General features: G+C 31.2%; 4 protein-coding genes across 10 annotated transcripts; 3 read left to right on the top strand and 1 right to left on the bottom strand.

Moving 5' to 3' along the window:
* Window positions 1-6,571: 6,571 nt before the first annotated feature.
* Window positions 6,572-7,607, top strand: LOC121118532 (uncharacterized). Its single transcript, XM_040713113.2, has 2 exons — window positions 6,572-7,034; window positions 7,094-7,607. Exons 1-2 carry the CDS (start codon window positions 6,923-6,925, stop codon window positions 7,525-7,527), a joined length of 546 nt encoding a protein of 181 aa, XP_040569047.1. The 5' UTR covers window positions 6,572-6,922; the 3' UTR covers window positions 7,528-7,607.
* Window positions 7,608-28,107: 20,500 nt separating this feature from the next.
* On the bottom strand, window positions 28,108-97,505 carry LOC121118702 (glycoprotein 3-alpha-L-fucosyltransferase A). Of its 4 annotated transcripts, none has more exons than XM_040713289.2 (4): window positions 97,365-97,505; window positions 37,655-38,732; window positions 30,714-30,885; window positions 28,108-29,022 (listed from the first exon to the last, which is right to left on the bottom strand). In XM_040713289.2, the coding sequence occupies exons 2-4, from the start codon at window positions 38,665-38,667 to the stop codon at window positions 28,681-28,683; spliced, it is 1,527 nt and encodes a 508-aa protein (XP_040569223.1). In that variant the 5' UTR covers window positions 38,668-38,732; window positions 97,365-97,505; the 3' UTR covers window positions 28,108-28,680. The 4 variants fall into 4 exon arrangements, with proteins under 4 accessions (XP_040569223.1, XP_040569222.1, XP_040569224.1 ...); XM_040713288.2 differs by lacking the exon at window positions 97,365-97,505 and adding an exon at window positions 71,118-71,300; XM_040713290.2 differs by lacking the exon at window positions 97,365-97,505 and adding an exon at window positions 53,959-54,247.
* LOC121118701 (probable phosphorylase b kinase regulatory subunit alpha) lies at window positions 93,695-103,710 on the top strand. 4 transcript variants are annotated; one of them, XM_040713285.2, is made up of 18 exons: window positions 93,695-94,210; window positions 95,059-95,623; window positions 95,697-95,834; window positions 95,908-96,057; window positions 96,132-96,680; window positions 96,734-97,138; window positions 97,351-97,542; window positions 97,619-97,672; window positions 97,733-97,877; window positions 98,449-98,638; window positions 100,749-100,909; window positions 101,133-101,150; window positions 101,695-101,966; window positions 102,040-102,133; window positions 102,194-102,663; window positions 102,728-102,754; window positions 102,822-103,268; window positions 103,347-103,710. In XM_040713285.2, exons 2-18 carry the CDS (start codon window positions 95,546-95,548, stop codon window positions 103,557-103,559), a joined length of 3,603 nt encoding a protein of 1,200 aa, XP_040569219.1. In that variant the 5' UTR covers window positions 93,695-94,210; window positions 95,059-95,545; the 3' UTR covers window positions 103,560-103,710. The 4 variants fall into 4 exon arrangements, with proteins under 4 accessions (XP_040569219.1, XP_071744431.1, XP_040569218.1 ...); XM_040713284.2 differs by having other exon boundaries at window positions 93,787-94,210; window positions 95,079-95,623; XM_071888330.1 differs by lacking the exon at window positions 101,133-101,150.
* Window positions 103,711-115,715: 12,005 nt separating this feature from the next.
* Window positions 115,716-116,698, top strand: LOC121118492 (uncharacterized). Its single transcript, XM_040713073.2, has 4 exons — window positions 115,716-115,997; window positions 116,055-116,276; window positions 116,331-116,496; window positions 116,556-116,698. The coding sequence occupies exons 1-4, from the start codon at window positions 115,802-115,804 to the stop codon at window positions 116,572-116,574; spliced, it is 603 nt and encodes a 200-aa protein (XP_040569007.1). The 5' UTR covers window positions 115,716-115,801; the 3' UTR covers window positions 116,575-116,698.
* Window positions 116,699-144,179: the final 27,481 nt, after the last annotated feature.

The following is a 144,179-nucleotide window of genomic DNA, read 5'->3' as shown; positions in this document are numbered from 1 at the left end:
AAAAATGATTTTTTTTCATTCCAACATACATTCAGATCAATTCTGCTTCAATAATATAGATGGTAAAAATGGTTATCGGTAATTTTGCTGCAGCATTTTTGCCACTTTTAAAATTGCCTTAAGGAGAATTTGCCACCTGCCATACTCGCCGCCTTTTTATATTATTGTTTCCAACTTTACAGTTGTATACGGATCAGATGATTTCTATAGATTAGAGAAAATAAAAATGAAAAGAATAGCAATATTGATGGGACGATTCCTAAAAAAAATTCCAATGCTGATTCCGATGCAGTTTTAGTAGAAAATCCCAATGCCCATTCTGATTCTTCAGTATTTTAAATAATTGTTCCAAATATAATTTTGCTATCAGTGGTGTCTACGGGATTATATATATAGATATAATCTAATATATACATTTTTTTTTTTTTGGGTGGGAGGGGGCTTGATTCTTGGAATTTAAAAAAAAATCCGAAACTTCATTTTTTTGATTTTTTTTTTCAGAAACACATGACTATTCTAAAAAATAAAATTTCCATGCAGAAATAATTTCAAAAATTCTCTGTTGTTCACAAAAATATTTTTTTTTTAAATTTCAAATCCCCCGCTGTTATCAAAAAATTGAAATTTTTAGAAAAAAATTTGAAAAATTAAATTTCTAATCTAAAATGTTTAAAAAATAAATACAAATTTTATATTTTTTGGGATATAAATTTCAAAATTTCGTAGTTGTTCACAAAATATTAAATTTTTTGGAAAATAATTTGAAATATTAAATTTTTGGAAAATAAAAATCAAATATTGATTTTCTAATATAAGGCAAAGATTCCATTATAAGGGGGGGGGCGAGCTTTTTTTTTTGTTTTTCATAACTTAGAAAAGTAAAAAATAGTTAAATACCGGTAATAAATAAGAAATGGAATCACAAATTGAGCATTATTTTCCCTAGGTCGACTCCAAAAAAAACCCGATTTTCTGATCCCGATTAATCGTCCCACACTAAATATGACTATGATTGAATTATTGAATAGTCGAGCATGTTTTTTTTTAATTTTATTTTCAATGGTATAGATTTAATTGATGCATCATATTTTGGGGTTTCAAATATTATCCCAAAACGGAAGAGTTGCTTAAAATACCAAGTGGTGTTGATATAGAATTAAATATTATAGTATTATATCGTATAAAAAGTTTATACGAGTTGATGAACAGGAATTTCTCCTTAGAAAGGATGTTTTTCACTACGACAAGTTGCGTGATTGGAGGTTGTGCACCTGTAAAGAGTATTATAGCTCATTGACTATGCCTTTAATATTATTATTTATTTCAACATTATTTATAATTAGGGGTGATGATTTTGGTAAGAATAGAAAAGCGTGCGAGGAGAAGAGAAGAAATACGTATGGCATCATTGATTAAATAATATAAATCTTCTTCTATCAATGAAGAACGTTATCATTCCCGCCTTTAATATTCAATATTAATATAATATTAGATGATGATAGTCAATAGAGATCTGAATAAAATGCCTAAAATAACGTCGCCTTCTGTCTGGATTTCTGAAAATGGAGGCCCAGGAATTTGGAAAATACTTACCAGATGAGAAGCACATGGCTTGTCGGATTCATCGATATAAATGTGCCTTTAGCCCTCTGTCTAGAATTACACGCCACTCATTATCCTCATCCCATATCAAGAGCATGGATATTCACCTAAAAAATCAAGTTAATGATGAATACATCAAGTCAAACTTTAACTCTGATTCACAAAGATGTTTATTGCATGTAATATAACCTTATCCATTGCTAATCATCTACGTTCAAAAAATTTATGGAGAAATACACGGGCAAACCTATCCCTTCCCGAGGAACCATCATTAAACTAATGGAGGATGAATAACTGATGGCATTTATAGAAATACATATAAAAATATTTTGATTCATCCACACCAAATGCCAATCAAGTTATCAGTAAAAAGTATAAAATATTTACTAAATGGAACTCTGAATTTTGTACTATCTAACAGTAAGTATTCAATTTTTTTTAAATCTAACCCTAAAATATGATTCTATTTTAGCTAAACATATCAAGAATTATGATACACAACTCATTAAATAGCAAAAACAACTGCTTAAATGGTCACAACAACGGGGGTAGTAGCTTTGGATGGTTTGCAACTAGTTTGTCTGAGACTAGTTTCTTCACTTAAAGACTTGGGTATGATAATTATGTTTCCAATATTACATAGTCAATAAATATTACTTTTTTAATCACTTAGCTATGGTTGATAGGCTCCAAGAAATAGTGTTCATAAAACTCATAAAAGGCAAAAACAACTGCTTAAATGGTCACAACAACGGGGGTGGTTACATTGGGTGTAGCATTATAATTAACAATTGTGTATATCCTTCATGATAATAGTATGTTGCTATATAAGCATAAATAACTCGGAAAATATCTTTTTTGATGCTCTTAATAAGGAGTAATATCGCCGGACATTAATACATAGTTAGCTTTGGCTCTAAATCTTTAAGATGGACTATTTTGTAACATTTTTTTTAATTAGTATATTTATTGTCTAATTTTATAATTTTGACATTTACTTTATTAATAATAATTAGTTAGTTTTCATCGGTTGAGATATATCTATCCTGTGCACAATTGTATATAGCAACTTCCACATGAAGAAGAGGGGGGATTATCTTTTTTGATTAAACTCCACGTCTCGCTTGTGTTTTGCAACCTAAAGTTATGACATATTTAAATGGATTCCGGTGTCAGAACAAGAAAATATTATTTGGATCAATCCATTATTTCAATATTTCGTATATATAATTTATTGTTATTAGTTATATTATTCCAATTGTTTAATTTTGTATATTTAACATAAATTTATGATGGTATATTTTTTATTATGTAGATTCAAAGCCTTCTTTTTTAAACTTTGAACTTCAAATATATTTCGAAGTACTCAACTTTTGTCGTTTCATTAGCTATTATTCTGAGAATAAGGTTCATAATGAATTACAATTTCATGGAGTGTGATTTTTTCAAATCTACTGTAACGGATAAAAAACGTCTTAGTCAATTATAGGTAGTATATCTTCATTAAACATTTTTCTAATAAATACTTTCGTTATACCCTCAAAAATCATAATAAAGCAGACAGATGATAATCACATCAACATTTTAAACAATGATACGATATGTATTTTTCCCACTTCTCCTTGCACGCGTTTTTCTCTACAATATTATCAACTTTATTTATAATATAAAACATAGAAAGGTGGCGAATATGTCATGCGGCAAAAATGAAGGCGGAAAAATTACCTGTGGCGATATATATCCGGCAATATAAAAAATTATTCCTTGCTTGTGTTTAAAGAACCTCTAGATCTGTGGTCCCCAACCTCTTTATAACTGCGGACCGGTCAACGCTTTATAATTCTACAGCAGATAGGTGGAGGGGAGGGGGTTGAAATAATAATCGTGCCTTGGTTCCTAAGTGCTAAGGCAGTTTTGAAGGCTTCATTGTCTTATTTGAGAGTCGGTAAGTCCATACTTTAAGTAGGGCTCCTGCTACTGTCTTCTAAAAACTTTCTTTTTCTTTGAAGTTACAGGCTGTACTTCTCTCCAATCATTGTGCCTTTTCTGTTTCGCAAAGAAACTTTCCAAATACCTACTTTTTCTTACTAATTTTGCTAGCTTGTTTAAATTTTGGCACACAAGTACTAATTAATTATGGTGCGGCCCGGTACTGATAGAACCTCTGACCGGTTTCGGTCCGATGACCATGGGTGGGACCACTGCTCTAGATCACTATTCCCCAAAGGTAATATATTGACACCCTATGGGTTGATCTATAGCTGTTGGAGGTCTATTTTAGAAAAATAAAAGTTAAAGGGGCTACGATATGTTAATAAATGGGCCCCCTACATATTTACGCAAGTCACAAAATTACACAAAACGCAAATTTTGTGTCTATAATTTTAACTTTAAATATTAATAAGGTTTAATAAAAGTATTTACATGCCTATTTGAATTTGTAACTAGCTGCAAGGTTATTAGAAATACAATGTTGGACCATCATGTAATCGGTCTAACTAGAATTTTCAATCTGATGTATCTTACCGACGGATGGGCAAGAAAAACAAATTTTGAATTAACACACAACCACTCATCTACTATGACGTCAATATTGAAAGAGTGGTGGAAGTCAAACATCCATCGTACACGGAATATGGTATAACCTTGTGTTTCTATTAACCTTGATTAGCTGTAGTACCTGGGATTGCTTGAGTAATTAGGTGATAACTAACATACAAACTACTTTAAGATTCCCAAAAGGCTTGAGGGCTACCAGCTCAAAAAATATATATAAACTAATTAAGTTATCAAAAGCATACAATATTTTTAGAACAAGTACAACGGACGACTAAGAAGAAGCCATTGGGCTACTGTAGGAATTGATATTTGTAGCTTTATTCATGGGATTTGATTAAAATAATTGGCGTGCCTCAACGCGTAAGGATACTTTTTATTTGTTATATTAGACATGTCACAAGTAATAAGTAGGTTGACATTTTTGATAGGAAAAAAAGAGTGCGAGGAAGAGGCAGGAGCGAGACATATGGTATTACTCACTTAAGACCCTTATTAATATCAGCTATCTGTTTTATGATTTTAGAGGGACAAAATGAATTTCTGTTATTAAGAGGAGAACCTTCAACATTTAAAATAGCTTTAGTGCTGGGAAAATATTATTATTACATTTGAATTATTATATATTTATTTTATTATGTATTTTATAAAACAATTTACAGATAGGCAATAATACCTATCTCAGAGGGACAAGTTCACGCCACTTTGACCGATTAAATCATGAACAAACATGGAAAAAGAGCACCTAGAACAACCTTTTTCTAATAAAAGTAGTTTCTTCGTTACAAACTACACATCTTAATCTTATCTTTATTTTGGCTTTGTATAGATGGATTTGACTCGTGGTTACCCTTATTGTATCACGCAGCCTTTCCACCAAAAAGAAACCAAAAATAGCACGGAATCATCTGGTAGTTAGCCAAATAAGTACTTCAAATTAATACTTGTCTATGATCATTCAAATGAATTACATATATGTATGTATATATTTCATAATACTCAAATCCTACAAAGAATTTTATTCGATACTGTATTATAATATTGTTTTAAAAGCATAGCTATACATTTATATTTGTATATGATAGCCAAAATTTCTTCTTTACCAAATATATAATTGAAGAGGTGAAAAAAAAAAATTATTGTCAAGAGAGCATATTTGTTCAATGCAGAGTTTTGTTAATCTTTTCAATCGAGTACATCGACTAAGTTTCTATTGATAAGAACTGAATGAATTGATATTACAGGCTGTAGTTTAGTGATCACCGCTGCTAAACACTTCTCAAATTTTATCATTTGTTTACTTATTACTTTTATCAACATTTTAATTTCAATACACAACCTCGCCTAATATAATCTAGAATTTGTAAATGGAATACTGATAAATTTTGACAATACCCTTTAAGTGATAACTTATCAAAAATATATAAACAATAAAAAAGTAATCCTTTGACTTGAAATATCAATTTAGACTTTGTATCTATGAGTTTGAGGGAACATGGATTCATCAGAAAAAAAACATAATGAAAATATCGAAAAAACTTTGTCAAAGCATTTGGAGTGGCAATTGAATAAGAAAAATATGACGGAAAGATTAAAATTTCTCTACCTCAACTCAGTCGATTCCGATGTCACGTTCCATGTTGGATCAAAAGGAACAAGAAGGAATTTGCCTCAAATAGAATAGAATTTCATTGGCTATTTAGTTGAACCAAAGAGGACTCATATATGGAATGCGCACTCTTTTTTTTTTTCTTCTCTCTTCCTTATTCTGACTTACTAAGGGTATTCTAGCTATTAAATAAAATGAAAATCATGTAATAAACGTCCTAAGGAACGAAAAGAATTTCTTATTATTTATCTAAATATAATATATCCTTAGAATAATAATTAATGAATAAAGTTCTTTGAATTCCGTAAGGCATTTATTAATTCAATCCTTTCTTTCATTTCAAAAACCTTTGACTAATGTTAAGATAGAATAGATAACCCTTAATAGGTCAAAAAAACAAGGAATGGAAATCAAGAGTGCGCATTCTATGTATAGAGTCGAAAATTGATGTTGAATATATTTCTGAAAAGGAATTAAATAGAGCCCAACATAAGCCAAAGTGAGACTATTTTAATTGATGCACTATTTTTTAATCGAATCTGTAGATCCCCAAACGATTTATGCACATAAATTTATTCTGTGTATTGCAAGTCCCGTATTTCATACGATGTTCAACTCTGCTTTCATGGAGTCAAATGATCCTGAGATGAAGATTGAAGTTCCAGATGTGGAGCCAGATACTTTTGAGGACCTGTTAGCATTTATCTACCTTGATAGGATTTCCTTCAAAAAAAGAAATGTTTTACCGCTCTTGTATTGTTCTAAAAAGTATATGATAGAATATCTAGTTGATAAGTGTGTTGACTATTTGTGCAGCATCGTAGAAACAAGCAATGCAATTTACTTGATAGCAGAATTCGAGTGTATGATACTCCTAAGCTCTTAGATAAATGCTGGGATGTCATTTCAAAAGATCCAAAGTCTGCCTTTGAATCCGATCACTTTGCAGAGATTGATTTTCCTACACTTAATGAAGTTCTTAGTAAAAAGGATTTAAAGTATTCCGAGATTGACGCGTTCATTGCTGCTCTCAAATGGGCAACTGCTCAATTAGGAGTCGATGATAATGCCGAAGACGACGAAGAATCAAAGGCTCGAGGATCTAAGAAGAGAGAAGTACTTGGAGAAGCCTTTTATAAGATTTGTTTCAATCAAATGAGTATTGAGGACGTATCAGAGCATGTTGTTCCTTCGGGTGTCTTGAGCTCCGACGAAACTGTAGAAATATTTGTGAATATATCCTCATTACAAAAAAATCAAATTAAAGGTGAATCAATGTGCTTCTTTAGAGTGTTGATTAAGATTGAATATTTATTTACTTTGTAGGAAAATACTTACCTTGGATATCTCATGACTATGTTCTATACGACGAAAATGTAACACTTTGTCCTGCCGATTATCGTTATTCCAGTTCAATTAAGATAAACGTTACTGAAGTTGTAATATTAGGCTATATCACAATATTTTCATCCTTTGATGTTGTGATCATAACTATTTCTAAAGATGGGAGAAATATTTTCAACGTTCGTGGTCGAAACAATAGGAGGAATTATTTGCAAAAAATAAGACATCAGAATGTTTACGTTGAATTCCTTCTTAAGCCAGAGAGCGAATATACATTATCCGTGTCAACTAATTGTTTTCGACATTTTATAGCTAATAAAACTCCTTCATCTTCTTCTACATTTAAAATCGAACCAAATTTTCGTCATAATTGTATAACAGCCATACAGTATTTTGTTTTTGAAAATAAAAAGTGATACTCGCAAGTATATAATCATATTTTTAAATAAAAGAAATGTCCTTTATTTTTATATTAATTGAAGACATTACACATGTATACACTTAGGGTATTATTTATTTCACTTTTTTTAAGATATGGAGATTTGAAAGCAGTTTTACGTATAAAAAAACACGTTGATAATGTTTGAATTATTTTTAGGAACATTTAAGTGTAGATAAACGACCCAAAACGTTTGAAAAGTAACAATTATTTTTTTAATTTTAATATAATATTATCTGTATCACTAAACATGACAGCTTTCTAGTTCAAATAAAAAATTTACTTTAGTTAAATTACTATCAACAGTTTTAAATAATTTTGTAGGAGCACTCAGTATTTATCAGTCTAAAAGAACACAATAATAGTGATTATACAAGGGTGTCCCCCTCCCCCCTCAATGTGGATATAATCGTGCGGACACCCCTGTTATACAACAAATGTAGCCGACTCTAACCTACACAACTTTTTTATGAACATTTTTGGAAATAAATAGCCAAATTTAATATAATAAACCAAAGATTTATTTTACAAATAATGAACTCAGACGTCATTTAAGGCCAAAGGGGAAACAACTAAGGTTGTAAATCGTAACTGTATAATCTATCAAAAATATTTTAATTTTTTTCCCGAAAAATCTGTAACAATTAGAACAAACAATATTGATAAATGGGAGTGTACGGGTACATTTTTAGTAGTACTAATAGTACCGCAGGCTCTGTACCTAAATGTTTTTCATTGCCTTCATTGTACTGGGCAATCTTGATACTTAGATAATAATAATAAAAAAAAGTAGTATTCAAAAACAATCATATTTTAGTTTAAATCATGGGTTTTATCGATAATTTTTGTACAAAAACTGCTCAAAAAAAAAAAAAAATGGAATTTGGGAAAAACCTTAAAGCCGACGAGGGTATAGGATATACTTAGATCCATAAAAATGATTTTTGAGCTCCTTACATCTAAAAAAATGAGATAAAATACGGAAACATATCAAAATTCAAAAAAGTATATTTTTGATTAGGCTTAATATTACATAATACTCATTTAAAAAGTAATTTCGTTATTTAGTAAAGTAATATTGTGTTAAAAGTAAAAACTAGAAAATTAAGGTTATTACAGATATATATTACTCACTTACACCTTTTTAACTCTGAGCAAAAAAGAAAACAAATGTTTTATAATTTTTTTTTAATTTGTAAGTAATTTTTTGACTTTATTATGCAGTCAATTTTGTAAGTTAAACTCATGAATTAATTATTCATAGCATACAAATATAAATAATTATGGATTTAAAACTATGTATGAATATGTCCATTTCTATTTTAAGTACTAAAAAAAGTTTATATTATTTTTTTGTAATCCGAGAAAAGTAACATAGTAGTTTTATTCAAAAAATATATAATATAAATTGCTGAATAAATAAAAAATCCATAATTATGTATCAGTATTTGTATGCTGTCAATAATTACTTTAACATAGAAACCCGAACAAAGTTCAAAAAATTACTAACAAATTAAAAAAAAAAAAATTTTTTTTTCTTTTTATGGGCCATAATTGTAATAAGATTTTTTTCTTTTATTTAATTTGGACTCGTTCTGAAGTACTTTTGGTACACAGGAATTGTCACGGGATGGAGTGTAACAGTTTTTGATGGCATAGAAAAAATATCTAAGTAGGTAATTACCAACACCGAAACACATCTCGTGATTCATAATAATTTTGGATTTCGTCAACTTTACAAAATAGAAAATACTCTAATGTACACGTATAATCATTTATTTTGCAGCACTTTGCATGTTCTAATCTTCAACCCTCCACAATTCTCCCTCTCAATGTAAATTGGCTTTTCTATTAAGAACGTCTTGTTTGTTGGAGTGAAATGCTGTTATAAATTAAATTTTGGATGCACAAAAATTACTAACATGGTATTATCTCACCCCCAATTAAAAACTGTTTTAAATCACAGAACCTCTTCACTTTGAAAGGAAGAATTGATTAGGTCTGAAGAAGATAATATGCAAATTTCTAAGAAACTAATTATCTGTAGATGCAAGATAGATTGGGTAACCCCCCAACCCCCCTTAAGTGACTATCAATTAATATTTATTTAATGTAAAGTGGTTAGAGTAGTTTTATTAATTTATAAGAAGTGGGAGATTGTTACAAAACTCCATTTAGATCCATAAAGTTGTTGATTAAAGTTACTTCAACTACAAACTATGTCACATCAAAAGTTAAAAATATCTTTGAGAAAAAGTTATTATGCCTATGAACTTTAACTATAGTTTAGTACCTTCATTTGATATAAGAAATTTATATTGTCTCCAATATGGGATTTTAAATAAATACAATCTATCAATTTCTGATTATTGGCCGTGATGATCAATTTAATTTAAGTGCAATTACGGTGCCTTAAATGGGTAAATAAAATTAATTTGTTGAAAGAAACTGACTATAATTCGTATAAAAGTACAAATACAATCCACGCTTCATTGTGAAAAGAAATCATTTTATTTTGCCACATATACAACTTACTTTTACCTACAACATATCATGCCTTTTTCTTCTGTATAAATATATACATACATAAAAACTTTTCCAAAGCTTAATTTCAATAACATTATAAATATTAAGAAACATAACAAAATAAATACATAAAAGTAATAATTCATAATGATGAAGGTCATAAATTTCTCCATTTTTCATATTTACAAGAGTTTCTTCTTAAAAGGTGTTGCGTTGCGCCTTGACGATGATTTTTGTCGTCAACAAAATGAAGATTTTAAATACTGAGATCTCAAATGTGAATGACGTCCCTGGATATCGGCTTTGGGTCTGGCAAAAAGATTAAGTAACTTATTCCGTCTCAGACTGATCACTGAAGTGGGGAGTGCCAAGACTTCATTGGGAAGTAAATGTGCCCCACCAGCATTACGGATCTGAATCCGATGTACTATTTTACCCGGGGCTAAGTTGAATCTTAAACAAATCGAACATCTCATGCCATCAAGGTCACTTTATAAAGAGTCCTTCCATAAAGAATACAATGGCAATCACGCCTCCTCCTTTTTCCGGGCCAAAATTCAGGCTGTAATTGATGTTGAAGACGGATACATCATATGAGCTGTCTCTCAACATTCATGTGTAAAATTCAAGCTAATTTTCAATTAAATCCGTCAAAAATGTGATCTCAGTGACAATTTAAATAATTTTGAAAAATGCAGCAATTTTATCTTAACACTCTGTTTTTAAAGGAAGCATATTATAAAATTATTGCTAATTTTTGACCTTTTTAATATTTGATTCACTGAATTCAAAATTAGCAAATTATATTGAAAAATAGTTATGTGAAAATAAATAATATTTTCAACTTTTAATATTTCTAATGAATGATACATTATGAAAAACCTCCCAGTTAAACCAATGGCTCTAGGACAATTTGTCCAAAAATACTGTACCGGATGTCACGTAGAAACCTAAAAACTTGAAACTTATGATTCTAAAAAGCTATATGTATTTCAGTCAACTTTTTCATAAATGTATTAAAACTTTATTATCATCAACATTGGACATACCTATGCAATTGTGAAAGAAATACTTAGAGGCGACAGCATGCACGAAAGATTCAGCTGACAAAAGGGGTATGTTCAAAGGAATGACGGCACATTTTTTTGAAAATAATTATTTATATAATAAACTAACGTTAGTTTTGCATTAGTTAGCATTGCCCGGAGTTATTTGGGCGTCAACAAACAGACAAGCAATGCTTTAATTATATAAAAGATAACTTGTCCACAAATCCTCCGTGTTAGTCTTCGTTTTTCATGAGCACACTCACACGTAGCTACTCAGTACTTAAATGTCCCCTCCTCAAGAATGAATTAATAATAATAATAACAGCTTAAAATTTTCCTTAAAATATGGCCTGATGACCTAGGGAGTATTTTAGCATGGAGTTATAATTCTAAGTCCTTGTTGGACTTAGAATATAATTAAGGTTCGTCATCGGAGTTATTCTTGTCCTTGTTTATTTCCTTCTCACCTTCGTCACAGCTGATTGTAGCTAATGAAACGTCATGACAGTTAAACTGTTTGCTTCCAAAACATTCTTCAAATTGTCAAAGTTACCATCTTGATTCTCTGTTTCCTTTTAACATGCCATAAATGTTAACAATGTTCATCACTAGCTTCTTTTTCATAACGAATTTGATCAAAAATTGTTTGGAAGATCTTTGTGTTTGAGATTGTTGCTCGTAATCAACTTCACTCATGGGTGTATCATTGGAAATCATTTGATCTATGCAACCCAGTTCTTCCTAAGATACCGTTTGGTTGTATTTTATTTCTTTTTGAATATGAAGCACACGCTGGACTGTCTTGTTATTTCTTAAACAAAGATACGCTCCTAAATGACTTTACATCGTACACACAAAGATACATCTAATTTTTTAGTCGCTAGATGGCGCTTAAGTCGAATCAATGTTATATTTTAAAGACTTTTTCATAACAAACACTAAGATTTTTGGAAAAAGAACAGATGCTTCACTCAATTCAGTCAAATTATTTCAACTCAATACTCAAATTATATCTCATAGTCACATAATGAAATGCTGAAATTAACTTAATTTATAATATTTTTACATCAGAGGATCTTCTAAATTGTACATAGGATATGAAGCTGAAAATTTCCTCTCTAATATGCCCCACTACTTGTCGGAGGATCGAAATAAGAACCTCAGGGATCGATTTTCTCAATTTTAACTTAAAAATAGGCTTCCCGACAATGTAAAAGTATTCAAAAACCATATCAATGTTTAGCGTAGGAAAGATTTGTGCTTTCGTGAAAAAGTCCATATTACCCTTATTCAACTCTTTGTATATACCTTCAGACGATATAATAAAAATATATATTCAATGCTCAAATACAACCCTTATTAAATGGCTAGAAACAAAAAACAAAGTAATATTTTGGGAAGAACTAGACAAGGTTGCGTCTAATCTAAATCCTTTCGCTGAGCTTAATATCTTTCCAAATCCGTCTATAAAAAATCATTTGAGAAAGAACAAAAAAAATTTAGTCCTTGGCCAAGTCTCAAGACTAATACATACAGGGTAGGGTAGCAAAACGTGGACTGTTAATTACTGTTTATTTTCTCATTACTATGAAAAGGTTTAGTAATTATTTTTTTAATATTCTGTTTCCACTGTCATTTTGACATAAACAAACTATACTAATCATTTTGTCATTTCATCATCATGAGCAAGGAAAAAGGCAACACATTTAAGATCTCCTACCTAGATGCTGCAGTGGATGTTATGAAGATTGCGAACATTATTAAGTTTCTAGGAGCCTTGTTTTGAAATTGCCCAAGGCGGAAAAAAATGGAGAAGACCTCTCTAGAAATGTCAGGAAGTGTAGGGAATGATTTAAAAATAGTTTGCTTAGATACACCATCTCCCCATGGTTGAAGACCAGCCACCCGGAGTGTAGCTACAAGTGGAATCTAGACGCACTCCATCGCACACGTCTGCCAAGTTCCAAAAGTTCTGAGCAGAAAACATGGCTCGATTCTGGTACAAAGATATATGGCCCCTTCCTCACCAAATTTGGACCCGCTGGACTTTTTTATATAGAGCACTTTGGAGAGGGGACCCAACAGGAGCTCAAACCCAAACGTGAACTTACTGAAGTCCTCCATAGTGGCTGCATGGGACAGCTTGTCAGATGAGTTTGTCATCAACTCCTGCAGGATCTCCAGGCGACATGTAAAGCCTATGATTGATATTTAAGGTGACAGTATTGAGTGGAAAAAGTTTTGTTAAAACCTTGTCTAAATATTTGGTTAATATTTTTTTTTTTTGTATTTTATTGAAAGTATTAAATTATTGAATTATTTCTAAATCCATCTCACTATCAAATTCCTCACATCTCTTTTTTCAGATCATCAAGCACGTTATTATATAATATTTTAGATAATAAATATATGATCTAAAGATCTGGGTCAAAATGAGGGAAAATATGAAAAATAAGAAAGGCAGAAAATAACATTAATGGATTTTTTTCCTCTTTTCATCTTGTTCACACTCCAATGAACAACATCAAATATTAAATACTGAAAATAAATAAAAAAGACTTTAATATGATATATTGCAAAATTAAATCCTTTTAGAAGCCAAGAAAGGCTTCATATTAAACACCTGATAACAACATCTTAAAAAGATTAAAATATAAAAAGATATTATAATAAAAGTCACATCACAGAGGCAAAGTTTCTAAAGTGACAAAAACATTTTTTGTTTTTAAAGAGGAGCCCACTAAACGCTTCCTAGATGACATTTCTGTAACTTACCTTCGAAAAATCAAAGAAAAAAGACATGTTTTTATATGGTATGTTTAAGAAGGGGATTTTTGTATAGAAAAAACACAGTTTAGAGATTAAAAAACATGAAAAACGGACAGTTTATATTTCTTGTTAGTTCTTTCTGAAATAGATTGTTATTGTGTACACAAAGAATTCCCGCTTGTTTTGTATTTTTTTTAAATGTATCTATTATAATATAATATCAGAGTAGGCATATGTCTTTCCGCTAATAAAAACGCATAGCCAGTGTATTTATTTCACAAACAGAGACAGATACATCCCTAAGACATAGGTATAAGTTGTTCAGAATTCTGGGTTACTTACCTAGAGCTATGTTTCATTCTTAGCAGACCAGATTCCTGGGCTCTGGAGGGCAATTATGTTTTATCGCTTCCAATAAGTTAATTTTTTTCATAAAACAAGATTGATTCCCCGTGTCTCAAAGTTTTTTTAGGGGGATGGGTAGTAGAATCGACAATAGACCAAAAAATGAAGAATCGAAAAAGAAAGAACGTAGATATATGAAATACGAATTTAAAAAGAGAATTAGGAAGGGGATTAGCGAGTTCGTCTTAGTATGTATTAATAAAATATATAATAGGGGCACATCTTAATATATTAAATTGTATTTAAAAATAGTTATTATGTGTTCCTTGCAGTTATGCTATTTTAAATGTAGAAGGTTCTCATATTTTTAACAGTAATTCATTTTCTCCTTCAAAATCTTATAAAATGCAGCTGATGTTCAGAAGAGTTTAAGTTAAGTCATACTATAAATCCCGCCCTGCTTTCACCTCGCGCTCTTCAAAAATTCAACCCTAGGTATGGTATGGTTCTTATAGATAACGGTACACCTAACCAAAAAAATACGACTTATTGTGTTGATGTTTATTTTTCTTTTCTCCTTAACCAGTATTTTGAACGTTGATTGGTTCCATTAGAATTAGCTCTAATTTAGCTATGAACAATTACAAACAATATTTATATAATAATTGGAAAGAGTTGGCTACTTATTAAAAGACTTTGGGACTGTTTTTGGTTTCTTTTGGGAGAGAAGTTTGCGGAATATAATATAAGTATTATCTATTATTAATATGGATTCAGTATATTCGATCCTTAATATGATTTAATGCAAGTTCAACAAATCAACGCTTGGAACATTGATGAAATTCAAGGATTGTACCTAGCAATCCACATTGTTTCTTCTAACATTCCTTCCAAAAAAGAAACAAAACAAAACAACAAAAAAAAAGTCGGGAAAGCAGTAATTAGTAGGGATGTACCAAATTTTCAGCTGATTCCAATACCATCGTTATAGACGATTCCTATTCCTTATTATGTATAAAGGAATTTCATAAGCAAATAACAAAATTGTTTACTTTTTTTATGTTTAACTTTTTATTAATTACGAATAAATAAATATAAAAACTACAAAGATTTATCAATCATAATTTTTTGTTAATAAATTTTAATTTTAAAAAGTTAATTACTTTCCATGCTCAGGAATTAATTAATTTCTGGTTGGATCATATGAGGAAGCTTGTATTAAAAATAAAAAATAAAAAAAATACTTGCAATACTATCAAAAGGCAGTATTATTTTACTGGTCTTGAACTGTCTCCAGTTCCTAACTGATTTTTATATGCTTGCCCTAGGAATTAAAGTATACATAAACCTGTTCTCGAGTCTGGAATTTTGTCTTTTTTAATGGACCTGGGGCAGATACTGATGACTCGAAATTGTCTCAGAAAATATGGACTCGACTTTAGTTCTGCTATTAATAATATTATTCTACAAAATTACCAAAAATAAATATTTAATGATTTCAGTATTAACCGCTGAACCCAACTCTTACCGTTACGGACTTTTGAACGACTCATGATAAAATTCAAATGTATGGGGCACTAAAATTGTGGTTTTATTATTTATGATAAATATCTAAACATAGACAGTGTGAGAAGAAGATGAATCCTCGACAGTAGAAATGGAAGTGTTTGTGACTTCCTTCGCAGACGTGCTAAAATCTTAGTCGTAAGTGTTGATTGTGCTCTCAAATATCCCTGTTGTTCCTTTGGAGTATTCCTTATTAGTGCCTCTTTAATCAAACTTTCACGTAAATCCTTTAGGTATTCCTCATCCAGAAGACGTTCGACCTCATCTTTTACCTCAATGCTCGAGAGCCTGGAAGTATCAACCATCTTTTTATTCTTGCGGAAGATGATAGCCCATATCGCACTAATATGGATTTCTTCGCTCCCTCATAAGTGAGATTCTCCTCACTAATAGGAAAATTGATATTCAAAACCTCAGCCGGCAATGCTGACGTCATAAGACTACATTTAACTTTGGGGTGACAAATCCCCCTCAACGCAAAATCAAATTCAATTCTCCGGAACCAGTTCTCAACATCCGAAGAACATAACCTAGGAAGGTGGAGTTCCGCAACGGTCATTGCTAAATTCGCCTCTTCCGTTTGAATCGACCATTCTTGTTTTTGGGTAGACAAAGGAGGCGAAGTTTGCTTTCGGGCCATTTTTCGAATCACGTCGGGGTCACCAGTGTAAAGTATTTAAAGTTCAAGCATCTACTGATTATATTCTAGATCAATATTAATAATAATAAGAAGAAAAACAAGAAGGGATCAACCAGCTCAAATCAAACTTCAACATTTGTTTGTTCCCTCCCCCAAGGGAGTACATTAAAGTGTGAGTAATATTGTTGCAATATAGGATGGGGAATAAATAGTTTAGGGCCTCTTAAAATATGGTGGAATACTGGAAGAATATAAGATGAATTGGTAGTTGTTTTTACGGATCCAGGGGTATCCCCAAGTACCCCGTGCAACCTGAGGGGTTGGAACTACTTTTTTGAGTATTATAGGATTCCTTGGATGTACTGGATGAATTTGCTGTGGTTTTTAGCAATCCCATACTATCCTCGTGCCAACCATATTTTAAGAAGCCATAAGCTATTCATTTCCTCTCCCTCCTTACCAATCCTCCTGGTCCATTTCTTAGAAGATGGGATTGAATTTAAAAGATTGCAAAGAAATATTAGTGCAATAATATTACTCAGCCTTGAAAGTACTCCATGTGTGATGGAACAAACAAATTATCATTATTCATGATGAAGTTTGAACGAAATACAGACAATTTACCACCGGGCAATTTTCGAACAAGGCAATCTTCCATGGGAAATTTTCTCCAGGTCAGTTTTCCTCGTACCTTAAATATATGACTTTGTATGTGAAATGTGAACGCTATTGGAAGTCATTCAGGATTGGAGAACGAGATGTGTCCTCAATTGACTATTTTCATACCTAGTTATTAGTATACGTCATAAATCTGTTCAAAAGTAACAGTTTTACATTTAAAGCCTTACCTCAGTAGCTCTTGTAGGAAAAATATGTTCATAATTTAACGATAAAATTAATTAATTTTTCGTTAATGTCTTCTTTTTTTTTTTTTTTTTTGGTAATTGATGGATCGTTAGAAGAAAAAGTTATGTACCACTCCATTAAATACTAATTAGAGTGCATTATGTTATGTTTAAAAAAGGAACATAAAAACAAATTTATGAATAACAATTAGGTATGACTACGTGTTTAAGTCTAGGAGGCCTGCAGTCAATACGTTTTTGAAGAGGACTAATTGATTTCATAATTTTCATATTCACCTCATAGTGGGTCATGATATAATCATGTACTATTTAAAGTGTTTTAAAAAAGATGGCATTTTAGCAAAATGTATTTATTTTTCTTTTAAAACAGGTAATTATTTTGATATTTAGTACGTGTGATAAATGCTCAATTCATGCATATTGAATCAGCATGCTTATTTCCTTCAAAATAAGAGATATATGGTATGGGATGAAGGGAAATTCTGAGATGAAATATTAAATAATGAACAACGTAGCTTAGTGGACAAATCTGGAGTATATATTCTAAGAACTCAATGTGTGTAGGTTCAATTCACAGTCCCTCCTGGAGAAGGAAATATACATTCAAATACTATTCCTAGGTTAGATGGAGAGATGAGTAAGGATGTCATATTTGTAGCTAAAAAACTTTGTTTAAAATTTAGAAATGGACAAACAGTTGTTGCGTGTACCTTTTTTTTTGTTCATTATTTAATGTTTAACTATAAAATAATTGTGATAAAAAGGTTTTGGGACCTGTGGGTAGAGCTGCATTTTTGGATATTGGAAGGGTTCTATCATGCTTAGGGAAGTAGAAATGGATAAGTTTAACCTGCCTTGAAGCCCAGCATGTCACTTGTACCACCCTTGGCCTGGGTTTAATATAGATATTAGACGGAACCTTTGATGCTTAGAAACTCGATGGCTGGAGAGTTTATACTGAATTATGGGACATCACTTCACCTATACAAACTGAAGACCAGGGTGTATTTTTGGATATTAGAATGGTTCCATGATACTCAGGGATGCGGTTTCCGATTAAAATATCCTTTAATAGTTTGATTGACATACGCTAATATTGTCTTATATAATACAATTGCATACGCTAATATTGTCTTAATGTATAAGATGCAGCTGAAGGGTCTTAATTCAGTTGTATCACATGTCTTGCTCCCGCATTCTCTTCTTGCTCTTTTTTTCTTTACAGAAAAAGATCCTTAGTAATGGTATGGTTGTCAGCACAAAATCAAATCCTAGTGGGCAGGGGGCAATTCAGCGGGGATTTCATTTATTTTCCACACATGCACTCTTCTTCATTTTTTAACACTGATCTCAATTTCGTGATACAACTCTCAAGAGGGGTTCATTTCACACTTTTTAGGTTCTAATCTACAGCCTTCTTTTTTCTCCCTCTTCTTTTAACCATGGCATCCAAATATATGGACTTTTCTTATCAGATCAATTCAAAAATCAGTTGTATCCTTGTCGTGGCCTGATCTCAAATTGACAACAACATAAAGCGTTTTTGGGAAGCCTCTTTTTTAAGTTAAAGTTAAGACTTTTAACTATCAAATGAGATACTTTTATACTTTTGGAATATATTCGTCTTAAAACTATGAATCCTTGAATAAAAAAGCACCTATTTTCAACTTTAAACAAAGATTACTCGAGTTATAAGCATGATACAAAGATTTTCAAAATGGTTTTATAATTTCTGAACATTTGGTTTTGAAATACATCTACATTATTTATCTCTATCTTCAATACCAAGCGCTTGGAAAAGCTTTGAACATTAAAAATAGCAAAAAAAATAAATTAAAAAAAAACATTAATGGCCTTGTTTTGAAGGCCATGAGGCTAACTGAGAAAAAATAAATAAGTGGATATTTGGAATCTACAGATGAAACACTACTAAGTTTATCATATGTCACTCTTGTGACATTTTTGCTGTTGAACAGTGTAATTAAAAGGGAGATTTACTAAATAATAAGTTTCCCCTGAGAGCTTATGGCATGAGTTAAACTCAAAGAAATCCAGTATATAAGACCTACAGGTATGTATAATTAAAAGAAATCAAAAATGAGGTATCTACCCTGAAAAATTGAAGAATGTTTTGGTGAAGAACAGTTTATTGGTCATGACTTTAAATTTGAGTACCCGTGAGCAAGGAAATAAACACACATCCCACTTTGTATTTGACAAAGACATATGTAGGAATTACTCCAATATGGATTCTCAATCCAACTCTGAGTCCAACGAGGACCTAATTTTATAGCTCCACAACTAACTTTCAATCACCTGTGATTAATTACTCTATTGTTAAATCTTCTCTCTTAAATTATTAGAAATAATTAAAACAGCTTTGGAAAATAAAATAACATTCGTAAGATTCACAAATAGAAAAAAATCTCGCAAGAATTAGTGTCATATTTCATACAACTCTAGGCATGAGTAGAGTTGTAAATTGAAAGTACTTTGGGAAAGCAAAAAAAGTCCTCAAATAAACATAGTAACGCTTTCGGATTAAATAATGTTTTCAAGGAGAGCAACTTGGCTGTGACGACAATTTTTTAGGATTACCTACATGTTGCTATAAGTCAAGGGTCACCAAACTTTTTTTACTGCGGCCCTGATTACTGAAAAAATGAAGAGCGCGGGCTGTTTTGTTACTCGTAAGAGTAACATGTTCATTAATTTCAGATAACTCTTTCTCGTCAAGAAGTTTCTTTGAATTTCTAAACAACATTTCATTCTCTAATTTAGTAAATTTCTAGAAGCCTTTAAATATGTTAATAGATGTTTTGTTCCATAGTGACTCCGAAGACTGTACTCTTTCGAAAGTGCAACACTTTCGATAAACATTACGTAACTAGATTTCTTGTCCTTTACTCCCCACACTTCATTGAAAACGCGGCACTCTGTGTCCACTTTTCTTTCTTTCAGTAGTCATAATGAAGGGTGAGAGTAACTGGATCTAAAAATGAATCAAGGGGAAAGATGCGTCATTGTCAAATGAAGATGGAAAAATGAATGTTGCTCCTTCTGGTGCTACATGTACAAAACTGAATATATATTTCTTGAAATGCGTAGAATAAGACAAAGGTACTCCATAGTTATTTACAATTGGCAAGGACATCAAAAGCAGAATGATTACTGCCTATCATCAATAGTACTCTGAATCTAACGAGGAATTACACTTATAACTTAGCTATAAAAATCCGTTGTCTTTGTTAGCTCACCCGGGTTTTTTTTTTTTTTGAGTCGGCAAACTGAACAGTGACTTTCCTTTTCTTAAGCTGTTGTCATTATTATTTAATTACTGAGGAGTAAAATTTATTTTCTAATAGATACAAGATATCATTGATGTATACGAAACCGATGGAACATTTGTGTGTGCACATAAAAGACGGAGAGTAAATATATGCAGCATAATTCGGGTCTTGGAACGCCCACCTTCTTAAAAACCACCTTTTTTATTGTTATTTAACCCATTGACTGCCAAAATTATCTTTAAAATTGTCAATGTCAGAAGGTATGACTAATTATAAAAAATAATGAATATTTTAGATGCAAGAAAAGTTCAAAAATGTATATTTAATTAATAATATAATTAAGTTGATTAGATTACTTAGAAAAGATTACATAAAAAAAAGCAATAAATACAATGCAAAAACTTATAAATTGTTAATTTTCCTCCTTCTGAAATGTTAATTACTTATTACAATTAGTAAAATAATAGATTTAATGAGTTTCATGTCGAAACATTTATCACCCACAACATTATATCTTTTTTGTAATAAATATTCTGTAAGAAAATTAAATTTAACTAAAAAAATCAATCAAAATCAAACTTTTTTTGAGAAGAAATCTTTTGAAGTTGTAATTTAAGGGTGATTCTTTATTTTTAGCTATAATATAAAACAAGTGAGAAATATGTGAAAAAAATATGATTTTCCATATATAATCCTTTCTTTTACTGGATTTTTGTATGACTAAAGACATTTTGTAGGAAATGTATTCAAGATACCTTAATGAATAATTTTTTTTTGTTGCATGCTAGAATGTTTTTTATTAATTGTTATTACATCAAATTTTCAACTCCATAGTTATTTCATATCTAAATATGGCATTGAATCGAAATTATATTAGAAAAAGATCATTAAGGAAAATAAATATAGAAGAAGAAGAGCTGCTTCTTTTCCCCTCGAGAATTGTGGCACCTTATTATTACATTACAATAATGCTGGGGGAAAAGCGTTTGTCAAAAGATCCTGGTCTCATTTTTTGTATCAATCAATCTACAAATATATATTAGATATAAAATTTTGTATAGTATGAGGAAAATATGTGACTCTCACTAAGATATACATTAAATCGTTCAGGTAATAAAATATAATAAATCATGACTTTGAAGAGTTTATCATAGGTGCAAACAAATAAATATGACGAGATTACCTAGTGTATTACGGGAAAATGTACATTGTTATAGTTGTCACAAATATAAACTCTTTGTATGTGTGAATGTGGTCACCTTGACAATTTGACGACTGATTGAAAGGAGAACAGCTTAACTAAAATGGCGTTTTATTATAGTAGATGTAAGCAGCTGAAAGATGAAGGAAACATACAGGGGTTGGAAGCAAAACGCAGACTGTTAAATGCTAATTATGTAATTAAAATAAAGAGGTTTTCTGATTTTTCCTGAATTTTCCGAATGTCCTGTTCCTTCAGTATACTTAAACAAGAATAAACATTTCTCAAATCTTTCATCATGAGTGAGCAAGAAGCAAAAAGGCAGATTATCTCATTCCTTCTGTATGCCAAAATTGAGGTGACAGATATTATGGGCATTGTGAAGTGCTCCATGAACCTCATTTTCAAGGTGGCCTAGATGAAAAAGGATGGAAAAAACCTCTCAAGGAAAGCTGGTTGTGGAGAATACAACTTGAAAAGGGATTCTGAGTTTCTGGGGGACCTGAAGAAGAAAAACAGGGAGGACCCCACAAAATCCATGAATCGTCTCTCTAACAAGTTTGACGTTGACGTGGGGACAATCAGGAGGACTGTGAAGGAGGACATGGGATTGTCCTCTTACACAAGGACCCCGCGCCACCTGTTGATGGACACTCTGAAGGAAGGGAGACTGCAGAGTTGCAGGAAAGTCTGTGCGTGGAGCAAGGCAAATGGATCCACAGAAAAAAATCTTCTCTGACGAGAAGATTTTCAGCGTATACCAGGTTTACAACCGTTGGAACGACCATTGGCTTGGGGGATCACCAAAGAAGGTCGAGAGGGTGTTCCGTACATAACATCTGGTCCAAACAATGGTCCTGGGGGTCGTGGTGTCTGACGGCCAGAAGATACGTCCCTTCTTTTTTAAGGCTGGGGAGAAAATCGGTCAGGAGGCCTATTACAAGGTGCTGAGGTTCACCATACTGTCATACCTCAAGACCACCTACCCAGAGAACAACTCGTTGTGGACCAAAGATGGTGCACCCTCACGCACATTGCTTAAATGCTAGAAGTTCTGCGCCGATAACATGGCTGATTTTTGGCCCAAGGACATGTGGCCAGATTTGAACCCATTGTGAAGCTGAAGGCCGCCATTGTGAAGGAGTGGAAAAACTTGTCCGAGAAGTTCATCAACAACTCCTGTAAGGCTTTCTGCCGCCGTGTGGAGGCTGTGATTGCTGCTGATGTGGCCATATTGAGTGAACATGTTTGTTCACAATGGGCGTGTCTCTAAGTTTTGTAAAATAAATCAAAATTATTTATCAAAAAAAAAAAAAAATATTGACATTTTTCTAAGATCAGTCATTCAGTCCACGTTTTGCTTCCAAACCCTGTATACAAATCCCATTCTCTATATAGGTATAGACATAAATTACAAATGCTTTTTCAAATGTAAAAGGTTCTCTTCTTTATAGCAGTAATTAATTTTCTCCCTCCAAAACCATATAACAGACAGCTGATATTAACAAAAGTCTTAATTCAGTAATACCATATGTATCGCTCCCACCTTCTCCTCGTGCTCTTACACAAGTCCCATCTCTATTTATATTTAATCAGTGCAACTCCATGTGACTTATGAAAGGAATATATTTTTTTTAAACCTTGTTTCAAATTTGTATATTAACATTTTATTTTGATTTTAAACAAAAAATAATCGGCCCTTATTTACTCTTATTTATTATTGTACAATTGCCTCATTTGGGAAAAGGAAAAATGCCTTCTTTATTCCCGATATATACGCAAAGTTCCAAGTGTACATTCATCAGATAATGATGCACGCTATAGTAAATCTTAATCATTTGTGGTTTGTAAAAAAATAATAAATTAACAAAGTAACCCTGACAATTTAGCTGTCATGACATTTTATTAGATCAGCTGTGAGATTAAGAAAATAAAGACAAATTCAACTCCGTATATAGCAAAAACATAGCCATGAATTACTCCGCTTACGATCCTCAATTCTAAGGAACTTATGCGTCACTTTTTGTCATCCATGTGCACACAAACCCGTGATGACGCTTTATACTTAAATATGATTTCTTCAAGAATATAAAAATAATGATTGCAGATTTACAAAATAAAAACACTTTTCAGGTTGCCAATTACAACAAAACTCGCACGCAAAAAATGCTTTAGATTTACAACTCTAGTGATGCAGCAAAGATGTATGCATCAACTTGGTGAATACATTCTTGGGTTTGAATATAATACTGTGGAATCCCCTGATAGCAAAACAGTATGTTTTATCTATTATTTCAATTATGAAAGAATCGGCATCTGGAATTTTTACTAGAATCGCATCGGCATCGAGATTTTTTTTTGGAATGGAATTGTCCCATGACCAGTAGATATTATACTTAAGAAGAAGGATCTATTTTTCAAGTGAGAAAATAAAGAAAAAGATAGACTTCCATGTATTTATAGTTCCATAGCTTAGAAATTTGAATCCTAGAAATCCTCAATTTTAAAAATCTTTGAAATGAGTCTTCCAACAATTAAATTAATACATATTTATTTCCAAGTGTTCAAATTCAAAGTCTTAGAAAAAGAGAAATTCACTCAATAAACAAGTAGGGCACTCATACCGGTTCAAGATCAACCCATTCTGGGACCACTGTAGGGGTGAGCCAGAGAGGCTGTAGCCCCTCCCCCAATTCAGGAATTTTTTCTTTTTACTATAACTTTTTCCCCCCTAAAAATTTAGTTTTTTGTCAATAGCTATGGATTTTTGAAATTTTTTTCAAAAAATTAATTTTTTGTGAATATTCATTTCCTAGTATTCAAATTCAAACTTTTACAAAAGAAGACCTGTACACTCAATGAACAAGTATGTCACTCATACTGTTCCCAAACAACCCATGCAGAGGTTCCGCAGGGGGCGATTGTAGCCCCTTCCCCCATTTTTTTGCGTTTTTAAAAAAGAGAAAATCTAGGACCAATTATCATTTCATCAGCATCCTGACTATGCTAGGGAAAAGAATAGAGGACCTTGAAAAAGTAAATTTTTTAGAACAAAATTTCAAAAATTATTATTTTTTAAATTTTTATCTAAATTTCAAATAATAAATTTTTTGCAATAAAATTTCAAAAATCCACAGCTATTCACAAAAAATTAAATTTTTCAGACAAAAAGTACCAAAATTTACTGCTCTTTACAAAAAAATTTCAAATATATATTTTTTTTTTTTTTCAGAAAATTTTCAATTTTCTGAAAAAAAATAAAAAAATAATTAAGAATCCACAGCTGTTTAATTTTTGGGAAAAAAATTTGAAAAATTAAATTATTTTTCAATAATAAATTTTTTGAAGAAAAAAAAATTTATAATAAAATTTCTAGTAAAAAGCAAACAATCCTTAATTTGAGGGGGGTCAGCCTCTCCAGTCCACCCCTGCGGACGCCGCTGCCTTTTCATCAAAACAATGAAAAATTCTGTTACTGCAAAAATGGCCGACAATGGAGATATCCTTACGATTCCTGTAAACACCCAGGAAGTGTGAATAAACAATACGAATAAAATCTAACAGATAAACTTTGTCTAAAAAAAAATATTGAAGACATCTTCAGTGTTATTCAGAGTTTTTCATGAGCATACTCAGTAGTAGTTATTCAATACATAGTCAATTGATGTTTTCTCCTCAAGATTGAAAGAATAGTACGAATAGATTGAGAAAATAATAATAATACTACGTTATGACTCAATGTTAATTGAAATACAAGGTTAGACCATCATGTATTCGGGCTTGCTAGAATTTTCAATACAATGTATTGTACCGACTAGAGGGCAAGACAGGCAGATTTTGACAAAACACACAACCGCTCATATTCTATGACATCACTATTCCTTGAATTTTCAATTTAATGTATAGTACACACTGTTGGGGAAGAAAAACAGATTTTGAATGAACAAGCAATCACTCATGACGTCAATATTAAAAGCGTAGTGGAAGTCAAACACCAGTCACACACGCGTTATGATATATCCTTGTATTTCTATTAACCTTGGTTATGACTTAGGACTCTATGCAAAGAGTGGACACTGAAGGTAGGGTTTAGTAGTTCTCAATTCTGATTGGCTTACAATAAGAAGTTGCTACATGTTCCTCCAGTTAGGCACGCAGCTAGTTTAGTGGAAAATGAAGATTAAGGGCTACTACGTTAGGAACAGATTCTTCCCTGTGTGTTAGATTGAATTGTTTATTATTCCCTTGGCAGTTCTTTAGTTAGCACTATAGATGAGTAGTTTGTATTAAAAAAGTAGAAAAAACCATGGTCACGTGTGCTCTTTCTTCCTTTTTTGTTCATTATTTAATCTGTGTCGTGGTGTTAATTTATATTGTAGGCATTATTGCCTATCTTTGGTGCACATTTAAAAAAAATGCATAATGAAATAATTACATATTTTCCCTATACTAATGATATTACATGGAATATTATTTAAGGGAATTGAAGGAAACAAGGAAAAAAAGTAATCCGATAATGTTAACTCGAACCTGTCGTTAGGGATATCCGACTGCTTCTTTATAATTTATTATTGGCATAGAAGAGTTAGTCATAAAAATTTAGCTCAATAAGGGTGGCTGTGGTATTTTATTTTATGGCAAACCCCATATCATTGATCTTTATCTCGACGATGTGACGTTGCTTATAGAAGCCAACTCATCAACCTTACTCATTATGATAATTGGTCTTTTTCAAAAATTTAAAAACAAGTCTTGTTCAGAAAATTAATCAAAGAAAAACAAATATTTTACCATTAGGTGAATTGAATTCAGTTATAGAATCAAAGCTTGTGGGTTGCACTATCTAATGAAAAACTATTATATTGGGTATTGAGTACGAAAGTCAAGGAGAATTTGATTTATATTGGGTTACACTTCGGGATTTAGTATATAAAACAATCTCTTTTCGTCGAAATTTGAATCTCCAGGCACATATGGGCTTTTATAACACATTTATAATTTCTTTAGTTCTATACAAGACATCAGCTCTACCATTATTGGCAAATTTGACAATTAAAAAGGAGAGCAAATGGCCTTTGTGTCTCGTTCAGAAGATTGTATTCCAGCTCTTAAAAGACTTAAAAACATATTGGTTGTCGATTGGTACTCTTGCGCAGAGTTTAACCCAAAAAATATATAAAAATTAATCATTGATATGTCCAACAAACCGAATGGAGATCGACTGTGTCTAATATATATTCTTGGATTATGTTCAGCTCTGACCTATCAAGCAGTTTTTTTTAGTCCATTTATCATGCGTAAACAGCTGTACAGAGCATTATATGGCACGGGGATACCTTCTTTGATTTTACGTCAATCGTGAGACAAAAATACATGCAAAACACATTCATTAAGGTTATAGAAAACCCTAGTGACTTAGAAATAAAGGCAATAACTGTTGATATACTTACTGTTCATGACCTGAACTGTACTATAAACTCCCAATTAAATAATAGAAAATATAGATTTCCCCTTAAACAATCTACAAGACATAATTTACATCCAGGACCCTGGGACTTCAAGATAAGGATTTCACCTTCATGTGCTGATATATCGAACGAGATATGCCCAAATTTCGTAAGAAAATTGAAACTGTCAGAGTCTAGGGAAACCACAATAGAGAATTACTATTTGTGTAAAGTTGCAAAGTAAAAAAAATTACGTCTCAATTCCAGATTTCGACAGACTCTATTGTTTACCACGATTGTCAAATATAAATTGCCAGAGTCAAATAAATATAGAACTGCTTTAAAAACAATATTTCGGAGGTATGAACGCTTTCATCAAGGAAGGCCAACGGATTGATTTTATTTTTATTATTTAGTGTTTGTGTGTGTGTTATCGGAGATATTCTTAGAATTATATATTATTTTTTGTTTTTTACTAGGTTGTGCCTTTATTATAGATTTTATTTTATTTTATTAATACATACTAAGACAAACTCGCTAATCATCTTCCTAATTTTGTTCTTTGATTCGTATTCAATATACATTCTCCCCGTTTCCGTTCGTACAATAATTCATTTTTGTACTTTTTTGGTACATTTCTAGAACCCATTGCTTAAAAAAAAACTTACATACACGGGATATCAACTTATTAGCGAAAAAAACAAACTTGCCCTCTAGAGCCCAGGAATCTGGTCTGACAAAGGATGAAACATAGCCTTAGGTACGTAACTCAGAACTCATTGTAGCTACTCACTGAATACCCTGATTCTATCTCCTATGTTCCCCATCACATCCAAAAAAAGTAAATGCCAATGTACATAGTTGTATAATTATATAATTTGTTATTTCAAATATAACATAAAAAATTTCAGGTCGAGTAACAAAATAAAATACTATTTTTAAAATCCTTTAAAAACAAACAGAAATAAATCATCAAGTGGAATGCTACAGCTGATGAGATGATAATGTACATACATACATAAATGATTTATTAAAAAACAACAGTTCTAATAGAGTTAAATAATTATAATCTTTAATTTTAAAAAGAACTCTAAGAAATTTGAAGAAATAAGATAGAGAGAATGACAAAAATTTGCTAAAATTATCGTTACTAATCATCACAGTCATTAGAAATTGAATGGAATACATACACAACAGATGAAACAGAGACAAGAATAATAATTAATGAAGCCATTTGAAGATAATACTGAATTATTACTCAGAGCCTGTCTCGACACAATATTTTTTTACAAAACAAAACACAGGCAAAAACAATTATTTATAATAAGAAGAAAAATTTATTATTTCTTCATATGATAAACTCTAGATCAAACTATTGTGAGAGAGAATGAGAAAGTCTTTGTTTTGGGTGAGAGATTCATTCCTCTGTCGTTAGGAACTACTACTCTTTTTAGAAGTTGAGTGAGTGGATCCTATTGATGTGATTTTAAGCGTTGAATTATTATTTTTGGATTTGGAAGAAGAAGTTGATGTTATAGAAGCTAAGGAGGACGTAGAAGAGGATGAAGGCGACGACGTTTTTAAGGATTTGAATTTGGCAATAGCTTTCTCAAACTTCTTCCATGAGCCATTGATGCAAGTTCCTTTCCCTCTCCACCATTCGTTTATATCTGGATACCAAGAGTCTTTTGAATCCCGGTCAAGGGATTTTGGACTATTTAATAGAGCACAAACACGACAGAAAAACTTGGTATTCACAAACTCTCCCGTGCTCTGAAAAGTACATAAGTAATAAATACAAATATGAGGTTGAAACAATAAGAATATGAATGGCCCATGACTGTTGTTTATTTCAAGGATGTCTGCAGGTTAATTTATATTTATTTTTTGGGGGAAGAGGCGTGATTTTACAATTTTTCGGAAAGAAAATTGAAAAATTAAATTTTTCAAAAATACATGAAAAAATAAATTTTTTGAAAAAAAAATTTTAAATATTAAATTTTTCCAGATAACATTCCAAAATCCACAACTATTTACACAAAATTAATTTTTTTATCATCAGAACATAGCTGTACAGAACAAAATTTTGAAAAATAAATTTTTAGAAGAAATTTTGACAATGTTTACTATGAAACTATTCACAAAAAATTAAATTTTTTTGGAAAAAGAATTTGAAAAATTCAATTTTTCTAAAAAGAAAAATATAAAATTTAATTTTTGGAAAAAAATTTCAAATAATAACCTTTTCGAAAAAAATCAAAAAATCCCCAACTATTCACAAAAAGTTAAGTTTTTCTGAAAAAAAAATTGAGAAATGTAAATTTTCTAACAACAAAAATATAAAATTAAATTTTTGGAAAACAATTTCAAATAGTAAATTTTTTGGAAAAAAAATTCAAAAATCAGCAACTATTTCAAAAATTTCAAAAAGTAATTTTTTTGGAAAAAAAATTCAAAAATCAGCAACTATTTCAAAAATTTCAAAAGTCCATAGATATTCTCAAAAAATTGAATTGTTTGAAAAAAAACTTCAAAAACTCAGAGCTATTCACAAAAAATAAATTTTTTGGATTAGATTTAAAATTTTTTTGAAAAGAAAATTTCAAATATTAAGTTTTTCCGGGAAAAATTCAAAAATCCCCGACTATTCACACAAATTTAAATGTTCTGAATTTTTTATCAAAAGATCATACAGAATCATACAGATCATAGCTGTACATAATTTTTTTTTGAAAAATAAATTTTTAGAAGAAAATTTGACATTTTTTGGAAAAAAATTAAAAATCCACAACTATTCACAAAAAATTAAATTTTTATAAAAAAATTCGAAAAATAAAGTTTTTCTGAAAAGAAAAATTGAAAATTAAATTTTTCCGAAAAAAAATCAAAAAATTCCCAACTTTTCACAAAAAATTAAGGTTTTCTGAAAAAAAAGCTTAAAAATATAATTTTTCTAAAATGAAAAATAAAAATTTAATTTTTAGAAAATAATTTCAAATAGTAAATTTTTTGTTAAAAAAATTAAAAATCAGCAAGTATTTCAAAAGTCCATAAATATTCTCAAAAAATGGAAAGTTTTTGGAAAAAAACTTCAAAATTCCAGAGCTGTTCACAAAAAATGAAATTTCCAATATAAAATATTTTGAAAAAAAATATCAAATATTAAACTTTTGGGGATTTTTTTATTTTTAAACTATAGCTATTCACAGACACGCCTTTAACCTTATGTATTTGATTGAAAGTGGTGCCTTCTCGCGGAAAAATAATACAACTCCCTGAATAATAATTGTGTTGATTATTTTTAAATTCAAACTTGTATTTGAAATGAACGAAAAATAATTTAATAATCTATACTCCTTTTAATCTATTTGTTTATTTTGCGCCCCCAAACTACATACTATCACACCACCTGGCGGAGTATATATTTTTTTAATTTGCTGATGCCCCATTATGATATTACTTACTTTCCATTCAAAGTATTCATTGTACAGATCATCATTTTGATCTAACTTATGCAGGTATTTTGCTAATTCTTCGGGACCTTCAAAATCATCTACATGTATAAAGGATTTGTAAGGAGCACTTCTTTCATAGTCCTCCTTTCGAGCACCCATGACTATCGGAACTACATCATGACTGAAATGAAGAAAATAATGGCTTTAAAACAAAGACAAACTACTTTAATCAGCTTTATTTACAGTTACATTATATGTATACTAGTTATTAAGTGCCGATGGACATTGTTTTAATGATATAGATATGCACCCCACTTTTTTTTCTTTTTTAATATGATATCATAGCAACCCATGCTCGTTGCTACACTGTTATTTTTTAGATCCTGCCGTTCTAAGATATTAATGTTGCACTCAAAAATTAGCTGTTCACTCACAAATAGACAAAAAAACCTTGTTTTTTTTTATATATATATGCAGCAACATTTTCGCCTGGCAGCTAAAAGGTATATATATTATTGTAGGTGTATTCACGAAAATTAGCATTAAAATATTCAAAAGCAGACCTTTAAAGCCCTCTCTATAAAATCACGTTTTTAAGTACAATTTCGATTCAGAACCATATCTTAAAGTGAATTGACTATATAGATGAGTATTAAAGTAATAGCGATTGATAAAAAACATACCAGCATTCGAAAAAATAAATCTTTTGTTACAAAATATGTCAAATCATTCAAAAATAAAGTGAACAATTTCCCAAATTAAATATAATCTAGTAGATTAATTTTAATAAGTAAATAATTTTTTTGGAGGAAAAGAGATTAAATGAAATTTTATATACACTTTATATACAATATAATGCATTGGTTTTATATTACATCATATCGATATATATATTCTTAATTTTCGGAATATTTTCCTGCAAACTTTTTTATTGCTTATTTAGTCAATATTTCATTAGAAAATTAAAAGTTAAACTGATAAAATCAATAAAAATTGACATCTTCTTTTTTGACGGGAACCCTTTTTAAATTATAAAAAAAGGTTAATTCTTAATTTTTGGGAATGATATAAAGCAATAAAAAAAAAATATTAACTTCCAAATAAAATTCTTCATTAGATTGGGTTTTTGTATGATTAAAAATATTTTTTTGGAACTGTATTTAAGTTCACTTAATAAATAATTTATATTCTGAAAGCTGGAATATTCTTTATTTGTACAAAACAAAACAAAATAAGAAATACTTTTTCTTTTTTGTGGAAACAGTGAAAAGGAATGTTGCCAAGACTACATGATAACAAATCCAGTAATTTAGGAGCTTGTCCAAGGAACACTTATTTTGACTAAAGTGCAAAATAATTTTGGCAAATTAGAGTAAATTGAAACTTTAACAGGTCATATCATATCCATTTCAAAAAATTGAATGTCTATATATAGAAAGTTTAACCTTTAAAAAATTATAAATTGTAAGAAGCAATGGCGTAATTCCAAGTCAAATCGACCAAAATAAATAAAAAATCTCACCCGACCCTCTCAGATTTAAATGGTTTTTGGCCCACAAGCTCAAATTCATGAGTAAATGAATGTGCCAAATTTGAGCAAATACTTCGGAGTCGTCTCTGAGAGATGTATACTCGTCTCAGCCCAAAATTTTCAACGTCTTATTACTGGACACTAATTTTTTTCTTTATATATTTTTTTTATCCAAAAGAGCTACTTGAATATTCAAGAGACGGACAAATTTTAGAAATTAAATATAATTAAGTCGATTAAATTACGTGATCTTTAATAAATACAAATCAAACATATTTAAATTGAGGTTAATCTTCCTGCTTCAAAAAAGTTAATTAATTATTACAATTAGTCAAATGATTGACTTAATTACATTTAATTTTGAAACATTTTCAGGGAAATTTACACTGCTTATTTATTAAATATTCTATCTTGAAGAAAATTAAAAGTTAAACAGAAAAAAACCTATAAAAATCAAACTTTTTTTGTCAGCAAATCTTTTTAAGTTGTATTATTATTGGTTTATTTTTAACTAAATATAACAAAAAGTAATTGAAAAAAGTATGATCTTCCCCTTACTGGATTTTTATATGACTAGACACAATTTGTAGGAACTATATTCAAGATGACGTGAAATAATTTATCTTTTCAATGCTGAAATGTTTTTTATCAATTGATATTACCTCCAATTTTCATCAAGGTATTCGAAGTATCTTCAAATAGAAATGGGAATTTTCAGATTTTGTGGGCAATATACTTTGATATGGTGGATTTTTTTATATTAATAGACTCGCTTCGAACATATATTTACTGTGTCAGCTAAAAAAATATGTTTTGTTTGTTTGTGAGATGCATAACAGTTAGAAGATTTTTTGCTATTGAAATACATGAATGAAATAATTTGCATCAAATTTGTTGTAAAAATAAAATTAAGTGCTCCAAAATACTTAAAATATTTTACGTGTCATACCGTAAAACTGTTCTGAGTTTAAAATAAAAGTTTACAAGTAGTACACACTCTTCCAAGATGGCCTGGAAGATACCAATGACGAGTTTTATGGATGATGCTTTGCTCACAGTTTTTTTCAACTACCGTAGCGTAGTCCATCAGGAGAAAGAGAACTATCGTGAAGTACTCCATTGAAAAATGCGTTGTAATTTTTTTTTTCAAATCTTATCTTTTTTTTTTTTTTTTTTTTAAACAAATGGAACATAGAATAAATTAAAATTTAGATACTATCGTGAAGAAAAGAGTGTACCGAAATCTTAACAAGCATAAACGGTTTAAAATGGAGAGTACGGGACAGAGTTAAAAGTTTGAAATTTCTACCCAGGTTTTATGATTGTATTAAGAACATTTGCGATTAACTTTTTCAATATTTTGTTGCCATTTAAATTATGGAACAAACAAAACGAAACAACATCCGGATTTTGCTCCACGTTATAATAAATCCCAGGCATCTTGCCAGACAGTTGGAGGTGCTGCCATACCACTGAATACATATGTAGTTAGGTACAGATTTCAGGTATCTGGATCAACTTCAAGTCCAAAGTTTGGCTTGAGTCCAATTTATGTGATTTCTTGCCTCCATTCATTTCATTAGTCCCTCCCTCAACTCCAGATCTTAATCTATTAGACTATATGGAGAAGTAAACAAATTGCAGAACACTTTTTTCCCCCTCATTTTGCAAAAAAAAGAGCTCTAAATAGCATTTATTGGAATTGTAAAGAGGAACACACAGCCAACAAGATTTTTTCCATTATTTCTACAAACTTTATTTTGTCTACAAACCCAATTATCTGTTGGAAGTCCACTTTTTTGCCTTTAATAGCTACAAAAATTCCATCTTTGAGGTCTTGAATCGACGCTGGGCTGTTCGCATAGGCCTTATCTTTCACGTGGCCTCAAAGGAAGAAGTTGCAAGTTGTTAAATCACAAGATGTCAGTGGCCAATTGCGATCACCTCTTCAAGAGATAAAACGGTCCGGAAACTTTTCCTGTAAAAGAACGAGAGTTTCGTCGCTTGTGTGGAACTTAGCGCCCTCTCGTTGAAAGGAAACGTTGTCCAGATCAACATAAAAAATAAAAAAATCAATAATCATCTCTGGATAGCTCAGTCCATTCAACACTTTGGGCTACAGCAGTAATATTCTCAGTTGTTCTTGAGCGACGTGTACGGATTTTATTCTTCACATCACTAACCTGTCCCAACAGCTCCAATTTTTCAACCTATTTCTGCAGGACGACCCAAAAAAAAATTTAGCTTTACAATCCTTCCTTGCCAGGTTTCCCCCATATTTTTAGTTAAATTTACTATTATCAATCCGTTGTTGAAGACTGTTATTGTTCCATTTTGTTCCCATTAATGGCGTAGTTTGTATATATCAAATTGTACAAGTTAGAGCTTCAAAAGTGACATTTACCGATATAGCACCTCTAATTGGAAAACCCTTTATATGATCAAATATTGTAGTACTAATATCTGGGTATATATCGCTAACAGACACTATATTTACAGCTTGCAGCTTCTCTTGAACAAGGAGACTTTGAGCCCTTACAACATCTCCACATGTATAGATAGGATGTTGTTTGTTGTTACAAGGGCTAAACAGAAGTGTTTGGCGTCAGATAAAACAAATGGTATCTATCAACAGAGTATTTATTCCGCAAGCGTGGAAAGGGTAGAGTGTCCTTGATGTTATCTACCCTGGACAAGCCAATGTTGAGATTACAAACTTCTTAAAAACGAACAAGTCCTTTTTCTGGAGAGTCATGAAAGATCTGGAAGAGTTTGCAGATGATAGAAAGACTCAGGTCCATGCCACACTCAGAAAACGTTGATTTGGTTGTCACATTTTTTTTCCCGACTTTGTTGGACCCAGTATTTGGCCTCCAAGCTCACCGGATCTTACCTTCATGGACTTGCTTTTCTTGGGTACAGTACAGAAATACACCAACAGATCCTCCTACAACACGAAATCTGACCTGATATCGAGGATCTGGGAGGAATTCCAGATTCTGCCAAAAGAGACTGTCCTAAAGGCCTGCTCCAGTTTCTTAAAAAGTAAGTGTGGATTTTTGATTTTTTTTTTCTAGATTAATTTTATGTGAGGAGTTTTGAAATTTTTGAAACTGGAAATCTAATTTTTGAATTTTTTTCCTAAATTTTTATACTAAATATCTGATTTTTGGATTTTTTTCCAAAAAATTAACTTCTGAATTTTTTGAGCAAAAAAAGGTCAAAAACCAAGCCCCTCCCCTAAAATATAATCCTGTGGACGCCCCTGATCATTGAAAATATATAACACTCAATGTATCCTTGAGTATGGTCTTGTATGTTTTACAACCAAGATCTCTAGATTGAAGAAAAAAAAATGCAAATAAGGATGATCTTTTTAACGATGAAGAAATACACTTGAAAATAAACACATTTCCTGCAAAATCATATTTTAATTATAAATGTACCTCGTTTTATAAATATATATAGATACTAGCAGGAACAAACAATCTTATGATTAAAGAAAAATATTCTATTTATATTAAATTTTTTATGTTAAAATTCTAAACTAAAACGATTGACTATAAGTGAATAATAAATAGATAAATTTCTATTGTAAAACCTCCTTGTATACAAAATTTTTGTTTGTTTATGTCCATTTGATGTAAATATAATCAAATTTTGACACTCTTTAAAAACCAACACATATTGATCATGTGAAAATAATGATTTTGTTAAAATTAAAGCAATTTTTTCAAATGTTTGACTCCCTGATGTATTTATTGTCATTGCTAACTTGCCGTGTTCCTTTCTCAACCAGAATGAAGATTGAAGATACACACTAAGATTAACTTGTTCATCTTCTTCCTAACTCCCTTTTTAATTCGTTTTAATATACATTCTCCTTTTTTTATGTTTATACAATAATTCGATTTTTTGATTTTTGATTTTTTTTGGTGCATTTTCCAAAATTAAAAACAACAACAACATCTTAAAGACACGGGGAATCGATCTTGTTTTATGAAAAATTCAAATTATTATCAAAAATCACACTTGCCTTCTAGAACCCAGGAATCTGGTCTGACCAGAATTAAATATAACTTTACGGATGTAACTCAAAATGTTAAACAACGTTTATTTTATGTCTAAAGTCTGTATATGTCTTCATTTTTGAAATAAATGCGTTTTTATCATTGTTTGTATAAGTGGGACGTAGATATCACACAAACATACATTATTTAAATACTTTGTTGGATAGGATATATATCTACATAAGACTGAAGCTGATACTCCGGACTTAATATTTGATGTATTTCGTCGAATATAACTTAATTCTTTGTCAAAGCTATGGAATTTTGAATTTTTTTATAAAATGCTTAATATTTCAGTTTTTTGTGAATAGCTGTGAATTTTTGAATTTTTTTTCCAAAATATATGATATTTTTTAGTGTTATTTTTTTTTTTTTTTTTAATTCCACCCCCCCCCTAAAATTTCACCAAACAAGGAAGGTTTTTGGAAGGATACCTTTTTTATCTCCGCGATTGACTCACCACTTTCTTTCATTGTTTTGTTTGAAAAAAATATATATATTTTTTTACCCATTATATCATAAAAAAAGCTCAAGGTATTTATAGTCTTTATATATTTCAATGAAATTACGGTACCCAAAAGAAATTAAGCGTTATCTCTCAAAATAAAAGACTTTGTTGGGTACGAGCCTGGAAACATACTCTGTAACTTCTTTTATCTATCTAAGATGTATATAAATCATTAAACACCTTCTTAATAATGTCAGGGGATAATTTCTTATTTATTCATTTTCAAATTCTAGGAAAAGTTACACATTCATGATTAGTGAAGCACGTCTTTAGAATATAAATCGAAAATCCACATACAAAGTTTTACTTTTGAAATGAAAATGTGGGGATAGGACTCCATCTTTCTATTTTATCTATCCACTATATGAAGACTACGTAAGTTGATAATATACATCACAAAATTTATTACAAATGCTCCTTGTTCATTTGAATCTACATTTTATCGTCAGTATTTACTTCTCAGTATCTGCACCAGAAACACGAAATGTAATTTCTTATTTATCTGGAGAATCCATTGTGTAGGATTTATCAAATATTTAGTCTTCTTTGAATCGAGGTTTGGTGAATTTAATTAAGTGTTTCGCTTAATAGTCGTTCCTTTGTGGTTCTTTCAGATTTCTTTTTTTAATTTGATTGATAATCAGTTATTGACCTGAATTTCAGATGTTTAAAGCCCTACAAAAGAAGGATACCTATCTACAATAATAAAGTAAAGTTATCGGTCGGGCTGTTGCCTGCCGACACCTAATAACTCTCTCGCTAGTATCACAATAAAGCGCATAATATCCTTCTTATATAGCTACACTTTAAAAGTATGAATGATTAATTATGATAGTCTTACCTAAGGCCATTGACAAAAAACTTTTCCGTGATATAATCTTTACAATTGGAATTTTCGAAAGCTAAATAGAATTTATAGTCCTTATCCAACATTTTAAAACAGCTTTGAGAATTGGATCGGGGGCACTGTAGGCTTCCACAAGAGCCATAAATGTCTACTTGTATAAACTTTTGAAGCTCTCTCGCATATTTCAGCCTCCCATTTCGAGCTCCACAATTCGATACAAACCAAGCCACTCCCTTGGTTTTGTTGGCAGTATAGTCTTTTAGATGCGGCTTAGCTTTTATGTCTTCATCGTAGTACTGCCAACGCTCATAGGGAGCAACTATCGTTGAGTCTGACCTGTAAGTGGACGTCCAATTGAAGACGTCCTTCTGTTTGAAATTTTGTGTGTGAAGAGGGCATTCGAGCATATACATCATCCACAATTGATTTGGAGGACGATTAAAACTAGGCATCACAAAATGATCCTTAAAAATGACTAAATCAGCTCGTAAGAACTCTGAGCGCATAGAGGTGAGAACGCACTCAGAGACAGGACATTTCTCCTTAAGGAAAATACCTCGTCCAGGACGAGAGCCCCAGTAGTTGACTCCATTCCAAAGAAGGATCTTTTTATATTTCCTACTCTCATTCTTCTTTCCTCGAGCTAAGTACATAAGCTGTTCAGGTATGCGGTCATGTCCAACATAGTCCTCTGGAAAGAGTTTTGAGTTTTTCTCATCTTCTGGAATTGGAAACTCCACTCCTTCCTCCATATACCAGGGCTTCTTCTTGACTTTCTTTTGTGTCACAAGTTCCTCTGTCAAAAAGTCAGAGGAACCTTCATTGTAGTCTTTCCCTCCACTTGAATCATTACGCACTGAACGAATCGGAAACCCTCGACCTCTGGGACGATGACGAACTTCATTCTCACTTTGGATCCCTGTTTTTTGAATCTTTATAAATAAAAAAACAGCTGAGCATGCAAAAACGACGTAGTAGAAGATCTTTCGTATAGAGACTCTTGGCATTCTGTGTGTTAAGATGTACAATAAGCTCGAAAAAAAGCAGGAGGAAATATTTGCTATTCACACCACTGAAAAAATTAAGAAGGATACATTATTAAAATTTTATCAGAAACAAGTGGGAACATCAATTAATAGTTATCTTTTTTAATCAAAGTCAATCTATTTTTATGTTTGAAATTATATATATTACATTTTTTTGTCACTCGTAATACAACAGTAAAAAGTCCGGCTTCCAACCAACGAATAAAAAAAAGTTTATATAATTTAAAGAAGTAGTCCATTATTTTATCTTATGGGTTGATCTTCGCGTAAACAACTCCAACCTTCTTTTATTTTGAAACGCCACATATTTAACTCATTAGTTATCCTTTATTGTGTATTGTACATATGTTTATTATATTATTTGAACTATGTATTTTTGGTTATATTCAATTTTGTATCGATTATTCGAATGAAACCTATTATGTATGTTTTAATAATCCCTACTGCAGCCCATCGATGAGGCAAGTTACTCAATCAAAATTGTCAACATCAAATTGATGTTACAGATAAAAGGAACATGAGTCCGTGTCCAAACACCCATTATACATACATTTTCACCTTGGATAGCAATGAAGTAAATACTACTTATAATTAACAGATCCATTCCTTGATCCCCTTTCTGTAATACTACATTATCACAGGTATTTAATCAATTGAAGTGATAGCAAGATAATTTAGTATCGAGACAAAGGGAAGCACCAGTAAAGGGTAGATAAAAATCTACGGGCTCTTAATTGTTTCAAGTTTTTGCGGTAAGTCTTTTTTTTGGACTCGGCGGTACTTGAAAACACATCCAATGTTCAGGGTAAAATTGGGGGGAGTGAAAGGCTCTAAGTAGTTACTGAAGTGTCGTCGGTTCCCAAAACACTCCCAACATTCGGGGTACAAAATGACAATTCATAAAGTCTATAGTTCATTTAATCATAACTGTATTCGAAATTGTTTTTAAACGAAATGTCCTTATACAAAATATTTTATACGAATTTTCCTTATAAAAGTATGTTTTATATAAAGTTACCTTACACCATTGGATATTTCAATTCTTGAAGAACCACGCTATGAATTTTTGAGACAAAATTTAACTTTTTGTAAATAGAAGTGGAGTTTTGGAAAAATTTTCCAAAAAAATTTAATTTTTAAAAACCAAGCCCTTATCAAAATATAATGAAGCAAATAACTCTCTCTACTATTTATTTGACTTTATGAATAATAGATGGTCTAGTAATTATTGGCTATATATGAAGTAATTTTGTTTGAACATGTATATTTTTAATTTCTTGGTACCTTGTGTAGACCAAAATCTATTACAGCGGTTTCTTGATATTAAATGGTTTTCCTTTTCTTAATGACGCCAGTATATTTTTGTTCTATGAGCAAAGCCATAAAAGGCTTATGAAAAGAAATCAAAGCCAAATGAACTACCGTTGAAACGCTTCTTGACGGTATTGGTGCAAGACGAATAACACCAACAATCTGAATTACTCTCGCATTTTCTTGTACTAAGCCGATAAGCTAAAAAAAAGGAATCTTGAGGCATCAAACGAAGGTTGCCTAATTATAAATGAATCTCACATAAAAAAAGAGTTACAAGAAATCGAGGATTTTTATATTCATATGTATACCAAGGCCAAAAAGATGAAAAAATGGGTGTTTAAGTATCTTAATATATAGTAATTTTAGTTCAACAAGCTCTTAAATTTCTTGAATTACATTTGAATTAACATCATTTTCTTCTTGGACGGGAAAACTTTCACCGCCGACTCGAGCTTAAATCGTTAGTTTTGTGGCTTTTGAAAATACAGCAAAAAAAGTAACGCAGGGCTCTCCCTATGAATGTCGTCTCTGTGGATCAAAAAGTAGGCTTGGGATAGTTCATATGTATTCCTGTATTATGGTAATCCCGCTTATACAACCCCTAACACCGACTAATTTTTCTTGTCTTAAAATCTTAACTTTCTTGAAAGTCTCTTTTTAACCCTCCTGGAACTCTATGCCCACAGTCAATGTATATTAGATGTACCTATAAACTCAATTACCATTGTAGGTATATTTGGCTCAACCCCATAATTGTACCCTGAATGTTTGGGGGTGTTTTCGGGTACCACAGGGCGGCAAACGGGATGCAAGCCACCACCCATACTTAAGTAACTACTAAGAGTCCCTTACAAACCCACAATTGTACCCCGAATGTTGGGGTGTTTTCGGCGTTTAGTAGTTCTCAATTCTTATTGGCTTAAAATTATAATCTACAATATGTTCCTCCTAAATATTCGGGGCACAATTGGGGAGTTGTGAGGGGCTCTTAGTAGTTTATTCAAGTATCGGGGGTGGGTTGCATCCCGTTTTGGGAACAGTAGTACCCGAAAAAATCCCCAACATTTGGGGTATAGTTGGGGGATGGTAAAGGGGGGGATTTTAGTGGTTTCTTCAAGTATTGGCGGTGGGTTGCATCCCGTTTTGGAGGCTGGCGGTACCCTAAAACACCCCTAACATTCGGGTTATACTCGGGTGGTTGTAAGGAACTCTTAGTAGTTTCTTAAAGTATCAATTGTGGGTTGAATTCCGTTAGGGATCTGGCGGTACCCGAAAACACACTCAAACTTTTGGGGTACAATGGGAAGAATGGTGGGGTGCTCTTAGCAGTTTTTTCAAGTATCGGCGGTGGGTTGTATCCCGTTCTTGGACACAGTAAATCTCTGAAGACACGCCCAACATTTGGCGTGTCAGCTTTAGCTCATAACATCGCCAACATTCGGGGTATAAAATGACAATTCAGAGAGTCTATGCCCCGTTTCCTCATAAATTTATGCGAAATTGCTTTCATACGTTCATATGTTTTATACAAAGTTACCTATTACCATATCCAATCACATCTATGTACATATTATTTTATTAAACGTGTGTACAAAGTGCAATGCAATTTTTCATTTCATTTTAATGCAGTACAATTTTGGCATCTTAATTAGCAGTAAAAGGTTAAAATCCTTAAATATTCACTACAAGTTTTCATTAATTCCACGCAGGAATAAATATGATGAGGGTGAAATAATTCATATTTCTAAGACATGATGTTCCCTAACTTATGTAAGTTTCCTTTAGTTTAAATTAATTTTCATTCATGAAATGGGAATTTTTCCACCCCAGTATAAAGAAAATGTTTTCTTTTGATCATAATATATATCCTTTTATTGAACCTTTGTTAGTCAATTAAAATATTGAATGCCCATGAACTTGTATAGATTATTTCAATTTAATTACGTATCTAGTATAACGAATAATCATGATGACGACATCATTTATTTAATCATAATTTATTTTTTAGAGTACTTTTTAGAGCAACTAAAAACTAGGACCTTGACAAACAGACAAAGATCGAGGCAAATTTCGCTTTATTGATATAGATTTCCTAATAATAGTTAAAAATTGTTTCTATTCACAAAACCTCAGAAATTAAATTTTAAAAATGCTAATAAATCAAGATAAAATTATCTTAATTTTCCAAATAATTGATGATATCAACATGAGAATAAGAATTGTTTTTTCATAAGAACTCAAAAAGTTATTTTATATTTAGTATATTGTAAAGTAAAAGAAATTGACTGCAATGATTGAAAGTTAAAAAGGAATTGATGATCAAATGGTTTTCGTACCTCATGTAAGTCGTTGTTTTCAAGTCAACTTTGATGTTCATTGCAAAAAAAAAAAAAAAAAAAAAAAAAAGGAGAATATTTAAGACTATTTTTCAAGGTATATTTTGTAGAAAACTATTATTTTATTTTGATTGATTAATATAAATTATTTCTTGATAGAACTGTGGATATATAATGTATCTCAGGGTTCTCTAAATCAACTAGTAGGTAATTGTCTTTAAAGAAGTTAAAAATCACACTCTATATATACAAGGCAATAATTTATATTTTTCTCTGACATGTGTAGGTTGGGCTTCTTGACGGAACTTTTTGTTTTTTAATAAATGCCAAATTTAAAAAATAACATTTTGAGAAAAGTGACGAATGACTAAATTGGACACATAACTTCTTTTTTTAAGAATAGACAGAAAAATATTTTTTTTTAATTTTATGGTTATTTTTTTTTTTAAAGAAACAACTAGCTTAATTTTTTTTTTTTTAGACAGGAGAGTAACTTTAGGCTAATTTCAGCAGAATCGAATATGAGATTAATGACCATAATCATTCCAAGATGACGTCCAATGGTATTGTTTATTAAGTCAATATTAATACCATATTCTGTCTCAGTTCTGCCTTCTCTCCTCACGCTCTACAATATGCCCACTCCCACCATCAGTCCTCACTACTGATAGTATTCATTCAACAATGATTTTTGAAGTACTTTTGTATTATAATTAAGGGATTCTTATTGGAGTACAAATTAGACAAATCATCATTTCTCATAATTTAAATTTTAACTAATTGATTTATCTTACTGATTGTATCCTTTGCCAAATATTTTATGCATTCAAAAATTAATTTTACCCACGGGCCACAGTGTTTATTTAAAATTATTTGATATAATATTTTTGGATTTAGTGGGCTCTAAGACACCTAATCATAGCTGCTTAAACGATTACTTTTTTTCATGCCGTTTTCAATATATAATATAAATAAATTATATTATATATTAATAAAGCAAGGCCTGTGTTTTTGTTTATTTGTGTGGCAGACAAATTTAAAATTCATTTTAAAAACAAGTACATATATGAAATTAAAAGTAATGAACATGACTTTAAATGAGGCCTAGCAAGGAGCATAAGTAAGTAAAGCATAGCTAGTTAGCGTTTTAGAGACTAAAGCACTCCCTGACCCATCACATCCTATTACACAAAAATCTGAGGCTCTTATTATTATTTTCTCCTTTTTGAGGAGAGAAGATCTAAGTATTGAGTAGCTACGTATGAGTTTTCTCATGAAAACAGGAGAGGTACACAGATGATTCCTTGGGGGAGTTATATTCTATATTATACAAGCAAAGTTTGTCCGTTTGTCGACGCTCACTTACTTCTGGCAATGGCGTTTACTAACACTAGCACATTCATAAAACAATTATTTCATATTATTTTCTGCAAAGACACAACATGATCGACAAAATAGAAGAATTTTGATAATATTAGAGGATTTCTCTACTGAATAATATACTTTTTATTATATAAAGAGTATATTATTCATTTATGTAGGAGTATGTAGTCATAATAATAGAACTATTTTCTCAGTTAAATAGTATATAACTTTATTTCTATAATAGAACATCAAAAGCAAAAGTCAGAATATGGCTGACAAAAAAGTATAGAACACAATGGTCAAAGTTTTTTCCTTCCGACTCTAAGTATACATACATATATCCATTTTGATCTCAATTCAATTTTAAGCCTTTCAAAAACACCCATACAAACATATATTCATACTATTATGAATAGAGATATAGAAAGTTAAATTTTTATTTTTAGCATTACATAAGACGTATCTTTTTTATGCTTATTCAATTACTAGGGGGGGTGTACCCTGCAATATTTGGAGTTAACACATATGTTTTCAACACCTTTCAAACCACATTTATTGCAGATTCAATTGTAAATCCCTTTCTATATATCTATGAATAAGTATGTTCAAGTTTCAACTAAAAATATATTTAGGGTAAAATTCAAATAAATATTCAAAAATTTCAAATACTTAAGTACTTTTCTTTCAAAGTTATTTTTAGTACTTCCGTCTTACTTTAAGAAGGGATATGCAGGTAAATTGGGACATTTTTTAATGGACCTGAAACTTTAATTTTAAATAAAAAATTTTCGTACAATAGTTGGTCATCCATCGATCGAGAAAATGATTATTTTATGTATCCGCCGTTGGGGGCAATTACCTTGTGTCCTGCGCGAGTCAATTCGACAACGCCGATCTTTTCCCTAGCTCCATGTTTGTTTGTTTACCTATTTGAACGAAACTTTTTGTCCTTAAACTAGACACCCAACCTCAAAATATCATGTAAAATTAAAATTTCCTAAGTTATAGTGATTTAAAAAATGTCCCAATTTACCAATTTCACATTCCTGTACAAACCTTTTTTCTATAAACTCTTTAGAATCTAACGAATAACTAACCATTATTTATTTAATATCTTTATGAGCGTCCTAAACGCACTGTGCTAGATTGTTACTTTTTAGATCAAGCAGTCACATAGCTCTAAGATATTAAGGACACCCTCAAAAATGAGCCCTCAACGGACAGACAAACTTTAAAATATGGATCATATCAATATGTTAGGTTGGATTCATATTCGCCCTAGTTTGAGTAATTACCTCCGCAACAAAGTTAAGTGGAGGATATGTTTTCGCCTTTGTTTGTTTGTTAGTCATCAGGATTACGGCAAAAGTTACAGATGGTTTTTATGAAACTTGGTACGTAGGTATATATATATGGTCACAGTAAGAGACCATTAAATTGTGAGAGGTCAAATTCAAAGTTCAAGACTACACAAAACGTAAAAAAATATATAATCGACCATAATTTTGGAAACAAATTAAGATACGTAAGATTTTAGATACAGTTTCTAGCCTTGAATATTGAGTCAAGTTGAGTTTGAGTGAAGGCATAAAATCTAAAGTCTACATTTATGTCAGTCAATTATTATCAAATTTGCATATTAAAAAATGCTTCCAAATAAGTTGTATGATCTATTTAAGTACATCAAAGCATAAATTAAGTTAATGTAGGTTGCCATATTGTGTAGTTATTAATATCTTACCCGCATCTCTACCATTTATATTTATTCTTTTCGAAATATTTTCCCAAGTAGAAGAAAATACCCTTCCGCTAGGCATCAAAGTTGCTTTCATGGATTAATATTTTATTGATCGGTCAAAGAAGTTTGGAAATGCCTTTTTTCCTTCACTTCACAAAAATATTTAATTTTTCAAATTTTTTTCCAATAAATTTAAGTTTGTGTGAATAACTATGTATTTTTGAAACTTTTCTATAAAAGATTTTATATTTGATTTTTTTTTAAAATCTTATATTAGAAATTTAATTATTTAATTTTTTTCCATAAGAATTTTTTTTTTTTCAGAACGACTGGGGTTTTTGTTTACAACTTAAAAATAGTTAATTTATGAGCAATATAGTTTCCAAAAGCAAATTCGTACCTATATGTCATTTTTAAAAATAGCCCTTTTTTGCACCGATGGGACCCATGAACCCCACAAATTTATTATTAATTAACGTAGTAACTATTACTTATTAAATCCAGTCAAGTTGTGTCTTTGACTCTTTCATTTCCAATCAAAAATTTATAAAATGACTCTACTCTGTATTATTTAAATATGAAAATTATTTAATTTTTTTAGCAAGGAACTTCAAGAACACATTTCACTTCCTATTTGTTTCTTTTTTAATTTTAAGTAATAAACTCAAAATTAACACTTTGGATTAATTGTTTTGCGAATAATTGAATATCTAAAATAAAACTCGATTAATTGATTTGTTATAATATAAGAGGAAAAGTTTACTCTAATCCACCTAAAATTTTGATACTTTTTTTAAAAGTTAAAGCGTCATACATTATTATTCGCATTTTTATCATGATGAAGTTCTTTTCTTCAAATTTAAGTATGCATATATTCCTGAGCGCAAAGAATAGTCCTCTTATTTTTTATTTTTATTTTTTTTTCAAAGCGGTTATATATATTCATAGCTATAGGTTTGGTGACCTATGTATAAATGTTCCGTGTGTATTTTGTGTATAATAATATATTAATATGAGAGTCATTCTGGATTCTCCGCGTGTAGAATAAAGTATATACATAAACTCCATATCCTCATATATCTCATATCCACGTATATCATATGGCGCAGTCGATAAACCAGAACCAATCTTAAGAAACATAATGGAAGAACTTAAAAGTAAGAAGTTTGACTTTATAAAATCAAAAGTTAAGGCATACAAAGGTCATGTCACAAGGAGCATTAATGAACTGAAGCGTTCAAACAGAATGGAATTAGTAGAAATTTCTCATCAAAGGGCCCGTGGAAGATTACACATCTTAGAGGATATTTTAGAATTAATGGAGTTGAAGTCTGAAACAAAGGAGCAACAAGAGGATATCTTGATGTTCATGGAAGAAAGAGATCGCATGGATGAAGAAATTATGAAGGAACTCACGAAAAAATGGAGGAATTAGCTGGCAAGGAGCATCAGCATCTGCCTTCAAAGGATGGAGCGTGTAAAGTATACGGAAAAATTGCATATAAGGAACCGGAACTATTGAGAGGAAGCATGGATTTGAATGAGTTTATTGAATGGAAACCCAGTTTTGAAGACTACAGGCAACTAGCAGGAGTTGATAGCTACTCTCACGCAAAACAGCTAGCGAATTTAAGATCATTCATGGATATAGAAATGAGGGAGAAATTAAGAGTCTCAATTGGGATTAAAGAAAACACAGTGTTATCCATTCCTGAAATTTTAGAAGAATTGAGGAAATATTTTCGCTCTCAATATAACATCATTCTTGATAAGGTTAAATTCCATTCCTTATATCAAAAGAAGGTCAATCATTCGAGGACTTCTATGTAGAAGTAACTCGAACTGCAAATCGTGCCGAATTAAATGAAAGATGTGATAATAAAGACTGTTTCGAAGAAAATATCAAAGTTAAATTAATTGTGGGACTTCGGGATGAAGAAACGAGGAAAAAACTTATGGCCATAGAAGAAAAGAATGTACACTTCAAAAAGTTATTGATAGATGTAGAGCTGAGGAAATGTCGAAGAGGGATGACGAAAAGTTAAATTCTGCAAAAGTCAACAAGATAACAAGAGGAAAATTCAGGGATCAAAGCCTTAGTCGAAACAAAAATAGTTTTAGGAAAAATCCTCCTGAAAGAAAAATAATGGATTGTATATTCTGCTCAAGAGACCATATTATAAATAAATGTCCTGCTTGGAAACAGGAATGTAGGAATTGTAAGAATTGGTCATTTTAAAGATTCAAAGGCCTGTAAAAATGGAATTGCAAGAAACAGAAGAGTCACGGTAAGAAACGTGACCACATTTAGTCCCTCACCAGCAGTACAAGTTCGATTAAAATCTCTGGATGGAACATACTTATGCAATTATAGTTATGCAATTCCGGATTCTGGTAGTGAGGTATCTATTGCGGATGAAATTGAATTTTTTAAATAGACAATTCTCGTTTAAATGGAGCTGGAATACCATCATTTTAAATGAAATGAGGAAATTAAAGAAGACCTATAATAGAAAATTTAAATTTCTCGTTTAAATGGAGCTACTGGAAAAGAGCTACTTTTTTCCGAATCAACTTGTGGAGGATCCATGTATTAATTGATGGAAATCAACCATTAAGAAAGATGAAATGCGCACCGATAAAAATATCTTTAATGGAAGGAGCAGAAACTTGAAAATGTACACAGCAAGGGCGATTCCCTTTGCTTATAGAGAAGCTACGAAGAAGGAATTGGAAGAATTGTTGAAAAAAGGAATAATTGAGCCGCTAGGAAATAAACCTAAATGGTGTCACCCTATGGTTGTGGTGGGGAAGAAAAATGGTAAGGTTAGACTAACAGTGGATCTAACAAAATTAAATAAGTTTGTGAAAAGACCTAATCCTATGACTAATCCTAAGGAGATAATTTCAAACATTAAACCTGGAAATAAGTACTTTTCCACGTTTGATGCAATTAAAGGATATTGGCAGATCCCTTTACACCATGAGAGCCAAGACTTAACAACTCCGTGGGGAAGATTCAAGTTTAAAAGATGGCCAATGGGATTAAATGCAACAAGTGACGTATTCAATCTTATGATGGACCAAGCTTATGGGGAATTGCCAAATACAAAGAAGTTGGTTGATGATATTTTAAAATATGATGAGACATTTGAGCATCATGTTAAAAGTGTCAAGGAATTTCTTGATCGAAGTAGGAAGTTTGGAATATCACTCAATAAAGAAAAATTTCAATTTGCTAAGCCAAAGGTTGAGTATATTGGTTATATCGTCGGAGAACATGGAATTAATATCGATCCTAGAAAAACAGAAGCTCTTTCAAAAATACCAGCTCCTCAAAACAGAACTGAGTTGAGATCGTTCATGGGAATGGTCAATCAAATGAGCGGATTTTCAAAGGAAATAGCCAACTTATCTGTCACATTGAGACCTTTATTATCCAACAAGAATGAGTACATATGGACTAAAGAACAAGATGACATATTTGAAGATGTCAAGAAGTCTTTGGTTAAATTACCTCAAAAGAGTCACTTCATGCCGAATAGAAAAACTGTTTTAGAGACTGATGCTTCTAAGAAAAAAGGTCTTGGGTATATCTTAAGACAAGAAGACAATGAAGGAAAATGGCATCTTATTGAAGCAAACTCTAGATGGTTGAGTGCAGCAGAACAGAATTATGGAATGACAACGCTTGAGATGATGGCCATATATTGGGCAACCAAAAAATTAAATGTTTATCTTCAAGGATTACCTCATTTTCATATTGAAACAGATCATCAAGCAATTGTAAATATCCTCAACAAGAAAACTTTGGACGAAATTGAGAATCCAAGACAAAAAGAAATTAAAGAAAGGACGCAAATGCGTTATAACTTCACTGTTGCTTGGAAACCAGGAAGAAAAATGTTAGCAGCTGATAATTTGTCAAGAAATCCATACTGGAATCCGAGGAAGGACGACATATTGGAGGATGTGCATACGAATGAGGTTAGAAGAATATTAATAAGAGCTGTATGTGGTAAAAAAATTCAAACGGATCAGATCAAGGATCGAAGATTAAGAAAATTGAGAGACCAAGCACAAGAAGATGTTAATTATCTAAAATTGATAAATTTTATTAAAGACGGTTTTGGAAATAATATCAAAAATCTCCCTGAAGAATTAAAACTCTACTGGAATTTGAGAGATAGTCTATCGATTTATGAAGGTTTGATTATCGTCAATAATAAAAGAATTGTTATACCAAGAGTAGCTCGGAAAGAAATATTGGAAAACCTGCATGTATCTCATCAAGGTATAGTGAAGACTAAGCAGCGTGCCAGAGAGATAATTTATTGGCCGGGAATAGATATGGACATCGAAGATATGGTGAGAAAGTGTGAGGAATGCCAGAAGTTATTACCTAGTTTATTAATGGAGACTCAAATTAAAGGACCTAAAATGACAAGACCATTTCAAGCAGTAGCTGTGGATATATTTTCTGTAAGTGAGAAACGTTTCTTGGTTTATGTAGATAGACTTTCTGGATATCCTGCTTTACATTATTTTGAGCATAGTGGATGCACATCAAGAGTGATTAAGAAAGTAATGGAGAGATTCTTCATTGATTATGGTATACCTGAAGTTTTAGAATCAGATGGGGAACAAACTTCTCGTCCAGGGAATTTCAAGAATTTTTATCCTTTTGGGGAGTTGAATGGCGATGTTCTTCTCCACATAACCCACAATCCAATGGATTGGCTGAAGCTTGTGTGAAGAAGTTAAAATATTTAGTAAAGAAAACTATGAATGGAAATAAGATAGATCAGTCAAAAATCAATCTTGGAATTTTAGAAATGCGAAATACTCCGAGAATAGAAGATGGATTGAGTCCAACTAAAATCGTCTTCGGTCGTAGTACTAGATCTATTATACCTATGCTACCTGAATTCCATCAAAAGAGAAGCCAAGAACTTTGTAAGGTTCCAACCCCAACTTTAAAAAAAGGAGATGGGAAGAAGTTATCCGTATTGAAGATCAGTGAATCGGTTCGGATACAAGATCATATAACCAAAAGATGGACCCATCTAGGTACAATTGAAACAAAGGAATCTCAAAGGCGATATCTCATACGTATGAAAAATGGTCGTCTTTGGCATCGTAATAGGAGATTTATCCGTTTGGATTCAACAGAAGGGAACAAGCGGATTTCATTTCATATAACTTAGATTTATATTTTGTAATCATTGTCCTGGGGGGAAAAGGGGATGTTATATATATTCATAGCTATAGGTTTGGTGACCTATGTATAAATGTTCCGTGTGTATTTTGTGTATAATAATATATTAATATGAGAGTCATTCTGGATTCTCCGCGTGTAGAATAAAGTATATACATAAACTCCATATCCTCATATATCTCATATCCACGTATATCATAAACTGTAAATATATGTAGGTTGATTTCCCTTGCACAAAAACAATTTCTGGGGAGCAAAGTAAAAAACCCGACTGTCACAAATTTTGAGGTCTCTCATTTCATTTTTAGGGACGTCCGTTCTACAATGGGGAAAATGGGATTTTTGGATTTAACTCAGCCATTTTTAAGTATTTTTATTTAAATTTTCAATATCATATTAAGGCCTAATACAATCTAAATGTTTCTAAAGCACTGCAAATTATACTTAGTTATAGAATAAAAAAATTTCGTTTATATGAAAGGGGCCATGTCAGGGACAAATTAATATTCATAAATCAAATAAATGTTTTATGCTATCGCTAAAATTCTTTGGAATCTTAACTCATCACAGAAAATTGAATACAAAGCTAATAACTGACCAAAATGTGTCTTTGAAATATTAGACTGAGTAAAGCGTAAAAAAAATAGGACATCTTTTTCTTTTTGGAAGAATGGTTGACGTGTAAAGATTATAATATAGAAAAACTCTAAAATAAATTGTATATTAGGGTGGTTTTTATTGCGTACTTAAAAACATAGTGCTTTTATTTTTCATTACCTTTCCCTCTCAATCAGTGAAACTATATTCTTGTGCCAAAAATCGTAACAATTGAGCGACTTTGTGAGGTGGCCCACGAAAATTTCTCAATAATTGGTCACGTTTTCATTTTTAAACACAAATGAAACGTAGAGTATAATTTTTTATTCATCCACAACTGGAAAGGGAAAAGTGCACCGAATGATCGTTCTTTTTGTAGATAAAGTAATACAATAAATATTAAATAATCTAACTGATATTTAAAAGAATTCTTAATGAAACTACAGAAACTACTAAACCAGTAAAGGCATTTATTTATGCTAACAGACAAGGTTGATTTTGCAACTTTATTTTGTTCAATATAGGGAATAAGGGGATACAGGAGCGTCCACAGGATTATATTTGAGCAGGTGGCTAGGGTTTTTACATTTTTTTTGAAAAAATTCCAAAAATTAACATTCTTAGTAAAAAAAAAATGGAAAAAGATTGCAAATATTATAATTATTTTTTTTTTTTTTTTTGTTCAAAAATCCACAGCTATTCACGAAAAATGCCTAAAATTAAACTTTTCTTCGGAAAAAAATTTCCAAAATCAACAATTCACAAAAAATTTAATTTTTTCAAAAATAATTTCAGAAACCCAAACCTGTTCAAAAAAAATGTCTAAAATTAAATTTTTTTCCAAAATCCACAGTTAAAAAAAATTAAAAAATTAATCATTTCGAGAAAATTTTCTAAAATCCACAGCTGTTCAAAAAAATTCCAAAAATTTTTTTGAAGAAGAATTTTTAAAAAATTCATAGCTATTCACAGAAAATTAAATGTTCTAATAAGAAGGAAAAATTCCTTAATTTTGTGGGCTAGAGTCCCTCTAGCCCACCCCTGCGGACACCCCTGTGATAAAACCCAGTATTTTTCTACGTTAACAATTAATAATAAACGATAACATAATAGTCATCCTGTCCCATTAGATGGCAAAATAAAGCAATGTATTGACTTGGGTCGGCAGGAAAGGAATTGATTATGACAAGTAGCTTTGTGATATTTATAGTAAAGCCGGGTTATCAGAGGAGTGTTGAAAATTGGTGATGTCAAATTTATTTTTTGCTTATTTAAGAAGCAAGGGCCACCTTTTAACGACGTTAATTAAAGTCATAAATATATGAGAAAAATAAAAGTATACCATTGATTTTTAAGGGCCACCCTAGTACATACAACGTCATTTTGCACAATCAAGAATTTATAAAAGAGAATAAAAGAACAAACTTGTTTAATTCAATTATACCCTATTTTAAATATATATAATTTATTCATTATATTTAAGAGTAAAAGAATAGTTTCATTAATTTAACAAGTAAGCCCACAATGAAAGCACAATGTTCAGGTAACCCCGAAATGTTGCTCTTCTGAATTATGCAAATATGTATATTTATTATACAACTATAAGTTTGTCGGATTGATACTAATATTTTTGCACCTACCCAAAGGAATGAAAAGGAAAATGAATTATCATTATAGGAGCGTTGCCCAAGAAAGGGGACATTTTTACGCAATGTCATAAATATAACTTATTCATGATCTTTATTCATTTTTGCCAGATATGTGACACATATATTAAGAAAAACGATGGATTCATTCATTGTTGCGTAGGGTATAGATAAGGGACAATACATACAAGGATGCAATGAAATATTATTGTAAGCAGAACCTCAACAAATTATATGGAGAAGATTTTAGAACGGTTTGTCTCTTTTTTTTACTCTTAAAGTGAAGACCTTTTCTATTTTTTTTGTTGCTTTTTTTGCGTGATTAAAGAGAGAGAAAAAGAAAAAAAGAAAAGAAACGTAATCTTACTTTAAAAGGTTGTACTAAACGACATATGTGGTACGTCAACATTTAAACAATCTTAAACAAAATCAAGAATAGGAGAAAAATAACAATTTGATTTCTTTAGATTCATATGGTTAGAGGCAGCTCAATACTTAGTCAATATTACGGGCTTTTTATTCAAATTTGTGGGATGAGCTAAGATAGTCAAGAGTTTTATCTATAGTTTAGAACCTTTTTAGAGACTTTTATAGGGCCTAATATATTGGTTTCTTTCAAATAAACTCTGGATCTCATAGAGAGATTGATATTTTTGGATACTTTAAGTGAATTTTGCAACGCACCCAAAGGGTTAATCCGATTTAATTTGTTGATGAAAATTGAGAATGATTTGTTGTTGAGGAATACAAATGTAATCCAGAGGCAATTTTGAGAAAAATCATTCTAGCTTGATTTTGTGTTGATGGGCCACATATAACACCATCCCTTTCTGGTTCCCTCCATTTCTTACGTCGTTTGTTAGCAGAAGCTAATTAAGAAGATAATAGAAGTTCTTAAAAGCCCCCCCTCCCCTCTCTCTCTGTTATTGATTGTGGTGGTGAAACACACTTTAAAGACATTAATGAAGCCGTATCTTAAAAAAAAGGACACGATAGTAAAAAGTAAGGTTTTTACTTATAAAAATATCAATTTATTACCGAATATATGTAGAGTCTAAAAGCTTCATATAGTAGTTTAAAATCGCACTTTTTACTCATTAATTAAAGAAGAATTGAGATGGCAAAAGAGTTCTTCTTAGATTCTTCATCATCACTTGAGTAATGCACTTGAAAAACAGCACAAACAACCGTGTCCTTCCTTTCCTTACTCAATTGGTACTGACTACTGAGTGAGTGAGTGTTCTTATATATAGTAACTATCTAACAAACAAGCACTCCTTTCTTCTCTTCAGTGGTTGTTGTGACTGTTCTAATACTACAGTACTATACGTATGTACATCTATTAAGAGAAGAAGAAAAAGGGGAGAAGAGAAGAAAAAAAAAAGAGAAAGCCCCCTTTTTGTTTTATCCTCTTTCAACCATAAAATATTATATATATTTTTTGTCAAAACGCGGGAGCAATCTTAAAAAGAAGGGGAAAATGAGTTAACCCTTCTTTGTATGCTTTGTTGTATTTTGCAAAGTAAATGGTACATATACATAATATATATATTTCAAATGGACAAAAATTAATTGTAATAATATAAATAATCATAAAGACTCCCTACTTTTATTTCCATTTCTCTAAATATTTGGTTGTTCATAACAACCAACTATTTGTTCCTCCCTTTTCCCCTTTTTATTTGTTCAATTCTATATAATTATTTAGTTAATTAATTGAATTATTATTTAAGTGTAATTAAAGTTTATATCCTTGGTGATTAAATATGTATATACATATAGGAAAATCTAGTTTTTGAGACACGATAGTATGATTCCTTTAAGAATAATAGGCATAAGGATGGAAAAGAGGATCAAAAGTGACAATCTTTTGTACCATTTTTCCTTCTTATGTTTAAACTTACCCTTGTATATGACACTTCATTAAATTTATTCAGGGGCATCTACACGAAGGTTTCAAATATAACATTTATGGGGGAAAAAATAATAATAATAGGAAAAAAATATTCTTCACAAAACATGGTTATTGATAAAGTTTTTTTTATTAAGTTGATATGACCATCTTCATTATCAATCGCAGCCTTTACACGTCGTCTGAAAGCCATGCAGGAGTTGATAAATAACTCATACAAGTTGTCTGACTATGGAGGACTTCAGTGAGTCTACATTTGGGTATGAGGTACTGTTGGTTTCCCTCTCAAATTTCCCCATATAGAAAAATTTAGTATGCTCAGATATGGTGAGGAAGGGGCCATATTTCTTTGGACCAGAATCAAATATTTTTTTGGCACTTGGAAGACGTGTGAGAGAGAGAGAGCACCATCCTGAGAACACACATAGTTACGCTCCGAGTAGTTGGTCTTTAGCAATGGCAAGATGGTGTATCTAAGTGCCTAATAGTAGAATTCCTGCTCGATTTTCTGTCCAAACTTGAAAAAGAAGGGAGGCACCTTCTTTCCATCAGAGGCTGCAACGCCGAGGACCATTTTTTGGGCCGGATATTTGATGTAGTAAGCCCCTTGGACCTCTTCTTTTGTTTCTGCGAGCCAGTGGTAGTTCCGGCGGTTATGGAATTGATCAACTGTGAAAATCTTCTTGTCCGAGAAAATTTGCACAATTGACCCATTTGTCATCCATGTGAGGATTTTCTTGCGCCGCTCAAGCCTCCTGGTTTTCATACACTCTGATAGAAGGTGGGGTGGGGTCCTTACGAAAGAAACTAATCCCAAATTGTGCTTTATAGGCACCCTGATGGTCCTATGAGCCAGGTGATTCATCGAATTAGATGAATCATCTTTTATATTCTTCTCCAAACTTAACAAAAACTTCGTATCCCTCTTTAAATGATGACCTCCTTTTCCTGACATCCTGGAGAGGTCTTCTGAATTTTTTTTTTTTTCCATCTTGCCCAGTTTAAAAACTTGAAGTAATGAGAAAATAAACATTAATTGACAGTCCACGTTTCGCTGCCCTACCCTGTATATATTTTGTAAAATGATATTAGATTATATTTGTTTTTGAATATACTCGTATATGACTCAATAAGGATACTTGAAAGGGCTCTATGAGATGCTGAACCAATACTCAAATATTTGCTTCCAGCTTTTTACTTTTATTTAATATCACCTTATTATATACATACACTCTATATATATGTACATGATCCCATTGTGAATCACCTTCCAAAATCCTCTCCAGATTTTTTATTTATTTTTAAAGTGTATATCATCCATAGATTAACAAGTGCCAGAATCCTCTTTATCGCCGGGATTAAGGCTTTATCCCCAATTATCTACACTAAAACAATTTCATAATTGAGTAAATTGTAATTTCTACAAAAAAAATAACTTAGAATATTTATACATATTTGGTGCATCAACATGAAAACAATCTGAAACATAAATAAGGAAAGGGACAAATAAAATCCATCAATTTCTCATTCTTTTATTGTAACGATCAATTTGGGCTACTTTGAGTTCAGCTTGCGACACATACAAAGGGTTCATGAGAATAATTTGATGATAAAATTGACGATAATTCGTCGAAAAATACAAATTCAATCCACATTCAATTATAAGAATTTAATCATTCTAGCTTGCTGTTGCGTTGATGGGCCAAAGCGTATTCTCTATTTAAAAAAAAAACTTCAATATAGCTTTCACAAATATGCAGAGTATTGAAATATTAAGGGATGCCAATATTTGGTATAAATACTTTTTGTACAGATAGGGTAAGTTAAGTCGGGCGTTTCACATTGTAAGACACTAAACAGTTAAGTCGCAACAATTATTTAGTACTTCAACCAAGAATAGCAAAAGAGATTGTTATGTAATCAGCACACATATTTAATTAATCTTGTTAAATTTTGAATCGATTGATGGTATAGGTTTTGAGAAACAAAAGTTTAAAGTTCGAGGTTCTAATTATTTGTATTTAAAATTCAACACTTCTATATTTTATGGACTGTGACAATATGAAGATATTTCCTCTCCATTTGGTTATATTAGAAAAAAATTCCCATGTTCGAGTTCAATATGAGTTTTGACAGTAGTATTTTATTTGTTTGATGGATTTTTGTCATAAATAATCGCTGTCTGATAATATGATCTAAATAATTGACAAATTCATATTATCGGACATTGTTTTTAATTGAATACAATAACAAATAGCTCACTAAATAGCCAAATAAATAGCTAGATACCGAAAAGAAAACCATTCCAATAGCTGTTGATCAGAAAGAAGAACTCCGTCTCAGGAAGGAATATAACGGATCCACTTCGGCAAGATAATGCCATTTATCCCATGGATACCTCCAATACATATTTGATTGACGGTTAAATCTCTCTCCGAATTGAAGCATTGTCAATGTGGGTAGTTGAATCTTGAAGTCATTTCAATGAATACTTTTTATTGAGGGAAAGATATGAGACAGCAGAAGATTCTTTATCCAATATTATGTTCCGCCTTTCCCAATAGTTTATTACCCAATCAAGGCAATATATTCGAACTAATTAATCAATTAAGAACTCAAATTAATTCCTTTATGAATTGTATATTATAATATTAAATTAATTGATTAATAAAATTATAAATTAGACAATATGAAAACAATCCTTAATCATTGAATCGATGAGAAACTGAATTTAGCAATAACAGAGTGGTAAATTGCAATTCATTAGTTCCTTAATCCCGTAGGAGCTTAACTTCGTTTTGTGTTCTTAAATACATTAGTTATGGAGGTAAAATGTAGTCCATTGACTTCCTTGCTAATTAATAAATCGAACATGAATCTTGCAAGTTAGTGAATGAAGCCTTTCTCAACAAAGAGGATTGTACTTTGGATTTTGTAGAACGGAAATGCAAAATGTCTATGCAGATAGTTATGTGTAATTAATATTGATAAATGAAACCAAAGAATATAAAATGCATCAACATCATCTATTGGAATATAAATGATAACTCTTGATTGTTGAAGTAAATGAAGGATTTAGAGTTAGAGACAATTCCTCTTCATAATTGATCCAACATATTATCAGGATGATAATTAATATACATTTTGACATGGAAGATTCTCAATGAAATATAAAATCGTATTGGAAATGAGGATTTAACTTTCTGGAGTTGACGATAGGAGCAAACCAGATAACGTCCAAAAATTTTTTTTTTTATTTGAAGCTTGTCCGAATTTATGAATTTTGTGCATTTTTTGATAGTGTTTTTACAAAACTTCTTACCAACATATTTATCGTTGTGTTTATTTAAAAATATCTCAAATATAACGCCTGATGTCTATATAAAGTATATTAACATAAACACCTCTTCGATGTGTAAATTACCTTATACCTTACCTTACCTTTTCTTTCCAATTGATGGATTAATTTTTATATAATTGATTGGGTATACATTGTTTAATTAGGTATAGTTCGAGTTCATCAGATCAATGTCCTGGAGCACCACTTTTTTTTCAGGATAAACAAATAATATGTATTTTTATTTCAGTTTATTTTTTTCAGTTGACATTTTCTGATTTAAAGTAGCTGAATCTATATATTTGGGAATTCAAAAGGCTCAAAATACAAATTGACTTATCTCAATCAAAGCTATAAGCCAAGTGGTAAAACGCCTTTTTTATTAAGAGTAGAATCCTTGTCCACGTGATTTTTTCTCTTGCAAGATATCACTTTTGAGACACTCCAGATGAAGATACTTTATTATTTTTCCCCATTATGTTTGCAATTTTTTTCTTTCGCAGATTTCGTCTTGTTAATTGTGAAGTCAATGAGGCAGCGTAGTTAGTTATACAACGGTGCTCTAAAAAGTTTCCAACCTCAATGTGGAGATGACAAAGCTCTTAAATAAAAACTATTCACATCTATCTAGTATCTGTTGACTGTTATTCCCCTAAGTTTCAGCCATTTTAGACGAGAAGTTTTTATGTAACAGTCGTTTCAGTGACTTGAAGAGAGGGTTTTTGTGAAAATGGACCGTATAGAGTATCAAGCTGTTCTTAAATATTTGTTTTTGAAAGTGTTACATTTAAATAGATTCAAACAATAGAAAACACATTAAGGCTTTTTGTTTTTTGACTCGTTTAATTAAATTCAACTTGGAGTAATTGACCCAAAAAAGCGTTCCGTGAAAAATTATTCTGCAGAGAAAAGGGCCGAGTACTATTTGGATGGGTTTCAGAGATAGAGACTATGTTCAAAAATAAAAGTTCATAAAAAATAACAGCTATTTTATTAAAAAATAACCATTTATTATCCTGAATCATGGGAGAATAACATCTATAAAAGAGCTAGTGAAATAGCTGTAGAGGAAGACCTTATATTTTCCCCTTATATTTTAGTTGTTGTAGAATTTTATTCTCTCCGCTTTTTCCTTTGAGTAATTTGATATATGGGAGAAAATCAGCCCATTGATTGAGACCGAAAAAGGTTATATATATTGAACCAAAAAACGGGTCTAGTATTTATTTAGACATAAAAATAGTCTACAATCTGGACCGAAATATGGTCACAATCGGTCTAGAAAAATACCTTAAGGGCAAACAAAAAAAATGAATTTCCTCTTGGACGGAGTCACAGCACTAATAGATACATAGAATGTGGTACAATATGCAATCAAGATATAAAGTTAACTTTACTTCTAAATACATATGATGTTAATTTTGTATGAGGAAGATGTTTGTGTAGCATAGAAGAAATAGTTAGGAACTGAACTAACTGTTTGTATTTATCATCAGATTTCCTTGTTAGGGAAGGGGAATCTATGTTAATTTGTGGATTATTATTTCTGCATGAAGAGAATCTCTCACCATCCTAATAAATGGTTCCTTGAGACGTAACTTCAATCAAGATCATTCATAGCTTGATATTCACATCAAATTCATTTTGAGCTTAAAGAGATATGAATGTTTACCTCATAATATCTTCTCTTACCTTATAATTTGATATTTCCTAAATAAAGTTATTTTTACATTTATTACATAAATCTGTTAAGTGTGTTCATGATAAAAGGTAGGTCCAACTTAGATTTGGATTTATGATATACAGGTTTGCGCGTCTAAAACTGAACACTCCTTTAAATTTTAGGTGTTTTTCCTCGTCTACAGGCTTGAGGGCTTGACGAGGGGTTCTCTTGTAGACTTTAAGACAGCAAACATTTCGTTCCACCTTCGAGGCCTTGACTTAGATCTTGTGGTTCGCGTCAGGAGTCCCTTTGGCTACCACACTGTAAACGGTGGTGCGGCTGCAGTTTAGAACCTTGGCAATTTCAGGGGGAGTTTTTGCCCGTGCGGACAGTTCCAAAATTGCGACTCGACGTCTCTCAATATTATCGGCTGTTGTTTTACTGTTGCTATTTAGATTTTGCTGGAATTTGGTGTATAACTAGTCAAGACCCTTGCCTCGAAGTATTAACCGGTTTCAACTCACTAAAATCACGAATATATGCATGGCGTAAAATTTAAAGGAGTGTTCAGTTTTAGACGCGCACAACTGTATTAAGGGTAAAGTTATGACTTCGAAGGACATATTAGGGGTATTAAAAAGAAATGCATTATTTTTCCAAAAAATGGCTTTAGTAATGTTTATCTCGCGTTGTATACAAGCGATTGATTTACACTGGATGGCGTTAGAAAAATAAGATTTCTGAATAAGAAAAAACATTTCTTAGACATTTTTGTAATCGTTGGATTCATCATTGTTTGAGGGCACACACAAGATGGACATCATCAAAGAGAAAATATCGTATATTTTACTGTTTATCTTCGATAAAGACGAAAACGTAACCTAGGTTTGTGTAGTGTATATGGTTCTATCACGCGCAATTTTGAACTTATTGAATCTATTCCGGTAATTTTAATGTCAAAGATGCACCACAATCTGTAAGTGGATAAAATATTGGAAATTGTCAAGTCTGTCCGTCAGGTAAGCACTGGTTTGACTGTCAAGGAACTAAGCATTAGGGGGGGGGGGAACAAAACAAAACTCTATTAAAATAATCGATTTCTTTCATCACACCCATTATTTTTGGAGGTGAAGAGGGGCTAGATTTGATTTGAAAGGACATATCAGGGACAATATATGTCTCTTAAATCAAAGAAAACTTACAAATTGTAACTAAAATTCTTGAGAAGGTATCAATCAAAGGAAGATAAGTCCGTGAGTGATTCTATAATGTATAACATATAACACTTGTTCTATTTAGTTATATGACTATAACTAAAAGCAAATACATAAATATACCTACTATTGAGTAAGGCAGCAAAACGTGAACTCAAGAGATGAATTTAGAATTCATCCATAATTTTATATTTTCAATTATAGGCTTAAAAATAATGTTAACAAAACATGTAGACAAGGTTTTTGAAAAACTTTTTCAATCAATATGGCCACCTTCATTATCAATCACATCCTTTACACGTAGCCGCCTGAAAGTCATGCAGGAGTTGATAAAAAACGCATACAAAAAGTTGTCCAATTATGGAGGAATTCAGTGAGTCCAGATTTGGGTGTGAAGTCCTATTTGTTTCCTTATCCAAAGTGTCCCATATAGAAAAGTCCAATGGGTTACAATCTGGTGAGGTAGGGACCATATCTCTTTGGAACCAGATCGAGCAATGCTATTTGTGCATAACTTTTGGCACTTGGCGGACGTGTGCTGTCCTGATAGTTTTTTTCTGCCATGGCAAATGGTGTATCTAAGCACATTATAGTTGTACTCCTGCCCCATTTTCTATCCAAACTTGAAAAAGAACGGAGGCATCTTCTTTCCATCATAGGCCACAACGCTGAGTACCATTGTTTGGCAGAATATATGGTGTGGTAAATACCTTGGATATCTTCTTTTGTTTCTGCAAGCCAGTGGTCGTTCCAATTGACTGTCAATTGATCAACTGTGAAAATCTTCTTGAATCTTCTAGAAAATGGTCACAATTGACCCATTTGTATTGACCCATGTGAAGATTGTCTTGCACCCGTCGAGCCTCCTGGCTTTCATACCCTGTATCACAAGGCGGCGTAGGGTTCTTACAAAAGAAACTAATCGCAAGTTGTGCTTTATAGCACAACTTGGGATTAGGTCCTAGGATCCACATAGAAGTCGTTGGTGAGGCGATTTATCGAGTTAGTGGGATCCTCCTTGATATTCTACTTCAAAATTAACAAGAACTTCGCATACCCCTTTAAATTATGCCCTCCACTTCCTGACATCCTGGAGAGGTCCTCTTTATTATTTTTGATCTTGGCCAACTTAAAAACTAGGTTACTAGAACACTTAACAATGTCCGTAATCTTCATCACATCAACTCCTGTATCCAGGAGATCTGAGATGCGCTGTCTTTTTGCGTGTTGCACCCTCATGATGATGAAATGACTAAATAATTAATATAGTATTCTATTGTAAAAAGAAGAGCAGAAGCAATTTACCAAAAATAATCACTAAACCTTTTTATAGTAATGAGAATAAACATTAATCAACAGTTCACGTTTTGTTACCTTTATATATTAACAAAATAAAGTCGGTTTGTATGTCGAGGACTTTGTATTTTAAAACTGCGTGACTACATTATCTACAAAATGACGATGTAACAACGAGCATGTGTAGCTAAAGGTCAGTACGTGATATAAAAAATAAAGTATAAGAGGAGTTGATATCCATATTTGTAAACAAAGTTTGTCTGTCTCTCAAGTACCAAGTACTCCTGGAAGTAAGTTTTAATTAGTAATAAGTTGGGACTAGTTGGTAAAGGTGGTAAGTTGGTTGACTTCCATTTCTAGCAAGTTTCTACGATCTATACTACTGTCCTTCTTTAAAATGACCAGCTATTAGTGCTCAATTATTAGCTTATATTTGTGAAATCCCTTTAAATACTTCAAGTTTAATAAGTTTATGACTAATTTATTAGTTATATATATAATACCCAGTGATGTATAAAAAACTCATACAGGTATGTAAATAAAAATAAAATAATTCGAAACTAAACGTGGTAATCCTGGCAATTTGAGGAATGTTTTGGGGGGATGAGCAGCTTAGCTATCATGACGTTTTGCAAGCTGCCCGTAAGAGGAAGGAAATAAACACAAAAATCAATTCTGTATATACCAAGGGCATATAGGGTGAAATAACTCAGATGGAGGCCACTCTTTTTCCATTCAAACGTTCCTTTTTGAATTTTTATTTATTCATTTAATATTTATCTAGTATAAAAAGTCCAACCTAAAAATATACTAACTAATGTATAAATCCCTTTTTGTTTCGTAATACATAAAAATGACTCTCAATAGCGTAGCTTACCAAAAGCAAAACAGTGAATCCCAGGGGTCCTAAAATGATAATCTCAATTTTTATAATACAGAATATAGTATGGTGCAACAAATTATATTTTTAGGTACCTGCAATTTAATTGTATAATATGAAATTTGAGTATATAAATATCTTCCCAAGCTCTCCAGATAATTAACGATAGATATTGAAAAAAAAGGAGATGTTAAAAATTAAGACAATGTACTTTGATATTGCGCAGTAATAAAGATTGAAGGTGCTCAGGGCCGGGTTAAAAATGATGTACTTCGAATAAACACATTGAATAAAAATTTTACAAGATAGTAGATAAACAAATGTACTAACGTCCATTGTACCTTTTATTTGATCCATTACAACTTATTTGTGATTTTGGAGGCTATTATGAGATGACTTATTTTCCAGTGATTGGTGCAATTAAACGAAGCAACAGAAAAAAAATAGACTAAATAAACTATATTTACCCACCATTAAAGATAATAACTATAATAAGACCCATAATCAAGAAAACAATTAATAGTAATCTTGGAAAAAAATATTCAAAATATCCTTATGGACAATAAGAAAATTAACTTCAAAATGAAAGCCGTTATATTTTTTCCCGTTCATCGTTCAAAAAATGAACGGAAAAAGGTAACGCCGTCCTTTCTTCCGTTCAATATCCAAGCCTGCTCAGATGTCGATCTTCAATTCTAATCCAAGTCCAACAGGGGCTTATTTTTATTCTAAAACACATTGTCGTGATTACTTTATACATAAATGCTCAGTCTTTATAAATCAAATAACAATGATAAAAGCTTTATAAAATATAAAAAACATGGTCATATTGCAAACTAGAAAAAGCCGTTCCCGCTTTCTAGGACGTATTTTATACACATTTGATAATATCTATGCATGTAATAATATGCTTACATATTATTTGAAATATATAATTTTTGGTTCAATAAATATATTGTTACAATATTTCACTATTTGTATCGACAAATCATTTTTTTTTTAAATAACAATCACCACGTCACCTACTTTCCCAATCCAGGGAGCAGGTTGGTTCAAAAAATTGTCAATATTAAAATTTATATTACAGATAAAGTGCAATTAACACTGCTAGATAATTATTACCAAAATTTGCATATTGTTTTGAACTCTGCAAAAATCAAAAAACCCTTCAAATCTCAATGAACCTTCTACATGCTGAGAAGTCCAAAAAGGAAGCTACTAGCCCCGCTCCCCTCTTACTCCCAAAAAATTATTCAGTAATCTGGCAATAGTCACACATAAGTGGCAAGGAATATACATATCTTATTGAGTGATGGATTTCAGTCTGAAAATCATAGATTGTTCTTTTACATGTCTAATTTTAGTTGGACTCAAACTTTTTTCGCTTTAAAGAAGTTCAGTTAGGATCCGTTCAATAGAAAAGGGTGCTTAAATTGGTCCTACAAGAAAAATCGATCTTGACGGATCTCATTTAAAATTCGCTTCATAGAGTAAGATTGAAAAAATCGGGACATTATTTAAAAAAGATTAAATTTGGGTACAAATCGGTGTAGAAAAGATTAGACTATACGTAAAAAGCGATCTCGAGCACGTTGTCCATTTAGTTAAGTCCCTACATCAGAAGTTAATTTAGGTATTTTTCTACTAAGCATATATCTTCATTCTGTTGTGTTTGTTCACTTAATATGTGATCGTAGTGTTAACATTTCTCTATGAATGAGGATTTCCCGTCTAATTTTCCTACATTTTAAAAAAAAATGCATCATAAGATAATAATCTTTTTTTTTTCAATATAATCTTACAATATTTTCCTTCAAATAATTATATTTTAAATGTTGAAGGCTACCCTCTTTATAGCAGAATACCCTTTCCCCCTCCAAAATAAAATAATCAGTCAGCTGATGTTAAAAAGGGTATTTATTCATTCAGTAGTAGAGTTAAACAGGTCTTGGACCTGACTCCGAAATACCCGGGTAGGATGTTAAACTTGTATTACTTGAAAATCCGATACCCAAAGTTACTTTGGGACCCGAACTTTTACGGTTATAAAAAAGATCCGAGGTTGTTAAAGATCTTATAAAGGTTATGCAAGAATTGCTTAATACTTAATGTTAGTAACAAAAAAGATTTATTATCTAATTCTAACGTACACTATATTTATCTTGATTTCTTATTGGATCTACATCAACATAAACAGTTGCATCGTGTGGTAAATTAATACGGCATTATCTCACACGTGGTTACTTTGATTGTATCAAACAACTTTCCCCCGAAAATAAACAGCAAAAGGGTTAAAAATCTATTGGTAGTTAACCATAAAATACATTCTATTTTTTTGTTTGTTAGCCAAGTAACACCATGTCGGAGTTTCTTCATCCTTTACTTTAATCAGTATTCTTAAAATTGATTAGTTGGATACAAATTAATTCTTATTAAGCTGGTAATTGTTATCGTCCAAGTATCCTTATTAGTTCAAATAATAATTAATGTTTTAATAGTAATAGCATTTGGTTATTTATTGTTTCGGTATCAGTAATCAGTCAAAATGTAACCTAAATCCGGATGCTATTTTATTTAAGTCTGAACTTTGTATAAAAGTCTTATAACATTCAAGACAAGGATCCGTCTAATTTTAGTTTTGGATCTGTAGCTACAAGTTTGGATGCACAAAATTTACATGAGTAAATAGGTCTAAAGATTTGAACTTTCCGAATCCGATAAAATGTGGATCTTTCCTATCCTGACTTAGTAGTACCATAATTATCGCCCTACCTTCTCCTCACGCTCAATGAAAAGCCCATTCTTATATATATGTACACATTAGCAAATACGAGTATATTCAAAGATGTGTTGATTTCTAATGCTTTGTCTAAGAAACAACGTAAATATAAAGTTGTTTAGAAGTTTCAGTCCTTACTATTGAAGAAGGCTTCTATTTTTTTTCCACAACAAGAAAAACGTATGTGTTTTATTTCTTTGGTTGCTCGTGATGATGTTTATATAATTGACTTCAAACAGTTACACTCTCCCCATAAAATATCATCTATCACTAATCAAAGAGGAATTAAAAGCAGTTTGATTTTTTTCAGAAAAAAAAATCTAAAGGCTCGAACTACACGGTTCAAAGAAATAATTAACCTTTTCTAAGTTGATTTTCATTTAGATTGGATTTCAAGTTTATGTCAGCTCGGTCTAATTTTTTCTGCATTCATTTGAATCGAGGAAGTGAAGTGATTTTCTGAAAATGGACAAAAAAGAATTTCGTGTGTTGATTAGCATTATTTTATGAAAGGCAAAACACATCAGGAGATTAAGAAGAAGCTTGATTAACATTATGGGACTCTGCACCTTTGATTATGGCAGTTTATAAGTGGATCAAAAATTTCGAAGGACACAAGTGACACTGAACGTTCTGAACGCCCTATTGAGGTTACTGCTCTAAAAATCATTTATGAAATCCATGAAATGATGATGGATGACAGAAGAGTGAAGGTCTGTGAGATTGCTAGTGCTGTGGACATCTCGAGTTGGAACCCTATTTCCATTAATTTTGCAACCACAACTGCTCAAGTGTGATCTAGTGCATTGTCGAGATGGAAAGGGACTTTTTTGTGAGCCAATCGGGGTTTTTTTTTCTTGCAGGGCGGTTTTCAAAGGGTCCAATAACGATGAATAATATGCACCTGTAATAGTTTTACACTTTTCCAGATAGTCAAGAGGATTAATCGTTGTGAATCCAAAAGATGGTAGCCATAATCTTTCCAGCCGATTCTTCGATTCAAACGATTGCCAAACAGAAAGAAATAGACCGATCTGACTTAAACTTGGCGTTTTTCCTTCATGAGATGCTACTAACTAAACAAAACCTCGATACGCACCAGTAGTACACTTTCTCGTAATATGTACAGGCTTTTGAAATGACCTTCGTATTCAATTGCATTTTTGAAGGGCTTAAAGATCTTGTATACCATTGAACATATACAGGACAAAGTATCCAGCATCTCTAATGATGGGTTGTAGTACAAAATTGGCCAATCAGGTTTGATAAATGATATCTATTAATTGTGGCCTATCTTGGACAGAAAAGATCTCCCATAGATCTAAAAAATCACTAAGCTGTCTCGAAAGTCTAGTTGTGTATTTTCATATTTATCATGCTTTCAAGAGTGAAAAGCAAAAATATAAAGACTGAAATTAAATAACTTTGATCTGTACGGAGGGTTGACCTCAAACCCTTGGATTAATATATATGGTTGCAAATATAGTCCAGAGGCTGCCATGCACACCATAGTAACATTGAAGACAAGAAGTAATATGTCACAAAGGTTATAGAAAATTGACAAGGACGATATTTGTATAGTTTGTATGACTTCCCAGCCTCCCTTGGAGGTCATTCTCAAGGCCAATGAGATCAAGTTAATGATTAAGGAGGCTTTACATTTCTTGAATAAATTTCTATAAAACAAAACTGTATTTATCTCAATGTAACTTAATTTGGCCTAAAAAATAATCTGATGGCAAAGTGTGTGAATACACCCTGTAGTAACACGGCTAGGAATAAATTCTTCCATTTCTACGGTACAGATCTTATAATAAAGACCCTACAAAAAAGAAATAATAAATCCTATAAAGTATTAAGATAATTTATGTCTGTGTCTGATATATGTCCGCTTAGAAAAACAATGATAAAAATGCATTTAAAAAAAAAGGAGATAGATACCGACTGTAAAGAATAAAAGTTGTTCATAATTTTGATCAGACCAGATTCCTGGGCTCTGGAAGGCAAGTTTTTTCCCCCTTAATAAGTTGATTTTTTTCATAAGACAATACTGATTCCCCGTTGTTTGAAAGTTTTGTTTAAGGTATGGGTTGTTAATTCGAAATTGCATCAAAAAAGAAAAATTATTGTACTAGCAGAAACAGGGGCAACTTATATTAAATACGAATTAAAAATGGGAAGAAGAGGATTAGCAAGTTATTCTTAGTAAATATATTCATTATGGTTGAAGAAGGAAAATCTTATATAATAATTGTACTTATTCCAAGAATGACACTTACTTCTGATGGCGAGGAGTTTCCATTTTCAATTATTAGAAAACAGTTCCCAATTCAGTTAGCAATGGCAATGACAATAAATAAATCACAAGATCAAACATTTCAATATTAATCAATCTTAATATTTCCCATCATCAGTATTTTTACATGGTCAATAATATGTTGCATTTTCAAGAGTGTCATAAGGTCTGGAAATTTGATTATATTTACATCAAATGGACAGAAAACAAAAAAAAAAATTGTATAGAAGGAAGTTTGCCAATAGAAATTTATCTATTATTCATTTATAGTAAATCGTTTTAGTTTAGAATTTTAACATAAAAAAATTTAATCATAAGATTGTTTGTTCCTGCTAGTATCTATATATATTTATAAAAAGAGGCCCATTTATAATTAAGATATGATTTTGCAGGAAATGTGTTTATTTTCAAGTGTATTTCTTCATCGTTAAAAAGATCATCCTTATTTGCATTTTTTCTTCAATCTAGAGATCTTGGTTGTAAAAACAAAAATATTTTTAATTACGAATAAGAATGGGATACTTTGGTGACGGATATATTTTCCCTAAATATTAAACAGTATTATTTTCACACGCCAATGTTTTTTCATTGAAAACAACTAAATTTTTTCTTTCCTGTGATAATTTTGCCTTATCAAAGACAAAAAATTCCTCCCTTTGTGAGATAAAGTCCCTGAGGACGCTCTTGATATAGTTATAGCCAAGACTGGGAATTGAAATAGGATGTAGGGAGAAAAGGCTCTTGCACTGAACTGAAGCAAGTTTATCCAATCTATAATGTGAATCATATTACATCCATATGCATATTTTAATGTGTTATTAAAGTTCAACACCTTGAAAATATTATTTTGTCTTATTTTCTTAATTTGTAGCTGTTATTACATAATTATTGAAGGGATTACTAGTGCGTGAGCTCATAAAAGAGTCTCACTGAGTCTTGCTTGGCGAGTTATAAGGGATTGTCCTTGTTGGAAAATTGGTAATGGGCATCGTCATTGTCCTTGTCAGGTACAGAGTGGTATGCGTGTTTATTTCCTTCTCTCACAGCTCCTGTTTGCACCTAATTTAAAGTGACGACAGCTAAACCACTCTCCACCCAAACCTTCTTCAAGCTGTAAGGGTACTATGACATTTATTTATGCTTTACGTATCCGTATGTAATACTTTTTATAACTCTAAAAATGAAACAACTTATAAGTTGAGTCTATAAGATCAGTGGGAAATATCCCACTTATGCAGCGAATAGACGAGAAAAGTTTGTATTCATGTCATTAAGTAAAATGTGCCTTTATATAACCAAATAATGTTGAAACGACTGAAAGAATGAATGAAGATGCAATAAAGATATATTTGTGTTAAGCAATACCCCTTACATGATAAAGAGTGAAGAGGCCTTGAAGATTTTCAATTCTGGATGTATTCCCCTTATTGTGTTATGAAGCAGTGTTAATTTTGTGAGCTATCTCGAAACGAAAATTATATATCACCGAATATTTTATGTATGACGATTACAATACCAAAACGAAATGAATCCTTTTTTTGGGATGTTTCGTGTGACGTAAACAAATATGATCTTTTTTTGTTCAAAATAAAAACAAGACTAAATGTGACGAAGATGGAACACGAAAACGGACGAAATTAAGACTATTATGGAGATCAAGTTATAAGTTAGATTCATTTGATTAAGTAAACGATCTGATCTCTTTTCGTCGAATTAGTTAAGGTACGTACATTGTATGCAAGGAATGGAAAGAATAATAAGGATGATAATTTTGATATGGATTGCGCAATTCGGTGAATACTTACCTACCAAACCTATCCACATGGCATCAGGCATGCATAAATGCATGGAAGCAAGGAATGAAATAAAGAAACGAAGGAAAAAATACCAATTGAACAGGGATATAAATTTTATCATGCTACAAAATCCTTACAATTATATGCTCCCTGATGTATAGGAATATCAAAGTAATTATAGAAACAACTACATATGTTTCGGCTATCTCTTAATTAAAAAATAGAAATGTAATAATGGAGATACAATGTGCTATATAGCCTATAACAGACCATCACAATACGGTGAAGAAATAATCACAAAAAAATCAAAAATGACAGACAAATTTATCTAATATATATATTTTTTTTTTTAGTGATGGGACGATTACAACAAATAAACTCGATTCTTTAATATTTTAAATAATAATTGAAAAATACTATTTTGCTTTAAATTTCTAAGAAGTACAATTGATAAAATAAATCGCTTTCCTTTATTTAATACAAATAATATTTACATTAAATAAATAAAGGAAGGGGATTCCTCTGCCCAGAAATCTTTTTCCAAGGGCAAGAAATCCCACGGCAAACTTTTCGAGGGCAAATTTTACAAAGGTGAGCTATCTTAGATCCCTTTACAAAACTTATTTCCTTAAAATAATAATATTTGCATCGACCATTTGTGTTTAGAACACAATTTTTCACATTTAATTTGTATTCAATTTGTTTCATCTTAGTTTTAGAGCATTTTTAATCATAAATTATTTTATTACAATATTTATAAAATTGTAAGACTCAACTAACAAATTCAGAGGGTCGTTTTTTATATATTGACAGATATATGTAATAAATTTTTTCTTCTTCATAACTTAGAAAAGTAGTAAATAGTTAAATATCAGTAATAAATAAATATACATAAGAATCGGAATTGCAAAATAAAGATGATTTTCCCCGATGCCTATTCCTCCAGCTAAACATTTAAAAATGATATTATTTATCTTTTTAAGACATATAATGTAGATAGACTAAATATTATAAAACAGCTTACTTTTAACTATCAAATATCATCATGACGAATGTATCTTTATCTTAATAGAACCGGTAGTCCCAAAAACTGAAATTCCACACTTTAAAAACCCCACTTTTTTATAACAACTTGAATTAATAGTTACATAGTTAATATCAAGAGTAACAGTAACAACAGCCTGAAGTCCTCGTTTCTACAAAACTCATACCTGAAGAAAAATCAGAGAAGGAACTGTTTTTTACTTTTTATTTTTCTGGTCAGGTGAATTCCTATACGGCAACAACAGCAGCGAAGAAAATGGTTGTACAAAGTATGACGATAGAGGTAAGGAACCAGAAGAAGCACTTGAGAAAAATAATAAAAGAGAAATTAAGGGATTCGGGCGTGTACATATGTACATGCACAAGACGTGTAATAAAATGGTTCACTTGCCTCCAGTGAAGGGAACAACTTCACCATAAATATCCAATTCAAACGGTATCTTCTGCTTGTATACCTACACATAAATGATATGTGAATATGTATTTACATCCTATTGTTATATAAATTCTATCAAGTATCTGATAATAATTATTGAAATATCTACATGTGGCAATTAAAAAACAATCTTGAACAAAAATCAAGAAATGGAGAAGATCCACCATTTTTTTTTAAATTTCATTTATTCATATGTATGTATTCTAGAGACCAATATATCATAGATATATTTGAGGCATTGTATTCAAATTTGTGGGATGAACAATTGTTTCAAAACTTTACTTGATTTATGATACTTAAATTGGTTCGGATATGACTCCTTTCAACCATAAAATATCTTCATTTCTAATTATTTAATTGGAAAATAAAGTTTGGCTTCTTTCAGTGTAATTTGCAGATCGGCCAAAGGGTCAATGAGAATAATTTGTTGATACAAATTGATGATAATTCGTTATTGAAGAATACTACACAATTCACACTCCATTTTTATAAAAATCATTCTGGCTTGTTTCTGTGTTGACGTGTCATATATAACTGATCAAAGGCATATAAAGAGGTTTTTTTTAATTCAAAATCTGAAATGTATACCCCTAGTTTTTTCTATGTGATCTCTGCTACGTAAAAGTGAATTTTCTCTCTCTCTCTCTCTATAGAACAAGGATAACAGGTAACGACTAGGTTTCACTATGATTTGAGCGAAGGGCGGCCGTGACACTTTATAGTTTTTTGAAAATTGCAGAAAAAGAATTTGTAACATGCATTATATAATTACGTAAGAGTTGGAATATTTCCACCTTAAAAATTTAATAGACATATTTGAGTTAAGTATAGGAATTGTATATAAATTTGTGGAGTGAGTTTAGATATCCAAGAATTTTAACTATGGTTTGGAACTTTAATTTGATTTAACAGACATGCGTGACGCGTCAACATATAAACAATCTTGAACAAAAATCAATAAAACAAAAACTAATATTATTTTTTTTACTTCAGTTTGTCTAATATTTCCTAGACATATGTGAGTCAATCCGAGGCTTTGTATTCAAATTTGTGGGATAAGTCAAGAATTTTATGGAGATGTCTAGTTCTCATTCTTTAATAGTGAAAATCTACTTTGGATACTTTAAATGAAATTTGAGGTACCTCCAAAGGGTAAATAAAAATAAATTATTGATAGAAATTGTCAAGTAATACAAATGTAATCCACATCAATTGCGCCTAAAACTTGAGTATATCAACTTGCCCCCACCAGCTACTCTTTGGGCTAAGGCACAAATTTCAGTCTAAACACTTGACCGATCAACAATATTTGAATGTTCATTAAATCCTTTTTTAAATTTCGAAATAAAGTTGTAGACAAATTTACTAATACATATATATTGCATAAAAATATTAGGGTTCATTTTGTATACCATATTATAAATATATTATGACTTCCCCTTATTTCCGACTCTGATTTTAAAAAAATGATTTAATTTATTGGGGTGATGAACTGGATCGTTATATCTAACAAATAAATTACTTCAAGCAAAAATATTTATGAATATTCTATGTTAACTTATTATTTCATTGAATTAGCCAAGATACCTACATACGAGGGGGTGGGGGTTTGAGGGGAAGGGGAAGTTAATTGATGGTAATGAACAAATCCAAGACCTGTCCAGGATTTCCAGACCGAAACCCAACACTAATAAATACGAGCATAAGCGTAAAAGAAAAGGACGTCAGGGAGATCTCACGTGACGCCCCTGGCGTCCGTCTTATAAATGGCGTCGGTCTTATTTTCAAAAAAGAAAAAAGGGGGAAAGGAAAGAAGCATTTGCTACTTGATAATTCTTGATGTCTGTTGGTTGCATAATTTAGTGTTGTATGAAAAATGTGCCAAAGATAATAACATTTTTGTTTTGGATTTTATCAACAATAAAACTTATTCATATTTAACTGTGTCGTTCTTTTTGTAATTTGAACACATACACTCACGCTCATATACTGGTGTTATTAAATAGTTCTTTTTTTAATCACACGGTATATCTAATGTCTGGCTTAATTGGTCGTCGACCTTCAAATAGGCTGTGACGTCCCTAATGTTAAAGCTCCACTACGTCCATGACTAGGAATGTGTGTGTGTCCATGAATCAGGGGCATTTGCTCAGAGTGAGATGGAGGGCAATATCCCTTCAGCCCCAAATTTAGGAAATTTTGCTTTTTACTATAATTTTTTTGATCAGGATGAAAATTTTTTACTCAATAATAGGTTTAAATTTTTTTTTTTTTTTTTTTTTTTTTTTGACAGATTTATTTTCTTTAAAATGGTCATTCGGTCAAAATATGGAGAATTTAATTTTTGAAATTATTTTTTAATTTTTTATTGTACAAAAAAAAATTATATTTTTTATGAATAGCTATACATTTTTGAAAAAAATTTAAAAAAAAATTTAAAATTCTAAATTTCTTTTTGGATAGCAATGGATTTTAAAATTTATTAAAAATTCTGATTGGAAAAGAGATTATATTGCATCATAAGGTTTAAATAGATTCAAACAAATTTTGACTCCCTCAGTCGTCATTTGAAGTTGATACCGTAGAAGTTAAGGTACAGTCAAAACATCAATGCCAGTACCAAAGTGAATAAAGTCGAACGTTGTCTAGAATCGTTGCAAGTTTGTACGCCGAGGACGAAAATTATTCTAAGCGATACAAAAATGTGGCATTTGAACCAAAATTTCAATGGACAAAATGATCGGATTTGGTCCAGTTCCAATGTTTTCCATTCGACGATAAAACAATTCCTCTTCTTCCCAACAGCCCATCTCTTATTGTCCGGATCAGGTTTCGAATTCAGGACACAAACTCCCCTAATTTTTTTGTCTGAAGGTCTCTGTATGAACCAGGATTATTATGTCTCAAGGAATTTAGAGCCTTTTGGTGTTTCGATGGTTTAAAAGTAACCCGTAGTTTATTTTCTAGCAAGATGGTGCTCCCATAGACATCGGAAACCAAACTCAAGGATCGTTGGAACAGTACATTTAATTTTGGGACAAATCAATATGACCGTCTTCGAGTTCAGATACATTCCCTCTGATTATTTTTTATAGGGGTATTTAGATTCGAAGGTGAAAGTCCGATCCTATCAAAGCTTGGATACTCCGACAAATGCCATTGAAGCTACATGGGACGAACTACCCGAAAAAATTATCTATTCAGCATGCAACCCCTTGGTCTCATAGCTGTTTGCAGCCAATGCCATCCAAGCTGCTCATCTCTACAACATTATTCAATATTTCTACATCCCAAAAATGCTATATTGAACACCCAATGCAGGGATGAAGATAAATTATATTTATCTTCCTGACGGAAGTCATCATGGCGTGGTAGAAAAAATTATGACTGTATGTCGTTAAATATTTCGGAATTAACAATTCAATTCTGGGAAGAAAAGATAAATTACCTACGTCACGAATAAAAGTCATACAACAACGTACCATTTGAAAAGTGACAATTTGCTTCGACAAAGTTTTTTGTTGACGAGGAAATTTCTTTATCTTACTTTAGAGTTTTAGTTTATTGCATTGATTTGGAGTATTTATTATTAAATATTGCTCTTTTGATTAATCATTTATGAAGAAAAACAATATTTAGAAGAAAGAGATGCTCATAACCTATTTTTTTAAATTTGACTGTCTTATGAGCAGACGAGTAAAGTCTATGTAGTCAAATGACTTGAACTTGAGGCATTAATTTGAGGACATGAGACTCAACCATATTTTTTACATTAGAATATAGACTTCGACTTTGGAAGGCTTTTAAAAAGTAATTCAATTTATGAAATATATCTTTTTAGGATTTCGTAGAACCACATTCCTCCTACACAATAACATTTGAAAATATTATATTCGAGGGATTTTAAGAGCAATTTTACTGTGATATGTAAAAATTTTAGAATTTTTTTAGATCTCCCGAAATCTTGAGATACAAAAAATAGAGAGATGCGTACTTTATATTTATGACGACAAAAATTTATTGTGCAGTTTCAAATCTCGGCTATCCTTATTTTTTATAATGATAAATAATCAAATTGAGGAGAAACATTTAACTCTGCTATACACAATTTCGTAGATTGTCCCAGTGTTCAAATTATAATGCAATGTATTGCTTTAAACGTAAAGAGACTAGATTATCCAGAATAAAAATTCACAAAGGCACTGGTTTTCATTGGAATTACAAACGGAGGGGATCCCCAGGTAAGATAAAAGAGTTGGAATTACAGTTTTTGAATTCCAGGCCTTTTATTCGCAGCAAAATTACGAATTAAGAACCTTAGCTGCTGAGGAGGTAAAAACTATCATCTCAGCTGTCTTCCCTTTAATGGATTTGGACACCATGGATCTGGATGGAAACATGTTGTTGATGCTATTAGGTATTACCCTCGATGTCAGCAAAATATTTGGACACTTTAAAGTGGATTGTAAGGTATTACAAAGCTTTTAATAATAAATAGTCTTACAATGGAAACCACCGTTGGTACTTTTAATAGTGAAATGCTTCTTATTATGTTTTATTCTTTTTAATTACTCTTGTTTTGGTTCTTAGTATATGCTTGTATGATTCTTTATTTTCACGGATTTTATTTATTTGTTTTTTATTTGCCATATGTGTAAAATTATTAGGTAGGTTTTTTTAGGAGAAGGATAATTATAAACTAAATTTATATATGTTATTTTTGTACGTGATCCTTCTTCCTTCATTTATTTCTTATGTCATTTGTGGATATAAAATGAAAACTTCATTATTAAAAACCAGATATTCATTTCTCCCAATTATAAAAACAAATTTTTTTCTTTAATAACTAAATTTTCTTTGTATTTGGTGGAAAATTCACAGTAGGTCGTGGGATCGGCCCAACCTCCTCCCTTCCATAGATACATTTTCTTTGTAGGTGGTAGGTCGTGTTGGCTCTATTATGTATTTTCCTATATATACAGGAAGCATAAAAAGTCACGACGACAATCCGTAAGAATGACATCTTGATTAAGTATGCATGAATCTGAAATGGCTATGTATCAAGTACATTTAGACATACCTACTTATAAGTTACAGTGAGGCATTCTATATTGAAACACATGCACGCAAAACAAGGCTATGTATATGCAAAAAAAAAAAAAAAATGATAGTGATTTTGTATGAAGATCTTATTTATACAATAATGAATTGCTAAGTTATCGGATTATTGGACATATATGCAGGAGAAAAATACCTTAATATTTAATTCTGTATAATTTATGTGAGAGAAAATTATAATATGTTAAATATTATTTTGGTAACAAAATTTTGGGGTGGTCGAAATTAAACTAATATAATATTTATTTTATATAAATATTTGTGTTAAGAAAAAATATGCATATGTATTCAATGCATGGATTACTTAACAAATACTTAAAAAAAGACATAGTTGCATAACTATTGCCCATGGTTGCTTGGTGTATTGGCAATAGATTTTATCAATCCAAGGACCAAGGGTTCATTTTAAAGTATTTGCAATGGGTTTAAATGGTTTCTGAAGTGTTGGAAGTGATTTTTACCTGCTTGTTCTCTATTCCATATCCCTTGATCTGCCCATGGAATCGGGTTTTTATTTTGGAAGGAACCTATACACTAACCCACGAAATAATCAAATCAATATTGCTACTAAACTAGATTTCTTACAACCAAATACTCCTTTGTAAATTAATCCATAATTATTTATCCTTCTAATGAACTCCTTCAACGCACAAACAATTGAAAATCCAAGGCGTTATGAATGTATTTGTTGGAAAGAAAAGCTAATTAGTATGATATTTCATGGGCTATCAGTGTCGTTCATTAGTCAGTTGATTTACAGCTTTCCCCTTAACTCTGAAGCAGGAACTTCATCAAATTTAAAATTTAATTATGGATTAAGAGCCTATTGGTTATTACTGCATTTTTTGTGTAATTTAATACAAGTTATCATCAATGACAAAACTCAAACTGAATACACGATACATTATGGAATATTTTAAATTATTTTTCAAAGTATCGTTTTGCACAAAATCATTCAACAAGGACTGCAAATTGTTTTAGAAACTTTTATAGAGTGTCACTTTTCTCTTAATTTTATATCATTGCTGACTATGAAAGAAAATGGTGGAAGGAAATAACAAAATCCATCTTTAATTTATTTACATTTGTGATTAATTTAAGATTTTTTTTTTTTTGAGAAATTAACTCAATTTTTGGGGTTTTATTTGTACTAGGGAAGACATTTAGTTTTATCCATTGGGTATTTAGTGGTTTTTCTCATACTTATTTTATGTTTATAACAAATATTTCATTAGTAGAAATATGAATGCAACTTAACATCCAATTAATATACACTCAATTACCTAAAGGGTTTTACAATAAGAGGTGCAATTTTGAATAGCTGGCTATTTCGGTAGATGTCACTTTTGAAGCTGTAATTTGTTTAAAGTCGAGAGTTACAAACTATCCATTTATAAAAATGGAGAGATACACACTTTGACAAAAACAAAGTAAAAACTGTCAAAGATGGTTCGTAAAACTAAAACATTTTTGGGTCATCGTGAAGCACCTTGTCGGACTGTTATTCAGAAATTGGTGGGGGAAAATTGGAGCTGTTGGAACAGGTTAGTGATGTGAAGAATAAAGTCCGTGAACATTGCTCAAGAACATCTGAGAATATTGATGCTTTAGCCAGGTGTTGAAGAAAACCTAGGTTTGTCTATTCCTCGTCGTTCTTTGGAATTGGGCATTTCATAAACGATATTATGTATATCGTATTTTGCATAAAGACTTGGGTCTTAAGCCTTATAAAGTTCAGCTAACACAAGAACTCAAGCTGACCCATCAGTCGTGATTTAGCTGATTGGATCCTTGAAATGCATGAAAATAATCCAGAATTTCATTGCAAAATCATCTTGACTGATGAGGACGATTTCCACCTCAATGACTACGTCAGCAAGCAAAATCTGACCTTTACTTTTCGAAAAGGAGGCTGGAGCAACAGTTACGGCTAATAGATTGTGCTATCAACAAAACCATCGTTATTTACGGGAAAATTTTCCAGATCGTATTATCTCTCGAAGTGGTGATCGCAATTGGTCACCGATATCTTTTGCTATAACACTTTCAACGTCTTTCTTTCAGGCAACATGAAAGATAAGGTCGATGCCAACAGCCAACGTCGATTTAAAACCTCAAAAATGGAATTTTGGTAGCTATTAAAGGCAAAAAAATGGACTTCCAACGGATAATTGGATTTGTAGACAATATAAAGTTTGTAGAAATTATGGAAAAAATCTTGTTGGCTGTGTGTTCCTCTTTACAATTCCAATAAATGCTATTTAGAACTCCTTTTTTTTTTTGCAAAATTAGTGAAAAAAAAGTACGAATTTCGATTTGCAATTTTGACAAAAATAAATGGACTTCTCATCTAGAATTTTTTTATGCATATTATGTAATTTGAAGATTTTTTTTCAAAATTCATAATAATACATATATTATAATGTTTTCCAGTGCCGAAGGGTTCTAAACATTAAGAAGAAATAATATTGACCATTGTCAATGTGATTTCTGCTCCCTCCTTGGCCCAAGTGACGCCGGTTAATCCTTTGCTAATACTAAATATTTTATAAAAAAATTGAATGAAAACATTAATAAGGTTGTATTAGAGAGGTTGCATCCATAGAAAAACACAGATCTCAGTTCCTACAGAACAATAATTGTGAAACAGATAAGTTGTAGTTAATATTGTTTTGTTGCCTTTTACAAAATGAATAACCGCAACAAAACAATTTGATATGTATATCCATAATTATTTATTTTGAATCACTGACCCCGTTATATGGTAAACCTTAGGGGCAATACAGTAACCAATTAAGAGAAATAAAGGTATGATATAATGTACACTGACATTGATCCATTTTATGACAATAATCATTGGATTTTATGGATTCTAGTTGTCACTGATAACAGGCAAGATGTTGCAAACAATACAAATACGGTGCGTGGGCAAAACGTCGATTGGAAAATACATCAACTGACAGAATGTCGACCGTGTAATATACACTACACTTGACAATCCTCCAAATGGTGTTGCAATATATCCCATTCAAACATTTCCCACCTGAAACATACCCCACTAACACCACTTATATATAATGATCTACCATTAATGGCTCCTCCCAAGCCCCTAATACAAATCGAATGTTGCGCTGTTTTCGGGTATCCCCATGACCCAAAAAAGGGATTAAACGCACTGCTATTATGTAAGCAAGCACTAGGAGCCCCTTATATCCCTATTCCCCCCAAAATGCCGGGACTGTTTTCTGGTACAGCCTGGCCCTAAAATGGTGTGAAACCCACCGCCACTATTTAAGCTACCACTAAGAGCCTATCACAACCCCTCATTTAACCTCATTACCCTTCATTTTGGGTTGCCTCCGTGCCCCAAAATGGGATAAGCCCACCGCCACTACTTACATTTATTCCCTCATCCTAAATTAACATCCCGAAGGCGCCTGAAAATATGAGGCTGTTTTGGATTTCCTAACGTTTAAGGAACCAGCGTTACCCAAAAAGCAGCCCTTACTTCCTGGATATAAATTGGGAGTGGCATTTGAAGGTAACTTATCTGACAGTGGTAGGTTTCACCACTTTGTGGGATCCGGCGATACACAAAACATCCCAACTTTTGGGGTATAAATTGAGGGATTGAGGGGACATTACTGTTATTTATGTAGGGAGTAATGTCTATATTATATGCATAAGAAAATAATAATAAAAAAAGAATATTTATTATGTATTAACGTTATAACTACTAATTTTTGTGGAATAAATTGGGGTATTGAGAGGGGGACTTAAAAGTAATTTAATTTTTTTTATATGTTTGTATTTCAAGTTAACTAATAGCAATATACTAATACTAATATTTAACATAGTAAACGGATTATCACAAGTTCTTATTTAAATAATATTATAAATACAACCACCGATTTTCAGACAAGGAGATCGATGGAAAAAATAGCGTACCATATACAAATTATAAGACGGCATTAGTCATTGAAGTAATTTAATTAACAGCGGTGAGTTTCATCTCATTTTGGGGCCTGGCAGTACCCCAGACGGCCCCAAATTTTGAGGTATAAATGGGGGTTTCTGAAGGCTCTTTACTGTTTGTTTATGATGGGGTGGTTGGGTAAATATCTTGGGCGGGAAATTTCTGGAATGAAATGTAGAAACTGTTTTTCATACATTGAAAATTAATATTTTCCTGTCTACTCGACTTTTGTTCCATTCGACATTTTGTCGTTATACGTTCTGTCGGTCGACGTTTTGTCGGCCTACGTCTTGAACTACTACCGCAAATATACGTATATTACAAAGTGCCATGTACGTAGGTCTTCATTCTAAATGTTTCATAAAGAACTGGCAACTACATCACTTCTGAACCTTTTTAGTAGATCAACTACAACTGTAGCGCTGTGTCGGTCCTTATTTATTTGGACCAGTCCAATACAGTTTTAAGATCAGTCCTATCGGTTCATAGGACTGTCAGTCCTTGTGACCATTCCTTATCTGTCGGTTTTCGGATTTTTTAATTAAAATACCAATGGTTTTTTAATCCAAATAAGATATATGTTAAGAAAATAGCACATATTTTGCAAATAGTAATCATTTTTACATTATAATGTAATATAATACGATCATATTAATATCTACTTAGTTATATAATACATTGCATTATATAACAGAGGAATTTAAAAAAAGGAAAAACACCCTCAATGACGTCACTAGGGATCGATATTACCTTCTTTAAGGTTGGATTAAGTTGGACTTGATTAGACGGTACTGAACTGTGGTTCTCAGTCATAAATAAGGACTACCCCAACACTAATTATGAATAATATAAGTATGATTAGTCTGAACATGTATTGTTTGGTATACCAGTACTATACTGCTCAGTGCTCAAGGGAGTCTAACATATTTAATACGCACTATACTAAGTTGGTAATCAAACTGGTACTTATTGTGCCAAAACGTCATAAAAAATGATGTATTCTCTCAACAATCTGTATCCGGAGAAGAAAATTGTTCCATCTGTTGGTTTATATGACACGCTTCAGAAACTTCCAGTGTTGCCATGGGGGAAAATGAAGATGATTGGACATATCTAAAGTGCTCACAAAGTCCATCTGTTCAGAACCGCCAGAAACAACAGAGGTGAGCTAATCAAAAGCAGGAAGAATAGAGCAAAAATGATGATGTAACTCTCCTCGTGGCAATTTAACGAGGTTAAGAGGGTCAGGGAAACGATGGCGGTTGGTAATCACACACCTTTTGGACCAGTGGTTCATTTGCATAACCCATCGGCCGGGCTCTATTATAATATATAAAAAGGGGTCCTTAATACTCAAGATAGTGGTGGCGATAGGTTTTGATCCCCCTTAGGAACCAGCTGTTCACCTACACAACCTGTTGGCTGAGATATATTTTGCAAAATAGAATGGAGTCTCTCGTGACAATTTCTTATCCTACAATAGTTTTATAGTCTGAATTCAATAAAAATTTTAATGAAAATATATTAGATTATCAATTGCTTGCCATGATATTGTTTCATAATCAAATCCTTAATGATCAAATTGCTTGCATAGAGTTGTTTACTAACCAAATTACCTACGATTATTTTACCTTACAAAGTAAATGAACGTAAAACGACCATTCTATTTGAAATTTTATATATTGTCCAGGCATTTTGAAAAATCCCCGATTTTCCACATTTCCTGTTATATATATACATATATGTTGAATATTTCCCGTACTATGGTTCTGACGATAATAATGAATACTCCTAATTAACAAAGGGATTGCAATGGATAATTCCTTCCTTAACTTGGTAGCAAACAAACAAAAGAAATCACTCAATTAATCATCTATTCTTCATCCTACTGAAATAATATATAAATACAATATTGTATATGGATATGTAAATTATGTGTAAAAAGCAATGGATTTGTAACTAAAGAAAAGATAATGAGACATGCTTCATTACATATTTTGTATTATATATATTCTGTGAGCCTTGCAACTCCTTATTTTACCCTCTATAGAGGAAATGTTTGGTTCTATAGAATACATCTAAATATATGTATCATCATTCTCGCTCTCAGAGAGAGAGAGAGAGAACAAGAGTTAATTCAGAAGGGTAAGGTTGGGTAAGTGTATAATGTTGCGTTCATCTTTTTAGAGAGATATATAAAATATAATACTATAATATTAATTAAGGCATGTGAATATTGTCAAAGTCCTCGTGAACATCCATTTAAAAAAAGTTTAAATTGGTAACTTGGAAGATATTAATACTCTTATGAATTAATTATGTCTCCTTATTTTGAAAATTCAATCGTAGCAGCGAGTAATAAGCACTAAAGCTTTAAAACAAATTACCCAAATGCTTCTGTTAGCTTGAGGAGATCTTGAAAATGTTTGTAGTGATATGTTTTGCTCCACACAAGATGTTTTTTTTTATTATACTACAGATCATTTTATTATTTTCTGTCTTTTTCCATTACCACGTCATTACTTTTATTGTATCATGCAAACTTTCAACCAAAAAGTATCGCAAAAAAGGCCCGAAATCATCTGGTAGATAGCCAAATACGTCATCTATACCAGTTGTCATTTATATCTTAAGTACCCTCAGACTATCACTGTCATATTATTTCCTCACCAGGATTTAAAGGATGCATGACTTTAAAACTACGAAAAGATATGGCCATTGCATAATTAAACTAAAGTTTTATCATGACATTTAAATAGTGGTTTGTATAATAATTAGGGACGTGAAAATTGTCAAAATCCTCCTGAGTGTAAATTAAAACAAAAGACTAACTACGTTGGCAAATTTGATAAACGACATATCTGCTCGCAGAGATTTGATAATATAGGTTGAGAGTGGGTAAAATATCTATTTGAGCTCTTCTTTTGATATGTACATTTTTTGTCAAGTTTAATGGGAGTTCAATGATGTCGGGAGGTTGTTTTTACAAACTATATACAGTAATATAGGATTTAACAATTGAAATAAACTCCTATTGTAAGATTTGAATGAGTTCCATGAATCCAATGTTAAATGTCACATCATTATTAGAGTCTAAAGAATAAATTATATGTTTCTCATATAATGAAAGTTGAACACACAAAAAAAAACTACTCAAAATCTATTTACTTTTTAAAACTTTTTTTTTGTTTTGCTACAAAAATCTATTTCTCAATCTTTTCCTATCTTTTAGTTTCTTGATTTTTTCTATTGAATAAAAAAGTTGAATAGTCAAGAGAGGAAGAGGATTTTGAAGGAGATTAAGTTGGAGAACAACTTTGATACACTATGATTAAGACATATTTAGTGCTTCAATCTTAAATAAATCAATTAAAAAGGGACTTTTTGTGGATTAAAGGAAGTACTTAATTAAATATGAGCACAGAGAGAAGTGGTTCAGCTTATTTTTTTTTTACTGACTTACACAAAATCAAAATCAAATTATTCATAAATCATATAAATTATGTAGCGAATTGAAAAAAATTGAAGGCTTTCATTTCAAATTTTATTTGTTTTTTCGATAAGATGAATAAAAATTCATGATATTTCGTGTAAATTTAGGGATTAAAACGAAGCAAAGCTACAATATACAAAGTACCAATGATTAAAATCCAGTGTAGAATGGGAATGTTAAATAAAAAGAAACCGAAAATCAACATGGTAACCCTGACAATTTGAAGAATTTTTTTGCAGGAGAAAAATAATAATACTCATGACGTCTTATTAGATCAGCTACAATCAGCTGTGACAAGAGAGGAAGGAGAAAAGGATATAAACAAGGACATTTGCTAGAATTACTGCAATGTCGATCCCTAATTCTACTCTGAGTCCAACAAGGACTTAAAATTATAACCCCATAATAAATCCTAGGGTTACGCTCCATCTTTTATTGGCACACACGAGCGTTCAATCAGATTTTTTTCAATATAATTGAATATATTTAGGAAAGGATGTTCACTATTCAGGAATTAAATAATAATAATAACAACTGCTAAGGAAAATAAAATTCATTCTTTATACTAACAATTAAAATAAATTGCCCCAGTAAAAACACACCAGATTTACATCATTGCACAGTACCACCGATAGAGCGTTTCACTGACCCCATAAATTGAATCCTAATTATAAGCGACTCCTTCTTGGAGGCTCAAAGTTGATAATTGTACTACATAAAAATGAAAAGTGTCCAATAAATATCGAAGAAACTTAATCAAATGGCTTAAAGTATATAAATTTGCATTGGATACAACTTGATGGCAATAATAAACAGTGATATTTGAGTATCATCAAATTGATATGTATCTTGAGAAAATCCAAATGAAATGTGTACATTTGTACTTTCTTTTATCTTTTAGAAACGATAAAATTAGGATAACTAGAGAAACATATTAAATTCCTTCATTGCATTACTTATTTTGTTGTGTACAGTATGGAAATAAGATTGTTTAACGATGCAATAACCTACTTTTAATACATGTTCTGAGTTATAATAAAACTAAGTATTAGATTGATAGAGTTTTGGTAGAAACATGTCCTTTTATTTATTGGCATCATTTTTGACATTCAAATACATAGCAAAAGTCCACTATTTCCCTTAATATTAATGAAAAAAAGTTTTATTATCATAAAATTTGGTTGTTCAGTCCCTAAAATAGCTGGCATCAAGAATGCTAACGTCACTGGAAAATCCTTCATTAAAAAATATCTTTATTTCTAGTGTTAGATTCGAGTAAAATGCTCAGGTTCAAGTTTTTGAGTTCTGCATCAAGTTGAGGTTGTGCTAGGACTATATACCAATCTTTAAGTTCGGTCAAGTTGGAGTTTTTGAGAATTTCTGAATATCATATATATAAGGTTGGGAAAAAAGTAATTTCGTATTGTTTTTTTTATTTCAATGTTTTATAAGAAGTGTTACAATACTCCAATTTAAGACAATTATGCTCCGTTCTGTTTGATAACTTGTTGCAAACGAGAACCCAACTTCATAATACCCTTCTCATAGAAGCTCCTATCTCTATTGGCAAAAAAACAAAAAAAAACTCGGACAACCAATTTTCACAAGCCTCTATTGACCCCAAATTTGTACCTCCAAGTGTGTTGGCCATAGATAGGATCAGGTAGTAGTCACTTGGTGCCAGTGACGGATTGTAGGATGGATACATAAGAACTTCCTATCCGAGGTCCCAAAGCTTCTGGCCCGTCATCAAAGATGTGTGCGGTCTGGCGTTGTTTTGATGATGTCTTGTTGTCTCCTATTCACCAATGCTGGCCGCTTCTGTTCGATAACCAGCTTCAAACGGTCGAGTTGATCACAGTAGATATTGTGTCTTAACGAAGGTGAGGAGACCCAAACTATTTAAAGCAAGGAATCCAGGATGACCGAGAGAAATGGGGAGAGGAAAGACGTGGAGGAATAAAACAAAGGTTGTCTAAGCAAGGAATCCAGGATGACCGAGAGAAATGGGGAGAGGAAAGACGTGGAGGAATAAAACAAAGGTTGTCTAATAGAAACAATTATATTCTTATTAATACAAAAACCTACTCTGATACATACATAAAATACACGACTATTTATACTTAAAACGAGGTAAAAGACTGTACTTTACACATGAATTGTTGATGACGTCATGTATGTTTCAAAATTGTATACATACATCGACCTACAATAACGCCATACTTTGTTAAATGTGTTGCATAAATAATAATTGTAAATCTCATAAATCCAAAATATATGTCCAATTTGGTCTGGAAAAAATCACATATGACCTAACCAAAAAAAAAAAAAAATCTGTTTTGGACCTAATCTCAACACTAATATCCAATATAAGACACATTTCGGTCACAATTATGTCAAATGTACATACATCAGGGTAACAAAAATCAAGAAATTAACTTCTTTCATATATTGTCATTTTGCAATCTTATGAAAAATGCTCTTAAATACCAAAGTATCCGCTCGACCCGTTTCAATTAATAGATTAATGCTTATTTATGAAATTTTCTGAAAGTACTTAATACCCCTAAACTTCTTAGGCTCTCCGGTGGTGTCCACAGGATTATATATATATATTGGAAAAATTTCAAAAATTTTTTTTTTTGCTTCGCCTAAGGCAGAGGGTCTGGTAACTTTTTTCAGCGTTATCCCAAAAAAAAAAAAAAAAAAACTTGTAGTAAAATTAATTTACCTGAAATTAGTGTAGGGGTGTGTGCAGGATTATATATATATATTTTTTTTTTCTTGGGGAAGGGATGGAACTTTTTTTTTTAATCTAACAATATTTTTTTTCTGAAAAGGGCTCCTATACCCTCGTACTCCCTAGGATTTCCCCCAGCAATCTACCCCTTATCAAAATAAAAAGCAACCATATTGGTCGGCAATCCATTTTGGCAGAATGATATTTTGGCTTAATAAATAAACAAATTATATTTATAAGTCATTTTTAGGTAAAATTGATATTCCTTTGAAATTTTTAAATCAAAATATAGTAATGCGTATTACTATAAGATGTATTATTTTTTTTTGCTAGAAAAATGAGGGAATCATGTCCCAAAATTTCAATACCTACACCAACAAAATTTCACTACGAAATGAATTCAAACCAGAGACAAAGTATATAATTAAATTAGTATAATAAGAAAAACAAAAATGAATGAACACGACAACGATTCGAGTAGAAAAATTGATAATCACTTATTCGTTATAATTATCATTAGATATGGGTTATTCATACCAGAAAATCATTATGGATTGACGAACAAACATAATAAAGAGCCTAATTCTATCATTATTCCAACAGAAAACAAATGTTTAATGCATTTTATTGTAATAAATATTACATATTTTGATTTAAAAAATTAAATTGGAACATCAATTTTAACCTAAAATAAACAATAATGAAGTATAAACTTCATTTATTAATATATTAAGGCAAAATATCATCGAGGCAAAACGTCCTATAGTAAAATGGTTTAAGGAATTATGTCCTAAGACCAAATAATTTAAGGCAAAATTACTGAGCACCGAATTTAAGACATCAAGAAAAAATAAATCCAAGAAACCAAGTAAAAAGGAACGACTTTAAAGCAAAACAGTTTATTAAGTTTACAAAACTTTGATTTAAAGATGGCCAAATCTACGAATAGACGTAAAAGAAAGAGTTACACTGATTTCGATCCTCAATTCTAATCAATGTCCAAGAAGAACTAACACTTACAAATCCCGAGCAAACCTTCATTGTTATATTGATCTTTTATGAGGAGACGCACTAATTACTACTCCAACCTTAGATGTTCTCTTCTTAAGAATTAAATAATAAGTGTAGGAGCTTTGGAAGGTAAAAAAAAACCTGTTCAGATTCCTAACTAAAAAAATCTCCTGTTTTCTAGAACATATTTTATACATCTCTAAAAATAAAAAATATTTATACGAGTACATTAATTTGATTTTATAGTCTATTTAAATTATTATCTAGTCTTCGTATTTTTTGCATACTTAGATTTGTGTACATACATAATCAAATGGAAATGTGACCAAATAAATAAGAGTTCACTATTGGGAAATCAGAAAATGAGGATGAAAAAGACAGCCACAGGGGAAAAAAAAAAAAAGTAACTATCTTTAAAAAAGAAAAATTAGAACGAAAGAAAGAAGAAGTTTAATTAAAAATAGTTATTAGTTTTGGGTTTGGCTCTGCAAGTACAAAACAGGTCTGATAATTCAGTTCTTTAAAAAAGTCGGAAAAAGAAAGTTATGATCTAAATTGCTCCAAAAAAAAATAAAAAATTCTAACTGAAATTAGAATAAAATTTTTTAGAAAAAAATTAGATTTCAAAAATAATATTTTTTGGAAAAAAATTAAAAACCCATAGCTATTCACAGAAAATTACAATTTTCGAGAAAAAAAGTTGAAATATTAAATTTTTGCCTAAGTTGTATAATTTGACGAATGACAAAAAAAGTTTCTATTAAAAAGAATAAATTTCTTAATTTGGGTGGGGTTCCAGCCCACCCCCTGCGGACACCCCTTTAACGTCATATGATGTTAAATTATTGTATAAATTATATTTATACAACTCATAAATCAGGCGGGTAAGGAACTAAATAAGTCCAGATTTGAAAAGGATTAATTCTCGGACCGTAATATTGGTCCAAATCCGGTTAGAAAAATCACATAAGACCCGAATCGAGAATAAATTCGCTCTTGGATCGAGTCTTACAACTAATAATTATTATGATTCAAGAATATTTTATGAGCTTCTTCCCCATTAGATCATACAAACACTCTTTCCTCCCTTCTAACTTAATTAAATTACCAAGAATTTGTATTCCAAACATACTTAAGATGAATGAATACATACAATGTCTCGTTTCAATTAATTGTATGTATACTTCCCAGTAATTAATTTATATATTTGTGGTTCTTTTTTTTATGGGGGCATCAAATGAAGAGAACTCTAACTAACAAAAGAATGAATCCGTTGTTGTTTAAAATATTATGATCTTAAAAGGGCATTGAAAGAAAAGGAAAGAAGACCCTTATTTTTAAGATATTTATTCCGTATTAGATAAAAAGCCGCAAATTATGCAGTAGAGCAAAAGAAATTTATATTTGAACTTACTTTCCTAAATATTAAATTTTTTCCAAAAAATTAAATATTTTTTGAATAACTATAGATTTTTGAAATTTTTTTCAAAAACCTTATTTCTGAAATTTTTTTCAAAAAATTTAATTTTTGAATTTTTTTTCCCAAAACATTTAATTTTTTCCCAGAAATTAAATTTTCTGTGGTATTTATAGAGGGTATTTGGAGTGATGTGTTTTTTTGGAATTGGTAATCTGAAGAATTTATTTTCTTTTTCTAATCTGCTGTTTTTATTATTTAACTCACGAATAGTGAACTTCCTCTTCTACCACATTCAATTATACTTAAAACCTGATTGAACATTTGTGTGTGCTCATAAAAAGACGGAATGGAATCCTGAGGATTTGTTGTGGAGCTATGATTGTAAGTCCTTGTTGGACTCAGAGTAGAATTTAGGATTAACATTGGAGTAATTATTGCCTGTGTCCTAATTTACTTCCTTTTCCCCCAACTTCCTCGTAACAGTTGATTGTAGCTGATCTACTAAAACATAAAATACAGCTAAGTTACACTCCTCCATAACATTCTTAAAATTATCAGTGGTACCATTTGATCTTCACCCAAAATACACTCGATTTTAGAGACTAGTAATTTGTATAGAATTGTATATATATGGTATGTAAAAAATAAAGAAATAGGTCCACTCATTTTCAAAAATAAAAAAAATAGTAAGTACTTTATATAAAAAATGTATATGACTTTAGATGAGGTTTAATAACGAGCTAAAGTACTATCTGGCTCATCAAGTCATATTTTTTTCTCAAGCTTTTATTATTACTATTTTAATATTGAGACAAGAACTCATAAGTACTGAGTAACAACGTGTGAGTGTGCTCATGAAAAACAGAGAGTAACACAGATAATTTTTAAGGAAGTTATCTTCTATATTATTAAAACATAAACAAGTTTGTCATGTCGTTGACGCTCAAAAACTCCAGACTATGTACTAGATGCATTTCTCTATTAATATCATATTAATTACATTGCACAGAAATAGGCGGGAAACTATAAATTCTATAGTAGAGAGAGATGTTATCAGAGCAATAGTTTGGCAAAGAATGAACAAAAAAGAAGAAAAATCACCCGCAACAACTATTTATTCCCTTTCTAATCACAAAACAGTTATTTATCCATACTTTTTGCTCAGATTTACTTATCGTTAAAGAGAGAACTGTGTAAAGGAAAAAATAAGCTTAGTGATTAGAAGAAGAAAAAAAGTTGTTGCTTTGAAGACTCTTCTCTTTATAGTAGTAATTCATTTTCTCCCCCAAAAATCTATATAAGATAGCTGATGTTAAAATGTGTCTTAATTCAGTAATACCATAAGTTTCGCTCTTGCCTTCTCCACACACTCTTACAAAAATCTCATTTTTGGTTATCATTATTTTATGGTAACTAAAGGATTCAAGGGAAAGAGCGAACACTCAGTAGAGGAAGAACATCTTTTTTATGGTTTGTTCCTTCTCGTTACTGATTGTCTTAAAATTATCAGCTGCCATAAGATCTATTTGAAAGGTCTTGGATGAGTTTTATTTACCATTTTGCTGTCTTAATTTAATCATTTCTTATAATTAGCCAGTAGTAGTAATTTATTTTTCATAATGGTAGTGATATATGTGAAGTGGAGTGGATCATAAAAATAGATTAGATACAGATAAAAAGTCTCTAGACTTCTCATGCATGAAAATTGTTAATTATGCAAAAGATATAAAAAGAAGGAAGTTGTGGATCAATTGTATCAAACGTGCTAATTGGAATCCAACCAAAGGCTCAAGAGTTTATCAAGTAATATAATCAACAATTTTTTACTATGTTGAGGGATATAAAAATTAAATTAATGAGTTGTTTTAAAAAAATGTCAATGGGCTTTATATTCTAAAATTTTTGTCATTAAATTATTTGCTTTAGGCCCATTTTGAGAATCATGCTTCTGAGGAAGTCTCCAGAGAGACAATATTGTATACATAATGCAGTTATATCTTTGTATTTGAACATTATTAGATATTAAAAAAAACCAAAGCTCTCATATATCTTAAACTTTTTATTTGAAAATCTATCTCATGTATTCAAACGTTCATTTGCCAAAAGTAATTCGCCTATTCCTCTCCTTGACTAAGTCTTCCTGTTCCTTCAGAAAGAGTTCCAAAATGGGTTTCGACTGACTTTCATCCTCATTTAGATGTAAATGCAAAATAAGTTCAGTCCTCAGAATCTGTATTTTTTGTGACTAAAGACTGATCCACGAAGATAAGGAAGAGCTCACATCGGATCAGGACTTTTGAAGAGAATATTACTGAATATTGTCCATTCATGAATTACACATTGACACGTAGTAACAGATGATTAACTTAAATAGAGTTCTTTGCGTGATAGTAATTATGAAGAGCTTTGAGGAAAGTGACCTACATTTATTCTCGTGAAAGTGAAGATAATCTGTATTAAGGAATTATTACATTATGGCTCCTAAATAATGGCAACGACAACAGTCGGACATCTATCAAGACTTTCTTTACATACACTTTATTGAAATATAAATATTATGTTTATCGGAGCCCTCGGATCCCTTTTGCTATGGAAGAAAATGTCTATGCTTTAATAATTTATCGTTAATTTTAAAGCATTTCTAATTAGATACTCTTGACTCATACTTTATATCAATTTGACTACTATTCTTTTCTTTATCGAATGTGAATCTATAATACGTATGTTTATGCTATGAAGTGCATCAGAAAAGTGATAATGAGGATTCCAAGAGTTCAACAAAAATTTGATTAAAAATGGATAGGTCCATTTTCGAACCTAAGATTAGAGTGAAAATGATAATTTAAATGATAACAATCATCAAATAATTATTATCAATATAATTTTCCTGTGTCAAAAATACAATTTATTGTTCATTCATATAGTATATTCCTGAAAATTGTTCACTCTCCATGTATATAATAATTTATAATGCTCCTTAAATGCGTATATGAGAAGCATACGTCTTCCCCTCATATTTATTCATTAAAGTAGTAATATAGTCTGTGTATAATAAGTAAAGTATTATTATAGTTCTAGCTATAATTCACTCTTTATTTCCTTTTTATTTTCTCCCATCCTAGCTAGAATCCTAGTAAAGAAAATAAAAAGATAGCTACGACTGAAGGATCGACCTAATTGGTCCTTTGGACTTATAAATGGTGAAAAAAATCGGACTGATTGGAAATGGACAGCAAGACGAAGAAAAAAAACGATTAACAAGAGCGATTAGGAATGCAGTGCTAGGATTTATACAACACTAGTGTTGGGTAATTTTTACTTAGTTAATTAATAAGTTAAATTCGAACTTCTTCCTCACTAATACTTCCAAAACTATATATTATCTGGTTCACAGACACTGTATAGTTTAGTATTTGTAGGGATATTAAAACATAGCTGTAGTTTCTTTAATTATTCAACTTTAATATATATTTTTTAAATACCTTAATACTTTTAAATTGTATCAGACATAAACTTATAAACCCTACAAATTACCTGGTGATAGTATTTGAATTTTTTGTTGTCCATCTTCTCATGGGATTAGGACATTTTATTAATGACAAAAATAATGGCAGATTTAATAAAGTACCTAATTATTATAAGGTTTTACATATGACTCAATTTTATAAAGTTATTTCATTATATTACAGATTACTTTTTAAGCAAAGTAATGTCGTTATAATTATTAGTTACTTAAAAAGTAATACTATTACATTAAAATATAACTAACGAATGTGTTACATTCCAACACTGGTAATAATATTTCACGTGTCTACTTTTCCAACATTGAATTAACATTAAAGCCAAATTTATGAATGTTCCATTCCATTAAAAAAAAAACCAATATATATATAATTTGGGGTTTTAAGGGACATTATGGGTTTAGTAATTGGGTGATCGTTAGTCAAGATCCGTATCTAAATCTATAGATCAGGGATCGGGGAACAGGGGTAAGTTATCCCAAATAGGGTATTTTAGGAAAAAAATTGGGGGGGGTGTAATTTTTGTTGTGTGTTATTTCCATACCATGAAGAAGGACTTTTACTTCCTAGTGTTCATTGAAATAAACAAATAAGCATTATGCCACTAGTTTGAGAGAAATTAATTATACTACAAGTTCTTTTGAGGTAAATCAACAAAAAAGTTACCCAACCCCCACTGTAGATAGAGAATAATATATGCTATTATATTGATGTTATATCTTCTTCTTATTATTTTCGAAAAAGTCAGACGGCAATAGGTGTCAACCAAGGTTAAAAATTTGCAGAACAAAGCTTTGTTGCATCATGCATTGAAGTGGCTTTAGATGTAATATTTATCTTTTAGTCCATGTTGTCACGTAGTATATATTTCAATGAATAATCGTTGCTCCTCTTTCGATATCTATATGTGTAGCTAGAGAGATTTTTGTATTTCAAAGTACTTTTATGAAATGTGCTTTCTATTTCCTACTTTCAAATGAGCGGCTAAGGCAGCTTTCTTCATGATGGCGGTAGCAAGGAAGATATACGCATTTTTAGTGAAATTTACAACAGTCTAAAGAAATCATAGTGATGAGAATTGGTGAATAGGGAATTATATGGATTAGAAGGGGTCTTTGGATTCTATATGTGTAGGGATTCCTGGACTAGGGATCTATTGACTTATTTACTTCGAGTAAGAAAATTCAAATTAAATTAACTGGGGGAAGAAAAAGAGAGATTCGTGAGCTTCATCCGAGAGAAATAAAGTATCGAAACACTTTTGTTAGATTCAGGAGATACATGGACATGGTTAGTGATGAAACTCCTGTGTATAATGGGCACGTTTAAAAGAAAAGAAGAAACAATAAATCAACAAGGTAACCCTGACAATTTGAAGAATGTTTTGAGGAGATCAGCTATAGACAGCTGTGACGAGGGAGGAGGGAGAGAAGGAAATAAACAACAACATTGGCAGTAATTACTCCCATGCAAGATTAATAGAAATACAAGGTTAGACTAAAGCGTTAACGCTTTAGGTTAGACCATCATGTAATTGGGCTTGCTAGAATTTTCAATTTGATGTATCTTACCGACTTCTGGGCTATAAAGACAGATTTTGGAAAAAAGACACGCAACCACTCATACACTATGATGTCAATATTAAAAGGCGTGGTGGAAGTCAAACATCAGTCGCACACAGTACATTATGGTATAACCTTGTATTTCTATTAACCTTGCTCCTATGTAGTCCTACGACTGATCGCCTTATCAGTCTTTTTTCTCCGCTCTTTTCAGTTTTTTTATTATCAGTCCGACCTTTTTTCTTATTCAACTGTCCTAAGGACTGATGCATCGATCTTCCAGTCCTACGGTCCTAGCTATCTTTTTATTTTCTTCACTCATAACTCGGATTGAAGAATATAAGAACTAAGAAAATAATTAATAATAGCTAGAGTGATGATAATACGTTCTAGTCACACATCTACAGGTATCTAATCTCATTGAATGAGGTCATGAACTATGATGTAACTTCAGCGTCTCAAATGACGTAGTTAGTACTAACTACGTCATTTTAGCTGTTGTAATTACTACAAAAGACCGATAAGGACCGATCCTAGGACTAACAAATTTTATTAGAATCAGACTGATAGGACTTTAGTCTTTTCAGTTTTTTTACAGTGGATACCACATGTCCCTTTATCATTTTTTTCACTTCACTTTACAGAGTTTACCTTGTTATTTTAGTTACAAGGGTGAATTGATAGAGGCTGCGTTATTAGATATGAAGTAATATTCCACGCTCCCAGCGGACAACAAAAAGTGTCGCTACGACCACTACTCTACACAACTTCGATCACGTGGTCTCCATTTGTCACTTTGTTGGAAAGCTTTACATATAGTTAGCTAGAGAAAGAGAGGAAGATCAAAGATCAGAACATCTCCTGTGCTGCTAGCCAGCTACAAACACATTCAAGTTCATGCAATGTCAACATTTCACAAAATATAAAGGAAATAATTCCCGTTTTCAGTGTTGTACTGCTAGTGACTTGAGTAGTATTTGAGTATCTCGTGGAATCATTCCAATTATTGCACATATGGGTGTTAGAAAATAAATATAATATTAATTATTCACAAGTGACATACAAATCATACATCCTATGCTTTTTTATTCATTCATAAATTGTAAATATTAACTACAATCGTTAGAGAAAATGACGTTTCCCACTGAGCCCACAAGGAATTTGAACTATTACTACAAGCTCGTTAAGGAGACTATTCTTCAATATCAGGTCATTCTCGATATCAAATCTACTCCAATAACTACTAAATAATATTATTATAATTTCAAATTGATATAAATAGAATCCTATAACGGGTCTAATATCTCCACATGACAACGATCATGCCGGCATTCGTGACAATCTCTACTCCATTATATGCATCTGGGCCCTGAGTTTGTCCTTCAAAAAAACATGTGACGTGGAGGAGGATCGAGCCAAGGTGAGTTGAACATTATTATTTGCTATTCCTAATACTTTGACAAATGCACTACTGCATTCTCATTCACTTCTAGTACTTTGAACTGCAGCAGGCTACTGTGAAATGCATGCGGGGTCTACTCCTCTCCATGATGCGCCAGTCTGATAAAATTGAAAAGTTTCAACTCTCTTGCTCCGTAAAGGACTCTATTCATGCCAAATTTTCAGCCAAAGATGGACATCCAGTAAGTTTGGGCTCAATAAGATATGCATCTCTATCACGTCTAGTACATCCATGTATTATGTTTAAACATCCTAGGTGGTGGGTGATAATGACTGGGGGCATCTCCAAATCGATGCAATATCTCTCTACCTTCTGACCTTAACTCAAATTACTACCTCTGGTGTTCAAGTCATCTTTACGCTTGAAGAAGTATCAGTCATTCAAAACTTGGTTTTCTATATCGAAACAGCTTATTGTATCCCAGACTTTGGGATTTGGAGTCGTGGTGATAAGACCAATAAGGGTATAACGGAGTTGAATGTTAGTTCTATCGGTATGGCCAAAGCAGCTTTGGAAGCTATGACAGAATTGGATTTATTTGGTGCTAACGGTGGATCAGTTTCTGTTATTCATGTCATGAGTGATGAAACAAGAAAAAATAATGCGATTTTAATGTCAATGCTTCCTCGAGAGAGTCTCTCTAAGGAAACAGACTCTTCTCTTCTAACAGTTATTGGGTACCCTTCATTTGCTGTGGAGAGTTCCACTATTATAAAACAAACAATGGATACAATCGTGTCCAAGCTCGGGGGTCGTTATGGATTCAAAAGATTTATTCGGGACGGATATAAAACACCAATAGAAGTAAGGTTCTCTCATATGGTAACCTCAAGAAAAATTAACTTTGTACTTTATAGGATCCGAATAGACTCCATTATGAATCCTGGGAACTACAAGTATTCGAGCAAATTGAGTGTCAGTGGCCATTGTTCTTTTGTTATATGGTTATAAATGGATATTTTCATAATGACGAAAAATCAGCCATTTACTACTCCGATCTTCTCGAAGAAATGCTTATCACTAATGATAAGGGATTCAAATTGGTGCCAGAACTGTATGCTGTTCCAAATGAAAATCTTGATGCGGAAAGGGCAAACCCTGGATCACAGAACAGAAAAGTGGGTGGAGCGGTTCCTTTTCTATGGGCACAGTCCCTTTACATCCTATCAAGACTTCTAAGGGAGAAATATATTGTACATGGAGAAATTGATCCTATTAATCGACGGCGCAAGGAGCAGTCAAGTTTAGACTCTATTGTGCAGGTAACATTGAATCCAGATACTCTTTAATCGATATAAATATACATACGTACTATAATCGTTATAATTTATCGTCTTATATACACAATCTCAAATATCAATTATGTGTTTTGTCATTATTAAATTAATTTTGTTTTATGGAAATGATTTTGAATTGATTAAGTAATCATGCATAATAAACAGACAACCCTTACTTTTTTACACCCTATGATCAGGTTGTGGTACTTACTCGAGATGCAAACATTCAATCATCACTCCGCCAACATGGAATTATTGTACAAACTCATGATGAAGTTGCTCCCTATGAAGTTCACTCATCCAATGTTTTAGCACATCTTTTCAAATTCCTAGGTAAAAATGAGAAGCTTGGATTTAAAGGACGAAAAAAGAAAACGATTGGTCTCTTGGTATGGATTATCCATTGCATTGATTTTATTAGTCTTTATTTTCTTCTGTTAATTAATGATTTTTTTTCCCCCATAGGATACAAGTAAATTTTATCGAATTCAGAACAAACTATGTTCCTTTACGCCTGAGGTGAGAAATGATCCATACTTGCAATAAAAATACAAACAACTATTTATTGACTGGTTTTAGAGACTGGATTTTGCTCGCAATTACATTGATAGTGACACAAATTTAATGATGATTACTTTGGAGTACACTTTGTCTTATTTATCTTCCTCTTGGAGCAGTACTGGACGTCCTTTATTAACTCTTTCTTTAGGATCAAATATTCTTGGTAAGTTATTATGTGTGCATATATTCACACTATATAAGGACAATATTATTCATTTATCATTACTTCCTATCACGTTAAAATTTCATTAGCAACTGAATATACTCATATTTCTAATTTCAGACTATTAAAATAAAAGCAGCAAAATCCAAATTGAATTTCTTAAATTACACATGATAAGAGAAATAAAATAATATAGTTATTAATCCTATGCAATCTCTCATACTAAAGTGTTTGTTTCTCTATATATACATATGTGACTTGTCAATATAAAAACAGGCTAGATTTTTTTTAAATTGATGAATAAGTTAAAAGTGTTGTCTAATTTCTTTACGTTAAATTATATTAACAAACTTTTTTGATTCGTTGAGTGGAAGCTGCGCTTTTTATGATAGTTTTTAAGTTAAATTCAAAATAATATATTTTGTCACAAATGTCTGTTGAGGACAATAAACATAGATAATTTATTAGAGTGGGGGAGAACATTCTGTCAGACCTACATAGTAAATATTCAAATTCAATATTCAAATATAAAATATTAAGTATCCCTCTTTACGATTTTTTAAATCCCTAGAAAATGATGTCATTCCTACTTCCGTTATTCGTACGTTAAGAAAACTAAATAGCGGTATGTTTGTGAATGGAACTCGTGTCAAATTAGGATCCTTTGAGGATTTTTTATCCACTTCATGCATTTGTAACTTGGACTTTGTTGGATACTCTGAGTACGGTTACAATGAGAGTATTGATGAGCGACTTCAAAAGTATGTATTTACATTTTTAAAGAAATTATACGTATATATATATATTTATTAAGGTGTCCCATAAAATTAAAATTATTTTTTCAAAAATGAATACCCTCCATTTTTTTATATTTGATCTCAGCTAGTCAATTATCAAAACAAAATTTTTCTAAAACAACGATAACAGGTGCCGAGGAGAGCTTAAAGTCAACTTGATGACTTTATTGTAGGGTGGACCAGGACATTCGCATTCAAATAAAGATTACACAAAAAGTACTTATCATAATTGTAGTTTAACTCGTTTCACTATTAGTAAATAGATGTATGTATGCTGTGTAAAACTTTGCTTGGTCTAATTTGAAGTATCTACAAGTAATTCAGTAAGACGTGTTTCAACTTTCACTGGTCCACCCTATTCTATATAAAGTGATAATGTTGAGTTTATATTTCAGAATTGATAAATAATAGGACTCTATTTCATATATTAGGATTATTTTTACTTAGTAACTCAATCAATTAATTTTTTTTGGATATATTTTCTTTTAAGTGTTTAATTTACATTCAGGATATATCTTCTTGCGTTCATGCACCAATAGTAGAAATTACTTTTGTTCCTTAACCGCTGTAATTAAACCATGGAAGTCTTTCGTAAGCTTTTGAAGTATATTTCAGCCGTAATATTAATTTCTCTAAGCATTGACAATGTTTTATACTTCAATCCAGGCAGAATTACTATCCCATAAAGATGGAGCTTCACAAAGAAAATAATCTTCAATTCTGAAAGAGATATGTTATTTTGTACTAATTATTGTAAGGAGTCTATTTGGAAGGAATCTATATTTTTCCAATAATCTTCTAATTTTTGAAAGAAGGGAATATTTGGACTTGTAGCTACATTTTTGATTTTCACTTTGAAAATACTTTTTAAAATCAGTTCATGAAGAGGATGACGACAAGTAAATAAAAACATTTTTCTTTCAAATTTTTGCTCCAGCAGCATAACAGTATCATAAAGACGACCAGTATTTGAAGCTGTGGTATCACAGCTCAGATAACTTGTATATTTTATTTTATTTCCCAGTCTAGAATTGCTTTCCATATGTAAAGACAATCGTCAATTTGTCTTTAAAATCAACTTTTATGGAGTTCCCCGATCTTTTCTTTGATCACCCCGTATCCTTTATATAGAAGACTTACTAATAGGAGTATTTAACTTTAATTAATCAGTAGTTGCTTCAAGAATAAAGACTCATACTTAATTGACACTTATCTAATGTAGCTACTAAGTTTGGAGTAATAAAATTCATCGGGTTGTTATTTAATGGGAAATTAGTTTGAACTTGTTAAGATATAAATCAGAAAAAAATTCATACAGATTGTATATCTTTTTGGAGCTCCTAGAGTGTAATTGCCTTTGAAGTTTAAATCAAACAAGGTCACAACATTTATCTAACTTAAAATGTAATATATAAAACCTCACTGCCTTCAAAATATACTAAGACTTAATGGAATACTATTATGATGAATAAAAAAAGGTATTATTTATAAATTATGAAAGAAAAACTCAACATAATCACTCTATATAGAGTAGGGGGACAGAGAAAGTTGAAACACGTCTTTTGAATTACATGGAGATACTTCAAATTAAACAGACCAAAGTTTTACACAACAGACATACATCAATATACTAATAGTCAGATGAGTTAAAATTCATTCATGATAAGTACTTTTTGTGTAATCTATATTTGAATGCAAATTTCCTGGTCCACCTTACAATGAAGTCATCAAATTGACTTTGAGCTCTCGTCGGCAACCTGTTATTGTTGTGTTAGAGATAAAGGTAGCAAATATCCATTGTAACAAAATGGTATGTTCTATTTGAAAGGCCATATTGGGGTCAAATGAAGGTTTTAAAGTATTGTTGTCAGCCTTGGGTATCTCAATTTATTCAAGAGACTTAATTACAAAGCATATATTGACCATAATTTGGACTATATGTTTATAGGATTTAAAGAAACATATCGGTGATTTATTTTTTCCCAAATTCTTTTTTCAAGATTACTTTTATGTTAACGTAGATAGATATTAGATACAAGTCTCATTCTCATCTTTCTTTTATTTGACTCATCAGATATTTAAACAACAAGGCAATTGGGCCAATTAATAGCTCTATCTTTAAAAAGAAGTTTCTAAGAGCTGATAAGAAAAAGGAAAAGACGGAATTTTTGAGTCGGAAGCAGTCCATGAAAGGGACGATCCGTAGATCCAGATCCATTGTAGCCTCACCTGAAAGTAAGTTATTTTATTGTATTTTTAAAGAATATATAGTATTGTACGAGTATAACATTGTGAAGTTATAAATTATAAAACTTGAAATTGAATCCCTATTTGATAGGTGATTATGTTTTAAATGAGAACATTGTTCAAAGTAATAGTATATCTTTTCAATTAGGGTACTTGAATAGTAGATAGTTACGATTTAATTAATAAAGGCAACAATTTTATTTTTTGATAGCATCTATATGTGACCAATGTAAGTAAAATGGTTGACTGGATAACATTTTTATGTATGTATGGTAAATGCAGATCATTATTTATACTAATAATAATATATCCCAAAAGGAGTAAGTAAACATCTCCTACAAATAGTAATTATGTACATATTATGATGAGTACAATATACAATACATACGTTGATGCAGCATGAATGATTGGAATTAAATTAATTAGTGCAGTCCTTATAATATTTGAAATAATTTATTTTATAAAATAATATATATATTTGCCGCTCTTTTATTCTCGATCAATGTTAAAGATGTCCTTAATTAAGAGACAATAAGTGTGGAAAATAAATGCTACTAACAAAACTGAATGATATAACTACATAGATTGATTAATTAATTAATGTACATATATATATTAAGATAGATCTACTAATCCACTCTTGTAATCAAATCTTTAAAATATAGTGTAAATTTAAGGATTTATAACAAAGTATACACAAAGTAATTTAGTTTTCACTATATAGCAATTTTTTTTCAAATTTTAATTTTCTTTATCTCTTTTTATTGACAAAGTCGATGGCATGAAAAAAAGATGGTCTGTGCAACGTGTTGATAGCACAGACGAAACTGGAAATATATCTTTGGATGAAGAATTTGATGATTTTCCTCACCGGACCGTTTCTTTCTCGCGACGTAGACTCATTTCTGAAACAAACTTTGAATCCGCTGATATAGATAGTCTGTTAAGTCAATTAGCTCAGGCTGAAAATTTAGCTGAAGAGGGAGATATACTTCATTATCTTGCCTCTACTATTGGTCTTAATTATGAAACAGAGATTTTTGAGGTAGGTTAATGATTGGTGACGATTTTCTCTTTGATTATATTCCCTAAGATTTGTGATTTATCTTTTGCATCAGAATGGGAAAAATGTCAAAATCAAGGATCTACTCAATTCATTGTACGATAACGCAATCGCTAAACGAAATTGGGGTATTGTTCGCCATTCTGCAGGTAAAGGTTATTTTTGATGTTACAGTTTATGTATAAAGTTGTTTCCCCTTCCCGCTATAGGATTGCTTGGAAAAAGATTTGAGGATCTTTCTAAAAATGTGACTGATATCCTTGTTCGTCAAAAGCAAGTAACTATTGGACTACCCCCCTTGGATGAAATAACAATTTCCCGTCCACTTACAAATAATGAGCTACGGAAGCTGATGTTCAAGGCTTTTAAAGGGGATGCATCAACTGCCATGCTTGCCAATGAACTTCTCTGCTATCTGGCCATGTTTATAAATACAGATCCTCATATTTTCCATGGAATTATGAGAATCAGGATTGGATTGATCATTCAGGTTCTTGCATCCGAGATGGGAGATAAATTAGATCTTTCCAAGGATGATGCATACGAGCAACTCATGAGTCTCTCACCTTTTGATATGAGGAATATTTTGCTGAATGTCATGGCATCGAAAGATTTTCATATCGATAAAATAGAGAGTGGTTGGAGCATCAATACACTTGATGAGACCAAATTAAGTCAAGTAAGTAATCTCATTTCGTCATTTCCAAATCTTCATTTATCTCTCTCTTTGTAATTCCTTTTAGGCTCTACTCAAGTCATCATTTAAAGAGGTGCTTATTTAATTCTTTTTAATAATGATTGATATTAATTTATTATTAAAATTATATTTTTATTTAGGAGTATAAAGAAAAACTAATCAAAGCCAACCAAAACGGTCAGACAACCAACAACTCTGTCGACTCCGATGATACTGATGACAATGATGAAGAAGAGGGAGCCTGGGTTCGACGCCGCCGCTTGGACGGGGCCTTAAATCGTGTTCCTACTGGTTTCTATTCAAAGATATGGCATCTCCTTCGAGTGTGCAGGGAATTACATATTGGAACAGAAAAATATCTTTCTACATCCGTAACGCAAGAAATGACGAGTGAAGAGCTCAACTTTGCCTTGGCTGTCGAGCAGTTTCTTAATTTTGTTTCCTATCCAGAATATCGACAATTACTTGTAGAAGTACTTATGGTCCTCATAATGGCACAAGAAAGACGCATCACAAAATCCTTGGATGATTCTATTGATCTTGATAAAATTGTACATTTGGCAAATGAACTTTTCCTTATTGATCAAGTAAGACATCATACACATATACTTATATATTTTTCTTTAACCATACACTAACTTTTCAATTTATTGATCTTATATTAGCGAAAAATTCAAGGTGACGCCATGCAATGCTGCGCAAAAGAAGATCAAAACCATGACGCACCACTGTGTGGTGGAGCTGGAAAAATTTGCCAGATATTTTACGATACTGCTCCATCAGGTCCATATGGAACAATGCAGTACATGATCCATGCAGCATGTCAACTCCTGGATCAAATACCTAAGGATGGAGAAATATCTTGCAATGTTATGTAGAAAATTTTTTATTTTATGATTATTATTATTAACACATTAATTATTCATTCGTTTTTAAAATTTGATTACATTAATCATTTTTAAGGTATTAAAAAAAACCTGTATATGTTTCATACGAAATAAATGCCCATTTGAAGTACGTAACTCAGAATTCTGAACAACTTTTATTTTATCTCTAAAGTCTGTATCTGTCTCCGTTTGTGAAATAAATACCCTATGATTTTTATCAGTGGACGGACGGACATACCATGAATTCATAGACAGAGATTTTATTATATTATAGTAGATTTCGAATCCCAAGGTTAATAGAAATACAAGGTTAGACCATCATGTAATCGGGCTTGCTATAATTTTCTATCCGACTACTGGGCAAGACAGGCAAATTTTGACAAAACACGCAACCACGTGTGGTATATGCTAGAATTTTCAATTTAATGTATCGTACTGACTGCTGGGAAAGAAAAACAGGTTTTGACAAAACACGCAACCACTCATCTACTATGACGTCAATATTAAAAGCGTGGTGGAAGTCAAACCTCAGTCGTACACGTGTTATGGGAAAACCTTGTATTTCTATTAACCTTGTCGTATCCTATATATATGTTCATATAATTTGAATCCAGGAAATTAAACTCTAGAACAGTTGACAGTATAAAAAAGGTACAAAATATTCTTCTATGTTTAATTGTCATCATAAAATATCACTATAATTTATAAAATAGAATTATATTAATTTCTGGAGTTACACCAGCTCTAAAGCTTTAAAACACAGAGCATATTCAAGTAGAGGTATATTGCTACAGGCAAGTACTATTGGCAAATGTGCGACAGTGTGTATCAACAAGACGGAGAACTGATAAGTAAATAAATCCTCAAAAAGTTAAATATTTCAACGAACATTAATTAGATAAGTTGGTTACTATAAACAGTAAGCTCCCAAAAAGACACTTTAAAATAATATCACTTCCACATTTTAATGGCTTGATAAAGTATTTCTCTACTTCAACAAAGAAGACTTAGCTCATTTACTTTTCAGTGTCCTTCTTAATCCAAAATGAAAACGTCCGGGGAAAGGTATTGTGCTGCGATGAATTGTTCTAACAATTGGAAAGCTAATCCTTCGTATTTCTTTAAATTCCTCTTAACGATGGTATCTGCAAAATATGGATTCACAATTCTCGTCGAGCCGATGTTTATGAATGCTGCTTCAAAAAAAAAAAAGGGAAAAAAACAAAAAAAAAAAAACAGATACCTAATGCACTATTGCTCTAAAGATACTCCTAAACGTATTTTTAGAGCAACGACGTATTCAAGATAAGAGCCCGATTCGTTTGACTTTACTTGAAAGACATTTAGCGAGTATGATTATGATATATAATTATAAGAAGATTTAGGGTAAATCCAAAGAAATTTCTTGAATGCTAAAACTCAGACAATATATATCTCTCAAAAATCGACCGATAAAAAGATTGCAGCTAGAAAAAAAGGCAAAATTTACAACTCTGAAAAATGTGAAACACATAATCTCTTCAATACAGCCATACCTTTCCAAAAAGCAACATTATCTTATATTCTTCTCCGTGATGCAGTGGGAAAGACCGAACGCTCCTATACAAATAAAGTCAAGACTTTCACTGTTAGTGCCTACTGCACAAGGCCATCGTGCTACAGATTTCTCCAAACCAAGTTTAAACTACCTACTGTTTCATCAATACAGGCCTGGATGTCAAAGTTTCACGTGAATGAGAGATTCTGTTCTAATTTGCTAAGGCTATAGGCATTGAGATGTTAGACTTTGGATGGAAAGGATTGAGTGTGTAACTTAATTGTCCTTAAGATATCATTGTGCAAATCTGAAGATTTTGACTCCATCCTTGATCAATTTGTTGGACTAAGAAAAAAATCATGTAGAAATCATATATCCATCTATTGTCCTTGTGTTTCTCATTTCTGGACTGAAAATCAATTGGAAACAAAGTGTAGCCCACTTTTTGATGAAAAATTAAATGTCTACTTAAGATGTCGTGTGCTTAACTTTTGAATGTATTGACAAACTGCCTACAATTGGTTTTAAAGTGACATCCTTTAGTAGTGATCAAGGTGCTAATTTTTTTGCAATGCTCAATCGTTTGGGAGTTTCCAAAGTGAGACCATTCTTTGATCACACCGGCAAGAAGATATTCGTATTTGCTGACAGGCCTCATGTCATAAAGTCAATCTGCAACTGTTTGCTCACCAACATTACAAAATCTTTAAATGTGACTGCTATTTGGCAACATATCCACGACTTTTACACTCGTGATTAACAACAGAAGCTTCGTTTGGGCTCCAAACTTGCTGATGCTCACTTTAAAATGTCTAAATTGGGGGCAAGAATGAAGATCAAATATGCCACACAAGTTTTCAGCTCAAGTGTTGCTGCAGCTTTAGTAACTGATGCTAATCTTGGAGTACTACACATTACTGCCAACAAAACTGCAGATTTCTGTCAACAAGTGAAGGACCTCTTTGATGTGTTGAAAAAACTACAGGAATATGTTCTTATTTGCGGGTGTCATGATTATGCCTCGGTTTACCAGCTGTGGCATACGTGTCATAGGTTGCCGACCCCTGCTTTAGATCATCAATGTGATTGTTCATAAGATTAGTTATACACACTGAGTTCCAGAGGGAGCCACTATCAACATTAGTCATAATATCTTCTTACTAGACCTCCATGTGTATTTGCCCTGTGTTTAAAGCAAGTAAGGAAACGCCACCGTTAGCCTAAGGAGATGCAATGGTGCAGGGTTTTAACATTTTTTGTATGATGTCACTTTTCATATGACGTCACTCTGTTGTTTTTTTCATTGACGTTGACTGGGATATATATTAAAGAGGGGTGATTCATGAAGCGCGCGTCTCTCACACTCTAAAATTGCTAAGGGGAAAGAAGAAATTATTTTATTACTTCATTTTTCCTTATTTGAATATCCCACACGTCGTTACTTTTATTGCATTACACAACCTTTCCTCTAAAAATAAACAGGAAAAAGGCTCAAAATCACCTGGTAGTTAGCCATGTAAGTAAATCATAACACCTGCTATTTATCTTCCACAATTCCACAATTTATTTTCTTGTTCAATCCATCATTGTTCATCCTCTATTTATAAAGTGTGGCATAATTTGTATATCCACCAAATCATCTAAATTTTAATATATAAATGTACTCATACATATTTTTGATATAAATATTATTTTAAATATTCAAAGTTATAATTCTTAATGTTTTCATTTTTGTGTAAAATTATAAAATTAAAGAATATTGTTATATTATTATTTCTGAACAGGTCTCCAACGGAGACGAAATCGATTTAATGTTACTGATCATCTTAACATCTATGTTATCTTGTGTTGGTTGAGTCGAGCCCGTCTTCTTTAAAGTTTTTAATAATAAAATGAAAACAGTTAAAATAAAAATAAGCACCTATAGTGATTGTTTTGGCCTATGCATGACATATAATCTTCAATAAAGATTTCTACATAAACACAGGTCAAAAAATAGCCAAAACAGTTAGTTATTTTTTATGATGAATTTTAGGATTGATTTTTGAAGGAGTATGCAAATGACGTTATAATAAATATCCCAAAAGTAATTTTATGAATTGAAATTAAATTTTAGAAATTATTTTCTACAAAATTTCATTTTTAATTTTTTTTTTCAAAAAATTCCAAAAACTAAGCCTCCCCACAAAAAAAAAATATATATTGCATATATATATATAATCCTACGTGTTAAGTAATCTATAAGTAGAGTCATCAATATTTTGTTAACTTGATTATCGGAAAAAGGTTGTGTTAAGAATCAAGTCAAGTTGAATTAGAAGAGTTATTTCAAATTCAATAAATATACATTCGGAAAACTGATGATATGAGTAGAGAAGAAGCTGAAAAATCGACAGTTCACAACCAAATACGGTGAGAATATTTTATTCTTATGACTTATGAGTAACACTGCATATGATGAACTGATGATTTAATAATATAAATAATAAATCAATATCTGTCAATAATCAAGGCTGTTGTTCAGGTTCAGTGGTTCTAGGTGCCCCAGTCTCGATTCTTTCATTTCAACAGTTTCGGTCGCGGTTCAGCTATATCGGTATCGGTCTCTTTTTTTTTATAAAGGCTAAATTTGGTAACAGGCACTTAAAATCAGGGGCGTCGCTAGAAAATTCAGGCTTAGGTAATGATATTAGATACAAACAGCTACCTTATATGTAGAGTGCGTAGTACCCCAAGTTCCAGCAAGGCCCCTGCAAAATAAGATTGCTTAAAACAATGGTGTTCAAAGGGAGGGCCGTGAAGGGATTACTTATTATGAACTTATTATATATTAGTGCAGGTGGGCTTTGGTATAGTAAAGTTAGGGACATCCTTGCTTAAGAAATATTATAGTTATGATATTAAAGGGCCCGACAAGAATAGTAACAGACCTGGATCTATAATCTACCCCACCCCTTCCATCTTGTATTTACACTTTCTAGTACCATAAACAACTTTTCAAGATCCATAAGAAGCATTTAGCTACTTGGAACTCAGATACAACTGTATTATCCTGGCGACCTAAAAAATCATTGGAAAACTCTTCTATTACATAAAAAAACTCAGAAAATTGACTTGTTCATTAAAGCTAATAAAAATTTTTATAATGTACATTGCATTTTCTTTGTATATTCTATATAGAACTAAAGGCACAAGAACCGAGACCGATAAAGCACAACCTTGTTAATAATTCATAGTGACGATATATGTAATTGCGATATCCTAATGATCGGGAAAGGAAATCTATGTCGAATTGCTCATTAATTTGTTTGTACAATGTATGTCTGGATTTTATAATTGACTTTTAAAGGGCTCATTCAATGTAAGAGTCGAGTATTTATGTACATAGCATTTGTATGAGTTTTTACTTTTTGAGTATGAATTTAGAATATAATTAATTGTAAATTAAATCACTCAAATTTATACGAATCCATACGTTATAATGCATCTTGGGGGTTAACTAAGGTGACTATATTTTGATATGAAAAAAGAGGATCAGTGTCGGTTTTAGGGAGGGTGAAGAGATAATAGTATGGGGTTACAAAACAAACATTAAAACAATATTCATGCATGTACACTATCTACGGATAAACGTAGTGTTGTAAATCGTGTGTATTTTTAGTTGGAATGGGTCATGTATGAATTTTCTTTTCCTCAGAAAATAATGTCATTAGTAATGAAGTCCTTTTCTAAATGGATTAAATTATATTCAAAACCTGATTGAACATTCGTGTGTGCGTATAAAAGACGGAGAGTAATCTTGAGGAATTGTTAGTCCTTGTTGGACTCTGAGTAGAATTGGGGATCCACATCGGATTAGTCCTTGTTTATTTCCTTCTGCCCCTCCTCCTTTGTCAAAGCTTATTCTAGCTGATCAAATGAAACGTCCTGACAGCTATGCTTCTCCTCTCCAAAACATTCTTCAAATTGTCAGGGTTGCCATATTGATTTTCGGTTTCTTTTTTTAAATTGCCCAAAATAAACACTAAATATACGTGTATAATTTTAGAAGGGACCAATATACAATGTCAAAGTTTAACTTTCACGTGTCCCACTCTTCCATTTTGTTCCCTTCATAATATAACTTTATTTTGTCCAAAATATTTTAGACTTTAATTAATATTGAATATTTTCACTTATATTTAAAAATTAGCCGAAAAAAATTCCAATATCTTCATTTTTTCCCCTATCGCATAAAGTTTTGTAATGTACCAAATTTATCTGTCAGCGTAAATGATTTGCATGCCAATACCAATGGTAGTTTTTTTTATTTTTAAGATTCAATCCGCTTTAACGTAATAAATTAGATTATTAATTGTATTACACAGGTGCGTCCGGAGGATTATATATAAATATATTGAAAAAAAAAAATCTAACTTTTTTGTGGGGGGGAAAAAATTAAATTTCATATTTATAATTTTTTGAATTTTTTTTTCAAATATTCAATTTTTAAGGGAAAAAAATCAGGTAGGGAAGGTGTTAATATAAAATGAAATTTTTTGGAATGAAAATTTCTAAAATCAAATTTCAAATACTACATTTTTTGGAAAAAAATGTCTAAAATTAAATTTCAAATACTACATTTCTTTCCAAAAAATTTAAAAAATCACAACTGCTTACAAAAAATTAAATTTTTTGGAAAAAAATTTCTAAAATAAAAATTCCAAATACTAAATTTTTTTTGAAAGAAATTTCTAAAATTAAATTTCAAATACTAAATTTTTTTCAAAAAAATAAAAAAAATAATAATTTGGGGAGGGGATACAGCCCCTTTAGCCCACAATCTACAGAAGTCCCTGTTACAATAGTATATATATACTATTTAGTACTTTAACTACAATACGAACGATTATTTGGTGCACTCTTTTTTTTTCCGGTAGTGGATAAATTTTAATTCATTCTATGTTTCATTTGTATTTAAGAATAAAAACGTTACCAAATGTTTAGAAATTTACGTGGGCCACCTCTGAACATTACTCAAATGTTACAATTTTGGGCACAAGAATATAATTTCACCTATTGAGAGGGCGATATAATGAAAATAAAAGCGCTGCGTTTTTAAGTACACAATAAGAACCACCCTAATATACAATATATTTCAATGTCTTTGTATATTATAATCTTCAAACTTCAACCATTCTCTCTTTCAAAATAAGGAAGTTGTGCGATTTAAAATATTTCTTCTTTAAGGAGTGAAATTTTTGGAGGGTCGAATATGGGTGACGTGGTACTTTCTCTCCCCCAAGTAAAAAACATTTTTAAATCACAGAACCTCTATATTTTGAAAGTGGAATTTTTGGGGTTAGAAGTTTATGATATGCAAAGTTCTAACAAATAAATTGCTTATACACAAGCAATTGATGTGGTAACCACCCTTAGCACAAAACTTATCCCTTTTTTTTTTTAAAGTTCTTTTAATTGGTAAGATATAGTTGGACTGATTAAGTATAAGTAAACATTATAGTTTATAATAATTTTATATTAATTACATTTACTCCATTTGACCTAGGAATCTTCTTTGAAGTACATATACATAATGTAAATTTCTTTCCCTAGCAACGACTTGGGAGCGAACCTAGAAACATTAACTTCAAGAAAATAAATTATCCCGAGCGTGTTGTCAATTGAGCTAAAGTCTTTCCATCGTTTATTTTAGTTCTTGTCAGCTGTTAATTTTTCTGCTTATTTTCTCTTTATCAGTGTTCTAAACACTGATTTTGTGTCTTTTTTTTGTTGTTTATTTTTTATGAAAAGGCAGCGAGATACAATAAAGTTAACGACGTGTATTATTTTAAAGTTTATAACTCTATGGATAAAGAATTAAAGTATCTATAAATATTTTAATTTTTTTAGGTGGATTTTCAATTTTTTCCCTCCAAAACAAAACGTACTTGGGTAAGTAACGCCTTATCAGAGACATCAAAGACTTCAAGAACATCGTACAATTTCAAAACTCATTCAGAAAACTCCCTAAATTCGAACAAATGTGAAATTATTATTTTTAATTTCGGACACCATGAAATAGGAAAAATATTGAAAAAATAATTATAAATACGAGTACAAAAGCTATATTGAATGCTTATCTCTTGTGTGGAGAAAAAAATTTAAAATAAAACATACCTACTCTTGTACGCAGGGGAATCCCTGATTATTTGGCAATTCATGGGATATAGGATCTCATATTGTTTTATGAAAACAAATAGAGGGAGGAACAGACATGCAGTACATAAATTAGAAAGATGAACCTCCCTCCCTCACTCTTAGTGTTGGATCAGTCTGAAAAAAACTAAAAAGACTGCAGTCATATCAGTCTGATTCTAATAAAATTTGTTAGTCCTAGGACCGATTCTTATAGGTCTTTTGTAGAAACTACAACAACTGAAATGACGTAGTTACATCTAACTACGTCATTTGAGTCTTTGAAGTTACATCATAATTCATAACCTCTTTCAAAGAGACCAAAATATCAGTAGGAGATGTGTCACTAGAACGTATTATGGTATGTGTTAGCTATCATTAATTATTTTCTTAGTCCTTATATTCTTCAATCCTAGCTATGAGTGAAGAAAACAAGAAGATAGCTAGGACCGTAGGAACGAAAGACCGATCTTTCAGTCCTTAGGACTGTTGAATGATAAGAAATATCGGACTGATTAAAAAAAAGACTGATAAGGCGATCAGTCCAAGGACCTTACTCTCAATTATATTAATAAAAGGGTATATATTGTATGTATGTACTTCCAATTCCGTCTCGGGAAGGAATTTAATGCATCAATTTCGGGAAAATAATCGTCATTTATTCCATGGATATCTACTAAGTCAAATTTTTGGTGAAATATCAATCCGGATTTTAATTCTGTCCAAGTATCGTATGGAGTGTCTCCGAGTCGCTTCACCTAATCACCATGAGAAATTATCAAATTTTCAAAGATATGTTATTATTTTCTGCTCTTGTTTGATCCTATCGTCAACTCCAGAAAGTTAAATCCTGATTTCCAGTACGATCCCATATTTCATTGGGGCTCTTTCATATCCAAATTTTTAGTATCGTGATAAAATGTTGGATCAATATTGAAAAGGAATTGTCTCCAACTCTAAATCTTTTAAGAAATTCAACAGTCAAGAGTTATCATTTGTACTTCGATAGGTAATGTTGAATGTCCTTTTGGATTCTTTGTGTTAATTTTTTAATGATAACTAAAATCACACCGTTACCTTGCATTACCATACAACTACAAAAGTATCCTCTTTGTTGACAATTGGGTTTATTCATTGAGTTGGAAGACTCATGTTACATTTGGTTAGACATTATTATTAATTATTACTGCCTGGGTTATTAATATGATATTAATAAGGAAGGCAGTCTATATCTTAGACTTCCTAGGAATAAGTGGCTCCCACCTCTATAGCTCATCATGTTTTAAAGAATACAACACGCTTGACTCCTCCAAGATTTATGAACTAACAATTTATTACTCCATTATGGCTAAAATCAATTTATCATTGAATCGGTAATTTAAGATTTCATTTCTAATTGTCTAATTTATAGTTTTATTCATTTAATTTTTTTAAATGTACATTTTATATATGAATTAATTTTAGATCTTAATTGATTAATTATATCACCTTGATCTGGTAATAAATTATTCGGAGAGGTGGATCAGGATATTGGCTAAAGACTATTCTCTTTCTTCTCATATTATTCCCTCAATATAAAGTATTCATCCAAATGACTTCAAAATTCAACTCCACACATTGACATTGCTTCAAGTGGAATTGTCGAATTAATCCAGTTAGACTAACATGTTATTTTAAGGGATTTAAAACAATTATTTATACTTGAACACGATATATTGATAATTTTCCCAAAATGACGAGTTGAAATGAAGTGACTCGGACTCGGGGGGACTCCATACGATACTTGGCTAGAGTCAGAATCCAGAGAGAGATTTAATCATCAATCAAATATAGGAGGTAACAATTGAATAAATGACATTATCTTGACTGGATCCGTTCTAATTTGAATATTATCAGACAGCTATTATTTCTTAAAAATATGACAAAAATAGAGTATATAAATAAAATAATTATGTCAAAACTTATATTAAACTAAAAAATGGGAAGGTTGTTCTAATATAACGAAATGGAGATAAAATATCTTCACATTATCACAAACTAGAAAATAAATCAGGGTTTAATTTTAACTGCATATTATTAGGACCTTTAAAGTTCTGATACTCAAAAAGTACTTCACCATTCGATTTGAAATTTTACAGGATTATTTAGAAATGTGTGAAAATTACATAACAGTCTCTTTAGATATCCTATGTTGAAGTACTAAAGAATTGTTTTGACGTAACCGTTACAAGTCTGACAATTTGCAATGTTTGACGATGCGTAACTTAACCCCTCATAAATTTAAAAAAAGTTCCCGAATAAAACACAAAAAGAGAACAGTTGTTCACCTAAACTAGGTTAACATAATTTATCATCATTTGATATAGATAAGTATTAGTGCTGGGTTCTGGTCGGAAAATCCTAGATCAATTATGATTTGTAGAGGACTGAACTTATTCGGTCTCTGTAAAATAGTTTGGTATGTACCGGTCTCAAAGAATAATTGGGTCTAGATCGGTCTCAGAGAAAAATTCGGCCTGGATCTCTTTCATTTAATATTTGTTCTATAATGATTCCATAGATGAATTACTAATGACGCCATGTGTGTTTCAAAATTGTGAACATCGACCTACAGTGTTGCATAAATCATATTTGTACAACACATACATCAGGAGTGGGAAGACAATTGGTCCATAGATTGAGACTCATAAAATCGGTCCACGATTTGAAAATGATTCAATTTCGTTCTACGGTCTGAGATCAAAATATTGATGCAAATTGGACTAAAAAAAATCTTTAAGGACCATACCTTAACAAAATGCGGTCTTGACCAAGTCCCAACACTAGTAGTTAAATAGAAGTAGGGGTGACTCAGAAAACTGGGTTTACATTCTCAATCAACAGATGTTTTATGTCTTCAATTAGTCATAAGTAACATAGAGTCAGTCTATTTACTTTTGAAGTGAGTAATTTTCTTCAAACTTAACATCCACATACATGGGAGACCTTAAGCAAATTGACAAAATATATATATTGTATCAGATCCGAATAAATTTGGATACACCCAAACGGATCTAAATGACCGATACATTTTCCTTTGAATAGATAAAAACTTTTGGATATTTGAAATATTTAAACAATCAAATCATAAATTCGAGTTGCTCAATTTTGTTTTTTGACAAAGTTAAAGACTTTCCTCATAAAGAAATGATAATTTAATGACTATATACAAGGGATACAGTAATGAATATAAATTAATTAATTATCCAAAACAGAATGACAAATAAAGATGTACATAATTGACGGAAGTAATATTTATGAGTCATTATATATTATTCGTCGATGTATGGAGAGTGTAATAATGTGTGATACACATAGATTAGGCTGGTTCGTTTTTCAACTTTTGTCACGACTAGTGAGGAAAAGTTGTGATATGGTATGATATGGCTGTGCACTGTGCATTGATGTCTGCTGTTGTTCGCATATCTCGGGCATAGTTCGAAGCAAGGTAAAATTACTAATTAACCACTAAAAGAAACAGATAAAATGAATTCCAATTATAATTCCAAATGAATTGCTTAAAGTTCTTGTTACTTATTTTGTATTATACCATTTGAATAGACAATTTTCCAACGTATCAAAAATATTACTACAGTTATTTTTAAAATCATCTAATGGAGCAAAAGAGGGAATAACGGTGACTGTTGAGCATTGTTTTATTTTTTTTGTTTATATCTCATTCTTCATTCTGTTAAAAAAAAGAAAGAAAGATGGGCACAATACGCTGATCATCAGATCAAAATAGTTTAATACAAAATAAAGAACAATGCTATTTTAATCTTTAATCTTGACTTAAAGCTTTAAAACAATATAAAAAAACACAACCTCTTAATTTAACATGATCTTTACATGATATCTTTTCTCTCCACGCAAGAAATATTGTTTTTTATCATATAAAATAATATTCAACTCTCCTAAAGAACCAAAAGGCAAAGTATAGCTGATTTGATTAGTGCCCAGCAGAGCAACAAGACCAGAAAAACTGGACCGTGGACTAGTCCAGAAACGACCACTATCTCATCTACACGGTAGATGAGGTTCCACATGTCAACAAGACTAAGATCTTAAAACTAAAAACAACTAAAAAAATATATAAGCTTTGATACATGATTTTTTTTGTAAGTAAGGGAACGTAAAAATCTCATTTTGAGCGTTCAAAAAAATTAAAAAAATCCGTTCCGTTTAGCGTTACGTTAATTGAACGCCGTTTAATTTTGTGTTCTGTTCACAAGCCTGGTTATTTTCTTATGGCTTCATATCTTTTCCTCACTATCTGTTATCGAAATTTGAAGAACAAAAAAACTTGAAAAAGAAACCTTCCTAATGTTACTGTATGATGTTAGTATATCCCTACTACTTAGGTACACTTTACAACACATAAGTATATGATTATTACTTATAATAGGCAGAGAGACATAGGTCATATACAGATGTTTCACAACATGTATTTGCATGTAGAGAATGATGTGATAGAGTAACAATGTCTTTGATAATGATTATTATATTCATTCTAGTATCAACGTTTGAGATGTCGTCTACAATGGATGTTGAAAAGCTATCTCTTCCTAAGTTGGATGAGGAGATTAAAAACTTGGCTCAAGGAAAAGAAGTGGACACTTTATTCCATATCTACGAACATTTACTAACCTCTCCACTAGGAGAAGAAAATACCAATGGTAAAAATCTTATTTATTTTTGTTACAAATACGTACATTACATATTAATATTCTTAGTGACACAATGGACTGGCTTTACGGTTGATGATCAAACATTTGCTTTGTCTAAACCCACGGATACGGTGGATCCTATTTATGGGGATCCTGTAACACAAAAACTAATTTTAGGAGCTCAAGTCTCTAATGGAAAGGTGAATCACGAGGATCCTGCAATTAGTGGAGAGGGTTTGAAGATTAAAATGTTAAATGGAAAGGAAATTAATCTTGTTAAAAAGGATGGTAATTCAATTAATTCCTAATTATTTAACCCTACTAATGTTCCTTTCTTTATAGGGAAACTCATGGCAAATGACATGCCAGTCAAAAATGTATTTAGCTCTGCAAATGCCACCATATTTGTTTTAGAATATTTCCTATTTGTATCAGATTCTGACATTTGTGAAGGAATTGATCGGATACAGAAGAAGGAAGGTGTTGTTCATACTCCATGGGGATCTCAGTACGTAGTTTATCATACTTTCTAATCGTGTTCACTCTTGATTTTTTGTTCATTTTCAGCCCATATGAGGAAAAATGATTCGTAAAATATGGAACTACACTTACAAATATATATTTATTTAATATCAAATTTTCAATTCATTTTTTTTTTTTATCTTTTCAATTGATACGGATATAAATAAAAATATTATTATTAGAAGACATATCAGGCCTTTTTGATTCATTCAATCCTTTTTCTGTTGTCATAATAAGTACAATACTTTAATGATGTGACAAACATAACGTGAAGATTATAAGATATTAAAATAAATACGCAGTTCATAAAATAACACTTGGAGGTCCTTTTGCGGAATTTGACTCCATTTACACAAATACGCCATTACAAAAAATATTTTTGTGTTGCCCGTCAACATAACAACAAAGCTAGAATAATTTTTCCCTAAATTGAAGGTAGATTCCATTGATATTCTTTGATAAATTATTGTCCATTTCTATCGACAAATTATTCATATTAATTCTTAAGAGGCATCGGAAATTGCAATTGAATTAGCCAAAATTGATAAATAATGAGAAATTTACAGATTGTATGTATTTGAAAGGGAATATATCGGGGGCAATCTAAGTCCCTTTAATCAAATAAAGCTTCTAAACTATAACTAAAATTCTTGGGGATCTTAACTTGTCCTACAAATTTGAATATAATTGATCAAGTATGTCTATGAAATATTACGCTGTATCAAGGTAAATAGAAATATATAAACCTTGGGCTGTATGTATTAATAAAATACATTGGGATTTTCTCGTTTGCTTGATTTTTGTTCAAGATTGTGTTTACGTTCATGCTTTACATTTATAAAAATGTAAATATCACTCGTACAGTCATGAAAGTCAAACACTAAATTAACATATGATATATACACAGATATTGCAATTGTATCTACTCCACAAATAAACTGTTTTTTTTATCGAATAAACAAAACTTCAATCGCAGTATTAAATTATAATCAATTTTTAAATATAAAAAACGATTACAATATTTAAAAAAAATGATTGTTTTTCCATTTAGTCAAAAGGAAGCGGGTATTTAACAAGATATGTTATACATTTAAATTGCATGTCTTTTAGACATACAGGAAATGTAATTAATTATAATTATCAATTAATATATATTATAATAATATTGTAATAAAATTGTTTCTATTATAGAACGTAACAATCTATGGGACATTCATCTTTGCAACCTCTTATAAAAGGGAATGAACGTAAAATTTGTGATTATTTTATATTTATCAGGAGCGTCCGAAGAGGGTGGGTTGGAGATGTTGTAGCCACCAAATTTTAAAAATTAAATTTTCTGTGAATAAATATGACTTTTTTTAATTTTTTTCCAAAAATTAATATTTGAAATTTCATTTATGAAATATTTTTCCACAAAATTAAAATTTACAATAAAAAAAACAAAAAAACTTAATTATGTAAAAAAAAATCCTCCCAATATGTATGCGTTGAGGTACCACAGATAATGTCATTTAAACATTTGACGTATGTATTTTTTATCTCTTAATTAACGTCGAATTTATGTTAAATTAATTCAGGAATGGTTAGTTTAAAATAATTTATGATACCTTCAGCGCTCCCTAGTAGACAAACAAGTATTCTAGTAGCCAAATAGATTTAGACAAAAACTGATCACGGATCGTCATTGCCCCACTTTGTTTTAGCTTTATCTATCTTTGAGTAAAATAGGTCTTTAGAGAGTAATAAAAAAAAAAAAAACAAAAAAAAACAGGGAGCAAATGAAGAGCTAATTGAAAGGCGTTCAATTAGTTTTTTATGTTAATTGTTCAATTTTTTCCGTCTGGGCACTCAAAGATTAACAGAAATCATGAACAGCATTCGTTTTCCGCTCAATATCTAAGCCAGCATTGGTATAATTTGGGTTTTAAATCCTAAGCATTTTTTAGCATGCGAGTTTTGATTGTTGTTGGCAACATGGAAAGTATTTTTCATTTATTTTCAAAGCAGATATCATTGATCACAAGGGCGTCCGTAGGATGTGGGCTGGAGGGGCTGTAGTCCCTTCCAAATGAAGGATTTTTTGCTTTTTCGTAGAAAGTTTAATATTTGATTTTTTTAAATTTCATTTCATGGAAAAAAGGAAATTTTTTGTGAACATCTGTGAATTTTGGAACTTTTTTTCCAAAAAAAAAATATTTTGTGAGAAAAGCCTTTTTGATTTTTTTTTTCAAAAAAAACTTATTTTTTGTAAATAGCTGCGGGGTTTTGAATTATTTTCAAAAAAAATGTAATACTTGAAATTTAATTTTTAAAATTTTTTGTTAATAGCTATATTTTTGAATTTGTTTTTCAAAAATTTAATTTTTTATTAATAGCAGTGGATTTTGAAATTTAATTTTTATATTTTTGTTAAAAAAAAATACATAAAAATTAAATTCTTCTATATTAATCTTCAAATTATCAGGGTTACCATGTCATTTTTAGAGTTTTGTTTGCATACCTAAAATTCCTACGATTTACAGCCCTAAAAACAACGAAAAACGCTTGATTTTACACTTATTCGTACATTGATTTGTATCTCGCCCTATTTGGTTTTGATAATTAACAAAGGTTTATTAAGTATTTCACCACCGATTATAAAAGGGGTTTTTTTATTTAAAGACGATTATCTCGCAATACATAAAAAAATGCATTAATCATGAAGCTCACAGGCAATAAATTATAGTTATGAATAAACAAAAAAAATCAATCTGTCATTAGCTTATTCAAAAAATCAATAAATACTATGCGTTCGTATAATAAATGGATAATGCACATAAGGTGATTTGCCTTTCGGCTTAAATACTGATTGAAACAAGAAATAAATAGTTTCATCATTCCATTTTGGATCGAATACACCTCTCTAAAAGATGCAATGGCCCGTAACAATCCAATACAGCACTATGAAAGTCTTTTATATCAAAACGATCCGATAGAGTCTCACTTAAGCTCACACGCAGATCACGGATTTTCATTTCCCCAATTTTATAGGACGTGGCCTGACCTGGCCAAACGATGTATCGATCAATGGAAAAGGAATTGGCGGAGTGTGTAAAACCCGTATTTTGATCTAAATATCGAATTGCTTTGTGTCGAGACCATCCTAATCCATGTAGTCCCGTATCAACGACCAATCGAGAGGCTCTTAAAAGGCTGAAGGAATAGTAACCGATTAGTTGTAATGGATTTTCTTCAAAGAGTCCCATTTCAAGACCTAGGAATTCAGAGTAGAGGCCCCATCCCTCTATAAAAGATGTAGGACTCCCTAATTGTCCTGGAATTGCAGCAAAATCCGGAGTCAAACTATTTTGCAAAAATTTAGGGAATTTTTGCCCTTGAGAGTAAGAAAACTGCAAATGATGCCCTGGAACTGCTTCGTGAAGTGAAAGAGGCATGGCAGTGAATTTAAGTTGATTCCCTAATACTTGTGTGCCAATGATGAATGAGCCATTTCTTGAGCCGTCGAAACTAGACGTTTTATAATAACTCAATCCAGTTTTGCTATCGGAGATTACATTAACAAGTGCTAATTCATCCAGCACGCTTTGATGGAAAATATTCTTTAATTTGGGATATATTTTCTCGTAGACCATCTTTTTGTGAGTATCCAAAAGCTGATCCTCAGTCTTATATTTCATACTTGGATGCTCTCTTGCCTTCCTGAAAATATCTTCCACGGTCATGTTGCCTAGACTTTGGATTCTAAGAACTCTTTTTATATCAGATAGAAAATCAGCTCTGATTGACGCCACTTCTTTGAGTCCCATTTCATGGACTTGGTGAGCTGTCACATCCTCGATGTTTGTGTGATATTTGAGTATGGCCTCATATCTTTCTTTTCCATTTGGGAGAGATGAAATTCCTGGATGTGAACGGACTTGGTAAGACTCTTGAATGAAATTTCCAAGGTATTGTAATGCTGGTATAACTTGTTCATCTATCACTTCGAATGCCTCTTTCTTCAAAGCTCGATTCGGGGATCTACCAAACATTTCTTTGAGTTGATTTTGGTTAATATTATCAAAATCAATGCGATCAAAAGCCTCTGCTGAATAACTTAGACCCATATGCATCCCATATGAAAGCAAATCATGAACTTGGATTAATAACCTAGGAACTTTTTTTAATTTTTTAAGATTGGCGATAGTATTATTTTCATGAGTCCATCGTAAACAACCACGAGCTGAAAAAACAAGAGGAATTTCACGAAAGATCCCGGAAAGAAAATTAGAATTAGAGAACACAAAATGTTTCCATTGATAGCCTTCGAGAGCAATCCCTAATTCCCATTTGAGGACGTTTAGAAAATGATTATCGTCCGTGGACTCTGAATCGGATAATATATTTTGAACTTCTTCATAAAAGTCTTTAATATCTGAGCGTCTCTTTTCAAATCCCGAAAGAGACAAATCCTCCCATTCCGAATCATAGTCATGATATCCTTTCATAGAGGCCCAAGTGGGCCAGGTTTTAAGTTTCCAATCGAAATATTTTTCGAATAGAGCAGCACTGTTTGTAATTCCACCAGGATTTTTTTCTTCCCTCAAGAAAGATTCAACAGCACTTGGTAGGTGAAGGAGGAATGATAAGGTGAAGACTGAGCAACATAGTTGTTGAACTATTAGAAGCATTCTTAACGAATGAAATGTATAATTATGTTTATAAAAAAAAAAAAATCAAGCTATTCTTTGGAGACGAGCAACTCTGGTTTTTTGATACCCTCCCCCCTTCCTTCAGCTTCCTCTATTTGTCCTTACAAGATTGTTGTTTGTGTATGGTGTAGAGTGGATGATTCTGTAGGAAGAAGTTGCCAGTAACATCAATAACAACAACAATAATAATAAAACAACCGTAGGTTGTGCAATCGAATATATTTGATAAAGAACATTATTGTAGGTATGTTACAAAATGCCGATTTACGGAGAGAAAAAAACTTGCAGGAGGCGTGCACGGTAGTTTAGAAGTATTTTGGGGATCCTCATAAAAATGCTGGATTTTCATTAATTAATTAGGGGAAATCAATATCACATAGATTATATTTAATGTATACAAATTCTTAATCTTTCACTCAGATTTAAAAAAATCAATCCGTTTATTCGCACCATTTGCTAAAAAAATAAGTCATCTCAAAATAGCCTTCAAAATAATAAACAAGCTGTAATAGGTCAAACAAAAGGTATAATGGATGTCAACACATTTATTTTTCTAGTCTTTGGTAAAGTTTTCAACTAATTTGTTTATGCGAAATAGAAAATGTTTAATCCGACATCAGCACCTTCAATCTCTATTACTGCGCAATATCAAAGTACTTGGTCTTAATTTTTAACCTCTTTCTTTTCTTCAAAACCATCATTAATTGTCTGAAGAGCATGGGACGATATTTATGTACTCGAATTTCATATTATACAATTCAATTGCAGGTATGTAAAATTCTCATCTGTTGCACAAAACTGAACTCTGTAATTCCTGAAAATTTCATTCAATTCATTTTTAAGAAAGTTGTGTCGTTTTATTGGAATACCATATTTTATTAGATCACAGATTTTAGTTGAGGTTATAACAATAATTAGTAGGAAGAAAAGGTATAAAATTTCTATGATAATTGGTCACAACTGAAGATAGATACATGATTTGGGTACCAAAATGTATTTTTTATCATTATCTACTAGTTAAAACAGGTTATAAAGGAAAACAAATCTATTTGACATTTATTCTAACATACCTAATTATTGTTTCTAAGAGATTTAGATTTATAATAACTAATAAGTTACAAGAAAAGATGGATATAAGGATGGGTTTTACACCTATTCTATTGATATGTCACTCCTTACTTCGTCTTTTTTTAAATAATTATCTGTGTGATTAAGTAAGTGGTTGTTGATGGACCATGAAGTGACACGGAAACGTTAAATAGTTTTATTATAAAAATCTGGTTATCAAATGTGATAGTTCCTCTCTATAAGAATATATTTATATATTTTTTTTACGAAGAATTAATTTTACTTACCTTGTACGTATGTACGTTGTACACCTCACATTTTGATCTAGACTTCCACATATTTCATATATACATAGAAACACATACAATTTAATGAAGCATACCCATTACACACAAGAACCAGGAAATGAATAATGGACTCTAACAGTATTCTTTAATTTTGTATTTAAAAAAATACTACATAATATGTATACATATATTTATTTGACTCTCAAACATATTACCTACCTATCTTGGGTTACAGAGGCTGGGCTGGAGGGGCTGTAGCTTCCCTCACATATTAAGGAATCTTTGCCTTTTGTAAAAAAAAAAATATTTGAAATTTCTTTTCAAAAAAATTAATTATTTAAATTTAATTTAATTTTTAAAATGTTTCAACAAAAAAATGTTACATTTGAAATTTTTTAGAATGGAATTTAATTTAAATATTGTTAACAACTGTGGATTTTTGATTTTTTTTTGCAAAAAATTAATATTTGAATTTTTTAGTTAACATTTGAAAATTTAAAAAAAAAAATTTTTTTACTAAGTAACTTTAAATTTTTGAAATATTTTTCCGATAAAATTAAATTTTTTGTAAATAGTTTTGGATTTTGGAAATTTCTATTCAAAAAATTTAATATTTGAATAAATATTTGAATTTTTTTCCAAAATATATTTAATATATGAATATATATTTCAATTTTTTTTTCAAAAAATTTAATTTTTGAAATTTTATTCAAATAAATTTACTTTTTCAATTTTTTACAAAAAATGTGTTTTTTTAATGCGAAAAACCAAGCTCCCCCTCCTAAAAAAAATATGTATATATATATATATAATCCTGCGGATGCCCCTGGGGTATGTTATAGTTAACTATAATTTGAATTCAGCATGAACAGTTTCCAAAATTAAGGTTAGAGCACTACTACAAAAATACTCCATATTTTCTTCTTTATGAAGTAGGTATTTAACAAAAAATTATAATGTTTAAAAAAATGTAATTCTTATTTAATAAATATTATTTAATTTTAGCTGAAAAATGCAATGATGCCAAAATTACCTTACCTGGTTGCATATAGATGGAGTAATTGTAATTTGCACCTGCAATCGTCACACTTTTCATGAGTATTTGATTGTTTAGTCTATTTGAACACTAGATTGTGCATCAAATTTGAAAGATCGCCATAACAAAGCATATGCCCGTACAGCCCACCCCCAGCTGACGCCCCAATCTCTCAACCAGTTTGTACCTTAATAAAAATTAGTATGATGGGGATACTCGTATTTCAAGACATTACTGTAACGGTGTTACATCACTAACACAAAAATATCCTTTGTTGTCAGCTGTCAATTGCCTCGTCTCACTTGATACGTAATGGCTATTTCATAATTTTTTTTTTTTTTTGATAAATAAGCAAAGTAATAAGGATTAGGTACTAAGGGATTAGATTTGTGTAAGAGGGCGAAGAGAAGGGGGGAGCGAGAAATATGGTTTTACTGAATTAATACCCTAGTTAATGATACACACTCCTATTTTATGATAATGGAAGGAGAAAATGAATTACTGCCATATAAAGGATAACCTTAATACATAAAATAGCATTTGGGCTTGAAAAATAATATCTTTGTATATAAATTCATTTTTAAATCAATTTAAACGAAAGATAGGGAAGATTCTTCTTTTAGAGGGATATGTTAACACCCCCACGACTTATTAAATAATGAACAAAAGAGAAGAAAGAGCACACACATCAACTATTTTTTCCTTTTCTAATCGCTCTATTGAGTTTTTTTGTTACATAGATCCCTTCTTTAGTTATTCTTAAAGCTGAGTAGTTTGTATTAAAAAAAAGAACCGAGAGCGAGACATATGGCACACCTGAGTTAAGTCTCATGCTAATATCAGATGCCTTTTATATAATTTTGGGGGTAGAAAATGAATTACAGCTAATTAGTGGATAACTTTCTGTATTTAAAATAGCATTAGCGTAGGTAACATATCGTTATTAATTTTAAATTCATATATATTTATCTTAGTATGCCTTTTTGAAACAATTTTAAACACAGATTAGCAATAATTCATACTTCAGAGGGACAAAAAGGACAAAAAAAATAATAATAACACGCACAAAAACCGTTTTTCCTTTTCTTTTTTTACAACTAGTTTTTTCATTACAAACTACTCAACTCTACTTATGCTTCGTTTCCATAAAGACAGGAAAAATTTCCTGTTGATTCCTTGCCATTTTTATGTACGAGTATATATTGACGATTTTATCATTTCTTTTTGAAAGAAATTTTGGCTACCATAGCTATGCATAGCGATTGTTGTGTCTTGCCGAGGTTGAAGGGACACCCACAACTAAATAAAGGAATCCAGGACGACCGAGAGAAATGAGGAGAGAAGAGACGTGGAGGAATAAGGCAACGATGTGATTTAATAGGAATACGTATATATTCTTATTAGTACATAATCATTTCTACTTTATACATATATTAAGTAATAGCAATAACTAAAAGATCAGAAGATAGGAAAGGAGTCACGAATACGTAGCAGCAATGCTTAAAAAAAATATTAATAGGTAATATGTATCCAGGGGGCTACCTCGCTAACACTGGAAATCTCTTTGTATTTTGTTGTCAGCAGTCTTCCCTCTTCTCCCTTGATACGTCATGCCTATTTCATTAATTATTCTTTTTGATAAATACACAAAGTAATAAGTTATATTTAACTTAAGTTCCGTTTCCAAAAGGACAGGAATACAATTTCTTGTTGATCCCTCGTCGTTTATATAATATATATATCGGCCATTTTATTATTTCTAGGAAGAAATTTTGGCTATTATAATAAAATGGTATCTAATAAAATGTTACATAGATGGATTTTAATATTACGAAATATATATGGTTATGCAGAAGCGTCCTTCAGATTTATTTTTTCTTAAATTTTTTCGATAAACCTTAAATAATTTTTTTTTTTGGGTTGGGGGCTATTTTTTTTTTGCTGTTGGTATAATGTATTCATTTCGGGCCTTTTTTCGGTTTCTTTTCGGAGGAAAGGTTGCGTGATACAATAAAAGTAGCGCCTTGTATTATAAAACTGTATCGAATAAAATACTATCGAGGATTTTAATATTATACAATAAATATACGATTATGTAATTCATTTAAAAAATTGAGGATAAATAATATGACAATGATAGTCTGGGAGTACATAAGATGGCAGTTGGTATGATTGACTTATTTGGCTAACTATCAGATGATTTTGGCCCTTTTTTCTGTCTCTTTCGGAGGAAAGGCTATATGATACAATTAAGGTAATAACGTACTTTATCCTTGTTTCTCCCCTTTGCCATAACTGACGTTCATTGCTAAAGAATGATTATTTAAATCTATTACAGCGTTTCTATGCCAAACTACCACGCGAAATCCCTTAGTTATCTCTATGTATTTCTTTCTTTATGGCCAATAAAATAAATATATTTAGAACATTTCCTCACGTTTGGTAGCACAGTCTATGCTAAATGACTTCACGTTGTAACGATTAATTTGAAGGTAGTACTTGTACTAGTATCAATGAGTTGGAAATAATTCGATCTTCTCCCAAAAGGAAATAAAACAAAAGGGCTACAACTAATTGGTACTTACTAGTTAGTCGATTCTTCCCAACTATGGAGTTATAATTCAATAATGGTTCACAGCTTAACAATAAATAATTTTAATTAAACCAATCAATGTTCAAAACACTGATAAATTTAAAAGAATTAGAAACATTTACATTGTTATGTTAATTAGGTACAGCTTTGATGGCTGATTTTATAGCTAAGGATTTTCACGAAATAAAACTAGATCTGAATAAAAGATCTATATCCGCAATACCTTCCGATTTCTCAAGCTTCGTCTTCGTCGTGACGAGTTTATATGATTCTGAGTTCATGATAGAACGACTTGAGATCAGAAGAAGTATTGAGAGATGGGTATAAGAAAATTTGTCTTTACCCAAGTCCTTTTATATTTCCATATGGTAGGATGAAAAAAGTTCTTAAGTCTATTTCTCAGTATTTGTCTTCATAAAAACCACAGTGTCTACAATTTTATGGTAGTAGGACTACTGAGGGAATTTCAATCTGTTTCAAAATAAACCCGGGAGTCAATCAAAAAAGGTTGTTGGAATTACAAAATGTATATACTATAATACAAATTAGGATAAATAAAAATTATTTATGATTCTCTAAGTCAAAGGTTTCTAAACACCATAATATAATATGTACATTGATTTGATCTCTACGACCGATATATATTGTATACTTTATAATGAATACAATATTTAAATGAAAAAACAACTCATTAAAGAGATATTTGTGAAAGTACATCCTAATTACTACTTAGATATTTCATAATGTTTAACAAAAATGTAACGATATTAATCGTAAACTAAAATAGATTTATAGCAACCTGTCCCAATTATTAATTAGTAAAGAAGTCTTGAATGTCCAGACGAAAATTAACTAATTATTGTTCTTGGCTTTTGAGCTTGAACTTAAAGGATTTTTCCTATGTTTTAATATTCAAGGATCAGAATCCTAATATACATTTATTTAAAAACCTTTTTCATCGGTACATACAAATAGTCATTGCACCTCGAAACCTCTTATAAAGAATACTGAAGCTAACTAAAAAATAACATCCAAACTGTTCGAATAAAAAAAAATTATTTCAAAAAAAAATAAAAAATTGTATCAAATTTCTACGACTGTTATTTGAAAATGGTTGTTTCTTCGGTAGTGAAAAAATGCATACCCACAAAACCTATACATACAAAATATAATTTTAAGTAGAATAGAAATGGAATTAATTTATTTCTACATTATATCATAAAAAAATGATATAAGTCAATATGCTTGAAACTGTTTCATATTGATATGGAATCAAAAGTATAACGCTTTGAGCTATAAAACCAGTATTAAAAAAAAATCAATGAAAGTATTTTGGAAAATTATTTAAAAATATGTCAAATTCGATTCATATGTAGTAAATATTAGTACTTTTTTTTCTGAACGTTCATTGGTTAAATTCGTTTTAGCTCTTTTTTAAGGTGTGAATAATTCCTAATATTGAAATAGTTGGGGAGAATTGGCTAACTTTCAACTTATTTAAGGCCCTTTTTTCTGTTTTTCCCCCTCTTTTTTGTGTAGGAAAAGTAGCGTGATAGAATAAAGTTAACGACGTGCATATTCAACAACCAATACTCTTTATTTTATTGTAGACTATCGATTAGTGTACTCTTGGAACTTATTTGTGTACTGAACGGTGATTCATTGAACTCGAATTATATTTTAATGGTCGTGATATACAAGAATCCTTTTATTTTGATCTGGGAAGAGAAAGATAAAAATGCATAATTTATTAACTAATAACGATCACATCATGTTACAGAATGGAACAAATAAAGAAGAGGTTCTGGGATTTCGAAATAAAAATTACTTCATCCAACAGTTTGAAAGACATGACAAAATGGTCCAAGAACCCCATCATTTCACACTTTTTCATACTTTTTTTGATGAAAATATTGATAAATATATTAATAACGTGGCTCTTAAAGCATGGTCCATGTTTATGAAAAACTTCTTACTTAATGAAAAAGACCTCATGACTCATGCATGCAATCATATATCTTCTAACATAATAAGAGTTGTCAGTGCATTTAGAACCAGAACTCTACTTAAAACCTCATTAAAGACACATTACCCATGTTCATTGCTCATTTATTTTATGATCAAAGACGTATACAACATTTTTTCTCTAATGAAGGCCATAATGTCTTCATTCCATGACTAAAATGATGGATATAAGCAATTACATATACATTTGTATCCCTCTTTTTATTCAATTTATAGACTTTGTTATTATTACAAGCGTTGATACTCGGCCCAAGACCGAATTTTTTTCCAGATCCGGTCTTATGAGATTTTCCTTGACCAATTTCGACCGATATTTCGTTCTAGACCGCGATTTCGGTCTGTAGAACTAAATTTCATCTTTTAAAAAAAAATATTATTTAACCGATATTCTCGATATATTCAGACTTATGTGTTGCTACAAATATGATTTATGTCTCACATGACGTCATCAACCATTCATATTATTTCAAAACTTGACCAACTGTTGGCAAGGTTGTTGATTCCATATTTCCGTACAGGTTTTAGTAGTATGTTTAACTCTAGCCAGCCTGTACTTTAAAGTTGATATATATAACTCAAACTAGTATATTTAGTATAAAGTAAGATATTGATTTTTAGCTGTATCAGAATGAAAATATAGGTCAAACAAAAAATAATGTACTGCATACAATTAGTCATATTCACTGAAATATAAAGTTTTCATTTGCTGAAACCATAAAATTTATAGTTTTTTCCCCTTCAAAATCAAGAAAAATATTGAAACCTCCAGGGCTGGCTGTATTTTTAAGATATCTTTATAATTTTTGTTATGCTATTTATATATTAAAAAACCTCACAATAAAACAGCACAGGTTTCATCATACCATTATTTTTTTTTAGGGGGACACCTTAATGTACATGTTCAAACTTTAATATCACAGAGAGTGTGTCCACTCAATTGATCCTCTTATTTAAATATATAAATACTTATCTAGACCGAATTTCTTTCAAAGGTCGAATGATATCGGTCCACTAAAAATTATAATGGTATCAGACTGGTCTAGGATTTTCAGACGCAAATCCAACACTAATCATTAGTCCATCAATTTAGCTCATTTTTGTAGCTATTTTAAAAGATTGAAATAATTATCAATATATGTTAATACAAAGAATATTAAAAATTTAAATCAAGGAATGTAAATGTGTTTTTCAAGTATTTATCCGCATATGTCCAGTCTCAGCATAGAGTGCCGTAACCAAAAAGAAACATTTATACAATTATACATCCTGAACACTTCCAGTCTCATTCCTGATTTCTTTATTACTCGTAAGACATTTAATACTTTGGCAATTTTCTTTTTACTCTAATTTATTTCTGTCCATATTTTGATGGTAATCCAACAATTTACATTTCCCAATTAATTATCAGGAATGTCCAGTAAGTCCTTATATTTTTTGCAAATAAAATCTACATAGTCCTTGTAGGATAATCTTACATGGGTTCGGCAAAAAGTAAATATTCAAAGACCTCGACAGAGGATACCTGAACCTGCCATCAAGAAGTGGTCTTAAGATACTTATATCATAGGGGGTCAATATTCTACTCCTAATCACCAATTCTTTCAACTCCTTTGGGTTTCCCAAATTATGAAACAAATATATATTTCCAAAGTTTTTCCTAATTATGTCAACGTTGAAACAATGGAACATTTCTCTAAATTATCCTCTAAGCTGTCCCTCAGAGTGGAGACATCTTTGTAGTTATATCATTGGTTAAGCTTGATCCTATCATAAACCACTGTTTCTTTCAATTCTTGTTAAATGAATAAAACATTTAATATACGTTTATCTGAATAATTATTGAAATTTGAGCTATCCCAAAATTTGGTTTTTGGTGTTTTAAATGCTGGAATATAACTATGACGAAGAAAAGGTAATTAGACACTTCTCTTCCTCAAGAATTGCCCTCTCGGCAATTAATGGAAATATGTAGGGGCATTTGGACAATCTTAGTATTACAGAGGTCAATCCTTGTTTAAAGATTGAAGTACCTCCATTTTGAAAAAGAATTCCTTGTTATATCAATAAAATATTTAATATGTATCTTCGAAATAATTACTGAGTGTTGAGCAATTCCATTTAACAAAAGATTTTTCCGCATTTTAACAACTGGGATATAACATTGATGAAACAAATTACTTAGCAACTTCCCCTCCTCTAGAATTGCTTTCTCAGTAATTAATGGAACATATGTGGACTCTATATCGGATCATTGGGAATACCTTAGTATTATAGAGGTCGATCCTCTTTTAAGGATTGAAGCACCTCCATTTCAATGTCCTCACATTTAAAATTTAATATTGTAAATTCCATTTCATTTTTCTAATTTATTTTTCGAAAAATTTAATTTATGTCAATTTTTGAAATTTTTCTCCAAATATTTAATATTTTAAATTAAATTTTTTGCGATCAGTTGTGGGTTTTTTAAATTTTTTGTCAAAAAATTTAATTTCTTTTGAATACCTCTGAATTTTTAAAACTTTTTTCCAAAAATTAAATTTTTTTGAATTTTTTTTTCCAAAAACCAAGCTCCTTCCCCCAAATATATAAATCTAGAGACGCCTCTGATAACTTATTTGATTATATAACAGAAAAATTAAAAAAAGAAAACGTTCCCTTAATGACGTCACAAGGGATAGATTTGACTTTCTTTAAGGACAACAAGTGGGACTAGACTGTGATCCTTGATCCTAAATAAGGACAGGACAAGTCCATTTACAAGTGTAACTGTAAAAAGTGACCAGCAATTCTGCCGCGGTTAAATTATCATATAACATTTTTTGTTGCATATATTATCGGTCAAATTGGTCTTGAAAAAATGTATTACGAACGAACGGAACGAAAAATTCAGTATGTATTATAGATAGGTAAAAACTAAAACCATTGCTAACAATCCTTGACTTTAAGATCTAAAATGAGAAGAATCTAAAAATACAATAGAAGGGGCGATAATACGATTGATTATCCATTTCAGTACGTGTACTTTATTTTCATTTGTAATAGTTATTAATGTAAATATGTACAATATACGTATGCACAAACAATTAGAGGTCGTAATTATGTCATCAATCAATAGTCTAATTAGAGCTCCCTTTCTTCAAAGACAGGGAGAGGAAATTAATATTGATTGAATTAAGTTATAATTCTTAATTGCATCAGGGGTTTTGTTTTCTTTCTTTGTTCTGCATTCAAAATATAACACTTTAGTTTCTAACCTCAATGCTTCAAAGGTCTTCTTCCATCATTGTTTCACTACTACTAAACAAAAAAATAAACTGCTAAAATATGGACAACTTAAATGGTAATTTACTGGTACATTTAATTTCTGTATTACAGTACATTAACTATGTACCCATAAATTATGATGGATTCGATTCTAAAGTAGCTCCAAAATCCACATCCATAATAGCTTCATCATAGTTTAGTTCCCCCAAGTGTTTCTTGGACGCTTTGTAAATGTGGGTTCTAAGTTATCTTCCACAAACATTTTCACCGCTGGTAATTTAGTCTCTTGAAAATTTTGTCACATGCCATATTCTCTGCCTTTTTATTCTTTATAATATAGGTTCGAAATTTACCCTCAGTCTCTACTGCTGAAATATTCATTTCTTTCTATCCATAAAGTTTCTTACTTTTGATCAATAATCAGAAAAGATCATGACTAATGACTATGATTAAAGTGCTAATAGTCAATGAGTCCTATCAAAATAGACTCATGATCCCGGAACTGTGACTCCTGACTCCTTCGTCCTTATAAATATTATTCCTCCTGTACTTCCTCACTATTGACATACCTATTATCTTCTTCTTCTGATGTATAGCTGAAATAAAATTACAGACTAAATGTAAAGTTTAGACCGTAGAGCGAAATTTAATTGTTTTCTAATTGAGGACCGAGTTTTTGGGTCTTAAAATAGATAAACAGAATTTATCTACAATTCTGATTTAGTAGTTGTAAAATAGGGCTAATGCAAAATATTTAAATTCATATTTGTGCGACGTTCACAACTTTAAAACTCAGATGACATAATCAGCAATTCATCTGTAAAATCGGTCTAAAAAATGTAAAATTTGAATTTTTTTTCAAAAAATTTAATACATTAGAAGTAATTTTAGAATTTTTTACCAAAAATTAAATTTTTTGTGAACCTTTGTGGTTTTGAATTTTTTTGTGAATAGCAATGAATTTTTGAAACTTTTTTCAAAAAAATTCAATAGGCAATTATTAAAGCTTGTTTTTATGTTTTTTTATGCATTTCGAAATATCATGCATTCATTTGAATGCACCTCAAAAAACTAATTAGAGCTTAAAACAATAGAAAGTCTTCATACTATAAAGTAATTTTTCATTTCTTGAGTTTGTCCTTTGTGCTAGACTCGTATTAATGTTATAGATATAGATCTGAGTGTTTGTAGGTGAGGGATATATTAATGTACAAGTAGCTGTGTGACGTCATGTTTTAGTAGACGTGCAATTTCTAAACGAGTATACAAAATTAGGGGGGTCGTACGTATTTTTGAGACTTGGTAAGAATCAAAATATTGTAATTGCTTTATGGGCAAAAAGCAATGGGGTGTCCGCAGGATTAATTATATATATTTAGTGAATTTTCTTTTCCTAATTTGTAGGCATTATTATTTAATTCCTGAGGAGTGAACTCCTTATTCAACGAAACCTGATAGAACACCTGCATCTGCTCATAAAAAACAGAGAATAACTCTGAGGATTTGCTGCTGCGGAGCTATAAGCATAGGTCCTTAGAGGGCTCTGAGTATAAAGGAGTAATAATATCTTTCTTTATTTTCCTTCTCTCCCTCACCCTCGTCACAGCTGCCTTTAGTTGATCTGATAAAACGTCACGACAGCTACGCTACTTTCCTCCAAAACATTCTTCAAACTGTTGGAGTTACCATGTACATCCAAATACAGCAAATATAGACCTTCTTGCTCGCTAATACATTATTATTTTCAAAATAAGGAGGAATAACTAATTAGAGCATTCATATTTTTCTATGACGCTCACCCCTATTTAGCCAATATTAACGTCCTTAACTACGATCTTTTGTAAATTTTTCCTTTTTGTCACGTAAAGTTGGAAAATTTTTAGGGGTTCATATTTTGTTAAAAGTTTGACGCTCAATTTTTGATTTCCACTCTTTTCCTAGATCATTTACACATGAGAACATGATGGCTGGTGAAACCGACTAGGAGCAAGGTACTGACTAACCTCCTTTATATATGTATGTAAGTTCATTCTCACTCAAGCAAAACACAATATTATATGAATGTATGTATAAAAAAATAGGAAATTGTTTGTGGATAAAGACCCCCTGGATATAAAATCAACAGGTTCTTGTAAAGCCGGCATGAATGATTAATAAAGAGAGATTTATAGAGCATGGAAAGAAGTAATTATATATTTTAATTAGTGTGGGGGTTTAGTCTAAAAATCATAGACCGGTCTAAAATTGTTAAGACGTTTAGTGGACGAACTTAATTCGATCCTTAAAAGAAGATTGGAATTCATGGTTATAAAATGAAAAAGTCGAACTGGAACGGTCCACAGTATTCTATAGATGAATTATTGATGACAATTAGATGTGTTTCAAAATTCTGAGCATATACAGAGGATACTATATATATATATATTGTTGTTTTTTTTTTGGGAGGGGAGTGCTTGGTTTTTCCATTTTTATGGGAAAAAATCCAAAAATTAAAACTTTTTGGTAAAAAATTTGAAAAATTAATTTTTTTGGAATTTTTTTCAAAAATCAATAGATATTAACAAAAATTAATTTTTTTACCACAAAATTTCAAAAATCCAAACCTGTTCACAAAAATTATGTTTTTAGGAAAAAATATAAAATATAATTTTTTTGGAAAAAAATCCACAGCTGGTCACAACAAATTTCAAAAATTAAATTTATATATTTAAATTTTGAAGAATTTTTTTTCAAAATATAATGCCATTCAAGAAAAATTAAATTTAAAAAAAATCGTAACAATAAGTTTTTTGGAATAAAATTTAAAAAATCCACAATCATTTACAAAAATTAAATTATTAGGATTTTTTTTTAAATTTACAACTGTCCACAGAAAATAAATTTTCAAAACTCCACAGCTATTCGCAAAAAGTTAAGCCTTCTAGATAAGAAATTCAAAAATCCATTTTGGAGAAAAAATTATTTTTAGAATATTAAATTTTCTAGTAAAAAGCAAAATTAATTTATTTTTTGTGGAGGGGGAAGGAGGCTACAGACCACACCCTGCGGACGCCCCTGATATTCACAATAACATCATATGAAGTTAAATGTGTTGGAAAGGCATATCATATATGTATCAATCATAAATCAGGATAGGAAAAATTAGTGGTCCACAGATTGAGACCGAAAAAGTTCGTTCGACAATTTGAAAAGGATTAAATTCCCGTGTACGGTCTAAGATCCTTGTCTCAAAAGATATATCGGTTCCAAATCGGTCTAAAAAACATCTCTTATGGCTGAACCGGAGTAAAAATCGGCCTGGGACCCGAGTCTCAACTCTAAATTATAATATGAGTAAACATACATGATACAATGTATAATATGCATTTAGACTATAGAGGGTGTTGATCCATTTAAAGGAAGTAACAAAAAACTAATTAGTCATGGCAATTATTTCATATTCCATCAAAATCTCGGGAAAATATTGCAAATTGTAAACGAATAAATTGTAGGATATATATAAGCACACAAGAAGTATAAATTTTTTTGGATTTTTTATAGGAGTATTGGAGGTAGTCTTTACCACATTTTTATTTGTCCACCAAAGGCGTTGAATATTGCTCCTTAATTAACTACACAGTCTCCATGAATTCACACTTTTAATTGAATCAAGAAGGAAAATTGTGCTGGAAGAAGATAAAATTTTGTATTTCATAAAAGAAAACGATAAAGTAACGTCATTTGTCTCAGGGGCGTCTCTAGGGGGTGGAGGGCAGGAATGAAGGAATTTTGGAAAAATTATCTGTTTAGAAAGAAAATTTCTTAATGAAGAATACAAGGGGAAATTATACCTTTAAACATTTACTTTCTAAAAAAAAAGTAACTCGATCAAATTATGTTGTGTATAATTTTTTTTCAAAAAACCAAGCTCCCCCAACTCAAAAAAAAAATAAAATATATATATATATATACGAGAGTCGTTTGAAAAGTACGTACAAAGTCCGAGAGATGGCACTACTGGCGGGTATCGAGGTTATTTTTATTTAGTAGCATCTCTTGGAAGAATACACACCAACTCTAAGGCAGATCAGTCTATTTGACATTTGCTTGAATCGAAGAAGTGAAGTGATCTTCAAAAAATGGACAAAAAAGAATTTCGTGTGGGGATTAAACATTACTTTATGAAGGGTAAAACGCCATCAAGAGACTAAAATGAAGCTTGATAAACATTATGGGGACTCTGGACCTTTTATTAGAATAGTTTATAAGCTGTTTCAACATTTTCGGAGTGGCCATATGGACAAAAGTGACACGGAGCGTTCTGGATGTCCTGTTGAGGTTACTTCTCCATAAATCATTTTATGAAATCCATGATATGGTGATGGATGACAAAAGAGTGAAGGTGGGTGATATTGCTAGTGCTGTGGGCATCTCGAGTTGGAACTCTATTTCCATTAATTTTGCGACCACAAATGCTGGGGTATTGTCGTGATGGAAAATGACTTTTTTGTGGGGCTTTCGTGGGCGTTTTTCTTCTTTTTTCGGACCCCCTCACCTTGTGTTATCATAATAAATTACATCTTTCGATAAAATAAGATACTTAAGCTAACAGGCCTATTTCGCCATTTCGTTTGTACCTGTATTCTGAGAATACGATAATATATATTATGAGCCAATATTTGTTTACCTATAAATGTGGAAATATTGACATAAAAAGCTCAAACAATTAACTACGTAAATTATAATAAGGCATTTAACCCTTGTATGATTTTTATATACTTTTTCTTGCTGAAATGGGGTATGAGCGTGATTTACTTATATTTGTTTTCTTACAAAACGATCGAAAGTCTTGCGATAATATAATACAACTCCCTGAATGACAATAGTATTTAATATTAGGTCAAGTAAAAAGTTCTGAGGGTTTTTCGCTAGATGTCTTTAGGGAACTATATCTCAGGATTAATACATGTCATCAAAAATGACATTGAAGTATGCTTGAAGGTTAAGCGTACACTTTAAAAAAGTTCGTTTACAGTTTTGTGTCTGGTGAAGCCAGTTGTGTGTTCACATGTTTCAAATTGGATGTAAAAAAATCAAAAAAATCGATACATTTATTCGGTATAACTACAACCAAGGTAAAAAGGGTAGCAGGCGCCTAAATTTTTTTATGCTGTTTATAAACCCGATACAGTATCGAATGCAACACAAAAGCATTGGTTACAACAATTCAGTTTTGGTAATATGGACGTCAAAGATGAGGCATTATCTGGTGGCCAATCATCGAAAATGTCTATAAAATAATGTAAATCGTCAAATTGTTAATTTTACTTATTTATTTTAATTTTATTGTCAAAATAAAGCGAAAAACGCTCAGAACTTTTTACTTCAACTATTATGTATATTATTTCTTAATTCAAATTCAAAATTGTGTTTTGGGGAGAAAGGAAAGTAATTAAATTAGCAAATTAATTTTATTTCTTTATGTTGCGCCCTCAAACTACAGACTGTTACACCGCCTTGCGGATTACATATATTTTTGTAGTATGATCATACCTTATAGTAACTGACAATACATTTAAAAGTGTTTCTCTCTCGGGAATCTGGGATCTCGTTTTTCCGAGTTGTTGTCTGTAATACTGCGTACCTCCACTTTCCAGACTCGTGAAAAATCTCTTATGAAGTTAACTAAAAATAAAAAAAAACACAGCAATACTTCGTCGATGTTTTGTTATTAAATGTACCAGAACTATGACTGCAGAGAAAGAGGCACACCTGATTTAGTCCCACAATAACTTTGTTTCAAGAAAATATCTTATAGTTTGTCACATTCAAAAAATAAGGCGATTTTGCGTCTGAATGAATGTCAAATATTGATATCTATAATCTGATAGGAATGAGACAGATTCGATCCAATTTTGAAGGAATCAATTCTATGATTATATTAAATTAATTTTTGTCTGGAGCAATGAGAATAATGCCATAAACGAACGAGTAGTTTACTGCATATACTTTACATTTATTGAGTAAAATTAAAGCAACTTATTGTCTACATCTGTGGTTCTCAAACATCCCTCTTGACAATTATCCTAATTTTACGAGTTGCTTTCGTAGGACCTTACTAGTGTGGACTTTTCATATTTATAAATTATGTCATTTCAAAGCAGGAAAAGTTCCTCTTAAATCGCTTAATAGTTAAGGCATCCACTTTTTTCATTCTCATCCTCATCGCTTGTGTTGACTTATGATGCTGAAGATCCAAAGAGGAACGACTTAGGTATGCTAACTCTCCACCATTGTATATTTAGTTTTGTTATAATTGTCCTAATTGGAGATCTGTATATTTTCTATTCCTACGTACTTTAAAATATTTAAGAACCACTAGTATTTGTCGTAGCTTTAGTCTATATCGAGAATGGAAGTTTGCCATGAAACGTATTAGTAAAGTCGGAAATCATGGTTGGGTATTGGAATAGGATTTGATTCTTCTATATGAAAACTTGATCATTAATAGCAACTCGGCATTATTCTGGAATCGACTCAAGCCAGGATATCCCTAATTCTGATTGGCAAGAAGAAGGGTGTAGCCAGTGTGTGAAGAGGGGGGAGGATATAAAATACTTGAAGTTACAAAAATATCAGCGTAAAGGTATATATAATATAATTGACGCACACACTGGTAAGTAAAAACTAGTGATGTGTTTGAGTCTGAAAATCATCCTGCACCGGTCTGAAATTCGTTATGATTCTTAGTAAACCAAATTAATTCAGTCTTTTAAAGAAGTTTGACCTGTCTCAAAGAAAAATAATGTCTAGATAAATCGTATAAAAAAAATTTGATCTGGATCTGTCTCATTTAAAACTTGGTTTGAACCAAGGTTAATAGAAATACAAGGTTGGACCATCGTATAATCGGGCTTGCTTGAATTTTCAATTTGATATATCGTACTGACTGCTGGGTAAGACAGACCGATTTTGACAAAACATGCAACCAATCATGCTCTACGACTTCACTATTGCTAGAATTTTGAATTTAATGTATCGTACGGACTGTTGAGCAAGAAAGACAGATTTGGAAGGGGGAAAAAACACGCAACCAATCATATTATATGACATCACTATTAAAAGGCACGATGGAAGTCAAGCATATATCATACCAAGTGTTAGGGTATAACCTTGTATTTTTATTAACCTTGGTCAGAACCAATTCTATAGATGAATTGAGAATGACGTCATCTGTATTTCAAAATAGTAAACATCGGCACAATCCGTCTTACGAAGTTAAATGTTTTGCATAAACTCAGGAGAAGGGAATAAATCCACAGGATGAAGGTGATGATATCCCACTATTTCCACGCAAATGATTGCGTTTACACAAATACATTTATTTGTATATTTAAGAGAAATTCTCACGGACGATTTAGTGCTAAGGTCAGGACATAATTTGTTTGGCGGCTGCTTGCTTCTCTTTTTCCAAAAAGTGATTTTCGAAAAAACAAAATAAAAGTAATTTGATATGAAATGAAGCATTGACAAGGTTTTGTTTTCTCTCTCTCTCTTCTTTGTTGATTGCATAATGCATAAAAATAATAATACGTATGTATTATGTATGTTTTTAATAATAATGAAATATGGTGATTCTGTCTTTGTTTCTTTCTTCACAAGGCCAAAGAGCACGTACGTTAGTGAATTCCTTCAGTTATTGCATTATTACAAAATTAAGCAATTCCATGACACGTTGAAAAACATAGATGATTGATACTTATCTTTGTACATAATACCGGGTGCGGCGAAAATATATTTAAACTTTCTTTTTTGCTTCATAAATCAAGATTTTTGTAAATCCAGTAAAATTGTTCCGGTCAAATACTAAAAGAAACAAAAAATGAAATAAACGAAAAAAAAAATATCTTCCTAAGTGTCTTAGTAGCCAAGAAAATGCGATCTGAACGTGACCAACGAATTTCCGTCCGCACACTTTTGGACGCTGGCAAGCAACAAACGGAGATTGCAAAACAGATAGGGATCTCCAACATGAGCCCGGACAAAAAACGTGGTGTTCCAGGAGGATGGGCGCCTGCACACACTTCCAAAAAGTCACAGAAAGGGTTAGAGGGCAACTTGCCTTTCTGGCCAAAGAAAATTTGGTGCCCATATTTATCAGATGCCAACCCGTTGGACTTCACTTTTTGAGTGTATGTTGAGTCCAAGGCCTGCACGGTCCATCTACCCAAATATCAACGACCTCAAGGGCACCCTCAACTAGCACTTGTATACCATGTTTGAGGTCTAAATCCGCAATTGAGTCCTTCCGTGGCCGCCTGAAAACCTCATCAATGATTAGGGTAGTCAAGACATCCTATTAGTTATTTTTATTTTGTATTGACATACCCTATTATAGGTATGTTACAAAAGATGGAGTGCTCAAATCTTTTTTCTCCCTCACGTATTAAGTTGCTCGAACAGCTGATCGATAAGTAGTTTCGTGATGCATAAAATTCCCTAAGTTTGTACATATTTTAAATCATAAATTTGATTACTTATTCTTAAAGACATTACAAAAAATTTACTTTAATAATGTTCTTGAAGGTTTAAATTATATTGACATTGCAAAAATTCAAGAAAAAGTCACAATATACAACTTCATTTAAAAACTTACAATGATCTCCAAATTGCCTTTGCCGTTTTTTAATTAATAGATAAATTTTTTTTAACGTAAGGAAGCTTGAACATTTTTCTATTCATTAATAAAAAAAAATTTAAAAATAGATGGAGAGCATCAGTTTTTGTGAGATAAAATATTTTGTAGTCGCTAATGAATAGAGGATGTAATGAACTGCAGATTTGCGTGGCAGTTTGGGGCAAAAAATCACCCCCTCCGGTTGACCAAGAGTTTTTTTAAAAACACTTAACGAAGCTTGAAACATTATGGAAAAATGTATAAAAATTGATTAACAGACTTCATTTTTATGAGATTATGAAGTTTGTGGTCGCTAATAAATAATAAGACTATTTCTTTGTCTTTAAATTGACTTCAGCATTTTGTCCCACAAAAGGACACTTAAAATTTTTTGATTCATTAGTGGAAAAAATATATAAATTGATTGCGAGTATCAGTTTTTATGAGAATTTGAAATTGGTAGAATCTTGTAAATTATGAGAGGAGTGTCATGTTTTTGTTATGCTCATTCTTTTAGGGTCAATGAACCTCGTACAAATCACATCTACGAAAGTGTAGGTTTCGTGATTCAAACTACGACAGTCCTAAATGAAAAAGGACATAATTTGAATGAGATAATGATAACAAACTCCGTGCGTCATATTTAATACGCCAGTCTTAAGAAACCAGTTTTTAGTACGTACAATTCAAGGAGAAGACGGATTAAATTTTCGACCACGAATCTCCAAGATTTATCAGTAAATAGCCAATGGATTTTAATAATTGAGTTATTTATGGGACCAGACACTCCATACTGGCATGCATATGTGTTCTCTCCTCAAGAATGAAAGAATAATATTTACAGGGACTTTTTTTTATTTTATAAATATAACGTCATGAGTAATGATCTAAATCCGGTGTGTTTATAGCTCTCCCATTAATTTGCAATTTGTAGTATAAAGAATGAATTTTCTTTTCCTTAGGAGTTGTCATTATTATTTAATTCCGAGTAGTGAACATCCTTTCCTAAATAGATTCAATCACCTATATTCAAAACTTGTTTGAACGTGTGTATGTGCTCATAAAAGACGGAGTGGAGTGTAAGCCTGAGGATTTGTTGCGGATTTATAATTGTAATTCCTTCTTTGGACATCAGAGTAATTCTAGCAAATGCCCTTGTTTATATCCTTTTCTCCTTCCTCTCTGGTCATAGCTGATTGTAGCTGATTAATGAAACGTCATGAGCATTATTTTTTCTTTCCTCCAAAACATTCTTCAAATTGTTTGGGTTACCAAGTTGATTTTCGGTTTCTTTTTTCAACATGACCATTCTACACTGGATTTTCATCATTGGTGATGAACCAGAGAGTTCTTCTTACCTGTGCTTTAGTTATACACGCCACATCTAAGTCACATTAATTATTTTATGTAATGAAATTCCCTTTTATCCTAATTTATAACTGATTCTAGTAATCGGCATTGCCCGGAGTAATTAGACACTGGGTAAAATACCAATTTTTCCTATAAAATATGGAAGATATCTTTCCTAGAAATCATTTTTGTGTTACGCTCCTTTTTTTATGCATAAAACATGTCTTGTTGTTATTTAAAAATAAAAGAAACCAATAAATGAAAATAGGTATTAATTAATCCGAGGTTTATCCTCAATTCTACTCCGAGTACAGCAAGGAATTACACTTATAACTCCTGAACAAACCCTCTCCGTCTTTCATGAGCACATGCACAAGTACTTAATTTATACTTGGATGTTCAGGCTTGAAGGATGAAATAATAATGACATCAGCTTTGGAAATGAAAGAACCCTGTTCTGATTGCTAACGAAAAAAAAAACCACTCTTGCTTTCTAGGACATGTTTTATACACATCTGAATACACAACTTGAAATGATGCTTGCATAAAATTCAATGTTTTGAGAAATTCCCCTTTTATTTATTCACTTAATAAATATTAACAGCCAAATAGTTTATAGATATATTTGTTCCATTATTAAAGGTATGTTCTAATTTATGGGATGGGATGCTCCTCATACTTTTTCTGTAATTTATAGCCTTCCATTAATTAATATGACTCTAATTGGTCATATTTATAAACTCAGATATGTGTTAAAACGGAGTTGTCATTGAGATAAAAGAAGTTGATCCCATATATCTTTACTCCGTGAGGAACAATGTTTATCCCTTGCAATAATGTTCTTTATAACTGAATTATATTATTTTTTTCTGTAAACCTATATATATATAATAGAGTTTGTAAGTACCCATGTTCTTTATAGGTGTCCACACCGTCGGACCTAGGAGGCTCAAATTTTGCATGGGTGCCTCTTTTGAACCTGATTTTCTAGATTTTCGGATGGGTCCTATTTGAGGGGCTTATTCTATACCCGAAATATAAAAATTATTTTTTTGAAGCTTGAGGAGACTAGATATGGGGTAAAGTTAAAAATCAAAAAGTGACTGGAGTCTCAAAAAACTACTATACGAATAATAACGTTTCCTTTATTTATTTAAAATCAAAAAAGTTAGAGGCAAAAAAAAGAAATTGGTGAAAATTGCCATTTTTGTGCAAAAAAAGGAACTTATTTATGAAATATTGGATTCCTAAATAAAAATAAAGTTTGCATAAATTTGTCTGTAAATTCGTTTGCATACAATTTTGAAACATAACAATTTATGTTTAACTGAAATATCTCAATAATTTGAAATTTTTTTCAAATTTTTCTCCTATTTAATCTTAAATTTTAATTTTATTTAATTTTTTAGAAGAAATGCCACAAAATGATGCATTTTTAACCTAAAAATTTAGACTTAAACATTTCAATGAGTATTTTCTATTTTCAGAACATTTTAGAATATAATTTTTTGAATATTTGCAAAAAAAACGGATGTTGAGAGTTGTTTTTTCGTTGGCGTTATAATCCATAACTTTTTGTTTGTACAAGTACGAAAAAAATATTGGTAGCTTTGTGTTTCACTTTACAATGCCAATAAATACTATATTGCCTACTTTTTTTTTTTTGCAAAGTTATTGCAATTATGAGACTTTGTGGTTTACCTTACTTAACCGGATAGTCTGTTTAATCTACAGTACTGTATTATAAAGTTCATTGTTATTATCATAGTAAGATAATTAATATTATCAGGATCTTTCTCCACACCAACGAAACATTAATATTATAAATATTAGGATATGTAGTATATAGAAATATTTTCTTACTAATTTTTCAGTTTCTTCAATAATTTTGACCATTGTCAATGTAATTTCCTACTCCCTTCTTGGCCCAAGTAACGCCGGGTAGCCCTTTACTAGTCTGTATTCATAATAGAGTTTGTGCGTGTCCTTAATAGGTGCCCATATCGTTTGAGCCATGAGGCTGAAATTTTCCATGGGTGCCCCGTTTGAACATTGTTTGGCTAAGACGGGGGTTCCAATTTTTAGATGAGGCATATAAGACGGGCTTAAAGTTGTTATGTTTTTTTTAGTTCAAGGAGACTAGAGAGGGGTTGAGTTATAAATCAAAAAATGACTGGCGTCTCAAAAAACAACTATCCGAATATTTCGGATACTTAAAGGATCAGAACCACTGTACTTTCCTATGATTAGCAACATCCACTAATGATTGATACAAAAAATTAGTACTTAAAATGAAGAAACTTTATCTTGAATTGAAAACAATAAATGTTTGAGATATATTTGATATTTCACAGCCTGGCAGCCTTTCAATTAATTTCATCATCATTGTATAAGTAATTGCCTTCCCAAACTAACCGAATGATTCCATTGACAGAGGACATAATATGTCTTTGGTTTTGAAGATTTTGACGGAATCAGAATATTGATCATATCTAACCAAAAGAAGTTCAGAAATTAATTAAATGATTGCTTAGATAATGTAATGAAATCATCTATAAATACAATTTCAAACGTCGTATAATGAAATAGCAACTTATGTTTTATACGATGATCTTTCTACTAGACATTGAAAGTTGAATATAAATCAATTGGAACCAATCATTCTAAATCATGCCCAAAAGTGTTATACATATTTC

Source organism: Lepeophtheirus salmonis, chromosome 5 (assembly GCF_016086655.4).
Source record: "Lepeophtheirus salmonis chromosome 5, UVic_Lsal_1.4, whole genome shotgun sequence".
Lineage (NCBI taxonomy): Eukaryota > Metazoa > Arthropoda > Copepoda > Siphonostomatoida > Caligidae > Lepeophtheirus > Lepeophtheirus salmonis.
The sequence above is the reverse complement of the archived record's forward strand: the minus strand, read 5'-3'. Positions and strand labels throughout refer to the sequence as shown.

What these genes read in the sequence shown, in the direction of transcription:
- LOC121118532 (XM_040713113.2), top strand. Translation starts at nt 6,923, where the DNA reads ATGAGTATTGAGGACGTATCAGAGCATGTTGTTCCTTCGGGTGTCTTG. An exon ending in ACAAAAAAATCAAATTAAAG is followed by an intron (nt 7,035 to 7,093) that starts GTGAATCAATGT and finishes TTTACTTTGTAG; the next exon opens with GAAAATACTTACCTTGGATA.
- LOC121118702 (XM_040713289.2), bottom strand. Translation starts at nt 38,667, where the DNA reads ATGCCAAGAGTCTCTATACGAAAGATCTTCTACTACGTCGTTTTTGCA. An exon ending in TTTTTTGTCAATGGCCTTAG is followed by an intron (nt 30,886 to 37,654) that starts GTAAGACTATCA and finishes TCTTCATTTCAG; the next exon opens with TCATGATGTAGTTCCGATAG. An exon ending in ATGAATACTTTGAATGGAAA is followed by an intron (nt 29,023 to 30,713) that starts GTAAGTAATATC and finishes TGTACTTTTCAG; the next exon opens with AGCACGGGAGAGTTTGTGAA.
- LOC121118701 (XM_040713285.2), top strand. Translation starts at nt 95,546, where the DNA reads ATGACGTTTCCCACTGAGCCCACAAGGAATTTGAACTATTACTACAAG. An exon ending in TATTGTTCGCCATTCTGCAG is followed by an intron (nt 102,134 to 102,193) that starts GTAAAGGTTATT and finishes TTCCCGCTATAG; the next exon opens with GATTGCTTGGAAAAAGATTT. An exon ending in TCAAGTCATCATTTAAAGAG is followed by an intron (nt 102,755 to 102,821) that starts GTGCTTATTTAA and finishes ATTTTTATTTAG; the next exon opens with GAGTATAAAGAAAAACTAAT.
- LOC121118492 (XM_040713073.2), top strand. Translation starts at nt 115,802, where the DNA reads ATGTCTTTGATAATGATTATTATATTCATTCTAGTATCAACGTTTGAG. An exon ending in AGGAGAAGAAAATACCAATG is followed by an intron (nt 115,998 to 116,054) that starts GTAAAAATCTTA and finishes TAATATTCTTAG; the next exon opens with TGACACAATGGACTGGCTTT. An exon ending in TAATCTTGTTAAAAAGGATG is followed by an intron (nt 116,277 to 116,330) that starts GTAATTCAATTA and finishes CTTTCTTTATAG; the next exon opens with GGAAACTCATGGCAAATGAC.